Here is a 144,179-nt window from a genome sequence, read left to right as displayed (position 1 = left end):
GATGCATGCAGATTAGACCACATCTTACATTAATGATGCTGAGAAAGACGGTATGAGGGAGGGAAGGGTCAACATGCACAGTACAGTAATAGTGTGAACATGCTCATATCTGCCAGACATATCTCTTGCAGGTACTTGAAGCCTGGTGCAAAGATCTGTGCTGATGATGATCATCAGCACAGAAGACATTTGTAGTTTAAGAAAATAATTAAATAAAAAATATTATTGATATAAATATTTTTTTAAAAAAACCACAAAAAAACATGCCCATCCCTATAGTGCACTAAGCACCAGCACTCATAGCATGGTTAACTGTAATGCGAGAGGACGAAGAGAGCGTATTTGCCCTGAAAAAGCCACAACCAGCACTACCAGCACTAGACAATAGTAGTTCACATGACAACAGGAAAACCAGCAGCATAGGGTCTCCCAGTTATATTGGGCCACAGGACTTTCTTATTTAGTGGGCCACATGCCTTTCTTTTCCCTAGGGAAATCCCAGGGCACTTTCCCCCTTGAATTTTTTTTTTGCTCCATGCTGATAGCATTGGGGCTCTTCCAAATACTTCTGGATGGTGGGTGTTGAAGTATTAATGTTTTGCAGTTGAAAAATAGAATTTTCATATGTAGCATTATTGGTTCCAGCAAGCCCTGGCAACCATAAACTGCATTGGTATGCTGGTGTTTATAGTAGAACTACAAGTGCCAGCATACCCATGGCTGCCAGAGCATACTGGTACTAGAACTACAATTAATTTAATTGTATCAATGAAAATGAAGCTGAAGATGAAGTTGATGATGATTCATATCGCCATGCAGACCAATTCTAACACACTATGCTGAGTTGTGCAACCACATAAATGCTAAATATTTTGAGGCACAAATTAAAAGTGTAAAAGTGTACATCCAACTCTACATGAGGGCCGTAATGTAATATTATTATAGTTAGCTTTTATAGAAAAAAAGTAAACATATTTAAAATAGACCATCTTACCAGCTATTGTATTTTCATTGTAAACATATATAAATCAGAGCCATCTTTTCCATTGGGCATGATGGGCAGCTGCCCGGGGGCCCTATGGGCAAGGGGGCCCCATAGGCATGGCTCTTAATGAGAATAAATAATCCTGCAAAAGAAAAAAACCTGCAAAAAAAACCTACAAGGGTCACTGAGCAAGAACATCTATCTATCTCTATTTCTATATATCTATATCTGTATATTTATACATCTATATCTATATCTATATCTATATCTAGAGGCCCCGGTGCACTGCTTTGCCCGGGGGCCCATAATGTTGTTAAGATGGCCCTGATATAAATGTTAATGTATTTCTAATGTAGTCGCAAGCAAGGAACATATAAAACAGTTTCTATTAATTACTTCCATGATAAAATGTTAGTGCTATTTTGAACGTATCTGGAAGACTGTTATAGCTGTTTGTTTATAGCTTTTTCAGTTATTTTTTTTTATTAGCAATGCCTCGGTTTATGCCAAACTTGAGATATTTTATTACTATGTGGTCTTGAAATTATGCTACTGAAAAGCTTACAATATTTCTTCAACAATATTATTTTTCCACTTTACAGAAAATTGCTGCTTAATTTAAGGTGCCTTTTTAAACATTTACACTATGTCTCACTATATCTGGAAAATAATTTGCTTCCACATGTATTTGTTTACTTGGGAGACTGATTATAGAGAGCAATTAACAGTTTATTTGCAATGTTATAGAAACAAAAGGAAGTGTAATGTGTCAATAACCATCTTAAGCCTTAGCAGTTAACAGGAGGGGATTGTGCAAACATGAGAAAAATATATGCAGAAACAGATGTCAAATAATTGTGCTTTTCAGATTCATGGATTGGTCATGACGTGGTTTTATCTTAGTTTTTACAGGTCTCTAAATTAAATTAGCATTTTATCCATTATTGACGGAGACCATAAAAATGATATGTCTGCATTGCACAGTACATTGTATAATGGAATAATGCATAGGGGGATATTTGTGAAAAATGAGTCAAAGGGAAAATGTGCTGTAACCCATAGCAGAAATCACACTTTGTCACTTTTCTGGGACACCTTAGCACATGAAAGCAAAGTTTCCATTGTTTGCTAAAAGTAAACTTTTCTTTTTCTTGTGTACCAATTTTTATAAATGTCTCAGTCTGTTTACTGCTCTTAACACTTGATGTGTTCTTATTTACAACAGGAAAAAACACAGCAGTGGTGGAACTGCCATTGGTGCAACAGGTGCACTGGGGCCCATGGAGATAATGAGTCTCGCTGCATGGGGAACTAGCGAGCTGAGGGCCCCGGTTCCCTTCTCCCCGCTTTCCTATATAGGGGCCCACATCTCGCTAGTTCTGAAACACAGACAAGATCAGCACTCATCAGTGTTAAATTGAGTGTTCAAATTTTAACTGCTTTATTGTCCCCCAAAACGGGAAAAGTATATAGAGTAACATTTCAGAGTCCACTGCCCCATTTAACAGATGCTCCTAAGCCTGTGTTTGTTCAAGTGTGGAATTGCAGAATTCTGTGTGGCGTCCACCAGTAAAATTAGCCAGGGCTGTTGTATCTATTAACAGAGTGCTTCGTTTGTTTATTTTTTATAAACATTGCTATTGATGTGTGTTTGTTTTTAAATGCACATCCCATTTAATAGATGTGTGCATTTCAGTTTCAATAAATTCCAGTGATTTCTGTGCCATGCAAGAAAAAGATAATAATTTGTAATGTTGTTGTTAAACAAAATTGTCTTCAAAATATTGCTATCTACAACAAATTCACTAAAAAATAAACATGATAGAAATATTTTTGTATAATGAAAGAATTTTTCAATCAATGAATACGTACGTTACAGTGGCTCTTTCCTACATGGTCTTGCAGCTTTGACTTTCTGCTGTTGTTGCTGGTGTCTGAAGATCAGTTGCTGCTTAGCTAGATCCTGAAATGATGGGATCTCCTGGAAATCAGAGCAAGCAGTAAACAGCCTAGTCCTCCCTCCCCCAAAAGCCTGATAATAAATCAATAGCACTTCTATGTAATAATTAGGCAACCTTACCCCCAACTAGCATGATATTAAATCAATAGTACCTCCATTTAATAATTAAGCACCTTACCCACAACCATTCCCAAAATTAAATTACTAGTACCCATGTTTAATAATTAGGACTCCTTCCCCTCTAATAATCTGACATTCAGTTTAAAAGTGTTTAAGTTTCATAAATATGTAACAACCCTTTGCATCTCTCTCTTCTCAGCACAGCACTTCATCACATGTCTTCTAGCTGCTCGCTATGACTGTGTAGGTAATTTGTGTTACCAGGGGATGAAGTGGGAGACCCCCTTGAATCCACAGCAACCTCTCAGGCAGGGCCGGACTGGCCATCTGGCACTTCTGGCAAATACCAGAAGGGCCGATGGCTAGATGGGCCGGCCCAACACTTCCCCTGGCTTTCTGATGGCTGGCTCCTCCCCAGGAACCAGCCATCTCCTTTGCGCGATAGATCAGGGCTCCTCGTTTCCTCTCCCCTTATCCTCTGCACTGTGCCCTGCAATGTGGACACAGTTTGCAGATTTTTATTTTTCTGAATGGTGGAGGGGATCGCGCGGGGGGTGCCACGATTTTTGCGCGGGGGGGGTGGAGGTGTCGTGGGGTGCCGCTATTATCACGCGGGGGGGGTGTTGCGGGGGGTGCCTCGATTTTCGCTGGAGTTGTCAGGAGTGTGACAGAGCCAGGGAGGTTTCCTACAGTGGCGCCTGTATAATTGGTGGTTTTGCTGTGCTATGGGGTGGCATGGTGGTGGCAATGTTGTAGTGTGTTTGGGGCTTAGTATTCCTAATAAGTAAGATAGGGTATTGCTGTAATGTGGGGGATGACGACGGTTGCTGTAATGTGGGAGTAATGCTGGTTGCTGTAATGTGGGGGGGGGGGGGGTAATGCTGGTTGCTGTAATGTGGGTGGGTATTGATGTAGTATGAGTATGTGTGGGGGGTTATTTACTGCTGTAATTTTGATACAAATAATGTATTGTTATGGTATTTATTGATGTAATTGGGGTACTAATAATGTAAGTTTGCGGGTCATTAGGAGAAATAAATACCCCCCCACACATACACTCTTACTATATTATGTTGTACTGCACCAGCAACGCACACTACGCCAGCATCAGTATGCAACAATATAGTGCATAAAGCCCACAACACGTGGGCCTGTGTGCTTTAAATGCCAGGGCTGATTTTTAGTCCCAGTCCGGCCCTGCTCTCAGGGATAACATAAACACAGCGTATATGTAAAAACCACCTTGTACATTTATTAGGGGAGATTGAAACAAGACAGTAATCTAGTAGGAGGAAAAAATATGAACAGTTAGGTCATTTATTGCAACAAAATTGACTACATTTTAAATTAACAATAGAAATAGTCTCAAAGACAGATTACATTTAAGGGTATATTTACTAAACTGCGGGTTTGAAAAAGTGGAGATGTTGCCTACAGCAACTAATCAGATTCTAGGTGTCATTTTAAAGAATGTACTAAATAAATGGTAACTAGAATCTGATTGGTTGCTATAAGCAACATCTCCCCTAAGAATGACCTGTCAGATAAATATTTAAATCAGTCAAGTATTACAAGCTGAAGGGTAATAACAACTTGCTGCAACATAAACCACACCTTTCAACAATGATTAGAGCAGCATGAATAATATAGCTATGTCAGTAAATGCTAGCATATATCTCTTTCAAAGATAATCAACTCGGTAATCGCTCAGTACACAGTTTGTGCATTCGCCTTGCTAGAGCAAATTTTCACATCAAAATAAGCATAACATGTTCCCTTTGTGCAAATGTTGCATAACCCAGGCTATGTGAAATTTTTTAGTAGTATGGCAGCAAAAAACATATTAGTAGTTTTACCTGGATGCAATTAGCGGTAATAGCCAATACATTTACTTATCTGTGACCGTCGAGGTAGTGCTCTGGGCAGGCTGCTGCAGCATTCCTCTGGCACTAAACCTCCCCATGCTTGCAATACTCTCTGCTAATGTGACTGATGCGAGTGAGTTCTCTGTGCAGCACTGCGGATTTAGTGGCGCTGTATAAATAAATGGTGATGATGATGCTAACCCGCTGTTCTCCCAAACAAGGAGATCCACTCTTTGGCCAGGGACTAGCTTTGTAAGTAGTTCTTGACAGGGCTCACCTGAAGGTTCACAATCACAAGTCCCTTGTTAAAAGTTCCCCATAGCATGTACACTCTCACCAAACTCAGAAGGGATCAGACTCTCCAAGGGGCCAATTTATCAACCTATAATACAACTGCAGTTTTTGTGGGATTAACGCATAGAAATAGAAATGAGGCTATTTATTAATAGAGGACCTCAGCAAATATATCCGATATTTATTGTGATCCCAGCCTCTTCAGTCGCAAAACCAGTCCTCATAGGTGTCTATGGGAACTGCGATTATGTCCTATTTATCAAGTGCTAAAATTAGGAGCTTGCTCCCAGTAGCTAATATCATCTAAAGATGGCATAAGCTGTTATAACCTATGGAGAGAGCTTTCCAGGAGAGAGATCTTTGGATCTCTCCCCTGCAGGATTCGTGCTCTCCCCATCACGGAGGGGTTGGAGGGGAGAAGAGAATGGAGCCATGCCCCCATCATGAATATGCTCTCATGCCAATGCTGCCTACCCAAGTGTTAGGCGGTATGTTTTTCTTAAATCTGTGGTGGTGATAGTAAAATAATATTTTATTTCTCCCTAATAACTACTGCATAAAAACCAACAACATTGATATTATATGCAGTAATTGCAAAGTGTAGAATAAGTGAAAGTCAATGAAAAACAGGCATTATACGACCTTCACCTTCACCTTTTTTTAACACCGGTATAGTATTTCACCACCTGTTCATCATGGAAACATTGATCCATAAATCAACGTCAATTTTAAAACAAGCATGCAGAGCTGTATTTTAAATATACATCTAAAAGCAGTTTGCACATTTTGACCTATGAGTTGGCTTGGGATCAGACTTTTTACTACATTTGAAGACTTTATTACTCATATAGATTTACACTGGCTTATTGTAGACACTGAGTAATTAGATAATGACTGCAAGCTAAACTAAAACATTCTAAGGGAAAAGAGCACATAACATATATTTGAAGATGAAGCAATTGAGCGAAACAGGGAAAAAAAACACACAGAGAAGAAATTTAGTTGGCAGGGTTTTTTTTTCAATGTCACAAAATTCACTCATAACTACAATCATAGGATTTTAGCACAGGAAATTATGAAAAGACAGTTCTCTTGTGTAAAATAATATTTACAAATAAACATGACATTTAACATGTAGGAACCATGCACGAATTCTGAAAAGCTGACAGAGATTAACATGGAATGTTAATCACTTCTAGTATATTTTTAGCAAAGTATACAGTCAGCACCAACATATAGTAACAAGCGACCTTTTCATACATTTAAAATACTGTTAAACCAAAAACACAAGTAACTCCAATAGAAAGTAATTCATTATTATTCACATGTTTATAAATACAAATTTCCATAACACAATGGGAGTAAAAATATATGATATTATACAAAATGTTGGTATTTACCACACTGTAGGCTACTGTCCCATGTTATCAGCAGGTTTAGGTACCAAAAGGGCCCTGCAATTTTCCCCAGGACTCTTAACCAGTCATGAATGTTAATGGCTAATGGCTCGTTTAGATAAGCTACTTGAACCAGACTGGTAGAGATCTTCACCAATAGTAGCCCCCTATTCTGTAGAACTGGTTTGTTCAGAGGTACTCAGATGCCCCAGACTTAGCTCTATAGTAGTAGTAGCTTATCCCAAACTAACCATAGTGCAAGATGACAGAAACCGGAAAACTGGAGGTGGATATCAGTGACAGGCACAAGGACATGGGTCCGTAGCCGGCCGGAATACTGATAAACAGACTAAAAGGTCAGGACAGGCTGCAAACGTGGAAAACCAAGATACAGACAGAGGTCAAGAGGCACAGGAGCTTTAGCAGGGTTCAAGGAAAAGCCAAAGGTCACAATTGGAGATTAGATCTGGAATAACAGCCTTGAATAGTCACGGCAACCAATCAGAGTCTCAGGGTAAAAGCCCTGTAATCAGCCACAGGAGGCTGATAATTCATTGAACATGCCCCTAGAGGCCAATGAATAATAATAATTTATTTATTTTTCTGTGCATGCACCCGGATGCCCCTAATACCGGGATGCAGCACTTCTAGGATTAAAGCAGCATCCTGACTGTTACCTAGGAGATGGTTGAAACGATGTCACAGGAAGTGACATCCTGGTCGTCATGACGATGGCCAGAACACAGCTGGTGAATGAGTCTGGGTTGCTTGGGGCACCACAACATCTCGTGACAGTACCGCTCCCTTGAGATGGGGTTAAGGAACCCCAACTTCCTTGTTTTCCGAGAAATTTTTTGAAAAAGTCCCTGATAAGTTTGTTAGCAAGTAAGCACCACCACGGGACCCAAGATTGTTCTTCCTGGCCATAGCCTTTCCAGTGCACTAAGAAATGAATTTGTTTCTGGAGATTCTTACAGTCAAGAATTTTCTTCACAAGAAATTTGTGGCGGCCATCCACGTTGACTGGCCGAGGTTTTCGTGATTTGTGAAACTTGAACTTGTTAGACGGGACAACGGGTTTCAAGAAAGAGCAATGGAATGTGATCGGGTTTCTCAATGAAGTTGGAAGCTTAAGTCAGAAGGCAAAAGGATTAACCTTTTTGTCACACATTGCACCAGCTAAACCTGCGTTCCGGTCACCGTTCTCACCTGTTTCCCTCTTCCTGAATTCACTTGCTGGTCTGAACTGAGCATGCACACACCTGGCTTGCTCAATACTTCCTGAATCCTCTTGATTGGCTAATTGCCTGTCAGCTCTGTCTATTTAAAGCACCCTCTTCTCTACCAAGTTGCCAGATCTTCAGGTCTACTCTCCTGTTTAGATGTCCTGTTCCCTGGCTCCTGTTTGCTGCTGTCACGACTGATAGTGGGTGTATGACTGGTAATGGGTACCTGCTGTTGTTGGCGCAACTCAGAGGAAGGCGCGGAGTCTAACGTGCCCCTGGTATTCACCAGGAACCCCCGCAAGGAAGTATGGACTCCGCTGCAGGGACAGGCAGGTCGCGGTCCTTCCTAGAGTCCACAGCGAGATACAAGGGGGTGTCAGACAGGCCGGTTCGGCAACGTTCAGGTAGAGGAGGTACAAAGGGAAATCCAGAAGAATGGTGAGGCAGGCCGAGTCGGTAACTTTCAGGGAGCGCAGTACAAAGGCAGAATCCAAATAGGGGTGGTCAAACGGTCCGGGTCAAAAGGGTCACAAGCAGCACGAGGAATGTCAGGAACAAATACAGCAACTGGTACACACAAACGCTGGAGACAGGAAGACCTGATACTCTGGCACTGATTAGAGGGCAGGAAGAGGTTTAAATAATGTGGTGACCCAATCAGCATCAGCGCTGCAGCGCTGTCATACCTGCCGCCGGGAGTCCTACATAGCGTCCCGTTGCCTAGCAACGGGGCGCGTCATACAGCGAGGGGTAGATGGCAGGGAAGATCCGGAAGTGATGCGTCTGGTTGCCTAGCAACCAGACGCGCGGTCAGGCAGTCAGACGGCCGTGCGGACGGCGCCTGACAGTATACCCTCCTCTTCTTCCTCCTGTTTGAAGGAACTTTTTGAGAATTCTAGGAGCGTGAAGGTCCTGTTCGTCCACCCATGATCTCTCCTCTGGGCCAAAACCTTTCCAATGGACAAGAAATTGCTGTTTGCCACGAAGAATGCGAGAGGCCAAGATCCGATTGACTTCGAATTCAGTTCCAGAAGAGGTTTGTATTGGTGGAGGACGACAGAGAGGTCGATAGAATTTATTGAGTACCACTGGTCGTAGTAATGAGACATGAAAAGTATTATGACATCTCAGAGGAGGAGGAAGTTTCAATTTAAAGCATACAGGATTAATGACTTGCATGATGGTGTACGGGCCAATAAATCGAGGAGCCATCTTCATAGAAGGAACCTTTAGTTTTAGGTCCCGGGTGGATAGCCATACTTGGTCTCCCACCTTTAAGAGAGGAGTGGCCCTCCGATGACGATCTGCAAAGATTTTGTGATGCTGAGTAGCCTTGAGTAAAGCCATCTTAGTCTTAGCCCAAATGAGAGAAAACTCCCGATAAAGAGTATCTACGGCTGGAACCGGTGAAGAGGACACTGGAAAAGGATACGGAAACACAGGATGACTTCCGTATACAATAAAGAAAGGGGAGAATCCGGTAGACTCATGAATGTGTTGATTATGAGAGAACTCCGCCCAAGGAAGGAATTGAGACCATTTATTCTGGTTGTCGGAGGTAAAACAGCGGAGGAATGTCTCGAGATCCTGATTGATTCGCTCCGTCTGTCCGTTGGTTTGCGGATGGTATCCCGAAGAGAATTTCAATTCTATGTTCAATCTCTTACAAAAGGCTCTCCAGAAATGGGATGTGAATTGGACTCCACGGTCCGAAATGATCTCCTTCGGGCAACCATGTAGTCTGAATATCTCCTTGATAAAGATATCTGCCAGACGACTGGCCGTGGGCAGTCCAGTTAGAGGAATAAAATGTGCCATCTTCGAAAATCGATCAATAACCACCCAGATAGTGGTAAACCCTGCACTGAGGGGTAGGTCTGTGATAAAATCCATGGCCACACTTTCCCAAGGAGCATCGGGGATAGGGAGTGGACGAAGAAGGCCTGCCGGAACTCTTCTACAAGTCTTGTGTTGAGCACAAGTAGTACAGGAAGCAATAAATTTACCAACATCGGCACGTACATTAGGCCACCAGAAGCGTCGGCAAAGCAGCGATGTTGTCTTCTTTATTCCAGCATGGCCGGCAATGCGGGATGAATGAGCCCACTGCAGGGTCTTGAGCCGGAGATGGGGTTCCACGAATGACCGGCCTGGAGGAGGAGAGGACGTTTTGGTCCTAGTGAGGGCTACGATATTAGAAGGGTCAATAATATGCTGAGGAACCAACGGTCTTAAACGATCGGAATCGTCAAATGAGCGAGATAATGCATCGGCACGTCCGTTCTTGGCTCCCGGGCAGAATGTGAGCTTCATGTTAAATCGAGCGAAGAAGGATGCCCAGCGGGCTTGCCGAGGATTAAGGCAACGAGCCTCTTGAATGAACACTAGGTTCCGATGGTCGGTAAACACAGTGACAGGAAATATAGCCCCCTCCAACAGGTGCCGCCATTCCTCCAGAGCCGCCTTGATGGCCAGTAACTCCTTGTCCCCTATTCCATAATTACATTCACTTGGAAGAAATCGTCTGGAGAAAAACCCACACAGGTTGTGTGAGCCAGCCGGAGACTCTTGAAAAAGCACCGCCCCAATGCCTACAGAGGATGCATCTACCTCTAAGAAGAAGGGTCGTTCTTGATCTGGCTGGGACAGAACTGGGGCTGAAGAAAATGCTTTCTTTAACGTTATGAAGGCAGACATGGCTTCCGAGGACCAAACCCTGGGGTTGGCAGTCTTCCTGGTTATAGCTGTAATGGGGGCTATAATGGTGGAGAATCCCTGAATAAATTGGCGATAATAGTTTGCAAAGCCGATGAACCTTTGAATAGCTTTAAGGCCTTGTGGCTGAGGCCAGTCCAGAATAGCTGACACCTTGGTGGGATCCATACAAAGACCTTGACCCGACACTATGAAACCAAGAAAAGGTACCTGGCTAATCTCAAACACACATTTCTCCAGCTTGCAGTAGAGGTGATGTTTCCGGAGTCTACGTAAGACCTCCTTTACTTGTTCCCGATGAGTCTTCAGATCTTTAGAAAATATTAATATATCGTCTAAATACACTACCACAGAAGTGTATAACAGGTCATGAAAGATATCGTTAACAAAGGTTTGGAAGATGGCTGGGGCGTTGCAGAGGCCGAAGGGCATCACCAGGTACTCGAAATGTCCATCTCTGGTGTTAAAGGCCGTTTTCCATTCGTCTCCTTCCTTGATGCGAATCAAATTATAGGCCCCACGGAGATCTAGTTTGGAAAAGATCTGAGATCCACTGAGTTTGTCAAAGAGGTCGGAGATGAGAGGTAGTGGATATCGATTCTTGACAGTGATGCGGTTGAGAGGACGATAATCAATACAAGGCCGAAGAGACCCATCCTTCTTCTTAACAAAAAAAAACCCTGCACCCGCTGGGGAAGTGGATTTACGGATAAATCCCCGTTTCAGGTTTTCTGAAATATATTGAGACATGGCTGACGTCTCTGGACGAGATAAAGGGTAGGTCCTCCCTTTGGGGATGGGTTGGTCAGGGGATAAAACAATAGCGCAATCCCAGGAACGATGAGGAGGCAAGATCTCCGCTTCCACTTTACTGAATACATCTTGGAATTCTATATAGGCCTCAGGAAGGTGGGTTAGCTCGGAATGAGCCGTTACTTGACATTTTGGAGGCAAGACTCTAGACAGACATTCAAAGCGACATCCTGAACCCCACGACATAACTTGAGCGTGGTCCCAATCCATCTGAGGAGAATGTTTTCTCAGCCACGGTAGCCCCAAGATGAGGGGATTAATGGACCTCGGCAACACCAAAAGTTGGATCATTTCGCTATGAAGTACTCCTACCATCAACCGAACAGGAGAAGTCACGGAGGAGATGGAGCCGTGAGTGACACGACTTCCGTCGACTGCCATCAGAGATAACGGTTGGGGCAATGGGTTTAGAGGTATTTGGAGCTGCGAAGCTAGATCTGCCGAAATGAAGTTCCCGGAGGAGCCGGAGTCCACAAAGGCCGTGGTGGAAAAGGTACCCTTGGGGGTGCTCAGGATGACAGCCATCTGAAATTCTGGGGAATTTTCTTTAGAATAGGGAGCAACTGTGGATTCTCCTAAAACGGCCTCCCCGCCACCGTTTAGGAGGAAGAGTTTCCCGGTTTCTTGGGACAGACTCTTAGCAGGTGTCCCGGATCTCCACAATACAGACACAGGCGTTGTTTGAAGCGTCTCTCCCTCTCTTCAAGGGATAATTTAGAGCGTCCTACTTGCATTGGTTCGTCCACTGGCAGGATGGGATTTTGGAACTGGGGTGCTAGCCGTGGTATGAACCGTTTGCCAGGAGAGCGTTCCTGCGTGCGCTCTTGGTAGCGCAAATCCACCTTGATGCACATGGAGATGAGAGAATCTAACTCCGCCGGGAGTTCTCTGGAAATTAGCTCATCCTTAATCCGGTCCACCAGACCTTGCCAAAAGGTTGCCACCAGTGCCTCGTTATTCCATTTTAACTCGGAAGCCAGGGTTCGAAATTGAACTGCGTATTGCCCCACGGACAGGTCACCTTGGCGGAGGTTTAACAAGCTGGTAGCTGCAGAAGCAACTCTTCCGGGGTCATCGAAGACTTTCCTGAAAGCTTCAATGAAAGAGTTGGAGTTATTAAGAAGTGGACCTCCTTGTTCCCATAAAGGTGAGGCCCAGGCAAGGGCTTGACCACTGAGGAGGGAGATGAGAAAGGCTACTTTGGTGCGTTCTGAAGAAAAGGCCCCTGGGTTGCACTCAAATTGAATGGCACATTGGTTCAGAAAGCCCCTGCACTTCTTGGGATCACCGTCAAACTTTTCGGGTGTCGGGATGCGTACACCGGAGGCCGCTGTAGAGACCGTGACCACACTGGATGCTGTGGATGCCGCAGAGGTTATGGCTGGTGTAGCGGGTACAGCATACTGAAATGTATCGAAGCGGGTAGCAATCCCTTGGACACATTGTAGAAGATGCGCTTGGGCTGCTTCTTGTTGCTCCACTCATTGAGCCAAATGCAGGAGTAGGTCACGAGCAGACAGTTCACCAGACCCTTTCGTTGTCATGGCCAGAGTATACTGTCACGACTGATAGTGGGTGTATGACTGGTAATGGGTACCTGCTGTTGTTGGCGCAACTCAGAGGAAGGCGCGGAGTCTAACGTGCCCCTGGTATTCACCAGGAACCCCCGCAAGGAAGTATGGACTCCGCTGCAGGGACACGCAGGTCGCGGTCCTTCCTAGAGTCCACAGCGAGATACAAGGGGGTGTCAGACAGGCCGGTTCGGCAACGTTCAGGTAGAGGAGGTACAAAGGGAAATCCAGAAGAATGGTGAGGCAGGCCGAGTCGGTAACTTTCAGGGAGCGCAGTACAAAGGCAGAATCCAAATAGGGGTGGTCAAACGGTCCGGGTCAAAAGGGTCACAAGCAGCACGAGGAATGTCAGGAACAAATACAGCAACTGGTACACACAAACGCTGGAGACAGGAAGACCTGATACTCTGGCACTGATTAGAGGGCAGGAAGAGGTTTAAATAATGTGGTGACCCAATCAGCATCAGCGCTGCAGCGCTGTCATACCTGCCGCCGGGAGTCCTACATAGCGTCCCGTTGCCTAGCAACGGGGCGCGTCATACAGCGAGGGGTAGATGGCAGGGGAGATCCGGAAGTGATGCGTCTGGTTGCCTAGCAACCAGACGCGCGGTCAGGCAGTCAGGCGGCCGTGCGGACGGCGCCTGACAGCTGCCTGTTCTCTGAGTCTCTAGCACATCTATACGCAGATCATCACAGCCTCTGTGTCAATTCCACTAACCTGTGGTAACACTCTACAGATTATTGCTACCTGTTCTCTGAGTCTCCAGCACATCTACCCGCAGATCATCGCTACCAGTCTCCAGCATAACCTGCATACTTGCCTGCTGTTCCTTACTCTCAGTACATTGGCTCTACCATTGCCCTGGGAAACTGCTTCTTAGTCTCTCAGTTATTAAGCTACTTCTCATCCATGGCATCTTCAGTTATTATCTTGGTTCTCAATACAGCCTCGCTCAACACCCCCTAAGAGGGCCGTGACCTGCGACCTGGGAGCAGCTAACTTCAAACTCCCTTGCGGGAGTCTCTAGCGAACACCTCCCTCACTCCGTGCTTCTCAGGAGGTAATATCATGTGAGCCGGCTGTACGGACAGTGCTCTGACCCTAACTCAGTGACATTTTTTGATAAAAGAAAAGGGTCCAATGAACCTAGGCCCAAGTTTCTTACAAAGTTGCCTAAGCCTAATGTTCTGGGTGGAAAGCCAGACTTTGTCAACTACTTTGAGGGAACAATTCCTGCGAGGCGATCTGCAAAGAATTTTGACCGAAAGAGGTTTGGAGCAAAGCGGAGTGGACCTTCTTCCAAATATCTCTGAGTCGAGAGGCTGTAGTATGTATATTAGGAAGACCAGGAGAAATGGCAGAAAGAGAATTAGCCCTGGAATGAAAGCCGAAATTGCAAAAGAAAGTAGACATGCGGATGGCGGAATGACAGGAATTATTATTGGCAAATTCAGCCCATGGGAGCAAGGAAGACCAATTGCCATGGAATTTGGAGATGTACGAGCTGAAGGAATTGTTCTAAGGATTGTTCTAAGGATTGATTAACCTATTTTGTCTGTTCGTTTGACTGTGGATGATATGCAGTTGATTGGCTGATGGTCATGCCAAGGAGTGTGCAGAAAGATCTCCAAAACTGAGCAATGAATTGAGAACCACATCTTCAGGCAGACCATGGAGATGAAAGATATGGCGGATGAACAGTGATGCCAAGGTTTGGGCATTCATTAGCTTTGCCAGAGGAACGAAGTGGGCCATCTCGCTAAACTGATCCACCACCATCCAGATGGTATTGTGACCAGATGACCAGGGTATATCTATTGTGAAGTCCATTGACAGATGTGAACAAGGTTTAGTTGGTGTGGGCAAGGACATAAGTTGGTTTGACGGATAGCTTCTGGCATTCTTGTTTCTGGCACAATCCTCACAGAAGAGAACAAAATCTTTGACATCGGAATACAAGGAGGGCCACCAGACGGTATGCGAGAGGACTTCAGTGGTCTTGAAAATGCCTTGATGTCCAGTGACTTTATTTTCATGGGCTTCAGATAATACAGCCTTCCTGAGATGGACTGGTACAAACAACCTGGCTTTAGGGATTTCTGCAGGTGCCAGTTTTTGGATTCGGAGCATCTGACTGAGGTTTTGGGCTAACCCAGCATCAACTGAAGAAGATGGGATGATGGGAAGAGGTTAAGCTCGTACAGAGTGGCAAGAAACAAAACATTGGGAAAGTGCATCGGCTTTGATGTTCTTAGAACCAGGTCTAGAGGAAATGATGAATCTGAAACGGATAAAAAAACATGCCTGCCTGTAATTCAGACGTTTAGCAGATTCAATGAATAACAAATTCCTATGATTCATAATGATAAATATAGTATGCACTGGCCCTTCTAACCAGAGTCGCCATTCTTCAAATGCCCAATTTATGGCAAGGAGGTTGCCCTTGTCATAGTTAGCCTTGGCAGAAGAGAATTTCCGTAAGAGATAGACACATGGATGTAACTTCTGGTCATGAGGGTCCTTCTAAGACAATATGGCACCCGCACCAGTATCGCGGAATCTACATCCATGAAAAAAGGTACATCTGAATTAGGGTGTCTCAGGATAGGAGCGGAAATTAATGCGGCCTTCAGGGCTTCGAAGAAAGTGTTAGCTTCCGAGGTCCAGTTCACAATATCGGCTCCCTTGCAGGTTAAGGCAGTTATTGGCACACCAAGTCAGAGAAAGTATGATTGAATCTCCGATTAATAGTGTCACAGAACCTGAGTTTGGAATAGACCTCGAAGCCCCGCTCTAGATAGATTTACCCCCAGAGAGGTGCAGAGTCTAACGGTGGAGAGGTATTCACCAGGGATTCCCGCAAGGGAATATGGACTTAGCTGTTCTCTAACCGCAGGTCGTGGTCCTCTAAGAGGGAATAGAGCAGGGTGAGATGGAAATGTGGAGTGGAGAAGGATTGCTGGATGGTAAGTGCAGAGGTTCAGAAGTACGGCATTCCACTAAATACTTGGTTTTACCTCGAAAAAGTTTTGGAATCCAGGATCTGGGAGATCTTGAATTCTTCAGATTGCTGAACAGCCGGAGTAGTAGACGTATTCTTGTCAGAAGAAAACCGATTAAGGATTAGGGCCTGAGGAGCGCAACGTGAAAGGAATTTGAGATGCGGTGTGAGCTAGGAAGCTTGAGTTTGACGGATGCTGGTTGATGATCCAAAGAATTCTGATGGGTCCAATGAATTGGGGGGCGAACTTCATGGAAGGGACTCGTAGGTGGATATTTGTTGTGGACAGCCACACCTTGTCCCCAACCCAGAGGGGAGGAACCCGCCCAATGTTTTTTTATCAGCAAATTGTTTATAACAGGAAGAAGTCATCGTGAGACTCTCAATCAACTGTTTCCAAGTAGCAAGGAAATCGCAATGGAGATCATTAGCAGCCGGAACCTAGGTGGGAGGAAGGGCTGAGAACTTGGGAAGATTATCATGAAGGCCATAAGCAATGCAGAATGGAGTGGAAGAGGTTTATTCGTGTTATAGGCAAATTCTGCCCATGGCAAAAGATCCATCCAATTATCCTGAAAAGCCGAAGAATATAGATGAATAAACGTCTCCAAATCTTGGCTCACTCTTTCAGTTTGACCACTGGATTGCAGATGGCAAGATGACGAGTAGTTCAACTGGATATCAGGGAGTTTACAGAGAGCTCTCAAAAATGTGGATGTAAATTGTACTCCCCGGTCGGAGATGATCTCAAGAGGACATCCATGTAAGCAGAATATTTCCTTGACAAAAATATTTGAACGAAACAGGACACTAATGGAAGTCCAACAAAAGGGATAAAATGTGCCATCTTCGAGAAACGATCTATGACCACTCAGATGGTGTTAAACTTCCTGAAGGGAGGGAGATCAGTCACAAAATCCATGGATATATGTGACCATGGTTTATATGCAATAGGAAGAGGCATGCGAGGACCAGCAGGAGACAGGCGAGAGGTCTTACGTTGTGCACAAATATGACAAGCTGCCAAAAACCTGTTTAACATACGACCTAAGGGTGGACCCACCAATAACTCCGAGAGTTATTGGTGGTTTTGGCGAGAACAGTGAAACCAACGCAAAAGTTTTTTTGATGATATCAAGCCACAAAACTTCTCCCAGAAGGCGGTACTGGGTCAAAAGACAGACGTGACCTGAAGAAATTTGGGTACCAAAACAGGCCAATTTACAAAAACGAGAAAAGAAGAGAACCACTGGGCCTGGCTGGGGTTAAGACATTGCACTGACTGGAGATACAGCAGGTTTTTGTGGTATGTAAAAATGGTCACTGTAAACCTCCAGGAGATACCTTCATTCAGAAAGTGCCAACTTGATAGCTAGGAGTTCTCTGTCACCAATGGTATAATTCTTTTTAGCCGTCAGGAATTTGCATGAAAATAATGCGCAAGAATGAAGCTGTTTCCCAGCAGAGGAATATTGGGAAAGAACTGCACCAACTCCCACTGCTGAAGCGTCTACTTCAACTAAGAGCGGTTGAGAGGGATTAGGGTCTTTGAGAACTGGAGCTGTGGAGAACGCCCACTGCCAAAAGCAGACAGAGCCAGCTGGGACCAATTCTTTGTGTCAGTCGGCGCCTTTTTTTGGTTAAAGCAAAATTGTGAGCCACAAAAGAAGAATAACTTCAAATAAACTGTCTTTAATATTTGGCGAACCCTAAGAAGCGTTAAGTGGCCTTCACGCCTAACAGAATAGGCCACTCAATGATGGCTCAAACTTTCTCAGGGTCCATACGTATGTTGTCTCTGGAAACAATGTATCCTAAAAAAGACCTCTCTGTGACCTTGAAGACATTTTACTCGATCTTCCAATAGAGGTGATTGACCCTAAGTCTTGAGAGAACCTCAGCAACATGTTGTCTGTGAAAAGGCAAGTTCTGGGAGAAAATTAAAATATTGTCCAGATAGACTACTAGTGGAGAAGGTCTCTGAAGATCTCATTTATAAAACTTTGAAATACCGCAGGAGCCTTCCTAAGCCCAAAGGGCATGACCAGATACTCGTAATGGCCATCTCTGGTATTAAAAGCGGTCTTCCACTCCTCTCCCTTTCTGATTCTGATTAAATTGTATGCACTCCTCAGGTCTAACTTGGTAAAGATTCCAGCCCCTTTTATCCTGTCAAACAGCTAAGCTATCAGAGGAATTGGATAGTGATTTTTCTGAGTCATGGCATTAAGACCCCTATAGTTGATGCAGGGGCGTAATGAGCATCCTTCTTTTTTACAAAAAAGAAACTGGCACTATCTGGGGAGGAGGAAGGATGAATGAACCCCCATTGAAGGTTTTCTTTGACATAATCTGCCATGGCCTGTGTCTTGGGAACCAACAGAGGATAGACAGGGCCCCTGGGTTGCATCTTGCCAGGAAGGAGATCAATGGGGCAGTCCCAGATACAATGCGGAAGTAAGACTTCAGACTTATGTTAATCAAAAACATCAGCAAATGAGCAGTATTGGGAAGGAAGAACCACTTTGGTAGATACTTCAATAGTAGCAACAGAACGTAAGGGCTTAACGTGTACCAAGCACTTCGAATGACAGGAAGGGCCCCAAGACAGAAATTGAGCGGATGGCAAATCAATATGAGGAGAAAGCAGACAGAGCCAAGGTAAACCAAGATTAACCGGACTAGAGGTGTGTGGCAGCACATAGAAAGATATTTCTTCAAAATGCAGAGCCCTGACTTGAAGAGACAATGGTTCTGTGCGTTTCAAAATTCTCCCGTAAGGAATCTTACTCCCATCAATGGCTGTGAGCACCACTGGGATAGGTAGTAACATGGTAGGGAGTGACAAGGACTCCACTAGATTGGAAGAAATAAAATTCTCAGCTGCCCCAGAGTCCAGAAGTTGTTTAGATTCCCAGGGACCATGAAAGGTAATGGAAATTAAACAAGCAGGTGAATTATTAAATTCTGCAGCGTACTTGAAACTCCCCAATCTGACCTCTCGATCACAGATTAGGGTTTGGCATTTTCCTGGCGTTTGTAGCATAAGAGCAAGCGATGTCCGGGTTCAGCCCAATAGAGACAAAGTCCACTAGAAATTCTCCTTCTCTCTTCAGAAGAGAGCCTAGAGCGCCCTAACTGCACAGGTTCCTTTGTGGTACTAGAGGGTAGGCTCTGGGTGATCATTAACACAGGATTCTGCCGAGAAGGTTCACCTGGGGATCCCCGCAAGGGAATATGGACTTAGCTGCTCACTAGCCGCAGGTCACGGTCCTCTAAGGGGGAATAGAGCAGGGTGAGATGGAACAGTGGAATGGAGAATAACTTCTGGAGGGTAAGTGCAAAAGATTCAGGAGTACGGCAGTGAACCGAAGCACTGAGGTCCTTAGAGAGCGAATAGATAATGCTAGTGCCTCATCATCGGTCCTAGAACTGGACCGATGATGAGGCATGAGGTTCTTGCAATAATACCACAGGTTTTGATGGTGGAACAGGTAGACAGGATACTAACTGAGATGGGGTGAACTGCAGAGAACTGATGCACTGAGATCTCTGGAAAGCAAATAGCTTGAGGACGGGACTGATGATGAGGTGCGAGATTCTGCAATAGTACCACAGGTATTGATCGTGGAACAGGTAACACAGGATACCGATGTGCAAACAGGAGCCAGAGAGAACAGCGTCTTCACAGGTAAGGAGACCTGAAAATCTGGCAACTTAATAGAGAAGTAGGTGCTTTAAATAGACAAAGCTGACAGGTAATTAGCCAATCAAGAGAATGCAGGAAGTTTTTTAAAAGACCAGGTGTGCGCATGCTCGGTTCAGACCATCAAGTGAATGCAGGGAGTGAGAACCAACGCAAACAGGTAAGAACAGTGACCAAAATGCAGGTTAGCTGGTGCAATGTGCGACAAATACTTTGTAAAGCTTAGGAATCTTTGGAGGGCCTTTAGATTGATTGGCCACACCCAATCCAAGATAGCCTGAACCTTGCTCGGGTCCATGGTTAACCCAGTAGATGAAATCAAATATCAAAGAAAAGACGCTTTCTGGACTTCAAATTCGCATTTTTCCATCTTAGCGAAAAGTTGTGTTCTTGGAGTTTTAAGAGGACTTGCTGGACATGAAGATAATGCTGATCAAGGAACTGTGAAAAGATTAGAATACTGTCCAGGTATATCACCACAAAATGAACCAGGATTTCACAGAGCACATCATTGATTAGGTCCTGAAAGACCACGGAGGCATTACCACATACTCATAATGGCCCGACTAGGCATTGAACGCGGTTTTCCATTCATCAACCTCTCTGATGCGTACAAGGTTATACGCTTTGCGTAGGTCAAACTTGATGAATACTGTGCCACTCTGAAGCTGATTAAACAGAACTGATATGAGCCAAAGCGGGTAGGTGTTTTTAATGGGGATCTTATTTAACCCACAAAAGTCTATGCAGGGTCATAGAACTCTATCCTTCTTGGACTCAAAGAAAAATCCGGCTCCTAGAGGGGAATTAGAGGGCCTGATAAAACCCTTTTGGAGAGTCTCCTTTACATAATCTTCCATGGCCCGGGTTTCGGGTACAGAGAGAGAGTATAACCTCCCCTTGAGCAATTTGGATCCATGAACTAGATCAATCGCGCAACTATAATTGTTATGTGGGGGTAGCGTGTCAGCTGCCTTTTTGGAAAATATGTATTCATTGTTGCAAAAGGAAGGCTATAAAAATAAACAATAGGGATTTGAAAATAAGTTTTAAAAAGAAAGTAAACACTGCCATGCTTGAAGTGCTATAAAGATGCCCAGAACATGATGTTAGAATGCCCATTTATCCCGGCTTTCAAAAGACTATAGTGCCAATCATATTACACATCACTGTACAAGGAATATGCAGTCATTGACATCAGTCCTAGATGCACTGGGGCTTACAATCTAAATTCCTTACCACCCACACTAAGGTCCATTTTGGAAGAAGAATATTCCAAAAGAAAAAAAAACTATTTTTGATGGGCACTCCCTGTATATAAAATATAGGTCTATAAAACATAAGTCTATATTGTTTATGAAGACAATTATTGTCATGTCAGCAATGTTTAGAGTTAAAATTGTTTTAATTTATTTTAATAAATTCATATTACTTGTAAAAAGACTTTTATAACTTTTGAAACAATTTGGGAATTAAAGGCAGTGGGTAAGATTTTTGGACCATATTCTTATCTCCCTGGGTCTATTTTAGAGTCCTACTTTTCAACAAAGTATAAAGATGCACCAACAGGAGAAGTATATTAAAGCTTTTTTTATAGTTTCGTCTGGTATTCTTGTAAGACCTAACTCTAGCTCAGAAAGAGAATAAATCTGCCCAAAAGGTATTGACATTCCGATTAAGAGCACAATGGGATATTGTTATGGCTTATGCCCCAGGTATCAACTCCTAGAACCGCTTCAGAGGTTTTCGCCTATAGCAGCCGCCTTCCCGTAGAGCTAAACTTGCTCACGGGTACTTGGATACCCCCAGGTCTTGTTCTCTAGTAGTAGGAGCTGATAACCTGAGATCGTAGCGCAGGTGATTACAAAGGGGAGGAACGTATGGTGGAAGGTAGTATACAGTCTCGCAGCACAACAAGGCCCAGGCTTGATGGACTGAACACACGGGAGATCTGTGTCTGAATAAGGGTAACTGATGAAATAACCGTGCAAAGTATCCAGGCAGAGGTTTCAGGGTCACAGGCAATTCAGCGGTCAGAATTCAAGCGAGAAATCAGGGTCATAGGCAAACAGCAGCGTCAGTATCCGAGCAAGGGGTCAGGATCACAGGCAAATCAGCAATGTCAAAATCCAGGCCAGGGGTCAGCAACAGTGATACAGAAAACAGCAGGAATGCAACAGCAGGAGAAGTATGCTTGGGAGCAGGGACTATAACTGGCAGTGAGGCCCAGTCCTCCCTGCCTTAAATACTCTGATGGACAAATCAGAAAGGAGGAGGAGAGGGCTGACAATCAGCCCCAGGAGGCTACTTATTAATTGCTAGCTTAGAACCAGCATAGGTCATATCACAAACCAGGAACATGTATGAAAATATAAATGACAGATTAGAATCATGCCAGAGCTCCCCCTGGAGTTGGAGGATGTCCCTGCACCCTCCTACTCTGCCACAAAGATAACAGTGCATTGTAACTAATGCATGTGCTCGGCTGCTACCTCACGCCAGGATGGGGCGTACCGCTGCGGCACATGACAGATATTATGAATTACAGAATATTGTAATAACACAAAGTTGTTTACTTAAAGAGTTGGAAAAAAGACCTGTTTGACTTCAGTAACCAACATTCACTGGATAACTGGATTAAGCTTCCAGAGGGGAAAGATAAAATGAGAGTATCCCAGCTGATGGAAGGAGTTGATAGCCAGGGAATTTCCAAAATAATGGGAAATTTGGCTTAAGCAATCAAATGAAAGCTTGTAGTTTCATTATATTCTGACTAATATAATTAGGAAATTCATGATTTCAGGGGTTTCTGGCCCAGAAGACAAAGAAGATTCATCTACAGTCTCCAAATTTACAGATGCTTATTTAGACCTTGTAGTGTCCAATACAGAACTGGTTTTTCTACTTTAACTACAAACTAATGAACACTTCTTTTTTTATTCTGTCTATATTGAACCAGACTCCCGATCAAAATTCTGATATGTTTTGAGACAAATTAAGTTATAAGTGATTGTAGTAGATAAACTATAATTCTAATTGTGACAGCATGGACCTCTTATGCCACCCTCTCCTTTTGTTTCTGGGGACCAGCTAGGCTTGCCTTGACAAATCCCCTTTTATTTAACCCAATCGGGCCCTCCAACCGCATAGGAGAGGCTTTTGCTGCTGCCACCACTAGGCTCCTTTACTGGCACCTAGGACTACTCCTTCTGGGTAACTCTTGCTGCTAGGGTACCCCCTTGCTGGAAACCTGGACTGGTATACCTGAACTCTTGCCTTCAGATCAGGATTGCTGTGGATGGCTCACCCTGGCCTATCACACTGGCCAGAGCTGCAGGTATCAGGCAGAGCATTGGTACTAGAGGCAGGGTTCCAACCTTAGAACAGCTGGATAATGTATTAGATTGATCTAATCTGTAGGTTACAGGAATTATAGCACAGGTAAGAGTAGTTGTCATAACAGGATCTTGAAGCAGTGATGTTTTATTAGCTCATGTATTCCTAATAAGGAGAGTTACACACTAGTTTGAGGTACTAGCGATATCCAGAAAGTACAGATGAAATAATAATACATTACATGGTCAAATAGTGCACTTTTTATACAGATTTACACAGATACCCTGACAGGAGGTAATCCAGCCTCCTGCCCCTCTAACTAATCCAGGTGCTTTAAGCAACCTGCCCATAAATTAGCCTGGAGGGGTTTAACACCTTTGAAATTGATGCTAGCGGTACCACTACATCTGAGGTTTTCTATTGAATGTTTACCATCAGGATATAACATTTCTCTAATCTTGCTTGGAATGCAATTTAACTTGCAACATTCACATTCATCTGTGTTCACTTGCATAGGGTTACGAGATTTCTCCTTGCAACCCAAGGGCGGGGGGATGAAGAGACATCCACGATGTTGCAGTAATGTGGAGTGCCCCCCTTAATGTTACAATGTATCCTAATAAAAGTTAGTATTGGACTGCGCTCTATCCAAATATGCAAGAGTTGCAATAACCAAGGGTATCCCACCTTCACAGATTATAGAATAGTACAATTTTAGTTATACACTCATTGGCTAATTTTTATGGTGTAATTATGTTATGTTTCTATTATTAATTTATATAACTATATGGTTATGAGAGATAGGGAGTATAGGTGTATTGACAATGCTCTAATCCTAACAGATTCAGATGATATCAATACTATATGGTAAAAACAGTCTTTATTAATGATTATAAAGTAAAGGCAATTATCAACCTTAAAAGCTAGCAAAAAAAACTATTGAACAGACCCTAATAATTACCACACTAAACGAATACAAGAACAGATATCATATGTTCATCCCCCCCCCACCCCCACCCACCATCATTTCATGCTGGTACGATTTGAATATGTATTTTATTAGGGTATTGTGATATATTTATTTATGCTGTCTTGTATTTGTTTAGAGCGGTAATTATTAGGGTTTGTGCAATAGCAATTAGTCAATGAGCGCATAACTAAAATTGTACTAGTGTATCCTAATGCCTGCCCTGTTTTTTGTGCACTGTGCTTGTGGTAAGCATGGTCAAACATTGTTCAAACTATACTACATGCACAGTGCACCTTAGTACTTATGTGCGTATAGAGATTACATTTTTAAAACTTGTCAGCAGAATATTCATCTTGATCCAAATTTGCCCTCAAATATTTGATTGTTTTGCCGTCAGAATCTGGTCAATCTACACTGCGAAATAAAAGCAACTTGTAAGATTATATCCCCGGAAGTTGTGTTAAACATCCTGTCCCACTGCTTCACAGGACTTCATGTTAGGACATTCTTAATGCTGCAACGTTTTAATTCATTAGTTGATTTGTGTGGGATTAGGGGTGGATCTTTGAAATAGTCAGCTGGTTCTGTAGCATACTTGGTCCATGTTTGTTATTTTGCAGCAATGCCATTTTTTCTAAATATCTTTACAAGCTGTTTATTCATTATAAAATGTAAATTTAATTTATTTTGGATGCTGCTAATCATTTCCTTGTTTTTTCTTGAGTATTATCTATTAGATTACAAAGCCTCATTCTAAGGAAAACATTTCATATTTACTAGAGATGCTCGCTGACCCCCGTGTTCTGGTTCTGGTTTTGGTTTTGGTTTTGGATCTGGGTTACCGTCGTGTTTTTGTTTTGGTTTTGGTTTTGCAAAACCGCCATTGCGAGTTTTGGTTTTGGTTTTGTTTTGCTATTTTGTTGGAAAATCAATGTTTTTGGGCATAAAATAACCAAATTTAGTGCTCCACCTGTTTCTTGGATAAGTAATGTAATTGTAAAGCTAATAAATGATCAAAAAAACTGTTTATTTCCTGGTAGGTAGGCCTTCATTAATTCTACACACAAACCAGATTGTCTTCCTCTCCATCTATGCATATTGCCAATGCAGCCATCGTCTTTGGGTGTATATTACACCCTACACTTATAGTTAAATATGTGAAGAAATGGACAAAGGCAGTTTGGTTTCTGTCTCTCTAGGCTCCCCTCCACTTGTAGAAAATACAAAAAAAATCAGCCGTTATAGACTGTACAATATTAATTGAAATGGACAAAGGCAGTTTGGGGTCAGTCTGTGTATGACACCCTACCCATAATGAGAAATTGCCAAAACAGCAGCCTTTCAAGACGGTACGTGATATGGAAATGCCCCATGTCCCTTTCCTCTTTGGGGGTAGATTGCACCCTAGACTTATATAGAAGGTTTTAAAAATATGTTATCGTCATCATCTAGAGCTTCATCCTCACCCTCATCAGTGTGTGCGTCATCATCACAGACTATCAATTCATCGCCGCTTGAATCCGCCGTTAGAGAACAGTCAGTGCTTGGATGTCTTGGATGGTGAAGGCCTTCCTCGTGGAAGATGTAGTTCATTTTTATAAACATCATTTTCTCCACATTTTTGGGAAGTAACCTTTTACGGCGATCACTGACTAAGTTCCCGGCTGTGCTGAGCACTCGTTCAGAGTACACACTGGAGGGTGGGCAGCTTAGGTATTGCAAAGCAAGTTTGTACATGGGTTTCCAAATGGCCTGCTTTTCCTCCCAGTAAGGAAAGGGATTGTCTGACATTTCCATATCAATTACCTCTTGAAAATAATCCTTCACCATCCTTTGCATGTTTATACTCGTATTGGATGGAGTTATGGGCAAGGTGACACACTTTTTGGAGAAATCCTTCAGACCAGCCCAGATGTTAAATTGTTCTGGTCTGCCCCCTGCGTCTTCCCTGCTTCTTTTTGGGAAATTTAAATTTTTATGAGCAGCAGCAGCTTGAGAATATGAAGGAGGACACATCGTCAAGCCGAGGCCCAGTTCAGCGGCCAATAGCTATAGCAATAGCTCCTTGCAAAAGTTCATACAAGTAAAGACTCAATGTAGGTCTTAAACCTTGGATCAAGCACAGTGGCCAAAACGTACTGATCCGAGTTCAAGATCTTAATAATCGAGGATCATTGTAAAGCGAATTAAGTACTTGATTGACAAGGCCAACATACTTTGCTGAATTGCTTGCTTTCATCTCCTCCTTCAGTTTCTCAAGCTGCTTTTCCAATAATGTAATTAAAGGAATGACTTTGCTCAAACTAGCAGAGTCTGCACTCACTTCACACGTCACAACTTCAAATGGTTTCAGCACCTTGCACAGCACTGAAAGGATTCCCCACTGTGCAAGACTGAAATACATGCCCCCTCCTTTCCCAATGTCTTGGCTTGTGCAATACGCTTGGATGGCATTGCGCCTTTCCTCCATCCTCTGAAGCATGTACAGGGTGGAATTCCAACTAGTTACCACCTCTTGCTTAAGTTGGTGGCAGGGCAAGTTAAACTGCTCTTGGAGCTGCTGCAATCTCCTACATGCTGTGGCCGAATGCCTGAAATGGCCTGAAATTTTACAGGCCACCGAAAGCATCTCCTGCACCTCACGGTTATTTCGTAGGAAGCTCTGCACCACCAAGTTAATGGTGTGAGCAAAACAGGGAATGTGCTGGAAATCACCCAGCTGTAATGCTCGCACTATATTGTTGGCGTTATCAGAAATGACATATCCTGGGGAGAGTCCAAGTGTTATAAGCCAAGTATCAATCACATCCAGGGCCGGACTGGGACAAAAAGTCAGCCCTGGCCTTTAAAGTACACAGGCCCACCTCAGTTGCAGTAGGAAAGAAACCATGTGCTGGGCGGCGGCGCTGAAGAGGGTGTGGCCAACATGGGGCATTGATACATATATTATAATAAAACATTACATTTTTACGCCCTCCCAGCCACATCACGCCATCCCCCAGGCACATTATGACACCCCCAGCCCAGTGTACTAATCTATGCTTGTGGTGCTGCTGACATCCATCAGGGTGGGAACTTCCTGTAGAGTGAGCAGGGAAGCTCTTTGTCTCACGAGATTACCAAATCTTGTGATACTTAGAGCTCCTCGGCTTGCTCTGTAGTCTGTGTCCTGTCCTGAACTGGGAGCAGCTATCAGTTCCCTTCCCCTAACCAGAGCTGGATTAAGGCTCAGGGGCCCAGGGTATTTAAGACAGCAGGGCCCCTATTATGCAACATGGTTATCATTTTAGACAAATACACAGGCACTACTGTTAGAAACACACAGCTCTGCCTTCACAAGCAGTAGTGCAAGGAACATGCCAGTAAATTTAGATTAATGTAGTGGCCTCCCCAGTCCAATTGAGCATCTGTGAGATGAGATAAAACAAGTAGTTTGGAGTAGAGTTCCACCTCCAGATAAATTGCCATGGGACAAATTGAAGTCAACTTGAGTCAACATCCTAGTGTTGCTCTTTCAACGACTTATTGAGTCTATGCCCTTGAAGAACTTAAGCTTTTCTGAAGATAAACAGGGTAGCAACTTTAGAATTTGTTAGATACAACTAACGAATATGCTTACCGAACATTTCTGTCGACGATAATATATCCTGTAGATTATTGTAATGTAGACTATGTTGTATATCATTTTTATAAATTATGATTTAATGATTATTATAATAATAATATCTTTGAAATATTATTGGTCTTCACTTCGTATAGCATTCATTGATGGTAGTTTAATAGGAAGCAAGAGACAAGCAGCATGCATGAATCTAGTGCTTGTGAGCTTGGTTCTAAATAGGAGTTGCTATGGGGTTAATGTGCTACATCAACATATCAGTGAAATGTGATGCCACTACTTGTCAATTTTAAAGTGATCTTCAATAGAAATGTATAGCTATGGTAATGGTTAAAGCATATAATAGAAAATAAATATATTGTTATCTGTATTACATTCTTATAACAACTAAATTGTCTATATTTTTTAAATGAACAGTTCCCATTTTCCATAACAGAAAAAATAGCTTTTATGTTTACTGTTCATGACTTTTATGAAAGCATGTATGCAACTGTCCAGTTTTCACCACTATAGGGTTCCTTGGTGGCTATACATTCTATTATTCTTCCAACCTGAGCTCATTGGCACTTTACTTTCTTACATCTGTTTTTATCAAACACAATTTTCTGTGTCATTGCATTGTTCTCAATGTTTTAAATAAATAATAAGTATGTATTACCCTTAGGCAGTGATGGAGAAAAAGTCCTTGATATTAATGAAAGTGATGTGAAATGGCAGTCCTATGTAATCCATACTGATTTTTCTTAAACCTGTATTTTCATTACTCTTTGTGTTGGTGAAAGTTTGAATTCAACTGTTACTTTTAGCTAGTGAACTAGCTAACATTCTGCACGTCATACCAGTACAACTATGTAAAATGTTATTTAAACCCAAGTCCCTTACATACCAGTTACTGATTTTCTGCCGGACGTTTGGTGGTTCCTTTGTGAGCTGCTACATTTTGGTCTAATTTTTGTAACCATATTTTATATTATTTTATAATAATGCAAATCAGCTCAACAAGGTATTATTTACTATTAGATTTGACTGCAATAAGTCTATAATGGATACGCAAGGGCTCACACGAACATTTAAAGCACATTATCAAAGGCTAATTAGATGTACTTTGATCTGTTGTTGCCCTTTACTCTGTAAGATGCAAGCTATGTTGGCTAGGTGTTGCAGTCAATAAAAGCTGATCTATAAGATGCATCCAATCACACACAGACACACACACAGACGCTGTAGCCCAGGGCTCTGCAACCTTTTTCTGTCAGTGTGCCAGAAAAAATATTTTCAAGCCCAGGAGTGCCAGTTGTATATGTGTGTATGTGATATTATGCCTCATATTTACTCTCTGGAGACTCAGCACGCACATCCACACACCATTCGTTCCACAAGGGAACCATGGAGCTGCTTTATTAAAACAGGCGAAGATTATCAAAATGGAACTGTTGCATTTCGGCTATCTTTGGCTGCTTTAGTAAGGCAGCTGCAGAGCTCCGGAGTTCCAGAATGAAGTGGTCGAAGTGCCACATCTGGCACGTGTGCCAGGGGTTGCCTACCCCTGCTGTAGCCACACACACACTGTAGACAGACACTTACCTTCTTGCATCCTTCCTGCGCGCTGTTCGGCGGACGGAGAGTCTGTGACTGCCGCCTATGCCAGTAATCACATGCGACGGCACCTATCACGTGATGCCGTTACATGTGATTACTGACATAGGCAGCAGTCACAGACTCTCTGTCCGCCGAGCAGCGCGCAGAGTGCTGCGCTGCTCAGCGGGCATGTTGCGGACTGGTCCATCTGGTCATCGGCCCTTCTGGCATTTGCCAGAAGTGCCAGATGGCCAGTCCGGCTTCACTAACAGGAATACAGCTGACAATTTGTTACGCAAACTAAGAGATGTGATTCACATCTCTTAGTTTGCGTAACAAATTGTCAGCTGTATTCCTGTTAGTGAAGCCGGTGATACAAAGAATGGCCTGTCTGTGACAAATGTTACGTAGTGGTGTAAATGCTGCTGCTGTTCATGCTGGTGAAGGTGAATGACCAACCCAGTGGGCTGTCACAGTCATATAGTCTTTGGTTTGCCCACTTCTACTTGTCCACATATCTGTGGTTAAGTGGACAGTGGGCAGAATGGCATTTTTCAGCGCAATCTCTACATTTGTACACACTTTTTGGTATTGTTGTGGAATAGCTTTACGGGAAAAATAGTGTCGTTATGAAATTCTGTAACCTCAATTAACTATGAAAAACCAGCTGCATTTATTGTAGATATTGAACGCAGATCTAACACTAACATGGCAGCCATGGCGTCTGTGATTCGCTTGGCGACTGGGTGACTGCTGTCATATTTGCTTCCCCTAGCAAATGATTGTTTCACAGTTAATTGTTGAAATGTAGGACTGGTCTTTTTCTTGGCCTTACTCTGGGCTGACGATTCACCCCCATCAGCAACAACAACAGCAGCAGTGGGACTAACGCTTTCTTCAGAGGAATCAATAATAGTGCAGGAGTCATCCAGCCTTAATAAGTGGGATGCAGGGCTAACTCCGAGCGCTACTGAGGATATTGATGAGGATGGTGTGGTGGGTGTATTTTGTAGCCGTCGGGATGTCTGTGACTGGAGGGTCCTAGCTGATGATGGAGTGCTGGTATTCTTTTTGGAAGAACTTTCAGCTTTTCCCAACATTTTGCCATGAACTCTCTTCAAATGGCGTAACATAGATGAGGTTCCAAGATGGTTAAAGTCCCTCCCTCGACTGACTGTGGCTTGACATACACTACAAATGGCTATACAGTTGTTGTTTGGATTGGGGTAGAAATAATTCCACACATAAGAAGTGGATTGTTTTGTTTTATGCCCAGGCATGACAATGGCCTTTTTCTTGTCAAGTGCCAGAACTGCTGCCACTGGTGCAGGACTTACACAAACAACCTCATCCTCATCAACATCCTAATTAGCGCCCTCGTCGCCCACACAAATCTCCCCCTCATCCTCTTCTAATTCTAAAGTGGCATCCTTAATTTGTGTATCACCGGCTACACTCGGGCTGTTCAGGCAAACATCAGCAGAACTGCTGAAAGGGCCCTTCTTTATGGGTACACTAACAGAAGTCTCACGATTAGACATACCACTGGTGGATGGACTCTCTACAGGGAGTGGTGTAATTTCTGATTCAGAGCAAACATTATCCTCTAATGCCTTACTGTTATCTTGCAGCTCGGCTTTGACGCGTAACAGAAGTTGTGCACCACTTGTAGGCTCGGTAACATTTTTGGATCTGCCACTAATAGAGAAAGGCGAAGGCCTCATTCTCTCTTTGCCACTGTGTGTGTAGAATGGCATGTTAGCAATTTTTTTTTATCGCCAGTTAACTTTTCCTCAGTTACACCTCTTTTTCGCTTCAACACGGTTAAAAAAAATTTGGTGTGTGTTTTTTTGCCTGATTTCAAAAGACGGTGTAGTTTGACATCGCCTTTTCCAGATGACGTACTGGGAACACTACCATCAGGACTGGTGACAGAACCTGGTTGCTCATTTTGCTCATATGTGGACTGATTTGAATCCATTCTGTGCCCAAAGCACTTGTAGTGCTACAAATTGTTTTTGACACTGCTGCAAAACAGGACTTCTTTCACAGCCAGATAAATTTCTGCAAAAGAATGGGGGACACCCCAACAGCAAATGGGAGTGCTAAATATATTGTTTTTACAGTGCTGCAAAATAGTAATTTTTTCACAGCCAGATAAATTTCTGCAAAAGAATGGGGGAGTGCCAGAAACTGAACAAAAACCCTCCTCTCTTCTCTTCTTACTGCTGTAACAACTGATATTAAGCTTTCAATGGTATTGAATACAATCAATCACTGTCCCTGCGCTGATATAGCCAGTGTCACCTAACCCTGCTTTTTCCCTCTGTCAAATGGCGATGGATTGCTGTGGAGGCTGGTATTTATGCTTTTCAAATCTCGCGAGATCCGAGCTCAGAAAAACGAATACGTCACGATGACGTTTTGCCTCGATTTCGAATCCGAATGGGCGGGAGAGTACCGAGCGTATTCGGCTCGGTACTCGGATACCCTAAATTCGGTAGGATTCGGATCTTGGGGAACTGAGCCCGCCCATGTCTAATATTTACATACTATTAGGGATAATCTTGAGGTATCATTATATGGACATTATAAAAGGCAACATATATTATCGTGCAGTACTGCATACAGCAAAAACACAGGACACGCCATGTCAAAATCCCATAAAATAGAGTAGTAGAGGAGTAGCAGGAGATATATAGAAATGCACCCAGTATCGAAGGCAGGTCCGACGCATGCATGCTAGTTGCATTAGTTGCTCCCTCCATGGCGTTCGCCTCCCCATAGGCGCTGACCAGAGCTCTTACCGTGGGTGGAGCATTATCTTTTCTTCATGTCATTGTCTGGCATCTCAGTGGCTGGTTTTCAGTGTATAGGCTCAGTGGTAAAAATAAAAACACTATGGAGCACATGTAGAGTTGGATGTATGTGTTATACTATACTATACTGATAGTATATAATTCATTAGTGTTGCAGCCATCTATTCACATTATTTAATTGTTATTTGCATTCAGACTGAGGCAGAATAGTAAATCCCTGCCTTATGGTAAATTCAACATTATTAGTAACACTGTCCAGACACTATTCCATCTTATGTATTCATTACAGTATTATAGTGGTAAAAATTGGGTAATGTGAATTTAGCATTTACTACTAACACTGTCAAGCCACATCTCTACACTTTTGTTACTCCTGACATAAAGCAAATGCATATACTACTGTTTACTCCTGGTGTAAGTCTGTCAGGACACCTACTAGCCTTGTAAAGGAAGGGGGGCGTGCCCCTTGTCTGGAAACGGGATGCGGCCTCTGGCTTCTCCTTATGTCAGTATGTGCATGCGCGCCCATTGCCGTTGTGCTATTCACTTCCCCTGTCGGCGGTCAGTGGCTGATGATGTCACTGACCACCCCATGTTATTGATCTGCCTATATAAGACAGAATCTGGCACCCACCCACTGCCAGAATATTGGGTCATTTGTTGTGCCCGCTCCAGTGTTCTCCTGCTCCTGTTTAGTACTGCTGAGTTCATGGTTTGACCTCTGCTGTTCCGGACTATTCTTTGGCATCTGATTCGGCTTAATTCGGCTTAATTGCATTACCTGGTCCCGACCTTGGGTTCTTGACTATTTTTCTTCATTACCATTCTGGTTTTTGATTGTATTCCTGGTTTTGACCCCGGCTACTTTGACTACTCTTGTTCTTCACCCATTGCTTTGCCAGTGACTGACATTGAGGGTCACAACTTGCACATCTCATGCAGAGAAGCCCAAACCTTTTTGAAGTGGTCTCTGGTGAATACCAGGAGCACATTAGCCCCCTTGCTCAGTTACGCTAACTGCTGGCAGACAGTATCCCATCAAATTCTTAGTGAGTTTGTGACAAAGCCTAGTGCATATGCTACTGTTGCAGAGCTGGATCTTGAGATGCATCCGACACAGCATACATTAGTAATTACTTATTTTTTCAGCCATTTTAATGTAAAATGTGTCCACCTTTACATGAAACCATGAGTGAATGACATTATGTCACTCATTCAGAGTTTAAAATGTCCCTTAAATCCTGGTATCCTAGGTGGCTGCCTGGGTCATCTAGTGATATTGCTGTCCCTGATCACAGAGTAGTACAAAGTTGTTGAAGTTTGGCAACAGACTCGGTCTTAATGTTGCTTGAGAGTTTACACTGGAGGGACTGCAGGTGAAGCTGTGTTATTGTGTTGTCACTCTGTATTATTGTAATGTACCCTGTTGTACAAAGAATATTCTAGTTCCTTTGCATGTTGATAATACATGCAAGATGTATTCGGTCTGCATGCTGATATAACTGCACAGTTTAATTTAAACGTATTATTCCACAAAGAACTCCTCGGTTAGTGTCTATGGACAGTGTATGAAAGAAGCGCAATCTGCAACAAAAATGACACAGTAATTGCTTCTCCATCGATGTAACAGTTCACATTATTTATGATTGCCACCTATTCTTTCTCTTCTATGTTTGTGCCCTCTCAAATACATTGTAATTTTTGCAAATCATACAAGACTGGAATGCATATAATCATTTAGAAGTGTATCGCATTTGCGTTTAGAACTTATGTAAGGAAAAAATGCATGTTAAATAATGTATATACATGCCAGGAGCGCACGCAGGATTTTTAAGGGGGGTTTCCCCCCCCCCCCCGAAAAAAATATATAGAAAGAGAGAGCTGCTGCGCATGCGGCCGCACATGCGCAGTAGCTCCATTTCGGCGGCCCTGTATTGTACAGCAGCTGCGGTTCTGTCAAAGAAGCGTCCACGGCGGTGCTGTATTGTACAGCACTGCAGAGGACGCTTCTTTGACAGCGCCGCGGCTGCTGTACAGTACAGTGTCGTTATGTAGGGGCACTGTTTAGCCCCGTTCTTCGCGGAGGGGAGGGGTTTCTGGAGAACCAGAAACACCCCTGCGTGCGCTCCTGCATGCATATGTTAAGAAGGACACATCTCAAGATATGGCCAACTCAAAACCAAAAGCATTTACAACAGTAATAGCTGCATTTACATGAACACACCCTTACTATAGTACTGGGCCATTCCCTTTCCCAGTCCACCTCTCCAGATGTTAGGAAATGCAAGTCAATGATACTCAACAATCTATATATACACACAGGCACATTTTGGTGCTTAAGTGCATTAGGGAAATGTGTATATTCACACCACAAAAATTGATGTACACCCAACCTTAAATGAGGATTACTGCTAAGAGTAACTTCAATTTATTGTTTGCTAAAACCAAAAGTGTTTAGATCCTAAACATGCACAAAATAAGTGATTAGATCCTTAAAAAAATGAAGATTTTTAACATAGCAATTGAAATGTATATTGCTACAAGTGCAAGCAATGGGAAGTTTGTAATAGTGGGGAAGTCTCCCTATCATTATACTGCTTTCACAATGTTCCACTGGAAGAACTGAATATTAATTTGTGATGCTTCATAAATATGTTTGCCTGAGGATGTTTGTGACATACAGTATGATAGAGCTTTGTTATAATAGAATGCCCTCATAATATTTATGGGTAATCATTCAGATGTCACGAAAATATATCTTGCATCTCCTTTTCCAATTAGTGGCAAATTGTGAAAAATGATGCCTTGCTAAAAATCTGTTCTTCCATGAAGAGCTCACCGAAAAATGATCTAATAGCGGCTTAACAGTGATATTTATAACCAGGTAATTTCCCACGCCCTGACCCCTGAGCATGAGAACAGATATGTCACCATCTCTTGATATGTCACATGTTTGTGTGTGTGTGTGTGTTTTTCTTGGGTGGTAGCAGGGGTTCAGAGAAGTGGTAAGGATGGAGGATATGCAGGGAATAAAGTGGAGTGGAGAGTTAGTGACTGGGTGAAGGGGTAACATTAATAAAAATTAATTGGTTTAATATCGCTATACTGCTCTTGATGTTACACAACAGTTTAAGTACATAAAATAACTTGTTATAAATCAATAATGAAATAAATAAATAAATATAACTAATATTAAAAACTAATGCTTGGATCCTGTAATCCATTATACATGGCATGGGGTCCAGGTATTGCCGCTTTAAAAGCGCCATTTGCACTATGTCAGTTGGAATTGACGTCATTTTGCACTGTAGCTGTTTAGGCCATTCAGATTTTACAAAGGACGCTGATTTAAACCTTCGGACAAACTTTATATTGGATACTTGGTAAGTAGTGATTTAATTACTGTCGGGATTACACCCATCGTTATTCTCCTGTTGTTTTAAACCATGCCGGGGTTGACAGCACCGTTTTACTGTACCCTACCCTTTCACTGAACTTCTAAGTGAAAATAAGTTAACACAAACTCTGCAGGATACATGCTTAAAGATAACATACAGAAATAATTTTAGGTCTTCTTGCATGCATTGCATGTTTGCGATCTACGCACAAATCATCAATAATATCCAAATGTGAAGACTGCAAAGACCATTACAAAACCTTAATATTTCATCCCTGTAAGTACTTAATTGTTGATTTTGAGGCATGGCATGATCTAGACCATAGACTGGCTTAGGTCTTGCCTTGACTTCACAGTTCCCCTTAACTGCAATTTCTTGACAATATTTTCTGCAGTGGTGATTTCAAGATGGTAGTATTTATATATCTTATTTAAAAATCAATTATAATTATTTTCAAAGGGTCAGTTTATTTACCTGGTTTTGTCTTCACCTAAGTTAATATAAGGCTTAGCAAGTTAACTAAAATATAGAACCCTAAAAAATATTAATTAACCAACTGTAACGGTGACCAAATATTTGCAAATCATTTACAGTTTGATAATTTTTTCAATCTGTTAAATTCTGTTAAAATCACAAATAAATATTAATTGTGCATAAAAATATCTAGAAATGTGTCATGTTTTTGTCTTTTATTAGATAGTTAGTGAAACAGGTAACTTTTCATGCAGTGGAACCCAAACTTTTGCATTCAACTGTATATATATGTAAATATATGTATATGTAGGTACAATATGTGAATCTAACGATATACTGGTGCACAGGGTTTTTATATTGCAAGCACCCAGGATCATGTACCCAAAACAAGTCTAAAAATAAAATCTGTGAAGCTGTGAAAAGTAGTAAATGAGTAGTAAATGAGGGTTACCATAATTAATTAGATTAAAGAAATTAAAACGTAATTAATCAATATTGCTTTTTCTAAGATACTTGTTGAAAGATGATTCAGCAGTAGGGCTCTGTTGCTAATCAGTGTCTACGTGCATTCTTAAAAATAGCTTGCCTCTTGTATGATGCAGGACGCCAAAATTTGACAAGCAGTTCCAGGTGTATGAATGTCCGCATCATCCAAATGAAAAGGTCATGGCAACAGTTGCTACTATCAGATTCCTGACAGTCTCTTCCATGTGATGTCTGATATTGTTTTGGAGTAATATGCTGCTGTTCTCATGCTTCCAGCTTGTACATCTGACATAACAAATATTATTTGTTGATATTGATTATGACGTTAGTCTGAATCTGTTATCTAGAGCTTCTAGCTGATTTTTCTTTCTACTTTAAATTCACTGTTAAATGCTGAAGATAAATGTATAAGAATGAAGTACGCATGAATATTGGATATAGATTTTTTTAAGGAAAATTTTAGTTTAAGTAAATGTACATTATAAGTCATTTAAATCAACATTTAACAACATGTTGTACTTATCATTTATAACTGTATTTTGTTTTCTTAAGTAATACTTTGCAATAAACATGATTAACATAAACCCTGAGATAATTTTAATGACATACACTATATTAATATGGTTATTATTATTATTATTATTATTATTATTATTATTATTATTATTATTAAAGATATGCTTTACTCCCTTTTATAAGACTCTATAACCAAAGTCTTCATAGAGTTTTATCTCTTTTTTTTTTCTCTTAGTTTGATCCCTCTCACAGTGTGCTCTATATTATATTCTTTTCTTGTTCGTTATATATCAATAACATCACTCATTCATTGGACATCAATAAAGTATTTTGTACAGTTGAGCATAAACTGCATAATATATGGCTAAACAACATTCTATTTCCTATAAATAAAAATTAATAATAATAATAATAATAATAATAATAATATTTAGTGACGTGATCTTGTATACTGTCTTTCAGACTTTCAGACTGTGATAGGAGATACTATGTGATAGTGAAATACCATATTATTGTGCCTCATTTATCTTAGGTTCTCCCCTATTAAGGTGAGCTACACATAGGTAGAGTCTTGATAGTTACTTTGGGAAACCTACTAAATAATGATGTTTTAAAAATATGTTATTTGTCATATGTCAAGAATTAGTTTAAGCCTTGTGGTGTTTCCGTGATAACCTGTCATAAGTAATGATGAATGGTGTTGCTACAAAAGAAATCCTGCAACACTGACATTCATTTCTCACGGTGGCCAGACATCTATTTAACATAATCAATTCATATTTACTTGTCATAGAAAGTAAGAAATTAGCTGGTTAGCACTTGTAGTAAAGGACCCAATAACAAGGGTCAGTACTCATTCTAGTTTAAGGCTTCCTAAGGAGATCACTCCGTACAAAGAAGAATTTTTCAAACCAGGGTACTCTCATGAAAGTTGATATGTACAATATAACATTGCTGAAAGCAGCATAGAAGACTATACTTTCAATAAATGATGTCAATAAAGTATGTAAGTGTGAAATGTAAACAGTCCAACATATGGTGCACACTGAACAGCTGTGCAAACATTTAAACACATTCACTTGCTACATGTTCACATGTTTCCCTGCAATGATTGCCCATTTATATTTACAATCAATAAGTAACATGGGCCAATTTAGTGATTGATAATTGTATGCCCATAAGGTAATTCACTAAAATGTTTTTCATACTACACATTGTTACTGTCAGATTAATGAATCTGACAGTGAGATCCACAAAAGAGTATATAGTACAGCCTGCATAATAATAATGGTGAAAGCAACATAGAAATAAAATAATTTCCCTCAGATATTACCTATTCTAGCTAATTAGTTGGTTAAGGGAAAAATACACCATATACAAGGAAAATTATTCAGCCCTAACAGCCTCCTCTTTTTCTATGTGTGCAAACATTAACAAGTGAAGGGATGATGCTCTAAAAAATTGGCATAAACACTGGAAGAAAGTCAAATATTGGTCAAACGATTATTAAAAGTTGTTAAACATTGTCAAGCAATTTATTTTCAATTAGTAATTTCTTGAACATGAAAACACCCCTGTTGCATTGAACGGGACGAGATCAACGAAACAAATAACACTTCAAAATAAAGTTTTCTATATATTGTGTCTTAAAAATTAGGGAGAACAGATCTGAACACATATGTTTGAGCAAAGTTAAATTTTATCATTATTGCCAGGTACATAAGCAATTCCTAACATTTTTTTATGCTGCTTTGAAATAGGACCTGTCACTATATCTTCTAATGTCATTTTAAAGCTTTACTACATAGCGCCTTGACCCTGTTTGCCGGGATCTAATGTGCTGTTTATGCTCTATGCTCTCTTCCGGGCCAGCTGCCTTCTGACCATCCAGCGTTAGAGGTATAGAGAAAGGCTCTTCAAGTGCAATTGTAGTGCTGTCTGAAATCTCAACTCAGATGAGTCAAGCTGCTAGGTTATAGAGGCCAACTTCTCTATACATGTAATATGTTCTCTTCTGGGTAATTGTGGTTATGGAAGAACCTGGGATTTCTTTTGGTAACTACATAGTTCACAAGACAAAATATAGTAAAGGAATAAAATGGTAGCATGTCCACTCTGAGGTGCAAAAAAATGCAATCAGGTTAGTTAATGCAGTATACACAATATTCTTTATATGCTTAAATTGCTACTTTATGTCAAAATATAGTTTCAATCATGAAACTCACATTGTTTAGTTGGTACCTGTATTTTTATTGAAATTAAGTTGTAGATATGTATATCTTTCCAAAACCTTTGTGAAAACATAACAATTGAAATGAAGTGAAACGAATATGTAACACAATTGTATGTCAAAATGACACTTGACACCTCAACACTAATCTAAAAAAATCAGTAACCTTAATTTTGCTGCATATTTTCACTTTCATAACCCAGTTGTGTAGATGTTTTATTAGTAAATCTAAGACATGTCTAACATATACTAATATAAACTACTGTTTAGCCTTTACAGTGTTCTTTGTAAGGTACCATTCTTTAGTCTGTCAATTTCTTCAAGAAGGTAGTGTTATTGTAGCAGTTACACAAGGAACATAACATCACATGTATATAATATTGTACTTTAACTTAAATGACAACACATTAGCCTAATATCACACAATCTCAATTAAATTGAAGGATCTGTAAGTTTAACACATATCACTCTGTCAAAGAAAACAAACATAAAATACAAGTAATGCCAATCTTGTAACAAAACACTGATTACAAAAATAAGTACATTATATACTCAGCCTTGTCCTCTAAACACTTCCCCCACATTGAATGTTTTGTAAAATAGACAGAAACACAAGTGATTGTATTGGTTGAGTCAATAATAGTTTGAATTAGTCCGCCTGTATCAATATATATGTTTGCTTTAGTCTACCTACACTGCTAGGACATCAATAAAACATGCTTTCTTAATGTGCCTTGGGGACAGGGTTGAGTTTTACTGTACTAGACAAAAAACATGGAAAATATTGAACTTCTGCTGTCCTAGATTGTGACTGATATTTTTCAGTATTTTACAATTCCAAATATTTTTATAATATGGTCCTTTCTCAAATAATGATCAATGATGAATGCTGATCTCTTAAATTGAATAAGTACGTCCACCACAGTCCACTAATCCCTTGTCATAATACATCTTTGCTAATTAAATCTTGTAGGCAATTGTTGTTGTTACTCCTTTCTAATAGGTTTTTCACCTCTGTCTCCTTCCCAGTACAGCCAGTATAATGAGAAAAGGTAGAGGGCAAAGCATACCAAGAAATCATAATGATACATAAGGCCAGCAAACACTATAAACATAATAAAACACAATACCTTGGAGCTTACATGATTAATATTTAAGGGCTCTGCGTCCTTTGCTTCAGACTGAATTTGCTGGTCAGGATGTGTTTCATGATCATCAAAGCGGTAATAATATTGTTGTGTCTCCTCTGGTTTATTTTGCTCTTCTGTTTCTCTGCATTGAGCTGCCCCTTCATCATCAGGCTCACTGATAAGTATAGATGGTCCTATATTCCCTTCCTCTCTGGTAGAGTGTATATTGTCTATGTTTATGCTATCCTCTGTTATAGTTAGCTCTAGAAGGTCTGTGAATTCTACAGCTTCTTTTTTAGCTGTGGAACTAATTTTGAAGTCATCCCCCAACCTTATATCTATATCATCACTTAATTCCGCAAAGTCATTACTGGATTGGGTTATAGGTTCGACATCTACTTCACTTTCTGCATCTAAACTACTTGGCCTATGCTTACAACTAAGTTTATATTGTTCTTTGGAAACATATTCACCACCCTCATGAATTATATCATCTTCAGAAAAATGTTTTAATTTACAGGTATTTATCTTTTCACCCTCTCCATTATTATCAACTCTTACTTTGCCAGGGGACATATGGATATCTTCATTTTTTATACTAGAAAGTTCTATCCTTGCCTCTGAAACAAGGATACATTTCTGTTCCGACTCTTCACCAATTGCTTTTTGGCCTGTTACCTCACCACTATCACCAATATCCATATATGATGGCTTGCGGTCTTCTTTACCTTGAGAACGTGTATCACTTTGACCTTTTTCCTCCGTTATCTTAGTAATGATGACCTTGTTTCCCTGTGTCACATCACTTGGAAGGCATCCCAGCATTTCATTCCATGCATGCAATGTGCTATGGGTCACATTTTCAGCTGTGGTACATGCTATAGAGGAGGGACACTCAGGCAATGATACTGTTTGGCAAGATAATTCCTTTTCTGTAAAATCATTTAAACCATATGTTATAGGTGTTGTGCTGTCTGCTTCATATATAATAATTTCTTCCTCTCTATACAGGGGATACTTAAAATCATATTGTTCACCATTGTCTGATAAAACCACATCTTTATTATCATCTATGGCATGTTTTTTGTCATTTTTATGATCACAGTGACTAGAACTGCTATCCTGCGTCATATCATAATATTGTTGGGATACTAGAGCAGACATAGTTGGAGAATCAGGAAGGTCGGTCTCCTTTTCAGCAGCAACGTATTGTTTTTCATCGGATATCTCACTGATGTGATCTACAGTTTTAGGATCTTTACAAAAAGAAGTAAAGAGACTCCTTTCTTCCCCTGTGTCTTTCACTTGGCTTTCTTTAAAGAGGTAAGCATCACTTGTGGAAGCAAGACTACAGATTGCTTCATTTGATTCTGTATGTTCTTTATCAAAAGCACTGTTGGAAGGTTCACATTTATGTGAAAGATCCTGAGAGTCTTCCAGTTCTGAAATTGATAGGGGACATTCCTGCTCCGTATTATCTGTACTTACCAACAGAAGTGCATCACTCTCTTTTGAATTGTAAATGGAAACATTGTTATCCGAAAACCTATTTTCCATTGACTCAGTTTTACCTATTTCCCTTTGCTCATCTTTTATTCCCTCTGTGTCATCTGTTGAAAAATATGGCACATTACCTATATTTTGACTGAAACTTAGATTAGCATTATCATCCAAAATGTTTGTTAACTGTATTGTCTCAACTCGCGGACAAGATGGAGTTTCTGATGTTTTGAGACAAATGTTACTTTTGGAGTCCTTAATCTGCTCCTCAATCGTTGACCATTGCCCTGATTCATATTGTGGTAAATGACTCTTAACACCAGGTGGAATTTGTACAAGTTCAGATATTTGGTTAGTTGCATTTGTATCATCTAAACATACTGCTCGCTCTTCTGTTTTATATACACATTCCTGTGATAACACCTTATGATCTTCAGAATGATAATCATCACTTGCCATGGGTGTTAAGTCCTCAGCTACCAGTGATGAGGTGGTCTCAGCCATTGGAAAGTACACCCCACTATTATTACATTCTTCTGGCTCCTGTAGACGATAGTCTATTATGCCAGAATAATTATCACTAAAATATTTCATTTCATCGTCTAGTTGCCTTTCATCTGGTACAGTTGTTTGTTCGGAATACCCACTGCTGAGCTTCTCTTCAGAAGACGTGATGCTGGCTTTCATGAGTTTTTGACTTAGCTGGAATGAAAAAAGGCAAAAAAATATAATTAAAAAAAATATTATTTTTGGTTCTTTCTTAAGGAAAGAACACAGCATAGTTTGGGATATGCATGACATAAACTGCATTTCCAAATAGGTGCAACAATCCTCCTATGCTTTCCAAAATAGGGTAATGCTCAAGCAGTTAGAGGACAATGATTTAGACATGTTTTTATCTGTAGGATGCAATAATTGTAAGAGGGTAGTTGCATATCTTCACATAAACCATTCTTCAGTCACCTATGCATAACAAGCAGGTTAATACATGTCAATCAATCCCCATACTAGTAAAGAACCTAGAATCATACCTGTCATTACATTCCAGGCACTCTGAATGTTGGCCATGGTACATGTAGGAGATGGGTTGCAGCTCATGATAGTTAGGGCTGCATGTGTCTGGGCTTGATAGCTGAGGGAATTGAATGCACTTTTCTTAATTCATTAAAAATGGTAGCACTATTAAAAATTTGTATTAATCTAAATACACATACATGTATTTACAAAAGGTATATCTTGATTTATTTTAAGTATACATGTTGTTGATTTTAATTGTTTCTACTATTTATCATATGAATATTTTCAATGTAACAACAAATATGGAATATAACTGAATTACCATTTTATGTTGAGTGTGATTTGGTTTGGGTAATTACACCTCCGGTTTATTTAACTTTGCACAATGCAAATTAGGCATAGGACTAGATTTACTAAACTGCGAGTTTGAAAAAGTGGGGATGTTGCCTATAGCAACTAATCAGATTCTAGCTGTCATTTTGTAGAAAGTACTAAATAAATGAAAGCTAGAATCTGATTGGTTGCTATAGGCAACATCCCCACTTTTTCAAACCCACAGCTTAGTAAATCTAGCCCATAATCTTTTAGAGTCACACAGGTGGGCGTACCAGATGGAATGAAGCTTACCTTACTTGAACAATATGTCTCAGATGGGAAAATTAGACAGATTATTAGACAAGAAATCCTAAAAATGCCACACATATAATCTGGTTATTCATTTCAAATGCCAATAACCAGATCTGTGGCCAATTTGACCACATATATGCAGGACCTAATGATACAGATGGTACAGATATTTGGCTAGCATACTAAATGACAAGATAGCAAAGTAATGGGGACATTTTGCCCTTGGTGATAGGTCAATGACCATACACACACATGGTCAATGGTCTTCATTTATAAAGCTCACAAAACACCCTGAATTAGCACCAGTACACCCAGATGGTCCTCCCAGTGCACATAAAGGTATACATCTACTCTCTGCTCTCAGGAGAAACCACCACAGACTAGAAATATGCCTAGGTGTATAGAAACACAATCTAAATGTATATCATATCACAGTCCAACCACTTTGGAAACACCCTTTTCAATAAATTGATATTTTCTATTTATTTCCTAAAATACTGCTCAGTTTAGCCTCATTTACGGTTTAAATTAAGAATGAGGTTACAATGGGAATGTCAAATTGCTCGGAACGCTACTAAGTAAGTGCTTCTCTGCTAAAGGACAACATGAAGACACTATATATATGTATATCCTAGAACTAGGAGAATCACCAACTCTGAATTTTGAACCAATTCAGAGTTGGCAGACTGTAAATGGCCATGCACCCCTCCACAAAGCAGAAGACAACCATAAAATGTCACCATTTCAACAGTGCAAAAATAAATAAAGTTTGTATACTGCTCTGGAAAACAGTAGGTGCTCCAGTTCACCCAATCTGCTAAGCAATAAATACCCTCACTCCTCCCAACTCCGTTCAGTTCCTCCACAAATGCTGCCATGTTGCTCCTTGAACCTATGTGCTTTGGTGGATATTTAAGTGTGGTTGCGCAAATCAATGTTCATGATGGGACAAAAGCAGTACTCCACTAGTGGCCATCAGTGGAAAACAAATTTTCAGTTCAGATTTCAACAAAATAGAATGATAGTGAGAGAAAGCAGAAGGCGAAGACACAAAACATGTACCAGTCAATGTAGAAATCTTAAAACAATAAGCTGTTGGCAACCATAACTGACCTTCACTATTTATATTAACTGGGTGTCCTTCCTCATTTCCATTTGAATGTACTTTCTGGCTAAACTTTTCTTGCCATATGTAGACAGACAGATCAGAGTGAAGGATACTCACATGCATATATGCAAAAAAAAATCCTATCAGAATGCATGTACAAAAAATATATTATAACATAAATTAGCAACTCCTAATGCTATAACTATTAATATATATATATATATATATATATATATATATATACAAAAATAAAATAAAATATTAATTTGTTTTTATTGGTAAATATATAAATCTGGATGTTCTTAATGTGTACTGTACATAAATGCTTTTTTAATCTATCTTACTTGCAAACACATGTTCTGTGCTAAGTACTGGCATGCATACATGTAGTTTTTAAAACAGGGATGTTATGTGCGTATTGTCGCTAACCAATAACGATTGTCGAACCTCGATTTGTGTTTCCAAAGCACAAAGATTTATTCGCAATAAGTAGAATAATATGCTCAAGCGAAGTAATAGTAAATACAGCCGTTACTTATCGCAGGCGCTCTGGATCCAGTGCAGTCATTCAATCCTGAAGTCTGGGGACAAGATGTCTGCACACTGGATCACAAGCTGCTACTTATATACACAATCAAATACAGTAATACAATGAAGATGGTATAGCTTGCATCTATTGGTCCAGGTCTCAGGAATGTCCAAGGGGTTGTCAATCATTGGCTGGTTCATCCTAAGGAATCCAAAGGAGGGGGTCACCTCTCCAGGGGGTATGCTCGGCTCTTCCCGCCAAGATTCCTTAGTCTTAAATAGTCCATAATTCCCTATCATTCATAACTTGCGTATGCACTCTGCGATTCCCTCGCAGAGTGAACCAAACAGTAGGATATGTAACAAGGTTCATTATGATACCACTCATGATGTGATTCCTTCAACCTGTTCCGTGTATTTCACTAATATGCATGTAACTCTAATATAACATATAAATACTACTATATTTTGACATAACTGACTATGTGTTGCAACTACCATTAATGTATACTATTTTATAAGTATGCGTGTTAGTGCGAATGTATGGTAAAAGACCAATTACTGTTGCTGCCACGTGTAGTAGATGCGTACGCCCTTTCACTCCGTAGCGTGCCCTTTTACGTCGTAGCGTACCGTACGCATCTTTTCACACAAAGACAACCAAGTTTGCTAGACTTTAATTGAAATGACTTTATCCGATAAGCTGACTTCGACAGGGACTATGCCATGTAAGTCATTACTATTAGTCGGCACTTACACCTGCCCTGCAGCTGGTACAAATGATATCGCTAAAAAGATGTCCTTAAGAGAAACACAGGACTTGAATCGGCCTCATCTGCACTGGCACTCCCTTGGCATGCCCTTACTGTACATTGCCTACGGTCATTTGCCCCCTCCCCCTCTTTTTCATCCTTCAGGTCATGGACAGTCTTAAGTGTCTTTTGCGTTCAAACATGAATTGCATGCAATTGCATTCACTGGCATAATGTCCGTATGTGAGCATGCGCAGTGCTATTTCACACAAGATACAACACGCAAGTTGCAAAGGGACTTACACCCGAAGATAAATCAGGCCCAAAATGTTTTGCTGGGCCCTGTCCCTACATTAGTTGCCTGTATTTTACAAAATGCAATATAAAATACTTTGATTAATAAAACTGAAACATCATATATTTCTTCACTTGTCTCAAAATATCTATTCATGCATCTGTGACCTCTTTTGTGGTCCGGTCCTAACACTTCTTCTCTATTTGAGTCTTGCTATCGCTGCCTCCATCTCCTGAGTCCTTTTTCATACGATTGTGTCCAACCTCGCAATGATCCACGTTGCACATAATGTGATGTAAGAATGCATGCCACTAGTTTTAGTTGCCCATGATTTGTGTAAAAAAAGCAGCCAGCGGTATGCACCCTCCTATTATGTAATGGCGCTTCAACCTACCCCACAGATACACGCACTAGGGTTAAGACGCCAATCTACATATCAATATGTCTTTGGAGTGTGGAAGGAAATGAGAACACCCAGAGGAAATCCATGCCAATACAAGAAGAATATACAAACTCCACACCGATAGAGCCCTGGCCAGAATCAAACCCATGAGCCCAGATCTGTGAAGCACCATTGCTAACAATATCTACCTATCTATTTATATAGCTATCCATCTAAACAAAAATATCTTTAATAATGACAGATGAAGTATGTAATATGAAAAACTAAAAATAATTACAATTATTACTCTAATGGAAGTAAATTATAGGCGTTCCGGTTTTTCCAGTCTGTTGACTTTATTTTATGAAGTTTAGAAAATTCTTCTTTTTTTCATTTCTCTTTAGCTAATGTTGATTTTCTGTATGGAAGCAGTTAATTTTGTCATTCCAATGGAAATTCTACTATAATTTCTGTCTCTTTCCTCACATGTCAGAACCATCTCAACTTTATGCATATGTACTGTATATTGATAGCTTTTTTTCAAATCAATTAAAAAAGGCTCAATATCCCATACTTCTCTATGCAATTTTTATGTGGAAGCCCACTACAACTTATCTTGCTAGTATGTTTTCTGGAAACTCTCAGCCAACTATAAATAGCAAACTATCACTCAAAGAACAGTGAGAGTGTTAATGTATCTGCAAATTCGGTTTTAATGACCTTCTGCCAACTAGTACTCAAATGCATTTGAGCTTTTCAGTGATGCCAACTGTCAGGATTTAACAGTGAAATGCCTGTGTTTTTCTATATTCATAACTGACATTTGCATGATCTCGGTAATTATATGCAAATCTTACAATTTCTTATTTTTCTAACATAAGGTTCATGCTACTTGTCAACTGCTCAGCTGTCTAGTGAGCTAATGCCTGTGGGTTTCAACAATGCTGGATGGCTGTATTTCAAGGTCTTATACTGCTTCATTGTTTAAGTCATTAAAGTGTTCGAAGTACAAATCTAAATTGCAAATATCTAAAGAATCTACCTCTAGAAAATCAAATGAGGTGGTCAAAAATTGTTTTACTACCTTATCTGATCCATTTACAGTATAGAAAATGCATTGATAACTTATTTTAGCAAAGTGTTGTAGCTGTACCTGATTGCCATGTATGGTCAATCTAATTTTTGGACCATGTTGTCCATAGATAAAACATGAGTGAAAAAATGCATGTTCTAATTAAATTTAAAGCATATCTGATATGCATCATTTACATCTTTTCACATATTTGCCTATTTCTGTCAAAACTACTCAAACTATGAAAACAATATATAATTGTCATAGGGCAACAGTCTATTTAATGGAGGACAGCAAGCAAGACAACAATGCACTTCATTATTTAATCTTGTATTTTCTGTCAATTTAATCAGGAACATTGAAATAAATATCCTTGTGTCCAATGAAAACTACCATTTTAACAAAACTCCATATTTTCCTTGGTTCTTAGTAAATAAATTAGTAAATGTAATTACAGCTACCAGAATCTCGCGTTAGTCTAAGTTTTATTTCTTACTGTTACACACAGTACATAACAAGTGGAGGCTGATACAAATAGTCATATTTTGGGGTAGATTTACTAAATGTTCTAAAAAGGAAAAGTGGAGGTAACAGCCAATCAGATTCTAGCTATAATTTTCTAAAATGTACTAGATAAAGGTTAGCCAGAATTTGATTGCTTGCTATAGGCAACTCTTCCACTCTTACTTTTCAGAAGCTTTAATAAATCTACCCCTAAATCTTAAGATAATTTTGTAAATGTAGACCAAATATTTAGTTTGAAACATGCAATATTCAATCATTTTCTGATGTTCCTGGTTTCTAGACACTAATTCCTTCTTCAGTGATATATCGGAATTCCCCCACCCATGCCACCCTGACCTCTTACCAGCGCTCCCCTCTCCTGGTCATCCAATATTCTGACATGGACTCTCTGTTCTTCTCTTGGTCTCATTGAGCTTCACGGATAATCTCAAGTGGACTATTTTCATTCTCTTTTTTTGGTATAGTGCCCATGTCTGCACCTTAAGATACCGTATGCTCCATTCCAAATTGTAGCTATTATTACACTGTTTATGCCTTGCTTTTTTTCCATAATTTATTTTACTCTTTTTAATTTCATATCATTTTTTCTCTAATTACACTGTTTGCCATTCATTTATGTCATACTTTTATTTACTCATTTTCATTTCCTGTAATTGTATCTAATTTTATTTCATTATCCTTTCAATCATTTTTTTAAATTTCTTCCCTGCTCACTGCTTGCCGTCACACTGTAAGCTGATGCTTCTTATATTTCTCTGTCTTCCTTGTTACCTCTCATCATGTTTCCTACCGCCCCCTCATATTTTGTGGTTTACCAACCTACTACCACCTTCTAACTTGCCTCCTCTTTTATTCTTCCTTTCCTCCACCACTTCTCTCTCCTTCTACCATGTCTTCCTGCTCACGTCCAATACCCTTACTCTCCCCTTGCCCCATTTCACGCCCTAGAACCAGAACAGCTCTGCACACTGCTAACCCTGCCAATCTAATTGATACCTCCCCACTTCCCTCTCTCTCAGGCCCTCTGGAATGCCTGATTCATCTATCCACAACCTCTTCTTATCCAACTCTCTTAATCTACTTGCCATTACTGAAGTCTGGCTCTCCAAATCAGACACTGCTTCCCATGCTGCTCTCTCCTATGGTGGCCTTTCCTTCACCGACTCTGCCAGACCTGGAGACCGCCCAGGATTTGGGGTGGGCATCCTCCTATCCCACACTTGTACTTTTCAAGTCATTCCTCCTGAACCCTCCCTCTCCTTATCCTCTTTTGAAGTCCAATCTATCCATCTCTTCTACATAATCCCTCTATGTGTTTCCTTTCATCTACCAGCCTGGCTTCCCCACCATCTCTCCTCTGACCTCACCTCCATCAACTTAGGTGACTTCAACATCCCCATCGATAACCCCACTGACCCTGCTTCCGTCAAGCCCTTTCTTCCTCTCACAATGGACCTCTTCCACCTACCCACTGCCTTGGTCACTCCCTATTCCTTGTCTTCTTCCACCTATGTGGTCTTTCTGAATTCTCCATCTCTTCCTTCCCGCTATCTGGTAACCATCTCCTCTCATTCACACTCTCCTCAACTCCTGTACCCTTCCCCACTCCCAAATCAGCCCATATCAGATGCAACCTAGACACTTTTGATCCTGATATTCTGTCCTTTTTTCTCAAAACTCTCCTCTCCACTCTATCCACCCTGGCCTGCCCCATCAAGGCGGCCTCCTTCTACAACCGCACCCTCTTCACTATTCTTGATGCTGCCGCCCCTACCAACTCCAAATTTACCCACTTTATCCAAAAGTGTACCTGTACCACTGAATGCCACTGGAGGAAATCTCATTCCCTTGCTGATTTCCTTTACTTCAAGTTTATTCTCTCATCTTACAATTCCGCCCTCTCCCTCGCTAAACAATAAGAATAGTTATTCCTATATGCACTTATGCAATTTGATTTACTATTCTTATTCCTATATGAGCTTATGCAATTTGATTTGCAAATTTTAATTCCTTTTAACATATTTTATATTGATCAATTGTGGTATTATGTATATTAGTAGCAAGAGATTGTATTAAATTTTATTATCTGGTTTCAGCATTCTCCTAGACTTTTTCTCTCCCCCTTCAACCTACCCACTGGATCTTATCCGCTCTCACCTCCTTTGCTCTCTCTTCTCCACCGCCTGCTCCCACCTTGTTCATCTCTTTAATCTGTCCCTCTCCACTGACATCTTCCCCTCTTCATTTAAACATGCTCTCACCCATTCTAAAAAAGCTAATATTGACCCCTCTTCACTCTCTAACTACCACCCCATTTCTCTTCTCTCCTTTATGTCTAAAATACTTGAGAGGGTTGTCTGCAACTGTCTCACCACTTATCTTTCTAAACACTGCTTCCTTAATCCTATCCAATCAGGCTTCGCCCCCTCCACTCAACTGAAATTGCCCTGGCTAAAGTCACCAATGATCTTCTCTCGGCAAATGGCAGGTGCCATTTCTCTCTTCTTATCCTCCTCAACCTCTTCACTGCCTTTGACACCGGGGACCATCCCCTCCTGCTTCACACCCTGCTATCCATTGGCCTCTCTGGCACTGTCCTTTCTTGAAACACCTCCTACCTTGCCCATTCCTACTTCTCTGTTTCCACCTCTGGTTCCTCCTGTTCTCAACAGGGGGGACAGAGATAGGGGGTGACAAAGACAGACACAGAATGGTGGGGGCAGAGTGGTACAGACATAAACAGAGGGTGAAACTAACAGAGGGGAAAACAGAGGAGAGTGCAAGTAAAGGTGTGCAGGCTTACTTGGTACAAGAACAGGCTGCGTCATTTTCTCAGTGAGTGACAGGAACAAAAGTGAGGTAGATGTGGGGAGCAGGAGGAGCAGACTGCGGCACTTCTTCAGATGAGACCACTCACAGAGGTCGACGCGGGGGCGGGAATACGCATGCGCACAGAGGCTGTGCCTTTAGAAATGGCCGCGCTGGCTCTGCAAGGAAACAGGCAAAGCAGTAAACGGCCGAGCCTGTTCAGCTTCTTTCCCAAATAATTAAGCATGGGACTGGTCCTGCGGCCCAAGCGGCCTCATGACGTCATGGGGGACCCATCGGCCTTCCAGGAAAACTCCCGGTAAAGTCTATGGCCAATCCATCCCTGGAGATATGTATAGCATATAGACATATAGATATTGAGCCACTACCAGATAAAGTAGGACAGATAAGTGTAGAAAATAAAGAAAGTTGATCTTTTAAATATGTTTATTCCATCTCAATAAAGGAGGAAAATACCAGGAAATAGGCTCATGCCAAATGGTCATGCCTTACAAATATGATTAGTTTTTATTAAGTTTCAAACTGGATACTGATAGTGAATTGATTTGATTTATTTGGATTTTACAAAAGTATTCAATGCTGATCCACATAAAAGTTGGGTTTAGATGAGAGTTTAGTGGAAATAGTATATACATGGGTAGGGAGCTGGTTGAAATGGTAGCTATAAATTGAACACATTCAGATAGGGCTAGAGTTATTAGTTGTGTGAAACTGGAAACAATATTGGGCACTGTCCTTTTTATCCTTTTATCAATTAACTTGTAGGTGGCCTATAAAGTAATGTGTCCATATTTGCTATTGACTGTAATCTATGTGTGGTTGTTTTCAAAGAGCTGGTTAGTAATTTAGACAAAAAGGCAAGTTGAACCATGAAATGGTATATGAAATTTAATGTAGATATTAGATATAATAGATATGTAGATATAATGTTATTCACCCAGGCTTTGGTAATACTAAACTATTGACACATTAGATTGAAAACAATTGGGGAAATCTAAGTTTGGAAAAGGCAAATAAAAGGGTAGGATGTAGAGAAATGGTGATAAATACAGTGGAAATACCAAGTGCCTAGTTAGATCACATATTGAATATGGGTTTAGTTTTGCGTAGCCCACTGTAAGAAGGATAGGATATCTCAAGAGGGTTCAGAGACAGGCAACCTCATAGAGAAAATAGAGAGTTATGAGAGGTTTGAAAAAATAGGTTTGTTTATTTTGCGGAAAAGGAGCATTAGAGGTGGTTTACTTAATATGCATCAATATATTCAAGGTCAAGGGTCATCAAATGTGAAAGGAAGAAGACAATAGGAATGGTTAATTTACTCTGAGACTAGTTAAGTTGTAGATATTCTTACTACATTCACGAACAGAATTTGAATATTTAAGGGATGCCTAACTTACAAAAAATGGCATATGTGCTTGATTTAATAGAGGACATACTGCGAGTGATTAATCCAAGGGATATAACTGTTTTTTCCCCTCTTAAAGCTAAAATGGCAACACACACTAGGGTTGTTTTATTTTTTCTGGATCGACACAATTAAAAGTCATGACAGGCTGATTTCCATGCATCTGTTCAATTATAAAACAGTGATTGTAGCACAATGGTTAGCACTGCTGCCTCAAATCACTGGGGCCACGATTTCTATTCTGGCTGCAGCACTATCGTTGTGGTAAGTCCAACTGAGGCATTCACTGACTAAAATCATTCTGTAATATGAAAAGGTTAATAATAATAATAATAATAGTAATATTAATAATAATAACCTTTCTAGTTATGTATATTAATAACTGCTTTGCTCACACACTAAGGTTAAAAGGACATACTACTATTGATGCTATTGACCCTACTTCTTTTCTCCTCCTTTCTTGAAACTCTCTTATCCCCTCTTCCCACCCTGGTCTGCCCTGACCAGGCGTACTCTATCTATAGCCACTCCCTCACCACTGCCCAGCATGCTGTTGCCCCTGTGTTATCTGTCTGCCAGCACCGCTTAATTCCCAACCCTGGCTCTCTAAATTCACCCGCTTCCTTCAGAAATGCTCTGGCACTGCTTAATGCCTCTGTAGGAGATCACTCCCTCACTGACTTTCTTCATTTTAAATTTATCCTCTCTGCCTTCTGCTCTGCCCTCTCCCTCGCTAAGCAATCTTTCTTTAAGTCCCTTATTTATTTTCAGTCCTCTAATGCCGTCTGTTTGCCCCATTCAACCCCCCTCCCACCTCCTGTCCCGCTCTCCCTCTCTGCTACTGACTTTGCCATCTTTTTCTCCTCCAAAATTGAGGCCCTCAGATTCAACATCTCCTTCTCCCACCCCTCTCCTGCCACCCTGTTCTCTCCACCTTCCTCCAATAACCAACTCTTTCCGCAATACTTCGGGTGTGTTAGGAACCCCTCCAGCCGGCACAACACAACCCGGAGTCTACTCTGCCAGTCAGGTGTTCACTGGAGCCCCTGATGGTGGGGACAGACTGGGCTGCAGACTGACAGAGGGTCGTGAAGTGTGTACCGGCTGGGGAGAACCCAGGCAAGAAGAGTCAGGTCTATGCAGAGGTCAAAGGTCGGCAGCAGGTAACAGTAACAATGAACAAGCTGAGGTCAGAGGTCACAGGCAAAGTAGCAGAACGGGTAAACGAGCCAAGGTTCAGGGTCACAGGAAACACAAGCGAAGTCAAATACGAAGCCAAGGGTCATACACGGGAAATCAAAACGTAGATACAGGAAACAGGAACTGGAACAAGCAGGTCAGCAGACTGGAGCACAGAAGCTATAACCGGCAATGAGGTAGCAGACCTCATTGCCTTAAGTAGTCAGCCCATCCAATCAGAGCCTAGGTCTGATTATCCTCAGCCTTGCCCCTAGATAATTAGGCACCAGGTGTAGTTTTCTTTGAGCGTATGCGCCCGGCTTCTCCCCGCCGGGACGTAGCGCTGCAGCGTCTACCCGTTGCCCCGGCAACGGCCGAGTCATAGGCGGAAGTGATGTCCCGGTCGCCATAGCGACGGACGGGACGCAGGTAGGAGAGTCGCGGCGGCTGGGCACCGCCACGGCTCGTAACAGGGTAAAGAAATTCACCCCCTTTTTCACCTCAAACCCATCCCCTCTTACCGTCTTCATTCTCTCCCCCCACTGCTTGCTCCTACCTAGCACACCTCTTCAACCTGCCACTCTCCTCCAGCATCGTCCCCTCCTCATTTAAACATATCCTTATCTCTAACATCCTCAAAAAACCCAATCACGATCTCACATTACTTGCTAACTAATGCCCAATTTCACTTCTCCTCTATGCCTCTAAATTACTTGAGCAGATTGTCTGCAATCGCCTCAACATACACCTCTCAGAAAATTCCCTCCTAGACCAGTGTCCACCCCCTCTACTCCACTGAAACTGCCCTGGCCAAAAACACTAATGGTCTATTATCAGCTAAATGCAGGGGCCATTTCTCATCCTTTCGGACCTATCTGCGGCCTTTGACATGGTGGACCACCCCCTCCTGTTGCAAACCCTTCTCTCTTTTCCTCTCTGGTTCACCTCTTACCTTGCTAACTGCTCCTTCTCTGTATCCACGTCTGGTTCTTCCTTCACCCCTTCCCCCGCCCTGAAGGAGTCCCTTAGGGATGGAATCTTTTTTGCTCTATACTACCTTCCTGGGTGCTCTCATCTCTTCCTTCGGTATTCAGTATCACCTTTATGCTGATGACATTCAACTATACATCTCTTCTCCTGATCTTTCCTCCACCCTTCTCTCACGTGTATCTGACTGCCTCTCTGCCACCTCCTCTTGAATGTCCTCACGCTTTCTCAAAATTAACATTGCTAAAACTGAACTCATTGTCTTCCCTCCTTCTAGATTCTCATCCAACCTTGACCTCTCTATCTCTGTTAATAACAACATCTCCTCTGTCCCCCAACTCCGCTGCCTGGATGTCATCATTGACTCCTTCCTTTCTTTTGCCCCCCACATTCAATCCCTTTCCCAATCCTGTAGCTTCCAACTACGCAACATCAACAGCATCTGGCCTTTTATCTCTCGGGATGCCACCAAAATTATTATCCATGCACTCATCACCCCCCGTCTTGAGTACAGTATCCTTCTCCTTATCGGCCTCCCCCGCTCCCACCTCGCTCCCCTTCGTTCTATATACAACACGGCTGCGTAACTTATCTTCCTTTCGCAACGCTCCTCTTCTGCCTTCCCTCTCTGTCTTGCCTTACACTGGCTTCCTTTCCCCTACAGAATCATTTTCAAACTTCTCACCATCATCTACAAGGCTCTCTCCCACTCAACTGTCCCCTATATATCTAACCTACTCTCCATTCACACTCCCTCACGCTCCCTGTGCTCAACCAATGACTGTCACCTCTCCTCCATGCTGTCTGTCCCCTAACTTTTGCTCCTTTAAACTCATCTGTTCCTTAAAACCTGCCAGCCATCCACCTAACCCTTTCTTGATCTCCTCCGCTCGTTCTCGTTTCCTCTCTCCATCTGGACCCTTTTTTCACTCCTGTCATGCTATATACCCTAAACAACTCTCTGTGCCTGATATATGTTTACCCTCCCTTGTATGTAAGTTCTTATGAGTAAGGCCCTTTTCCCTCCTGTCTCTATACCTGTTTTTCTGCTCCAACGTCACTACAATAGCCATGCCGGAGTTTCTGAAATCTAGGTATTATTCGTTTATTGTTCTGTACTGTGTCAACCTGTATAGTCTACTGCTTGTATTGTGCACGGCGCTGCGGAAATCTTGTGGCGCATAATAAATAAAGGATAATAATAATAATAGCAACAATAATACTAGTTATAAATGGGATAGTGTGACTCTCCAAAAAATGAATCACCCACTGTGATGTTAAATATCTAATCTATTGCAAAAACAGATAGAGTGTATGTAGAGTATGTGTGATTGGTAATATTTTACAAGTATTCTATCTGTTTTAGGGTTTTAGAGTGTTTTTGGCTAGGGTCACAGTTTGTTGATCTGAATAACTGAGTTTATAAAGAGCTCTTACCCATTGTCTTCCTCGGATTTATTAAAAGCAGAACTTCTATCTCCATGTTTGAACCACAATAGAGGGTTACAAAGACAGTGTTACATACAATTATTTTAATTGATACCTTAGTGTAATTAAGTGGAGATGGGTGATGGAATTTGTGTGGGTGATATATTATCTGATGTTGTTAGTGTTCTCAGTAAACTAACTTCCTATACCTATTTAGGATCAAATGACTGTATACATTAGTGGAACTACCGTGTGTACAGGGGCTGGAGTCGCTACAGGGACTGGAGATGAGGCACTGGTGGGAGAATGATTGCACCCCTGGGACCACCACATCACTGCTCAAGACTTCCACTCTGCTCTTTTCAGAGAAATACAGAGTCTTCTGTATGCTCAGAAGAGCCCACCTTGGTGCTCTTCTCAGACCAGAACGGGGAACCAGCTATATTGCCATGTCCCTACCCAACCTTACTATGAGGCCCAGCGATGCAAAGTTCTGCCACTGACTGCATAAGAGAATGAACGGGTGAAACAATTTATGGTAATTAATCAGCTGTGCTTTGGGCTCAGCATAAACAATTTAATTTGTTCTCCTACTAAAAGCATATCCCATGATCTTGGCTATCATATACTCACATTACTAATTACTATACACCCAGTGACCAGAGCCGTGCACTAATGTCCATGGTTAGGGTTAGGCAGTAGCAGGGCAGCTGGTGCATAGACTGCAGAGCCATGGGAAACATTGATTTATAGGATTAATTTGAAGCAGCATAATAATATTTTGGGGCTAAATGTAATTTAGATGTTTGCATATTAAGTGATATCTTACACTTCGGAATGTTTTACATTAATTTATGGTGCTCAATTTTAAATGAGGAGCAATATTATTATCTCATGACATTATGCATTGTAATCCATAATCTATACATTGAAACACTATTAAAAAAAATGGAATTTCTTTCTCTTAGAAGTATAGTTGCAACTCTGATATAAACAATCATGAACATATATAACAAATTCACACAATATGGACATTTGCACACACATAAAGGCGTAAATACTGGTGGTGATGATCATGGGGTCACAAGGGGTCCCAGTCTCAGCCAACCAATCATGGCCACATCTAAGCTTAATTGTGTGTGGATATAAGTGACAGCATGAACCAAAAACTTCTTATTGGTCTGCTGAGGGCACACCCCTCCTATGTTGCATGAACAGCACCAGCATTTGGTGAAGCTGCGTGCAGGCTAGGAGGGGTCTATGAAGGGACACACCCTTAGGCTACATTTACTGTTTGTGTATCCTGGGGGATGAGGGGTTTTGCAGAATTGAAATCCATTCAATTATATGTTTTGATAAAGGTTTCCCAATGGCTATGTTAGAGTATGGATTCTATATTGAACTGACGTCAGCCTGAAATGTAGTAATTTTATTCAGATTTCCATTGAGCCATAAGGTGCTGTGTGGAAGTAATATGCTTGGTATGCCCTATATTTGCTTAGATGATAAATGAATCTGAACTTCTGGTCAGGTGTTACAATTTCTTTTGTAATTATTGAATAAAAATCTCCCCTCTGAAGACTATGGTATGCTTTAGTGAAACATTAATAATTAAATATATAATGGTTTAAGTGCCGTGGGTCAATGCACACTTTTGTGATTTTCACCTGGATGTCATATTTTTCAAATGCATGAGAATACATAAACTAAAACAAATGGTCTACATTTGTTACATAATGGGGCAGGGACTGATGTGAGTGAGTTCTCTGTACAGCGCTGCAGAATCAGTGGCGCTATATAAATAAATGGTGATGATGATTAATTAATTTATCCGTGGAGTGATGACTATTTAATAGTGGCTTCATGGTGGTACCTTATTATTAATGGTGGGGTGATGAGACTATTAATTTAATGCTGGTGTCATTTGGGGCTATTAATTGAATGTGAGACTGAATGATAGGTGAAACTGTATTGCATCTACCTGAGATTGGGTATGTATTTAATATGAATAAAGAGAGAGCACCAATAATCACAGGAACAATATGTCATAGAACCTTCTGAGATCCAGTAGATATCCAAATGTGACAGACCAGTATAAAATCAAACTAACTGGTAGAGTTCTGCAAAGTCAGTCAGTTTTTGCAGTTACTAATGTAACTAGCGTTTTGCTATCAGACCTTTAAATGTGTTCATAAGGTTAATTTTTACTCTAAGAGCATGTCACATCTGGATGTACTGTAGATCCCATTGTCTTTTATAAGGTGCTCTGAAATATTTTATTCCCAATCCATGTATTTATTATTTATACAGTATATGTGTATATTTTGATCGCTAGAATTGGATCTACATTGTATATTGGTCGAATGGGACTACATTGTATTTGTAGTCGTTGTAATAGAATCCTTTCATACATTTGATTGGGTGAGCAAAACAACACCCACAACTGTATGGCCATAACTATTTGAGCTGCTACATGTGGCGCAAAAGTCCTTTATTTCCAACCATCCAGGTTGACAATATCATGGAAAAAAGGAAAGTCAAGTTTGCTTTTAAGGTCCTATGCTTTTATTTATAATCTAGTGTACTGTAATCAATGTCAATATTTTTTGCATGGATTTTAAATCACTGTTTTTTTAAAAGAACTCTGCACTGAATTCTTTCCTGGTGCTTATAAGCACTCATTAAGCTTATTTTAGAGCACAGTGAAAAGTGACAAGCCATTGAGTTTTAGGGATGAAAAACAACACAGATAACAATTTCAGCTCCACAATATAGGGTTCATTATTCCAGCAATGTTTCCAAATGTATATTGAATAGGTATCTACGGTTCAATGTTTGAATGCCAGCATATCATTGTTAATGAATCAGGAATTATTATATGTGTGTGTTTGTATGGCCTTTCCTAGGTGGCAATTTCTTATTCTACAATAACAATGCACTCTGAATTCAGATCTGAACAGCCATTCAAGTCCCAAGTACAGGCTGTTGGCGATTATTTACTGCATGAGGTTAGGAGTGGGAGGACATGGCTTTCCACTATAATCGTCCTTTCTATGTGCTATTTCTGAAACTATTTCTAGAGTTCTTTCCACGGCAATAGAAAATAAAATGTTAGTTTCGCTTTAAATTTTTAGTCAATGATACTGAAAAACAGCAAAATAGATTAAAAATAAATGGCAATTAACAGAGATTTGAACAAAAAAAATGAGCTGAATCGAAAAACACAATTATCCAAAATGTGAATAAAAATATAAAGTGAACAATAGATCCATTTCACATTAACCATGATAAATAGGAAGAATATATTTAATACGTGCATATTGTAACCCACACAATAAGGCCAATGCTTTGTAAAGATGTTAAAAGAATCCACAAAATGAAATAACAATGGCATACCTTTCCAACAAAGAATGAAATGCAGCAAAAAGTACTATCGTTATCTTTTCAAAAGTACATGTATATGAAAGAAAAGTAAATTATCCCCATTTGTTAGAATTAAAAGATGAACACTGACAGATGCAAAATCCCCCCCCCCAAAAGACTTACAAACAATTCCAGATCACTTTCCTCATCATTGTTCTTTTCTTCACTTGTATGTTCTTTTTCTTCATCATTGTTGTCTTCATCATGTGAACAAATTATTGTAGGAATATATCTTTCTGGAAAAAAAATATTTTTAAATAAGTTAAATGCACTCATATTTTAAATTTATTTACTTACAATAGAGATTTAAAAGAGTTTTGCATAGTACCTGCTGCTGTAGGACTTTCTGCTTCAAACACATCCAAATCTTCATCTTCTTTACTATAAAATGAAAATTATACAACTGTCAAAATAGAATCATAGTAGAAATGATATATGCAAATAACGAACACAAAATATGGAACTGCTTTACATGTACAAACATGACTTTTTTATTTGTAGAAATAATAAATGAATACTTTATTGCAAATGCAGGAAATCAGTGTATGGCAAAACAGAGGTATGGGTATCTACGCTTCAGTAGAACCTATGTGAGGTGGCTGCCTGGATATCGGAGAAGTGGGAGATCCCTTCCAATAGAAGCTATACAAAAATATTCCCAAGGCGCCTGATAGTGTGTTATGAATGGAAGTAGAGAGATGAAACAGAGTATATTGGAGTAACAAAGTAATATATTGTTAATAGGCATGTCAAATACACTGAATAAGTGAATGTATCAAAAAACAAAAACACAAAATTAAAGATCAAATCCAAACAGAAATAGTCCAATAAAAGCCAGAGGTTAAGACTCAGTCCTTAATCCAGAATGTGTGCACACAATATGAAATGAGTGTATACCTCACAGAGATTGGACAGTAATTTATTAAGACTTAACATTGAATCAAAGGTTAGTATATTTTTTTACAGGATGAAGTCTTTTTCCACCTATTGTACCAGCAATTCCAAACCTTCCAGGGTCTGCCATTTAATTACCTGCTAGTTCACATAAACTTTCATGCAACTTGCTTAGTAATTGATTTCTTAGTTTTATCTTTCTGCTTACTGAGAAGCCTAAAATGATAACATTCAGGTACATTTTACAAGTTGCAAAAATGAAGAAGCAGTGATTTTTTTGAGCAATTCATAGACATTCATGGCAAAGAGGATGCACGTTTTCCTTTTCCCTTTTAAATAGTGTTCCTATGCAAATGCATAGTCTTCAGAAAATTCAAACAAAGCCATTTTATGTACTGTAAGATGATATGGACATATGGAAATAATTAATTTGCATTAAATAAGTACATAGATGTTTTTAGACTAAACTGATCCTATGGTAAAATGTGTAAAATATTTGTGAATTATAACTGATTTAATATGAATGTATAACTTAAGAAATACATAAAAGCATTTGGCCTGTGTCATTAAGAAGAGCAAGGCAAAAAAAGCAGTAAATGTGATCCTGGACAAGCCATGTTACAATGTCAGGGGTGCAAATTAGTTTATTATTTTGCACATAAGTTAAATACTGGCTGTTTGTCATGTAGCACACATACTTGATAACTTTATTTTTACATTGAAATTTAAAGTTGATCTAGGGCATACCCTATCCCAACTATAAATCTGTCCCCACATTTTAAATTTACCTCCCCCTTCAATTCAACATGCTTTTGCCCAGGTGCAAAGTTACTTCTTTTCTTTTGCTTTGCTCTCCTTAATGACTAAGGCCCATTATGTGCAAAATGAGAAGAACGCTGCCACTACACACCTTTTTATAAATATATATCAATTACTATGTAAATAGCATGGCTTTTACTTACACATACAGGGGCATCTGTGAGTAAGAAGTTGCATGTTTGTTCTTTAATCAATTTCAATAGAACATCAACTCTGAGTGCAGAAGTGTATGCTTATGTTCCAGGGAGCTTGAGAGACTGCCTCCAAGGCTGTGGGTAAGCAGGTTGTCAATTGGTTGCTCTAACGTAGGAGATAATGGTATATAGCTAAGGGCTTGTATAATTTTATTTACTGTTAATTTTGATTATTTTCTCTTACTGACTATAAAGTTCATGGAAAGGAGGGAAATAGGGCAGAAGGAGAATCCATGTTATCTATGTAGAATGACTGCGAATTATGGCAAGTAAGGCTTCCTCAGGCTTTTTGAGCTACAGTACAGTATTTCTTTCTCAATTGTGGACTTGACATTGAAGTCTCAAACATAGGAAACCATATGATAATTTAAAATAAATAAACTAAACTAGGTGGCCGAACAAAATACAGTTGATCACTAGAGATGGGTGAATTCATTAGGCTGATTCTGATATTCACCCGATGTCAGAGATTCTTTTAATTAATTTGTAAATTGCTCCAGATTCACCAAAAAGTCACATAACATAAAACGCTATAATGAACGCTGCTAAAGCCCTGTGCAGCTAATACTCTGAGGAATGGTCCCCAGTGGCTGGTGGCAATAAAGGGGTCAGAAACAGGAGTGCACCAAAATAGAGATATTATCACAGTAGATGAAACTAAGATTTGAGTATCTTCAGTATTTAATGTCCATATTAATATTGATGTCAGAAGCTTCTGACTGGGGGTCTTGGGAATCAGGGTGTCAGGACATAGAAGAGCTGGACACAGTGTTGGTAAATGCTGGCAGTAATGTCTCTAGTTCAGCAAACACAGAGTTAATGATATACGTGAAATAATAGTGAACAATAGGAGAATGATTTAACATCAGGACAATGGAAATGCTAGACACAGTGGCAGGCACACAATAATCTGGCAATCTGGCTGACAGCATGCAAGGTTAATATAGTGTCTGATTTACACCCAGCACAGATAATGATGCCAACACAGGGAGCATAAGAAAGCCTTCCTACTGCCTAAGCGCTGTTTTCACATAGCAGTCCAATCAAAACATGCTGTTGAGTGTCATACTCTGGGAGCCCACAGTCCCAGCCCACAAGTCTATTGCCAAAATGTGAGTGACCTATACTTCATGGAAAGAAATTTTAGATAATAAGCAGAGTAAGCGCTATAGAATAATTAATGTCCAGGGTAAAAAAAATTAACAAATAGTACATGTTTATAGCCTTATAAAAGGAGCTTAAAGCTTACCATGGTAAAACAACTCATTCACATCAGTCCCTGCCCCATTGGAGCTTACAATCTAAATCCCCTAACACACACACACACACACACCTTTCCTAATGCCCTGTTGATGGAACAATCATAGGGGTATGTGTAGGAGCGGTTTGTCACTTTTGGAATTACAAATTTATTTGGGACATGGTTTTCAAGCATTTTTGGATTAAAAGCTATTGACGAAAGAAGAAGAAATCTGATTTATGAATATCTTGGGGTTGTCTTATTTTTAATAAATTTATGTGGTATGAATGAGGGTGTGTATTGTTTTTATTGGGGTTTTATTATTTTTATAAAAATTTTGTGCCTTTTTTTTAACATTTTTTTATGGAACTACAGGTCTCAGCCAGCCATGGGTGTCAGGGCATGTTGGCACTTGTGGTTCTCCAAGTGCCACCATGCCCTGGCTGCCATGGGTATGCTGGTGCTTGTAGTTATACAAGTATCAGCATGCCCACACTGTTTATGGCAGCCCGGGCTGGGACTTGTAGGGCCACAAAACAAAATGGCACCCATTTATTTTTTTACATTATCGCCGCTATTACCCTACACCCACCGCCCAGGGGTGTAGTAAGAGCCTTAATGCTGGGTGTCCCTAGAGGGGGCCCCGCTCATTTTTTTCAGCGGACCCAATTCCCTAGGGAATCCAGCCCAGCACTAAACAGCCTGGGGTTGGTTTGTCATTATGGCAGGGGGACCCCTGCCGCGTGTCCCCCTGATATAGTGCCATAGTGCCACCCACCCTGGCTGGTTTGCCTAGTGCTGGTTATGTGAAAATCGGGGGGACTCCATGCAAATTATTTCCACGATTTTCACGTAACCAGCAGTAGGCTGGCAGCACTAGGCTTAATAGTGGCTGGGCGGGGGGACCACACGCTTTTTTTTTTATTAAACTTTTATCTATTTTTACACATTTGACAACAACTGCCGGACATTCGGCTGTATAGGCAGGGGCAGTGTAACAGTGATGTGTTTACTAAACACGCTGCTAGGATGCAGCATGTTGTATCTGGTGGTTTTTAAAGCAAACTCAGAGTTTGCTTAATGGCAGCTTCATACATTTAAGACTTGTATAGCTAGAGTGGCAAGCAGTCGGAACTTTGATCTCTATCGATTTTGAAAATAGCTATTTTGACAGAAACACATCTCTGGTGACTCTTTAGGAATCACCCATCGGGAACACTACAATCCGGAGGCGTCAGCCTTTTTGTGGTGGAAGCCTATTACCATCTGAGATCTGGTACGAGTTTACTCTCACAGTGTGAGGATTTGAAGTTGTGTGTATTTATTGTTTATTAAATGTGAGTTTAAATTTTACTACTCACGAGTTTTCCTTGTTGATTTAAACAGTATCACGCTATGTCTACCCTCTCTCTCTGTTTCACATATGACCGTCGATGAGGACATGTATAGGAGTTTTCTATGCTTCGGTTTTATAATAGAAGATACATTGATAAGACTCCTTATAGATTCCATACACGAGAAACGATAGGAGGGAGAGTTACTTGGTGATGCTAAACACAAGATACGGAGGAATTTACTGCATTTTGCAAGAATTATATATTGAAAAGGACTTCCACTATAAAGACTAGATAAGTCCAATGTTTCTATTATATCAATTGAAAGTATATTGATATTGATATTTATGACTGTGTAAGGGAAGCGCTATAGTGTTCCTTCAGTGTTTTATATTATTTAGTTATTTTTATCGTGGTTTTTGGGTAATGCATGTCAGAAGGAACAATAGCTGCATCCCTTCTTGAGAGCACCTTTTTAAAACTGTTTCATTTTATTTCCATGTCACTCAAGAGCTTCCAAAAGCCATCACTGATGTCAGAAGGAACAGGCTGAGCAAAGGCGCACAGCGACTGGACTCTGTTCTTGCCAGGTGTGAGCTTGTTGCCCCTTCAGTTTAGCTCACATCTCTTGATGAGTCGCCACAGGTATTTCCTTGCAAAGCCCTGGCAGGCTACACAGTGCATGAAGCCTTCAGCATCCATCTCTTTGTCTGGAAGTTTGCAAGGGACCAAAACGCCATGGCCTGCCCTCATTGCCTCCGCATTTTGTGCAAAGTTGGCCCTATTGCGCAGATGTACCAATTGCATGCACCTTTCTTTCGAGTGCTTGGGGAATTTCAGGGCCCAGGCTACTTCAGTCTCAATGCGTGAACATGCTCCATGTGCCGGGCAATTTTTAAGAGGGGCTTCTCACAATACAGGCATTACTGCTTTTTGTTTGACTAGTTTCTCCATAGAGGAGGCATCTTGAAGCTGTCATTACCCACAAAGTTTTTTGTACAAAGTATTAAATAAATTTCAGGAAGCGTGTTCAATATTTTTTCCCTGTGTCATTTTACATTATTACACAAAACTTAAACTGTGGATATCTATGGATTGATTTCTCTGCATATGTGGATTGCAAGGGTTGTTGCTGACATTTGGTGTAAATTTCATTACAATAGCCACATTAAATCTATATTTACTGAGAAAAATGTTGATGTGTTCAATACTTATTTCACCCGCTGTAAATCATTGTGATCTCAATCAGTACATGCTAAAACACACCAACTAGCGCATAACACATTCTTTCCAGTTGTCATTAGTGCAAATTACTTATCTAGGTGTAGAAAAACAGACAATCCATTATTATATGGTAGCCATCATCATCACCATTTATTTATATAGCGCCACCAATTCCACAGCATTGTACAGAGAACTCACTCACATCAGTCCCTGCCCCATTGGGGCTTTCAGTCTAAATTGCCACACACACACACGTTTTTGGAGTGTGGGAGAAAACCAGAGCACCCGGATCAAACCCAGGCAAACACGGGGAGAACATACAAACTCCTCACAGATAAGGCCATGGTCAGGAATTGAACTCATGACCCAGTGCTGTAAGGCAGAAGTGCTAGCCACCGTGCTGCTCATATGTGCCAGTGTTAAAATGCTTAAAAAATGCTTGTACACTGTCAAGAAACACAAGAAAGGGAAATATAACTAAATTAAATGGTTTGATGTCTTTAACCCATGACAGTGATAATTAATGCAATATTAACTATAACCACAACTCCATCCCAGGGAAAAATAAATTCTATTAACGATCCCAAAAATGTTACTTTGATGGGAGCGATGCAGATGACATTTTAAAGGAGAGATTGAAAAGCCACCCAATTTGCAATTTATGGACAGAAAATGGTAAAAGCACACCTAAACTATCCTATAGTACTTGATTTGGATCTGCTGTAATTTTGGCAGAAGGTTGAAACTGATGCTTTCCTTAGCAGTAGTCTATTTAGATATGTTGACTTGAACACTTATGGAGCTCATTTTGAGTAGGAATCAATGATCATTTTTAAGAATAGATTAACTGTTTTGTACTGTGCACATCCTTGTCTATCCCTGCATCCATACTATGGTTTATGTGTAACACTGATTTACCTCCTTACAACTGGAGTGTCAGCACAGTCGTGAATGTGTAGGCTGAGTACAGTAAAGGCAAGTTCACATAGCTGCTCTCTAGAGAGAGGTGACCACAGCCACAGGTATGTCTGTCCTGAGAGGGAGTCTACCCTTACAGCAATGATTCATCCTAATGATCATCAGCATGGTCCTCTCACATATGTTACATAGTTACATAGTTGATGAGGTTGAAAAAAGACGTCAGTCCATCAAGTTCAACCTATTATGGATCTTCTGTAATCCCTCACTTATATTTGAAATTGATCCAGATTAAGCAACTGCCGATCTGTTTCAATCTGGTAAAATCCCTCCAGACCCTATATTCTCTGTATCCACTATTATCCTTCATTTTAAATAACGGTTGTATCCCTGGATACACTTTTCCGCTAAAAATTTGTATAACTCTTTCTTAAAAATATCAATTGAATCTGCCATCACAACCTTCCCTGGCAGTGAATTCCATATCTTGACTGCCCTTACTGTAAAGAACCCCTTCCTTTGCTGGTTGTGAAACTTCCTCTACTCTAACCTTAGGGGGTGATCGCGTATCCTGTTTATAGTCCTTGGGGTATAAAGTTTCCATGAAAGTTCTCTGTATTGACCCTTAATATATTTGTACATAGTAATCATATCCCCACATAAGAGTGTGTGAAAACAAATGAGTTAAACGGGGACTTAGTATTAGTTTGTAATATTTACCATTAGTTTGAGTTCCTGATATTATTTTTGGTATGACTTCCTATGTATTGGGATTGTTTTACATTAACATACAAGTATAAGCTTAATTTTGGAGCTTCAAATTAAATTGGGAGACTAAAATTCAATTAGGGGACATGGGACCCATATTTTGATAACTGCTCAGGGCCAATAGTATTCTGAATCCAGCAATGGCTACAACTGGCAATAAGGTGCGTTATGGCATGGTGTTCCAGATTTAATAAACTAGTCACAACCCAATGAAAATAGACAAGTATCACATAAAAATATGAGTGACAAAAGGGCTTTGTGAGATAGTAATGGGAATAAGAGACAAAAACTAAAACAATAGCTCTCTAGTGTATGGTTAGCTTTAAATAAGTAAGGTAAGGCTTTATAGTTATATAGTACACTCAGTTGTTAATATTTCCATCAAATATAAATAAGGATAATAAACAATGGGCTTGGTGTGCTTTTAAGATTGTGTGATTATGCTATGTGATGCTAGCAATAGGTCTTTTGTTCAGCAGTCTCACTTATATGTCCTTCTTATTAAAGTTGCTAACCAGCCATAACGCTGATTTTTGTTTCTGGTCTAAGGAAACCAGCTTCTGAAGCCAATTTACGATCCATTTACTAATATTGCATGTTAAAAACGTTCATACTCGAAACATATACCTTGTTAAGACTTATTCACTATTTATATTTATTTAATATTATTTTATGCCAAGACTATGGTGTCATTCTGCCCTTACTAATACTTTTAGACATACTACAATTCATAAACTGCACATTATACAGCTATCCCTTTTGTTTTTACAAGTACTTTGGGGTGTCCCCATATTCCCCAGTGTGAAACAATAATTTTTGTGGCTGCCAAAAGTCATATTTAGCAGCAGTATCTATCTATACAATATTTTGCACTACAAGTGCTTTGGAGTGTCCCATATTCCCCAGTGTAAAACAATAATTTTTCTGGCTGCAAAAAGTAATATTTAGCAGCAGCATCTATACAATATTTTGCACTACAAGTGCTTTGGGGTGTCCCATATTCCCCAGTGTAAAACAATAATTTTTCTGCCTGCAAAAAGTCATATGTTGCAGCACTTTCTATTGAATATTTTGCACTACAAGTGCTTTGGCCTCATTAAAATGGATTCAAAGCAGTCCACATATGAGCAGGATCAGCAAGCAGGTGCTGGCACCAGTCCTGATGGTAGTGTTCCCAGTACGTCATCTGGTAAAGTCTATGTAAAAGTACATCGTCTTTTTAAATCAGGGAAAAAAACACACACCAAAAAAAATTTTACTGTGTTGAAGCGAAAAAGAAGTGTAACTGAGGAAAAGTTAACTGCCGATAAAAAAAAATTGCCAACATGCCATTCTACACACTCAGTGGCAAAGAAAGAATGAGGCATTCGCCTTTCTCTATTAGGGGAAGATCAAAAAATGTTACTGAGCCTTCTTCTTGTACGGTCACTCGTGACCAAGCAAGACCAAGTAATTTGGAGTCTATAAGTGGTGCACAACTACTGCTATGCGTGAATGCTGAGCTGCAAGAAAACAGTAAGGCATTAGAGGATAATGTATGCTCTGAATCAGAAATGACACCAATCCCTGTGGAGAGTCCATCCACCAGTGGTATGTCTAACCGTGAGCATTCTGTTTGTGTACCCATAAAGAAGGGCCCTTTCAGCAGTCCTGCTGATGTGTGCCTGAACAGCCTGAGTGTAGCCAGTGATACACAAATTGAGGATAATAGAAGAGAAAGAGAAGTACTACTTATATGGAAGGCACACTCATGGAAAAAATCCTGTGTTGTTGAAGAGATACTTCATTGTGGATAACAAACGTGAATAGAAATGAGCAAATAAATTGACACTACACTATAAAACTACTATTTATTAGTCATACAAATAAAACTGAATGGTTAAAAAGCGAAATATTAAAATTTCGGAGTCTTGGTCGGGTACGTATATTCAGAAGATCAATACACTTTATTTAGTTTCGTAGATATATACCGAGAGTCTCTACCTATGATAGTTATATTGTACAGATGTCTTATGATGTGGTCTTAAGAAAACCAACAATTCATGAATTGTGATCATATAAGGTAAGTGTATTGTGTTTCCATCATATGGACATGAAGATCATACAGTCATGTGTGCTTTACACAAATGAGGTATAAGGTAAGTGTCACTCTGGTAAGTATGTCACTATAATATGTCAGTATAGACCGAGAGATCCCCAATAATAAGGAATAAATACAGTCCTGGTAAGTATATTACTGTGCTAATCATTAAATCACATGAATTGCCACGTTGGTATAGAGTTGGCAGGTTATTTCATGTTTTTAATTATTCTACAATAATTGTGAATAAGCCATATAATTTTCACTCTTAATCTTATGGTATGCAGAGCTTATCTCGAGAACCGCACGGATACCACCAGCTGGGTAATACAGGTAGAGGTCTCAAAAACTCTCTAGTGTCCTATCATTTATGCACTTGAGTTTTGGAATTCTTCATAATGGTTATATGTGATTTGATCTGATCGTGGTGAAGATGAAATCACGGTATTTTATTCATACTATTAGATATTTCAAAGATATGGTGTTTAAATATTTATGGCATCAAACAGGATATGGTACATGCATTCTTATATGAGAATTAAAGCTTGTATACACCTGTTCTGCTGTACCAGTGCAAGGCTAGTATATCTCCTTCAATTATGTTTTCTTAATCATAATAAGTGCCTGTCAGGAAAGGGATAGTGAAGCAAAGTATTTTAGTAAAACAAAGTTTGTGTTTAGTATATTAATGACAAAACTATCATAGTTAGCTACATGTTTCCTATTCCGTTTGATATATATTCAGTCAGAGACACAGACTTTTTCTACACCTGACATTCATCACAGCTGGTTAATTAGTTATACAAATCACAGTTCCAATGCTATTTCTTTAAACTTTAAGAATTTCATCACAGTATATCTGTTTTAATTTTAGTCAATGACATCTTTAGTTGTCTACCACTAGATTCATATAGAGGAGTTCCTTTGTAGAGCAAAAATCATATTCTGATATATCTATGAATTCTCTTATAACCAGCTAAATGCTGGACTCCCTGCTTGACCTGACTCACAGACTCCTTCTAGAAACAACACCTTATAGTATATCAATTATGCTTTCTTAATCATAATGTATATATAAATAAGTGCCTGTCAGGAAAGGGATAGTGTAGCAAAATATTTTATTATAGTAAAACAAAGTTCGTTTTTAGTATATTGATGACAAAACTGTCATAGTTAGCTACATGTTCCCTATTCCGTTTGGTATCTATTCAGTCAGAGACACAGACTTTTTCACAACTGACATTCATCACAGCTGGTTAATTAGTTATACAAGAGTTGACCTGACTCACAGACTCCTTCTAAAAGCAACACCTGACGTACATTTCGCTAATTGCTTCTACTGTGAGGCAAAATTGAGGATGCTACTTTGGAATTAGAAGAGGATGAGGGGGAGATTTGTGTAGGCGACGAGGGCGCTAATGAGGATGTTGATGAGGATGAGGTTGTTTGTGTAAGTCCTACACCAGTGGCAGAAGTTCTGGCACATGACAAGAAGAAGCCCATTGTCATGCCTGAACATAAAACAATCCACTTCTTATGTGTGGAATTATTTCTACCCAAATCCGGACAACAGTTGTCTAGCCATTTGTAGTGTATGTCAAGCCACAGTCAGTCGAGGGAGGGACCTTAACCATCTTGGAACCTCGTCTATGTTACGCCATTTGAGGAGAGTTCATGGCAAAGTGTTGGGAAAAGCTGAAAGTTCTTCCAAAAAAATTACAAGCACTCCATCATCAGCTAGGACCCTTCAGTCACCGACATCCCGACGGCTACAAAATACACCCACAACACCATCCTCATCAATATCCTCAGTAGCACTCGGAGTTAGCCCTGCATCCCACTTAGTAAGGCTGGATGACTCCTGCACTATAATTGATTCCTCTGAAGAAAGCGTTAGTCCCACTGCTGCTGCTCTTGCTGCTGCTGGGGGTGTATCGTCATCCCAGAGGAAGGCCAAGAAAAAGAGAAGTCCTACATTACAACAATTAACTGTGAAACAATCATTTGCTAGGGGAAGCAAATATGACAGCAGTCACCCAGTTGCCAAGCGAATCACAGACGCCATGGCTGCCATGTTAGTGTTAGATCTGCGTCCAATATCCACAATAAACGCAGCTGGTTTTTTACAGTTAATTGAGGTTTTGTGTCCGCGTTACAGAATTCCATCGCAACACCATTTTCCCCGTAAAGCTATTCCACAACTATACCAAAAAGTGTGTACAAATATAGAGATTGCGCTGAAAAATACCATACTGCCTACTGTCCACTTAACCACAGATATGTGGACAAGTGGAAGTGGCCAAACCAAAGACTAAATGACTGTGACAGCCCACTGGGTTGGTCATTCGCCTTCACCAGCAGGAACAGCAGCAGCATGTACACCACTACGTAACATTTGTCACAGGCAGGCCACTCTTTGTATCACCGGCTTCACTAACAGGCATACAGCTGACAATTTGTTACGCAAACTAAGAGATGTGATTGATACATGTCTTATACCACTTGGACTCTCCCCAGGATATGTCATTTCTGATAACGCCAACAATATAGTGCAAACATTACAGCTGGGTAAATTCCATCACATTCCCTGTTTTGCTCACACCATCAACTTGGAGGTGCAGAGCTTCCCAAGAAATAACCGTGAGGTGCAGGAGATGCTTTCGGTGGCCCGTAAAATTTCAGGGCATTTCAGGCATTCTGCCACAGCATGTAGGAGATTGCAGCAGCTCCAAGAACAGTTTAACTTGCCCTGCCACCAACTTAAGCAAGAGGTGTTAACTAGATGGAATTCCACCCTGTACATGCTTCAGAGGATGAAGGAACAGCGCAAAGCCATCCAAGCGTATTGCACAAGCCATGACATTGGGAAAGGAGGGGGGATGTATTTCACTCTTGCACAGTGGGGAATCCTTTCAGTGCTGTGCAAGGTGCTGAAACCATTTGAACCATTTTAATGACGGCCTACCAGGAATTAAACTATTTTTTTCAGACTTTATTAGCTTTAGAATTACCTTACTTATCCTAGAAACAGGTGGAGCACTAAATTAGGTTATTTTAGGCCCAAAAAAATAGATTTTTAAACAAAATTGCAATACAAAACCAAAACCAAAACACGCAAGGGTGGTTTTGCCAAAACCAAAACCCGAAGGTAATCCAGATCCAAAACCAAAACCAAAACCAAAACACGGGGGGGTCAGTGACCATCTCTAGTTTTTTCAGACAAATGAAACGGCAGAGGGCAAAGGCCCTAAAGAGGGTAAGAGATAAAAATTTTACAAATACTTTTGTATCAAAAAGCAACAATTGTGACCTAACACAAATATGATGAAAGATGAAATTCTATAAAGCAAATGCCAATGGTGTATTTAGAATTTTCCTACTGCCATGGAAAATCATAGGGAAGCCATTAGTATCATCACTGTATTAAATAATGGAATTGGAGAGCAGCACACCTGCCCTCATTTCAAAGTTAAATCCCCTTTATTTTCCTGGGGCATTAGAGGCACAGGGGGGTGGGGCATTTATGAAAACTGATGCACAAGTTAACTGTGTAAAACAAGGTACCATCACCTTTGGCAACCAATCAGATTCTCCAAAGGTCTTTTGTCCCTTTTTTGACAGCTACCTGGGCACCAGTTTTTAGAAATGTCCTCTATCACATTGGTATAAAACATACAAGAAAGAAAAAAACTACAATGTTTGTCATGTTGTACACATAACCTATAAAATCTATGCTATCTTTTATTTTTCTTGCCAAGCTCTTTATAGACAAAATCAGTATTCCCTTACACGTACATCAACATATACATACACATACACACAACAAGGTCATAAGCACAAAAAAAGTTTGTTAATATTTGTTTTGAAAGTGAAAAGTAAATTTACTATTATGCAGACCTGCAGATAAAATATTTCTTCCCATGTACGAAAGTATGAAAATATTAATTTTAAAAATTGCACACAAAATCCTATAATATATGCACAATCACTGAAGAAAGCACCCATCAGCATTGAACTTTTAGCCAATCAGAAGCAGTTTACTAGTGCTGGTGAGCGTCATCATCATTAACGTATATTCGCACTTGCCCCCTAGTCTGTGCAAATGATACATAGCAATGTAGTCAATGTACAGTAAGTGCGTGCCAAGCTCAAAAGCATGTAGCAACATCCGTTTCAAGCTTTGGGTATCTCAAAGGTATGTGTTTTTCTGACGTATCGCTTGCAACAGCTACACGTCTGGTTTAAGTGAAGATTACTAGTGATGGTGGTCTCGTATGCATGATAGAACATGTGTTTGCAAGGTGCAATTAGAAAGGGAAATAGCCGATAAGGAGAGGCCCTTGTTAAAGCCAATAAGAAAACTAGTCATATCAAAGCAAAAAAGAGTACCGAAAGGGGACAATAGACTTAAGCGTATGCTTTCAAATGCAAGAAGCCTGATAGCTAAAAGGGGAAGTAAGAACTAATAGCAATGAACGAGCAATATGATATTACCGGATTCCCTAAGACATGGTGGGATGATACACATGACTGGGCAGACAACTTGGAAAGATATACTCTCTTCATGAGGGATAGGGTAAATAAGAGGGGAGGAGGAGTATGTCTTTATATTAAGGCAGTGTTAAAACCAAGTATGCAGGAAGTTATTTACAAGATTATTGGTGATAATATAGAAGCATTGTGGGTGGAAATATCCAGTGGAGGAAAAAGTTCAGAGAAATTGCTGATAGGGATATGCTATAAACTGCCAGATATTAGTATGATTGAGGAAGCCCAACTTCTACAGCAAATTGAAAAGGCTACTCAACTAGGTCAAGTTTTAATTATAGGGGATTTTAATTATCCAGACGATGATTGGCGTACTGACACTAGTGGTACAGCTATTGGCAACAGGTTTCTGAGCACGCTAAAAGACAATTACATGTCTCAAATAGCAGAGGAACCAACTAGAAACTGGACTATACTTGATCTAGAAATAACAAATAATGTGGACATAATGTCAAATATACAAGTTAGGGAGCACTTGGGGAACAGTGATCACAAAATGTTCTCATTTGAAGTTCGTTTCCAGAAGCAACAGTATAAGGGATCAATTAGGGCTTTAAACTTTAGAAAGGCAAATTTTACTAGGCTAAAAGAGTCTATAAAGGGCATAGACTGGGATGCAGTTTTTGAAGGAAAAAATACAGAAGAAAAATGGTCTGTCTTTAAAATGTTGTTGGAAACATACTCCTATTCCCATGGGAAACAAATGTAAAAGAATCAAGAATCAAGTCTAAATCAATGTGGTTAAATAAAAAGGTAAGGGAAGAAATTAAAAGGAAGAAGCGTGCATTTAAATTGTTTACGTTTGAAGGAACTGAGGAGTCCTTCTGTATCTACAAGGAATGTAATAAAACATGCAAAAAGGAAATTAGATTGGCTAAATTAGAAAATGAAAAACAAGTTGCAAAAGAAAGTAAGACACAGTTAACAGCTATAGAAGATGGTTAGGTGCTAGCCAGGGCTAGATAGTAGAGAAGGCTCAGAAGTAACGGAGAGTCTCAGGAGAGAAGAGGCCGTGCTGTGGTCAGTGGAGGATGGAAGTAGAACGAGAATGCTTCTGAGGGAGGCAGGTATAATAGCAGGTCACAAAGGAATGAACTGGGGTTGAGTGATATAAGTATTGCCACCAATGTGGAGACAAGGTCTGTCCAGGCTGCAGGTACGATACAAGTCTGCGGCTGACAAGTATTACCACTAACGCGGAGATGAGGTTTATCCAGGCTGCAGGTTATGATACAAGGTAGCGTGGAGCTGTCTGCGGCTGACAGGTATTACCACTAAGGTGGAGATGAGGCTTGTCCAGTTTGCAGGTACGATCCTAGGTAGCGTGGAGATGTCTGCGGCTGATAGGTATTACCACTAAGGTAGAGATGAGGCTTGTCCAGTTTGCAGGTATGATACTAGGTAGCGTGGAGGTGTCTGCGGCTGACAGGTATTAGATCAAGGAGGTGTGAACTCCTTGGTTGCCTCAGCAGAATGAGAACCAAGAAAAGACAAGGAAGGTCAGGGGAAGCCTTAAATAGGAAGAGACAATTGGAGAACCAATGAGGGAGAGGGAAAGGTTTCAACAGTCCTTCGGTCTGCACATGCGCAGAAGCATGGCTAAGATGGTGGATGGCCGCGGCGTCGCACGGGCACCGGCAGAGTAGTGAGTGGGCTGACTCTTGACCGGGGGAACCAGAGGACCGGTGAATGACACCCTAGTCTCTCACGGTTTGTGTCTGTGTGTGTATATGTTAGGGAATTTAGACTGTAAGCTCCAATGGGGCAGGGACTGATGTGAGTGAGTTCTCTGTACAGCGCTGCAGAATTAGTAGCACTATATAAATAGCTGGTGATGATGATGATGATGATCTAAGACGTGAGATGGGTGAATTACTTAAAGATTAAACACTTTATTTTCTTCAGTATTTACTAGAGAGGAACAAATGGTAGGAATAATATATAAAAATGGAAATGCAACTGTACCATTAATTAATACTTGGCTGACAAAGAAAGAAGTCCAAAGGCTTCTAAATAAAATTAAAATAAATAAAGCTCCAGGTCCAGATGGCATTACCCAATGGTTCCTAGGGAGCTAAACTCAGAAATAGCTAGACCGCTATTCTTAAATTTCATAGATTCAATTTCATCAAGCTCAGTACCAAGGGATTGGCAAAAAGCTGATGTGGTGCCGTTGTTTAAAACAGGAATGAGATCACAACCAGGAAATTATAGACTGGTAAGCCTGACATGAATACTGGGGAAACTACTAGAAGGTATATTAAGGGATAGTATTGAGGATAACTTGGTGAGCAATAAGATTATTAATTGAAATAAGCATTAATTTGTGAGGGATAGGTCATGTCAAACTAATCTAATTAGTTTCTACAAGGAAGTTAAAGTAGATGTGGTCTAATTAGATTTGTCAAAGGCCTTTGATACAGTGCCGCACAAGAGGTTGGCTTACAAAATAAGGGAACTCGGTCTAGAAAGCAGCATTTGTGCTTAGGTTGAAAACTGGTTAAAGAATAGGGAACACAAGGTTCCGTGTTGGGGGCACTCTTTTTTAATATATTTATTAATAGAGCAAAGTTCCAATAAACTTGAGGATTGGATGGACAATTGGAAGATAAATTTTAACATAGATAAATTATTATACATTTAGGGATCAAAAATAAGTATGCAATCTATAAATTAAATTAAATAAATTTAGGGGAATCTATAATGGAAAAGGATTTCCTCATCGACAGTAGACTTAGTAATAGTGCTCAATGTCAACCAGCAGCTGCAAGGGCCAATAAAATATTAGCATGCATAAAATGGGCAAAGATGCAAGGAAAGAAGGTGTAGTTTTGCAACTATATAAATCATTGGTAAGACCTCATCTTGAAAACGGAGTACAGTTCTGGGTACCGCTCTCTAAAATAGGCATTTTGGAACTGGAAAGGGTTCAGAGAAGGGCGCCAAAATTGATAAAGGATATGGAGTCACTAAGTTATGAGAAAAGGTTAGCCAGTTTAGGCATGTTTACTTTAGAAAAGAGGCATCTAAGAGGGGATATGATTGCCATCATCATCATGTATTTATATAGCGCCACTAATTCCGCAGCGCTGTACAGAGAACTCATTCACATCAGTCCCTGCCCCATTGGAGCTTACAGTCTAAATGCCCTAATATAGACACACACTCACACACAGACACAGACAGACAGGCAGACAGAGAGGGAGAGACTAGGGTCAATTTTAAAAGCAGCCAATTAACCTACCAGTATGTTTTTGGAGTCTGGGAGGAAACCGGAGCACCCGGAGGAAACCCACGTAGACACAGGGAGAGCATACAAACTCCACACAGATAAAGCCATGGTCGGGAATCAAATTCATGACCCCAGTGCTGTGAGGCAGAAGTGCTAACCACTAGGCCACTGTGCTGCCCATGCACTGTGATTGCTATGCACAAATACATTAAAGGTGAATACAGAGAACTTTCTTGGGAACTTTTAACCCTAAGGACTGTACACAAGACACACGGTCACCCACTAAGGTTAGAAGAGAGGAAGGGGTTCTTTACAGTAAGGGCAGTCAAGATATGGAATTCACTGCCAGGGAAGGCTGTGATGGCAGGTTAAATTGATATGTTCAAGAAAAGGTTAGACAAATTTTTAGTGGAAAAGTGTATCCAGGGTTATGACCGTTAATTAAAATGAGGTATAGTAGTGGATCCAGGGAGAAATAGGACTGCAGCATTAAGTGAGGAGGGTTTTTTTCCAATTGAAACAGATTGGCGGTTGTTTCATCTGGATCAATTTGAAATATAAGATAGAAATCACATGAGATCCATAATAGGTTAAACTTGATGGACTGGTGTCTTTTTTCAACTTCATCAACTATGATAATATGAAAAATGCATTTTAAGTACAGTAGACATTCATAACATCCAAATGAATGTATTTCTTTTCATTTTTAATGACTATATTATTAACAGGTGACATTAATTGAACATATTTTTTTTCTGTGCGTTCTTTTGGGACTTTATATTACACATATGTGTTGGACAAATCCTGCATTGTATTGTCTGTTAGAGCAGAATTTACCTAGACCCGTATTCATCAACAGACATATCTTTACATCTAATCCTAGTTGAATACAGATGTGAATATGCCCAATTTATTGGTTTTTAAAAAACACTTGATATGTTCGTTTTACATGTCTTAATGAATCAGGCCCACAGTGTTTCTTAAAGTTCCAACTAATCATTGATCCTGATGAGGTGTGATATTTACAGAGAAATAATGCAAAACTTTGCATGAAAAAGCTGAAGAAAACAATGGCATATTGAATCTCAAAGGAACTTAAAAATAATCCAAGTGAATGTGCCCCAAAGTCATTTACAACAAGGATATAAGCAAATTCACATAAAGGCCATTCTGCATACACAATGCAACTGAACTGTAAGATTCCATGTTGATTCAGGAAATAAAATCTATTGTTATCTTCCTGTCATAATTAATAATCAAATTGCTGTACAACAAAATGGCAGACAAAACAGCGTATATCAATAAAAGGTGAAGAAGAAAGGTCAAGGTCTGATACATTATTATGATGTGAAAAGTTATTATTTTTTCCATAAATACAAGCCACTAATGAATAACAACGTTTTATACAGTAATGAACCATTTGTACTTGTACAATATGTGAATTAGCAATACTTTTTGTACTCAGAATGAAAAGGCAGAATATTAATTTCCCTATGTTGTTGACCATATTGTATTCAGCTATGTTTAAAGCATGAATGTCATTTATGTTTAAAGCACAAATATCCTGTTTTGTACATGTTTTTTCACCATTAAGGTTTTAGAACCAAAATATACTATAATAGTCCACACATAAGTGCTATAAATGGTAGCAGAGTGTATGATAATAATATAATCCCCAGAACATCCAACAGTTGGCTTATAGTTCAGATGGTACAGAGACACTTTCATGTTTTCTTGAAACAGCACTATTTACTAGTACACTAGAAGGCACATACAGTTGGGTTAAAATATGTAATTTAAGTGAATACTGTTGTGCATTGTACAAGGAAAATGTACTCAGGAGCAATGGCAGCAATTTCTAATAATGTAATATGTACAGCTGAAATAATAAATAAATGTAAGCAAGTAGCATTTTTTTATCCTTGACTACAAAACTGCAACCTTTTTAATTCATTGGAAATGTAACAGTGTATATATATCCAGGCATGCAAACTATAATAAACACATTATGAAAAAAAAACCCCAGAAAACATTACCCGTAAGAATATCCCTAGGCTTGAGATGAGCGAAGTTTTCAAAACTGTTATGCAAAATATTCATGTTATTCCACATTTAATTGCATAATGTTGCATTTTTCTCCATTGAAATTAGCCCTTAAGTATTCCACATAGAATTCTGACCAACATTTCCCCATTTTTGGTATTCGTTCTCCATCATAGCGTATCACCCTCCAGGAAATCTGAAACACAATATAACAAGCTCTGTCACACTAAAAGCAACTATGAGAAGATACTGTATTCTTCAGGTGGTGAGCCAAGCCCTTCATCTAGAGATGTCACTGTTCCTCCCCCACTTTCACCATCAACACCACTATAGTCAACAGAGGGCCAGTGAGGGATAAGAAGTGACAGGTGAATTCAGAGGGCAGTAATTACATTTGCCATAAATGTACTACTACCTGATGTAGAGTATGACCTGCATTTCATTGCTTGTTAAATACGTGGTAAAGTGTTTTCCAGAGGAGAGCAGGAGCTGGTTGTTCCCCATTTGGTCTTGTACTAGTATATGTGTGTTTGCCACCCTTACCAGCTAAAGTTGAAAGTGGTCACTTGGTGGCCTTTACAAGTACCTGAGTAGCTTTTGTCATCATGTGCTAGCGAATGTTTTACCTCTTATGATATTAGACTTTGCCTCCGCTTAAAATCTGTGTCCAACTTTCTTCATTTAACTCCCTGATCTTCTTGCCACTGGAGGACTGACGAAGTTCATAACACATAGGTAATTTTGAAAAATATTGTAATACAATATTTTTCACATAGGACACACAGGACCTTCTCAGCTGCAGGAATTTCTCACCACCACTATATTTTGCCATTAGTACATACTTTGGTCTATTCAGTGCTGGGGATTTTTTGGTCTTTGATAGGTAATTTTGAGTCTGTTGTTAGTAATTTGCGTCTAGTATTTGGGGCTTCGACTGCAGGATTTTTTTCCCATTTTGGATATTGGTATGATGTGCATCATTATACTATAATGTTTTTTTGATGTTACATAATCCTTTGCTTACTTTAAGTATAAGCACCATTTCATCATTGTGCAAGATTCAATTAATGCCCCTTACAATATATTTTTCTACCTAGTTTCAACATCCTTTTCCCACATTTTCTTTTCTCTTCTGCTTCTGTTTCACCACTTAGCGTGAACTCAATCTAAATCCCCTATTAGTTTTCTAATTGTCATGTTGTGGTCATTTCAAAGTGTTTAGTTTATTTAATCTATGAATCATAGCCAAATAGATGCTGAAGTATATTTCCAATAAAGATTTATGCTTATTTTTAGTTAGACCTTCTAAATGGCCACTGTGATGTTTACAGGCTAGGCAACACTATCATCATCATCATCATCACCATTTATTTATATAGCGCCACTAATTCCACAGCGCTGTACAGAGAACTCACTCACATCAGACTGTAAGCCCCAATGGGGCAGGGACTAAGTTCCCTAACACACACACACACAGACAGAGACAGACAGATAGACACACACAGGTCAATTTGTTAGCAGCCAATTAACCTACCAGTATGTTTTTGGAGTGTGGGAGGAAACCGGAGCACCCATAGGAAACCCACGCAAACACAGGGAGAACATACAAACTCCTCACAGATAAGGCCATGGTCAGGAATTGAACTCATGACCCCAGTGCTGTTCAGACCCTGGTGTTTGGAACTCTCCCACATAGGAGAGAAGACTCAGTGAGAGGCTGTCTAGAGAGCTCAGACAGTTCAGTGAGGAACTGAGGAGACAATTCAGTAGATAGATCAGCAAGGAACTGAGGAGTAGACTCAGCAATTAGCACTGGAGTCATAGTAGGGAGGATAAGAACTAACATATCTTTAAGTTCCGCACAGAATTGCTATTGCCTAAGCTGTCAAAAAGCCCAATCCAACAGCCTGGAAAGGAAAGCTCCAAGGCATAATTATTCATTGATTTTTGTTGCTTAATATATGAATTATTAATAGTGAAAATAAATGTATATATTTGAAATATGTGCAAAAACTGTAAACAATGACTGTCCAGTTTGCACAATTACTAATTTAAAAACAGTGATAATTATGTAATGTTGCAGAACAAAGGTGCCAATTCTCACAGTTATCAGTGTATGTGATAGCCACTAGAAGGATAAAAATGTATAACCAGTATAGTAAATTTTCTCCGGTACACCAAATAAAGATCAAGTTGCATCAATTTCAGTTGCTCTATAGCTGGTACCTAGTAAAGTAATATGCTGTTCTCAACTAGTGCAGTACTAAATTGCACTATACACTGCACACACACACAGAGTCTGATCACCAGTAACACACTGTTGTAACATACCACACACAGTGCTTTATAAGTGTAGAAGACAATTAACTAAATGCAAATGGACAGAGCAATTCTCAAACAGATTCACAATATTAGCACCTGAGCTTTAGGCCGTGGGCCACAAAAGCTAATAGTTGTAATATTAATTCTGATAAAGAGTCACAGTCAGCATCAATTCAACTGTTTTCACTAAAGCTGCTCTATTTACTACCCTTGCAAAGGTTATCCTTTGCTGTGCTAGTCCTATTTTTAGGCTGGGAATACTCTACAGGTTTTTCAGATAATAATCGGGCCAATCACACGAATAACGACTGTTCGGCCCAATATCTCATTAGTGTGTACGTGCCAACGATGACTGATTATCATTCCAAAAGCACATAGTATTGTTTCACTTGAATTTTAAACCAAATTAAAAATCTAGTTCAACGATGGAACAATGTCGTTCTAATCCTGCAGTGTGTAAGCAACAAAAAGCTTAGCTGCCTTAAGCCCAACAGTGCTGTCAATGAACTCTACATTATTAAACCATGTCTGCTCGTGCTGCATCTTTAATCTCCTTCTCCTCTGTGGGTACCTCCCTCTCATCCCTGAATAACTGCTAAACTTATGTAGACACAAGAATGGATATTACAACTGGAGTAGCATTAGATCTGCTTCAGACAGACTGTGACATGGAACATGTGGGCAGCATGGAATCCGTCATGTTGGAATATGCTACATTGAAAAGAGATTTAAACGAATATATAGATGCAGTTAAAGAAACCGTACTTAAGTTAAAACGTGACACACTGGATGAGATCCCGGATTTAAGAGAGCTTGTACACGAGAGATACACTGCGCTTCAGAAGATAATACAGAGGAGGCCCTGAGGCAGGACTATAAATATGTCCAGTTTAAAGAACAGCTAAGAAACCTGAGAAAACAAATGGGTGTGTCGCTGGCCTCTGCAGACGAAGCTTTGGAAGATGAAGACGAGGAGATCGCCATCACCCAGAGCACTGGGAATTTCACTTACCCTATAACACAGTTGAAGATGGTGAACCCAGTGAAAAACAAAGTATGTGGTCACATGTGCAAGAGAGAAGCAATTGAATGGATGATTGAAAACAAACTTCAGAAGGGTAAATCCGCCAGGTGTCCAAAACTTGGCTGTGATCACTCTGACATGAGTATATCGGATCTTGTTCCAGACAATGCACTAAAAAGAGCAATTGACATTCTCACAAAAAGCAAGGTCATCACTGAGCTTTGAATCCCCAAAAAATAAAATATAGCTAGGTACCTTTGACCTAAAGTGCAGATTACAAACACTTTGTGCAATACTGTTGAAACAGCAGCAAAGTGGAAGGTTTGAGTAATACATATACACGTCTATTTAGACATCCATGCTTACATTACTTCTGCAAGAAACTTTGTTCTTTGTTAAAGAAACTTGTCTTTATACCATTAAAAAAAAAATAATGCTAATCCTCCACCATTCTTTGGATGTTGATAGTAAGATCAGGTGGAGTTATGGCAGCATTGTCATGAATTTTGGTCAATTCTTCTAGAGTAGACCAGACCAGTTGTCAAATTGTTGTGCGAAGTCATCTGCATCTTCAATGGGTGTCTTGGGAAAGCTAAGTTTTGCAAAGCACACAACAGTTTACAGCACATCTTGGTAACATTGGCATACAGCGGTAGCTGACAGGAAAAGTGGTGCAAGATGGAATTGTACTTGTGCCCTCCCACCCACCTTTCTAATGGATCTTTAAAAGGACATGCACACTTTAAAAAACAAAGCACTTCAGCAGACAAGGATTGCCACTTTGTGGCTGAAGTGCTCGGTTTGTTTGGGCCCCCCACAAAACAAGCTAACAATGGGCTTAAGGTAAAGTAACAGTGCTGTCAATAAACTCTATAGTGGCAAGATGTTGTTGTCATCATCTTCAGCCTCATTCTCACCCTCATCAGTGTGTACATCATCCTAACACAATATTATTTCAGTCCGCAGGAATCCACCATTACAGAAGTCTCTGTAACATAAATGTAAAAAACAAAAAGCTTTTAGCTTTTTAAAGAAAAAAACACATCTTTAAAAAAGGTGAAACTTTACTGTAGAAAAACATAAAATTATCGACATGCCATTTTACCCAAAATATCAATAAGCATTCCAGCATCAGCTAGCTTCCTTCTCTCAGCTAGATCCTAGCACCTGAAAACTACACTGTCATCATCCTCACCATCATCAGTGTGTACATCATCCTCTCACAATACTAATTCACCCTGTGACAGGATGGACCACCTATGCCACCCTGTCTGTTGTTGCTGGGAACCGGCTGGGCTTACTTTGCCACCGTTCCCTTTTTTTATCCCAATTGCGCCCTCATCGTTGTTGGAGGGGCTACAATGCTGCCACCACTGGACCCCATAACGGCATCCAGAACCGTGTTACTTCTGGGTAACTGTCGCTGCTATTGTACCCTTTTGCTGGTGCACCTGGGCTGGTACCCCTGACCTCTTCCAATAGATCGGGATTGATGTGGATGGATGCCCCTGGCTTATCACACTGGCCAGAGCTGCTGAATAGCGGGCAGAGTGGTAGTACTAGTAGCTGGGTCCAAACTTCAGAACAGCCAGGCACGTATTAGAGTTAGATCTAATCTGTAGTTCACAAAAATTTACAGCAGGGAAGAAGTTGTCAAGCAGGTCTTGAAGCAAGTGATGTTTGTTTAGCGCAAGTATCCTGACAAGGACAGTTCATACTGGTTAAACGTACCAGTGATCAGAAAGTCAGATGGATCAATAATGATATATTTCGGTACAAACTAGTGCTATTTTATACAGTTTTGGACACTGCCTAGAAGGGGCTAAGCCAGACCCCTGAAGTCATTGCTGGCCCTAAGAAGTCTGAGTTATGTTTAGTTCAGGATGCAATATGTTTCCCTAACCATGGATTTAAATGCAATTTATACTTAACAAAATTTACACTTATCTGTGATATCCTACATCACGTGCTGTTTACGATGTTCAGACAGGTTTTAATGCACTGGACACTGAACACCAGTAACAACCTCCTGTGGTGCATTTAGACTAAAAAGGACATGTTGGTTGCTGACATGAATAGACTTAATTAGCCTTAATGAGGACTTCCTCTCAAAGCTATACAATAGACTTCCTCAACAAATGCTTATTGCATCAAAAATCAAAACCTCAGAATGCTTTTTACTATACAAAATGCCACACGATATAGTAAAATCAGTACATTACAATGATATAAATAAGCGCCCTGCGCTGTTTCCTTTAAATACATTTATGCCAAGAGTTATTTATTAGTGATCCTACCATTACAGAAGCCTCTGTACTTTGATGCAAATGCCAGTAAAGGCTTTCCTCGTGGAATTTCTAGTTCGTTTGATGAACATCATCTTTTCCTCATTTTAAGGAAGTAGCTTCCTACACCGATCGCTGACAAAGTTCTCGGCTGTGCTGAAAACTCTTTCCGATTACACACTGGAGGGTGGGCAGCTTAGGTATTGCAAAGCGAGTTTGTACATGGGACTCCAAATTGCCTTGTTTTCCTCCCAGCATGTAAAGGGACTGTCTGACGTGTATATTTCTATGCTGTCATTAGAATAATCCTCCACCATTCTTTGGATGTTGATAGTAGGATCAGGTGGCGTTACGGCAGAGGTGCTACGATTTTTGGGCAATTCTTTTAGACCAGACCAGATGTCAAAATGTTCTGCTGAATCATCTGCTTCATCCCTGGGTCTCTTGGAAAAGCTTAGACTTTTCCTAGCAGCAGTAGCCTGAGAAACTGAAGGAGAGGATCCCGTCGTGTCACGTACCCCCTCAGCTGTAAACTTGCTCACCAGGAGCTCATTGCATCTCTTATGATTTGGGACAGTTGGAAATAAAGAGAAGACATAGCTCTGAAACCTAGGATCAAACAAATTCGCCAAAATGTTGTGACCCGATTTCAAGATGTTGATAACTCTTTGATCCTGGTAAAGCGATTAAAGTACTTCATCTACAAGTCCGACATACATAGCGTAATTGCTTTGTTTCATGTCCTCCTTTAATTTCTCAAGTTTCTTTTCAAAAGTCTAATTAAGGGAATCACTTTGCACAAGCTAGCAATGTCTGAACTCATTTCACAGGTGACTACTTCGAATGGTTTCAGCACCTTGCACAACACGGAAAGTATACTCCATTGCGCTGGACTAAAATACATTCCCCCTCATTTCCCAATGTCATGGCTTGTGGAGTAAGTGTGGATGGCTTTTTGCTGTTCCTCCATCCTCACAAGCATATAAAGTGTGGAACTCCCCCTTGTTACCACCTTTTGCTTCAGTTGGTGGCAGGGCAAAATAAATTGTTCTTGCAGCTGCTGCAATTTGCTACATGCTGTTGCAGAATGACGAAAATGTCCCGAAATTCTTTAGGCCACAGACAGCATCTCCTGCACGTCACTCTCATTTTTCAAAAAGTTCTGTACCACCCTGTGAACAAAACAGGGAATGTGAAGGATTTCACTCAGCTGTAATGCTCTCACAATATTGGTGGCGTTATCAGAAATGACATATCCTCAGGAGAGTCTAAACGGGATAAGCCATGTTGCAATGACATCCCTTAGTTTTTCAAACAGGCTGTCATCGGTATGCCTCTTAGTAAAGCCAGTGATATACAGAGTAGCCTGCCTCTGAAAAATCTGGTGCTGTTGTGTAGATGCTGCTGCTGTTCTTGCTGCTGGAGGCAATTCACCAACTCAGTGGGCTTTTCTCCAGTTCCGCTTGTCCACGTATCTGTGGTTAAGTGTACAGTGAGTAGAATGGCATTTTGTAGCCCAATAATTACATTATATGAAACCTTCTGGTAGAGGTGAGGAATTGCTTTTCTAGTAAAATGGTGTTGTGATGGAATTTGGTAACGGGGACACAGGATCTCAATTAACTGTCTAAAAACAGCTGCATTAATTGTGAATATTGGACGCAGATCTAATATTAGCATAGTCGCCATGGCATCTGTGATGCGCTTTGCAACTGGGTGACTGTTTTCATACTTGCTTCCTCTTGCAAAGGATTGTTTAACAGTCAATTATTATAAACTACTAGTAGTCTTCTTCTTGGTCTACTTCTGGGTTAAAGAGCCACCCCAGCAGAAGCAGCGGTACTAATGCTCAAGAATTCTTCAGAGGAATCCTGGATAAGGTAGAAGTCATCTCGCCTTAGTAACTGGGATGCAGGACTAACTCCGATTACTAGTGAGGATATTGATGAGGAAGGTGTTGTCGGTGTGGCTTTAAAATGCTACAAATGACTAGACAACTGTTGTCAGGATTGGGTAATATTAATTCCACACATAAAAGGTGGATTTCTTGGTCTTATGCCCAGGCATGATAATGGCCTTCTTCTTATCACTGGCAAGAATGGCTTCCACTGGTGCAGGACTTACACAAACAACATCATCCTCACCAACATCCTCATTAACGCCCTCGTCAGCTACACAAATATCCCCTTCATCCTGTTGCAAATACAAAGTGGTATCCTACGTTTGTGTATCACCGGCTACACTGAGAGGCATACCACTGACAACCTGTTTGAAATACTAAGGGATGTCATTGCAACATGACTTATCCCGCATAGACTATCCTGAGGATATGTCATCTCTTATAACGCCACCAATATTGTGAAAGCATTACATTCCCTGTTTTGCTAACACAATCAATTTGGTGTAACAGAGCTTTTTAAAAAAAATGATAGTGACATGCAGGAGATGCTGTCCCGAAATAATTCGGGTCATTTTCGGCATTCTGCAACAGCATGCAGCTGCTGCAAGAAGAATGGAATTTGAGGGGTAATACACTTTAGTCCAGTGTAGTGGAGAATACTTTTCATGTTGTGCAGGGTGATGAAACCACTCTAAGAAGTCCCCTGTGAAGTGAGTTCAGACACTGCTTGAGTCAAGTGATTCCCCTAATTAGACTTTTGGAAAAGCAGCTAGAAATTGAAGGAGGAGATAAAACTAAGCAATTCTGCTAACTATGTATGACTTGTAAATCAAGTACTTTATTTGCTTCACCAGGATACGAGAGTTATCAACATTTTGAAATCGGATGACTACATTTTGGCAACTGTGCATGATCCTAAGTTTAAGAGCTATGTCTTCTCTTTCTTTCCAACTGACCCAGATCTCAAGAGATGCAATGAGCTTCTGGTCAGCAAGCTGACAGCTCAAGTGGTACATGACACGACAACGTCTCCTCCCTCAGTTTCTTTGGTAATTGGTGCTAGAAAAATCTTAGCTTTCCCAAGACACCCAGTGAGGATGCAGATGAGTCAGCACAACATTTTGACATTTGGTCTGGTGTAAAAGAATTGCCAAAAAATCGATACAGGTCTGTCGTAAAATTAACTACAAATTCCACGAGGAAGGCCATTACCAGGGATTACATCAATGTACAGAGACTTCTATAATGGAGGATTCCAGCGGGAATGAATTAGTATTGTGTGAGGATGATGTACACACTGATGAGGGTGAGGATGATGACAGTGTAGATTGCAGGTTCTGGGATCTGGATGAAAGAAGGGAGCTAGCTGATGCTGGTATGCTTGTTAATATTTTTGAATTTTTTTTAGAATGGCATGTTGGCAATTTTATGTTTTTCTACAGTAAACTTTCAACTTTATTAGAGAGATGTTTTTTTCTTTAAAAAGGTAAAAGCTTTTTTTTTACATTTTTGTTTCCCTGACTTAAAACCACAAGGCACTTGAACATAAGCTTCAGAACATGACATAGAGGGATTAGTATAAACATGACTGGTGCCAGCAGCTGCTTGGTGCTCCTGGTCTTCTGTGGACTGATGTGAATCCATATTGATGACACAGAGCAATGTGGCTGGAAACTGGAGAACGACAAAACAATGTGACTGAAGACTGGAGAGTGACAAAGAACACTGGTACTCCTGTTTCTGGTGACCAGCAGGGCCATCTTTTCCATTGGGCACGATGGGCAGCTGCCCGGGGGCCCCACAGGCAAGGGGGCCCCATAGGCACGGCTCTTAATGAGAATAAATAATCCTGCAAAAGAAAAAAACCTGCAAAAAAAACCTACAAGGGACACTGAGCAAGTACATCTATCTATCTCTATCTCTCTATATCTATATCTATATCTGTATCTGTATACATCTATATATCTATATCTATATCTAGGGACCCCGGTGCACTGCTTTGACCGGGAGCCCATAATGTTGTTAAGATGGCCCTGGTGACCAGCACTGAGACTAGAGAGTGACAAGAAAATGTGACTGGAGACTGGTGAGTGACAAGGACACTGCCACCCCTCCTGTTTCTTTATGAGCTATGGCACAGTACAATGTGACTGGAGACTTTTAAGAACACTGCCAGCCCTATTATTTCTGTGTGAGCACTGAACACTGCCACCTCTCCTGTTACTGGGTGAGCTATGGCACAGTACAATGTCACTGGAGACTTTTAAAAACACTGCCAGCCCCCCTCTTTCTCTTTCATTAATCACGCTGCCCAATTGCCAAGAACCCTGCTACCCCTTTTGTGTCTCTCTGTGAATTGGCGCTGGATCTCCATGGAGGGCAATACGTATAGAATCCAAAACTTGCAAGATCCGATGAAGCGACAATGACATTTTGCCTCGCTTTCAGTTCCGAGGGCGTGCACAAGTACCGAGCAGGCTCAGCTCGGTACTCGATAAGCGATGTTCGGTTGGGCTCGATTTTCAGAAAAAACGAGCCCGAGCATTTCTATTTTAAATCAGTTTGAAAATAATAAAATAACATTACTGCAACCGTCAATTTCTCTGTAATAGAAATTTATTTGGAGTTGTCTCTTAATATTGCCAATATGTGTCTGTACATTGCATTTATAGCAATATATTATGTATTTGCTTTAGTTTTGAATAACTTATGTATACATTTTGTTTTTGTTACTTACAACATTATTATCAAAAAGTAAAAAATATATGCATCATAAACATTTGCAACAAAAGTATAATACAGATGAATAGTTACAAAGCAACTCAGGTTGGTCTCTCCCTCCTCGAGATTGCATAAACAAGGACATTATAAGGTTAGACCTGCAACTATTAAATGAAAAACAAAGGCATTTTAACAACAAAGAAATAGTGATTTAGAAATAAAAGAGCCAATGACACATTTGTGTCTTTACAAAGTAAATGAGATTGTTGTATGCTTCAAAAAGGAGTTATTCAAATAGAATTATCACCATATCTATAATCCTTTCAGCTCAAAGGAATCACTTATTAGTAGGAAAGCATCTTGTGATGGGTCAGACTGCGCGAAGGGTGTGAAAAATCTTTGCTGCCTACATTATTACAATGTCAGTGATTGTACTTCCCATGTCATGAAAATCTAATTATGCTTTAACTGAAGTAGAGGCATCTTTTTTTCTTTAAATGCATAATAGAAATGGATGCTTTAAAAAAACAACTTTAAGCTGTTTAAGTTGTTTTCAGAATATTGTTTTCTCATTTGGCAGTGCTAAAACAATATCATAAAAGATCCATTTATTCCCTTCTATCGCCTTTCCAACTAAGTGCAATTAACACTGACTATCCAAAGTGAATTGTGTTAATATTAGAATGGAAATAATGACAATGGAAAAGAAAGAATAAAGAAAAATAAAACAAAACATAATTCTAAATTATAATCAAGTAAATAGGTGCAATAGATTATAAAATAATGTATAAAAGAACATGGAGGTGACTCTTTTCTAGGATGTACTTTATAAGTAGGATGCAAAATCAGCATATAATATGCTCCCAGAAGCAAGAAGATCTTATCTGCTATATAATATACATGTAAGTACAGAAAATGAGTTTTACTGCTTATTGTGTGTATAGATAGATAGATAGATAGATAGATAGATAGATAGATAGATAGATAGATAGATAGATAGATAGATAGATAGATATTCAAATTTCAGACTTAAAAAATATTTTTTTTAATGTATATTTGTTTCTTAAATATTAGTAACATAAGAGTAGAGATAAATATTGCAGACAAGTGCTTCCCAAGCACGGTGGCAGGACATGTTTATATAATGACAGGCTGAATATGTGAAACAAATTCAGGGGTATCAATCTCACAAACATCTATCCATGATTCTGATTTTATCTATTATAATATTTTAAAATGGTGTGTCATGTAAAAATAAAATGTAGCATCTGTGACAGGAGATGGACAAAGGTTGGCAATCACTGTACTGGATGGATACATGGCAGAATTTGGGTTCATGTTCCATTGGTACTTGAAAGATATAGCACCCCACCGACAAGACCTGACCATGAGGCAATGCTATTGTAATTTATATGGTCTTTATTATATCTTAATTTATGTACTTATAAGGCATAATGACAGATACACAGATGACCGCATTTAAATACAATTTCTAGTAACATTGTGATGATTGGAAGGTGAATCTAATCATTTCTATGAATTTCTTTATTTTAAACTTGAGTCGCTCAATTTACAATGCATAATTTTCATGGCTGATAAAGAAGGCAATTACCCAAGGCCATTCTTGTTTTCAGATAGGTTAGATAGATATGTTCAGCCTTTATTTAGCAAAACTGACTCCAAGTGCATACTCGTCTAGTTGCCTAGATAACTGTGTAGGACATGATGAGGTTTTTTTTAAATTATATTCTTGACAAAAATAATTATGTTTTTTAACATGTTTAACCACTTAACACCAAATAACAATTAGATATGTTGCATTTCCTGATACTATACTGTAGATTAACATTTGTCATAAAGAAGTTGAGAAAGCGTAGTAATGGAAATGAGGCAGGAGTATGAGCCCTTATCTCCTGACCACTGATAGCTTTATGGTGCAGTAATTGGGCCCGGATATGTTTGGCTTGGTTTTGGCTTTAGAAAACACCAATCAAAAATGGAATGCTGTTTGTACAATACAATAGTGCTGAAAAGAAGATACCAATGATGCCACCATGTGATCTAACTAGAGATTTTCCCCAGATCGCGAGTCCTTGCATCGGATGGAAAATGAGCTGTTCCATACAACACATTACTATTGAATCAATTAGTAGTAAAAAAGATAAGACCTATTGGAGTCTCTGATGATTAAAATGTGAAAAATTGAAAGGAGAATGAGACAAATACATGTGAGGATAATTTTCTGGGATGCAACAGACGCCCTCCCGCTATTGGAGCCGAGCAAAGCCAGGAAGAAGATAAAGAAGAAGAAGCAGAGAAGCAGATTATAAGAGTAAAGATGTAGAAAAGCTATTTAGAATACTTCATAGAAAACAGAGGGAGAGTGGTGTATAGAACATGGGGGAGACGGAAATGGCTGGAGAGAAAAGGGTCTAAAGAAGGGGTTGCAGGGAACAGGACGGGAGAAGTGTTTGCAGAGAACAGGGTGAGAGGTCGCTGCAGCGAATAGGGGGAGAGAGAAGAAAACAGGGGACAGAAGTGGCTGCAGTGCAAAGCGGGGTGGGGGTAATTGGCTGCACAGAATAGAGGGCTAGAAGTGGCTGGAGAGAACAGGGGGGCAGGGTTGCTGGAGAGAACAGGGGGACAAATGGTGGGAGAAAACGGGAGGAGTGGCGGGAGAGAACAGAGGGGAAAACTGGCTAGAGAGATCAGAGGTGATAAGTGGCAAGAGACATTGAGGGTGCCACCAAAACTATCATCCACGCTCTCATCATCTCCCACCTCGAATACTGCAACCTTCTCCTTACTGGCCTCCCCCACTCCCACCTTGCCCCCCTCCGCTCTATACTCAATGCGGCTGCAGGACTCATCTTCCTCTCACGCCGCTCCTCCTCCGCCTCTCCACTTTGTCTCGCCTTACACTGGCTCCCCTTCCCCTACAGAATCCTTTTTAAATTCCTTACCGCCACTTACAAGGCTCTCTCCCAGTCTACTGCCCCTTATATCTCTAACCTCCTCTCCATTCACACTCCTGCCCGCTCCCTGCGCTCAGCCAATGATCGCCGCCTCTCCTCCACTCTGATCACCTCTTCCCACTCTCGAATCCAAGACTTCTCCCGTGCTGCCCCCCTTCACTGGAATGACCTCCCTCGCTCCATCCGTCTCTCTCCCAATCTGTGCTCCTTCAAACGGGCACTTAAAACTCACCTGTTCCTTAAGGCCTACCAACCTTCTCTTTAACTTCTCATCTCTTCTGCTCATCCTCCCTTGACCCCTCTTCTCTCTCCCCCTTTGATTCACTGGCTCCCTTTTCTGCCTGACTTTGTTTACCCTCCCTTAGGATGTAAGCTCAAATGAGCAGGGCCCTCTTCCCTCCAGTCTCCATACCTGTTCTTCTGCTCTGTCTCTACTGTATCTGCCCTCCCGGAGTTTCTGAAGTACTGGTACTGTGTGTTTATTGTTCTGTACTGTTCTACCCTGTATAGTCTACTGTATAGTCTACTGTTTATACTGTGTGCGGCGCTGCGGAAACCTTGTGGCGCCCTACAAATAAACGATAATAATAATAATAATGAGGGGGGGCAGGAGGTTGAAGTAAACAGGGGAGGGTATATGTGGCTGGAGAAAACATTATTCAAAAGGTGGTGATGTCTTTATTAGCAATTATAGTCTCAATTAAAATGGAGGAAATGTATAGGCTATTAATTTGATTTTGGAGCTGGTGGGGGAAATAGGCAATCTTAGTAAATGGGAATGTTATTAATTTAATATCAGGGCTGGTGGAGAGGATATATCTATTAATTAAATGGGAATATTATTAATTTAATGTGGAGGCTGGTTGGGAGGAAGGAGGCTTATTTATTAAACATAAACACTATTAATTTAATACATAATAATTGTCTGGGAAATAAGCGCAATGGGCAAAGGTAGGAATAGGGGATGGTTGTCAGTATTTGTTCCATTTAATTTAAAGGGAAATCTGCTAGAATGGCAAAACATTAAGTCTAAAATCAGTAGATGAATATTGGACAGTTACAGGGTCTGAGTCATTAAGGAGAGCAAGGCAAGAACAGGAGTAAATTTGATCCTGGACAAACCATGTTACAATACAAAGGGGTGCAAATTAGTTTATTATTTTGCACATAGGGAAAATACTGGTTGTTTTTTATATGGCACACAAATACTTGATAGCTTTAATTTTACACTGAAATTTTAAGTTGATCTAGAACATTCCCTATCCCAACTATAAATTCATCCCCACGTTTTAAATTTACCTCCCCATCCAATGCAACATGGTTTTGCTAGGGTACAAAGTTACTCATTTTCTTTAATTTGCTCTCTCCAGTGAATAATGTAGCATCAAAATATATATGAATCTGAAATCATCCTGTTTAAACTCCAAAGTTTATATAAATAAGAATGAAATTGTCTGATTTAAACAGAGTAATATGGAAATACAGAAATGTACAAATGCTGCTTAATACTTTTAAACTTGCAAAGGCACCCTAAAGCCAAATTTTAATTTTTCTTTCAGGCTCCTTCCAATAATTCTATTACTTCAATCCAATGCAATGTTCACTGACTTCATAAGAGACTTACTACTGAGAAAAAGTTTAAACATTCACTTTGTCCAGCTCAGGTTATTGAGGTGTCAGCTGTAATATATAGATAAAACAGCTAGGTGTGGTTAAATTTCACAATTCACTTTCCCCAGTGTGTTTGCTGATTATCCTCAATCCTTCTCATTTCGCTAGCACCATCACCTTGCATGAAAGGGAAAGAGAGGATTGTATACCATGAAATACCGTTTGTTAAAATTATTTATTTAAAGTAAACTTAAAAAATACACTCACATTTCAGTAGTGTAGGTAAAGTCCATACGTTTGTATGTATTTCTCTCTGCCGCTGTTCAGAGATTCTGTGTATGGAGGAGGCAGTATGATCGCAACCACTGCAGCTGCTCCTTCTGTCTACTGACATGGAGATTCCGTGATGTCAGAATGATCTTTGTGGTGTCAGATTTCGGCCGTGAGTACCCTACGCATTTCGTCATTGCTGACTTCATCAGGGGAGGCTTCGTTACGTGGATGGCATGTTTAAATTGTTCAGTTGTCCAATCAAATTCAGTTCCATATGTGCACGTGGTCTGGCTGCTTATTGTTAATAAAGGTTTTATCCACATTCTCAATCTACATACTTGACTAAATCCCTTATATCAGTTATACTTCCAACTGTTGTAAATTCACAAAATTCTAAATAACATGTTTAACTGTCAGACAGCAAACAATCATCTGTACTCATATGCATGCACAGGGTTCCAAGCATTATGCGCATAGAGGCCATACTCTTAAAAAATGTAATGTGATTTCCATGATTAGTGCTATGGTGACAGGTGGATCCTAGACAGTGGATTCTACATTGATACTATATACTTTGTGCATGGTAAACATGCTAAATTAGACATGCTTCATTTTAAATAAAATACTTTTATAATTTCCAAATGTCTTCCTTTTAAAGTATAAAAGTGTAATGCTTTCGTCACTCGTAGTGTGTCTCCTTTTTCTGAACATACCGTTGTTATTATTCTCTCAAATTCAAGAAGTGTGGGTGCATTTGAAACTATGAGTGCTTCAGTTGCAGTTTGTGAAAAACATACCTTCAATGTCAACAGATAAATATAAATAAATTCTTTACATTTTTTGATAGTGACCTTTCAAGAGATTTATACTAAAAAATAATTATGTAACTTTATGCCTCACATAGGGGTGTTTTCTATTAAATGGTACACTAGCCTACATGGGGTAAATGTATTAATCTCCGGATTCTTGAACTCCCGCGAGTTCGGCATCTTCAGCGCTTAAATTTAAAACGGCGCTGCCTTGTAAAGGGAAGTTTCCCTTTACAAGGCAGCGCCGCTTTAAATTTAAGCAAGAATCCGGAGATTTATACATTTATCCCATAGTGACCATTTTATATGATTAAAGTCATGTATAGTTTAACAAAAGTCTGTAGATTAATATTTAATCCAATTTGGAATTGCATATTATATATATATCCCTCACTCATGTTGGGTGTCTGTCAGATCCTGTACATGATTGGAACTCAATTTGATTGGACAACTGAACTATTTAAACATGCCATCCACGTAACAAAGCCTTCCGTGATGAAGTCAGTAATGATGAAACGCGTAGGTAACTCACAACCAAATTCTGACACCACAAAAATCAATCTGACGTCATGGAATCTCCCTGTCAGTGGACAGGAGGAACAGCTGCAGTGGTTGCTACCATTTTGCCTCCTCCATACACAGAATCTAGACAGGAGTCCCTGGCCAGTGGCAGAGAGAAATACTTAAAAATATATATGGACTTTATCTATACTGAGTGTATTATTAGATTATAGAATGTAACTGGCCAATATCATCTACTGATTTTAAACCTAATGTTTACCAGTATTGCTTTGCTTGAAGCACAGATTGCCCTGTAAATTATGTGGAACAAATACTGGCGACCCTACCCTATTCCTACCCTTGCACATTGCGCCACTTTCCCAGACAACTATTATGTATTTTGTGAAACACTAGGGGTACTGAGACAACCTCTTAGGGTCTGTGGAAGCATTCAAACTCCCCTCACCCTCATTAGAAAATGCTATCCCAATGTTATTTTTTTTTTTAACTATTAATTTAATGTCAGCTGGTTAGGGGGAAGGAGGCCCAATTATTAAATATGGGTGCCATTAATTTAATGCTGTTGCTGTATGGGGAGAAAAGGCATATTTACTATTAATTATTATTCTGGGACTGATTGTGTGGTAGGAGACTGGTTTAAGAGGAGGAAGGCCTAGATTGTTCACTAAATGCTCAGCTTTCCTGGAAGTGATTAATAGCTACAGCATAGGCTAGGCACATTCCCATCCGTATGATGGCTATGGCTCCCCAGCAGAATATCCTCCCACCAAGACCTATGGAGGGGGGTGTAGTATGCTCTCTTGCCCGGGGCTTTTAAATATCTAGTTACTACTCTGCATCTGCATATGTTACTGATTATCCGTGTAGCTGCTACAAAGCCTTACTTGCTCTTATACAAGTGGTCAGATAGCAGATATTAACACAACACATCAAATGTGTTCAGGAGAGAATGCTAGACAATTGAAATTATAACACATTGAAGCTGCAATAAAAGGTGAAGACAGGCACCATTACTTGTTTCTGTATTTAATCAGGATGTGCAGAAGTCAGGATTAAGCAATGTACTTGGTGTAAAGTAAATTAGATGGGATGTTGGTGATGAGAGGGTTAATATCTAGATTGATTGAACTATAAACAGTGCTTCCTTTAACATCTCTGCGGTTCATTCACACACACTATTTCAAGTAGGTAATTCATTTTTGAGATTTAATCACATCTCCAACCTACTGACATGAAAACAAAATGCCTGACTTAGACATAAAAAAAATCTAAATTATATATCTAATCTCTCTTTTTAAGAATTTATCCATAAAAATGCAGGTTAACGAGTGATTTTGCTGTCTGAAACAAGGAGTTTAAGGAGGGGCTGCCCTGCACTACAAATAATTCCTTCACAATACTAGAATATAACCTGAAATAGATACTGTAGAAGCCAAGCTTGGTAGAGGTCATACTCTAACAGGAAATGTTGGAAGTGATACAAAGGGCATAGAGAAATGTACCGAGCACTGGACCAGCTAATTATAGAAATATAAAGCTGTAAAATTGTCACATGCTCTGGAGTACTGAAAGAACCCACCACCCTGACAGTATCTGTATCATCACAGAAATAGAGTGCTTTTGAAGGGAAAGGTGGTAAAGGGGAAATATACAGCAAAGTGTAGTTGAGGAATTATGTGGAGATGAGAGCTTAATAGTGGGGTCTAGAGGTAAGGATAGCTAGCAAATACAATAAGCACCTTAAAGTACTGAGTCTAGAGGACAGTCTGATAAAATGAGGAAGACCTTTCCAGTACATAGGTTCATTCAGCATACAGACACAGAGACAACAGGGCTAATAAGAGAATATTTGGAAGCCTATGAGGTGTAGCCACTAGCCAGTATCACTACACGATAGCAGCAAATTTTTGATAGCATACAAATGACAAATGATTAAAATAACATTTGTGCAGTGCATGTGATTTTATTTTGTGGAGTGAGATTATAGAAATAGAGGTGGAAAAAAATGCATTTTTAATGGTGTTTCTTGCTGCACAGAGTAGTACAGGGCTATTTCCACCTTCAAGGTAAAAAAAAAAACTTTCTAGGCACACTTTACCCAACAAAGCTTCTGATTTTTCACATAAAACTGTTGTAATTTGGGTATCTGGACTTTGTAGTATAAATTTATATTTCCATCCTACGCTACATGAGTCAATATCCTGGAGGCAGTGGTCATAAAAATAAACTCATTGAAATGGACTAATTTTACAGCTTCAAAGTTTGGAACTCTCAATACGAGAGATGGTAGAGGTATAAGTAAGCTAAGAGTAGATTAATGACAAGTTAACCCATGCATGATACTCATGCATTCTAGTCAAATCAAGCTACTTAAGGTGTTAAAAAGGTTCTTGTCATGCATTTGGGGCTAGGCCAGGCCTCCTCAGGGGAAGAGCGTTACTTCCCGACGTCAGCGCCCTTTTTTAACGTGATTTTGTCCACATGTTACCACCTCATCATTCTTCTCCATCACCTCATCCTTCATCTTCATCGCCACATCCTTAATCTCCATCGTCTTACTGTTCTAAAACCTCTCGATACACAACGTTTCTGCTAAACACCTTATCGCTGTGCTCAATCAGTCTTCCTTGAAGGGCAGTATTCATAACCTGCACTTTCACATCACTGCTTCTCCGTACTCGTGAAAATGCGACATACAATTGTCCATGACCAAACACAGGCTCTGGTAAATAATTACCCACACGGTCAAGAGTTTGAGCCCTCAACTCGTAAATTTAGCCTTTTCTACCCTCCCACGGGGGGAAGGGGGGATGATGGAAGTTAACTGACTTCACTATTATAATTTTGTTGTCAAATAATGTCAGTATACCAAATTTCAGGTCAATTGGATGAGCCCTTTCAGAGAAAATAGTTTTTTCCACACACACACTAACACACGCCGCTAGGCTTATATATATTAGACAATTTAACCCGTGCATGATACTCATGCATTCTAGTCAAATCAAGCTACTTAAGGTGTTAAAAAGGTTCTTGTCATGCATTTGGGCCATAGCCCAGGCCTCCTCAGGGGAAGAGCGTTACTTCCCGACGCAAGCGCCCTTTTTAAACGTGGTTTTGTCCACATGTCACCACCTCATCATTCTTCTCCATCACCTCATCCTTCATTTTCATCGCCACATCTATCCAGATGTCTATCCAGACACAGGGATCTCTCTCAGCGGTCCTGAGTATCACACTCCTCTCGCTCTGTCACCCCCGGCAACCACCAACCACTCCCCACTGTCACCCCCGGCAACCACCAACCACTCCCAACTGTCACTTCTCCTTCAAGAAATATATATATATTTTTTTAAATCTTTATAAACACTTTTAACAATTAACAAATTAAATTAACAAATTATAAACATCTTAGTATACCAAATTTCAGCCCTTTCTGAATTTTGTTTTACACACACACTAAGAATTTAGTAGGTCAGTGTATAACTCCGCCCAGCAGGTGGCGCTGCAGCTTGGTTTTATTTTTTCCACACACACACACACACACACACACACAGACAGACTAACACACGCCACTAGACATTTATATTATAGATAATTGATGATTAATGACTCCTATGACAAAAACAATTACAGTAGTAATAAAACAATCAAAAGTCTACATATGTAGGAGATCATTTACAAAGCACAAAAGAGGGGGAAGCACAAAACATCTTTGAGAACATCACATGGTGCATGCTGAGCAAGATGACAGCATTTATGCAGAAGCAGACGGTTGCATGGGAGGAGTTGGACAGAGTTATGCCATTCTTTGCAGGAGTAATTGCTCCAGAGAACCTAGTTTTGTGGAGGAGTGCAAAAACAAGATTGTTCTTTTGTGTGCGTAAGAATGCAGCAGGGACATCTCTACTAGTACATTTACTAAAAAATCATAAAACTAATACAATACATTTTGTCCATACTAGCAACATTTTAATCAGTTCTAAAAATAATATATTGTATTAAAATAATAGTGATAGTTTGATCATTACAATTGTAAGATAATTTAGAGCCATAGTTCCAATGAATGCCTGAACTTTGTTCTGTTGGTGCCATCAACATTTCAATATAACACCCCCTTCCTCAAAAAGAAAAGGGTATTTCTGTTTATCTCACTTTCTGCTTACTACAGGAGCAAAATGTCCAAACTGTTTCTCCAAATATTCACCTTATGCTGCATTTGGCTGTAATATTCTGCACATTTTGCCAGTGGAATTTGGCCTTAAGCCTTCTATCATTTTTGTTCTGCCCAAAATGCAACCATTTAATAACATTTGGTGAGTTGTTTATTCAGTTAAGTTTATTTGTCTTAGGGACCCCTGTTGATTATACTGCCAATTATACTTGCCAATCCATCATCATCATTTATTTATATAGCGCCACTGATTTCGCAGCGCTGTACAGAGAACTCATTCACATCAGTCCCTGCCCCATTAGAGCTTACAGTGTAAATTCCCTAACATATAAACATGGATCCCAACCTTGTTAATTACTCCAACTACCACAGCTCAGCTTGGTTAGAGCACTTTCAGGGAGTGGCTGGTAGCATCTGTGTGGGGGGTGGGGTCATGCTGTTATTTCCACTCCAAGCCCATAGAGGCACTAGCTCTCTGCTGACCAGCCTTGGACTGGTTTGTACTATGGTTTTCTGTTAAGTGGCAAGCAACCAAAGCTGTCTAGCACTGGGGTTGGTTGAGAATATTGGGGGCAAGTCACGTTTGCTTTTTAATTATTTATTTATGACACTATACATGCATAAAGGCGAAACAGAATCAGCATTCAAAAATTGTATTGTCAGGACTGTGCACCTCTGGAAAATGAACTGCAGTGAATCTTGATTCCTCCTCAAACAGCAGTAACAATGCAGGTGCACAATTTGTATTGTGTCAAAAACTCCTCAGTTTTAAATAGAAAACAGCAACATTCTCAAAACAGAATATTCATTACAATTTCTCACATTTCTTTAACAAAATTGGGCCTTAAGTTTTGTGTGTAGAATTCCCCCTATCATTTTCTGTTCCTCTTGGAATTCAAACCACATCACAGAGCAGACAGAATACTCAATGTTATATAGAGACTGCAGATTCTGCAGCATTTACAGATACAATTCAGGAATACCAGTCTACACGAGCAAAAGTGAAACTAGAAGATTTTTATCACCAGAACTACACAAAGGCCTTTTTCCACTATGAAACTCAATTTGTGCAAATTTTCAGCTACATTTGTGTAACAAACAAAAGTTAATATAAACAAAGAGAACAAACCTTATGGCAGTACAAGCTCCACAGTAATACTTGATGAATCATTTCCCCCTATTTTATATCAGTGGTGAGGTTATTACTGTCGATAATAGAATACAGTACAAAAGATTATAATACATTTACTCATCCAGTGTTTTAAACTATTGTATTCAGAAACACTGGGTAATAATACAAAAGGTTTGGTACAATATTGCTTTAAATGTTTGGTATAAGTAAGAGTTCAATATGACCACATAGGCAGACAATAAGTCTGCACAAGTTAACATACAATATTATATTTGTATTTGCTGTACAGATGCCAGACTTACCTTGTTACAGGCTTTAAACAACTTTTCTTATTTTTTTCTGTTACATCCTCTGAAGGCTTTTCTACTTCCACAAGACATTCCTTTTTTTCACATGTTAATACATAATTACGTCCTTCATTGTTCTCCCAAAATGTACCAACTGCTGTTTCATAGCATATAGAGAATTCCAGGGTGGCTCCTTCTTTTTGATAGGGACTCGCTAATGAAATTGTGAAGAAAAATTGATCTGTCTCCCCATTACAAGAATCAGGAACATATTCTGCTAATAGATCATAATAGCTTTGCCAGTCATCAAGTGACATTCTCACGTAGATCTGTTTTTCATAAGACAAATTGAGAACTCGAATAAGTCCCTTCATAGATGTTGTGCCTGGTATGAAATCCACTGATTCCAGTGCCACTTTTTTTGCATACAGTCTTTCCATAATGCCACCAACTGGAGGTAATATAAAGCTGGGTGTTAAATAGAATTCCTCAACTTTAATGCTTTCCATTTCAAAGTTTTGGGACACAGTTGGTATTTCCCATGAATCAAATTCTTTAACAGATACCAGATCGAAACCAAATGCGTCTGCAAAGGACACCTTTCTTGTAACTGTCGTTGGTGGTTCAAGGTCTCCTTCATCTGAAGACACAGAGCTACGTCTTCTGGGAAGCGGAGATAAACGAGGCTTAATAGTAGGTTTTACATCCTCTTCCTCTGAGTTAGAATCAGTTAAACTTGGTGGTTCTAATAGTCTATCTTTATTTACATTACTTTCTTCAAAACTCTCCATCTTGCTCTTAGATGTGTACAGGAGAAGAGTAGGACAGCTACTGACAGTTGACATTTGAGACTGTGTGATTTAGGATGAGGATTAACATTACACATGACATTGCAAAGAGGAGTCAGACCTATTAATAAGTGTGGTGACTTGTAAACTATGCTGGCCTTCCACCTAAAGGTTTCAGTTCTGATACCCTTAGTGTTACTTGCTGAAAAGACAAACCATTTTTTAAATGTATATTCATTTTCACATTTTCTAAACAGCATTTATTCGGTCAGCTCAGTTTATATATATATATATATATATATATATATATATATATATATATATATTCAGTAGTTTATGAAAAAGATATGTTTTTAGTAAATGATATAGTGAAGTAGTAACACACACATCCTCACGTATTGAGAATTCTTGGTTATAGGAGTAATTATAAAATACATAAAAGTCACATTACTAAAGGTTAACTTCCCTAAACGGAGAGCTATTATGTAATATGTTCAATGTGCTTGTTGTGTGTACTTGTAATTTATGTTAGAATGTGCTTACAGGAGGATAAGAAATATTCTGACAATGGGAAACAGCCTTTAGAAATAATATCAAATGACTTAATTCAAGTATTTGCCTCTTTATTTCCAGCAATGTTCCTTTACATTCTATTAAAACAAAAACACGCTATATAAGTATTTGGGATCTAATGTAGAGAAACTTTCAACCGTTTCCCAACATATTCAATATTTCCGTACAGTGCAATTCTGCATGTTTCGCAGGTGGAGTTTGGCTTTGAGGTTTGCCAGACCTACCCTAACCATCCTATACAGCAGAATGAATTGATTGTCAACCCAGCTCTATTCATAGGTGATAAATTATGTGAAATGTGAATTTACAAACAGAGTGTGGATTCGCACTCTGCAGAATGGCAAAGCAAAAGTGGAACTTGAATATGTGGCCTGTTCCACCACAAAATTTTATTTGCCCAGAAATTTAAAGTGACTTTGCATATATCTGGCAAAATCCTTTCCTATTATCACTAGACAAAACCATGCATTACATACTGACATTCAAACTGCGTCACAATCTCTTGCCACAGAACTCTGGGGAATTTTTAAAAAATAAAGGATGTATTATTCCTTATAATAAATGTGCGGTACTTTTTGAAAAAGAAACAAATATTTTACTATTTTTAGTGTTGGTCTCAGTTGTGGAACTACCACCACTGCAAGTGTTGTGGCCACTATGGGGCTTTGAGATGAGACACTTTCTGAGAGCAAAGTGGGGACCTCTTCTGTGCATGCACAGACCTGTAGTGCATACGAGTGGAGGACTTGGGAGGGTGTAGCGGAGTTGGTGGTCCTGCCCATGGTGGTATAACCCCACTTCTTTGCTTAAGTCTGTATTTTATTTTCCTTTTGTTTTTTAATATGATCAAAGAAAGATGTCACACACAGTGTGGGATTGGCCTAAACTTACTGGAATCAGACAGGTGAGTCTCCCCCACGAGTCAACAGATACATTAAGTGGGATTATTAATGTACTGTGTGTGTGTGTTAGTAAGCATATTGTAGGGACCTGTGTGTATGAAAAATGTTAATATACTGCGGGGACTGGTGTGTAAATGCAAACAGTTAAAATGCTGCAGACATTTGTGTGTGACATAGAGATAGAAGAGATTACATTCACTTTGATCCAAGTAAGTGCATGTTCAGAATTTTTATATGTATAATTTTAAGTATATTATTGTTTTTATTTTTTAGGATTAAAAAATAACCTTTCAGGTGCAAAATATTTAAAACATATATAAAATTAAATGTATAAAATGCATTTTAATGTATTTAATTGAATAAAGATAATATTTATTTGTTTGGTACTTTTTCATTATATGGACACCACTGCAGCTCACCAGCACTGTGCTGTTACTTACACTTGAGCTCCTGTTTTCAAACCTTCCATTGCCTGGCTGACATGATGACTATTTCACTGACTTAAGTCCGGCAGTGGGGGGTTTGAAAAAAGTGGTTAAGGTGGAAGAAGCAGCACAGCCCCGAGAAGCTGCAGTGTACCAAAAGAAAAATTAAACTTTATTTCATGGACTGATCATGCCCCCTCTAGCGGCTTGCCTCTGGCTGCTGGCTATGCTCCTTCAGCAGTGCATAGATATGAAGCATTAACAAGCACATGCTATTTTATTGGACCCTACCATTGCATTCCCCTTGTGGGCCCTTCATGCCAAAGTCTGACACTGCTCAGGCCAATAACGGTATATTGAGTGTGCATGCAACAACACTTGTCACATGTCTATAGCCTTACAAAAGGAGATCAGAGCCCCTCTTGCACTCATTCTTTCTGTATGATACAAAGGGCATGCTAATATTTCGGATGCTACACATCCGTGTGACTAATACTATTAGTAGTCCAGACACCAGTACACTTGTGTGCAAATTACATTTGCTTGCTACATAGCTATTTAAACGTTACTGCCGCATTGCCTGATTTATTTAAAGCAATTTTTTGTCCCCCGTCCCCCCTACATAAATCAAAATATCAACACCATATTGTTGACAGTCATAATGACGACACAGTTAAAATCTCGACAAGTAAAATGTGGACAGGGTTGTAAAGTCGACAATCAGAATGTTGACAAATTACTAGATTTAAAACTGCAATATATGAAAAAAAATGGACAGGAATAAATGTAAAAAAACTTCTTAAAACAGTAGCAATGTGTTAGCTCAACAAGTACCTAACCAAGTCAACTCAATCTCTCAAACCTAACCACCCTCTCTCAAGGGCGGATGTAGACTTTTCTTAGTGGGGGCGCACACTATGCACAGATCGTATTTTCAAAGACAAGCAGGCAAGTATGCTCTGAGAGCGTCCGGACAGCATACTTGTCTCTATAGACACGGACCGCGCATATGCGGCTGCAGACGGAACATCCCTGCTGGGGAGGGTGGCAATTGCCCCGAACCACCAGTGCAATCTCTTCATAAACTCACACAAGTACTAGCAAAAGGGCATAACACAAATCTTTATCTTAAGGACTACCGCACAATCCCTAATTTTTTCACTCTACGGGGGGGATTCAATTGGCCGCATTACTCGTGATTTTGATGGGGAAGTTATGTTTCTGGGATATACCAAAGAAAAATTAGGCCACATAGTAGAATTGGGCAGTAAATCAGGTAGCATGCAAATGGTGATTGTACACAGTGTCACAGACTTCAACCCCTGGAGGTGGGGTAAGGTGTAAAAGTGTCTTTAAAAAGCTAAGACCAGTTGCAAGAAATTGTCAGTCTTTTGGGAAATCAATCTTCATTGATAAGTTGTCTATCTTCAAGCCAATTTCCCTTGACTCCGAATATACCACTTATCTGTAAGTTATACTCTGAATTTAATCCCTTTATTTAAAACTGTTTTGCTTGTGTATGTTATGTTAATTGTGTATTAATTGTTTTTTTTTATTTCCTGACAAATTAGAGGTGATATATTGTTTGACAGTGTGAATATATGATAAGATATTAAATCAGGGAGCAGCCAGAGAGGGCTATTTGTGACAATTTGTGGCAGCAGTGGGATATTAATATTTTTTAGAGCATTAAGTGCTGGGTTTAAGTAATTATCTGCACTTAAGAACTGGTAGTATCCTTTTCGAGGAATGCAGCCGTATTCATAAGGACAAAACTTAATGCTTATTATTTTTCAAGACATACGTGCAAAACAGTCCCCTTTCCTCTGTTTTTGTTTCTTTTCTGTCTTTTATTTTGCAATGTAACTGAGGAGATGGCTGCGGCATATAAACGCATGGCAAAGGAGGTGCTGATTGCACAATGTGAGAAGCAAAGGATTCCCACCAGTGGCAAAAGCAAGGAGCAATTGATTGAAGCCCTCTTGTAGAGAGATGAGCGCCAAGTTGGAGATTTGTCCCTGGAAGAGCACAGCCAGGATTCAGAAGTAGACTTGACTGTGGATATTGCTCAAAACCATGGACTGCTACTTTCTGATGATTCTAATCGGTCAAGTGTAGACACTGCTATAGTCATTTATTTGCACACTGCCCTAAAATATTTGGGGCCAGCTGACATTACAACCAAAATGCAGCTTATACAGCAGTACCAGCAGAAGAAATCTGCTGAATGCCAGGAGAGATGCGCTTCTATGAATCTGAGCGCCAGGCAGAAAGAGAGGCTGCCAAGCTAGAGGCAGAGAGGAGATACTAGCTGGAGCTTGCCAAGCTCCAATGTCAACCAGAAACCAGAGAGGATGGTATTAGCAGACCCCGTCCAGAGAATTTCCCTGTATTGGAAAAAGATGGTCATTTGGATGATTTTTTGCGAGGATTTGAAAAAATTTGTCGACAGTATGGACTGTCCAAAGATCAGTGGGCACAGTATTTTACCCCTGGTTTGTGAGTGAAAGCTTTAGAGACCGTTGCAGATCTTCCACCTGCGATGGACCCAACTGTCTGCTTCCTTCAAACAGTGGATTGGAGGGTTAAAGATCACAAACTTTGATGCTCTGAAAGATTTAATGATCCAGGAGCAGTTTCTGACCTTGTGCCCTGCTTATGTGAAGGAATGGGTAGTGTATTGGGACCCTGAATAATTTGCGGAAGAAACTAGATTGGTTGACAAGTGTACAGTCACCCGAGCACCTGCAGCTAAGAGAATGGCTTTTGCACCAGGGCAGTCAGCCTGGAAAGCATGGTGGCCAGGAAGATCAACGCCATGCCCCTCAACACCATCAGCCCCTGTCCCTTCATCTTTTGGGAGGGTGAGGGCAAAGTCTGTTTTGGGTGACACCCACCAATGTTTTGTATGCAGCCAGTACCACCTGTCCAGAAAAGAAGAACACTTCACCCTCCTCAGTGGGGTACCTTCCCTGCAATCTTCTCCAACCGTCCTGTGTGTTGTTGAACCCCAAGGCAGCAAGAAGGACAACCTACAACAAGACACGGGTGCTGATGTTACACTGGTGCATTCAGAACTGGTGGGGTTAGGAGACTTCATTCCTGCAAAATGTATTTCTGTGCAAGAGGTGGGTGAAATTCCTCTTGCTGTGCCTACGGCCAAGGTTTACCTTGATTGGGGTGCTGAAAAGGGCCTAAAAAGTAGGGGTATCGGACAATATTCCTGCCAATGTGTTACGTGGGACTGATTTAGGTAGAATGCTCTCTCAGTATGTCTCCTCCGATGATGTTGTGGGCTCAGCTGAGAGTACCAACGTTTTTTCTCAGGTACCAGGAGGTGACAGGGAAAAGGTCTGTTCAGTTGCATCTGAACTGTGTAAACCAGGATGTAACAGGGAAAGGGTATATTCAATTGTACCTGAAGTGTGTAATGATTTTAATGCCACCCATGTTACAGTGTCAGAATCTGCTGAGAGTAACCACGTTTTTTTCCAGGCATCAGGATGTGACAGGGAAAGGGTATCTTCTATTGTGCCTGAAGTGAGTAATGATGATGATGATGTCAAAAATAGTATTGCATTAGAATCTACACATGTTCTTCAACCAACATCTTGTCATGAGTTAGAGACAGAGTTAGAGACAGATGACAATGTTACTGCAGATATTGCCATTGATTCTGGTGTAGATGAGATGCTTACTAAAAATGGGATAAATGATAATGTGATCAATTCTATTGGATTAGAAAACAGCAACATTCCTATTGGCTACTTCAAACGTCTGAGGAAAAGTTCAACTAAGTGCTGTGGTGAGAATGCAAGGCCGGCGTTTAACAGCAGTCATCTCCATATGGGTCCTCATTTATCCTAAGACAAAAATTATTGCTGAAGTGGCCTACGGTGCTGAGAAAACCTGTGTGGAAAGCTAGTTCATTTTAAGATGTTGTAGCCCTTTGATGGGTATTGCTACAACACCTTGTTGGCTATATAGCATGGGAAAGATGAAGAACAAATTACATTCTGGAAACCAGAAACCTATTTGTTTGATTTTGCATTTAGCCACCTTTTAATTAATCACATTTTGTATATTTTATGTATGCAGCCCACATATCTCCCTTCTGATGAGTTAATCAATGTTTGCTAATACTCAGTTGAAAGATATAGATCATATAGCAGTATGTGAGAAAAAAGAGCAATTTAATGCAGCCACTTCTCAGAAGGGTCAAAATTGGAAACTACTGTATCACTTATAATTAGAGATGAGCGGGCTCAGATTTCGCTAATCCGAGCCCACCCGAACAGTGCGGATCCGACGGGATCTGGGCACTGTTCGGGAACTTCTGGGCGCCAAATGAAGCCAAACCGAGGCTATGACATCCAAGTCTCGCATCGGATCTCGCGAGACTCGGATCTCATAAATGCCCCGCTCGCGGCCGCCATCTTCATTCTCCCTGTGGTTAGTGAAGAGGGAGGTTGATGTGCTCTGTCCTGCTGATAACTTTACTAAAGTGGTGCTTTGTCCTGCTGAGTGCACTAGTACTTTGTCCAGTGCTCTGTCCTGCTGATTTATTTAGTCAAGTGGTGCTTTGTCCTGCTGGGTGCAGTAGTACTTTTTCCAGTGCTCTGTTCTGCTGATTCCAGTGGTGCTTTGGCCAGTGTCTGTGCTGCTGAGTCCAGTGGTGCTTTTGTCCTGTATTTGTTTCTGATAAGTCCATAGCAATTTGTTAATCAGCCAAAAATCTTTAAAAAAAAAAAATCTCTAAAAAATATTTAAAAAAAAGATTAAAAAAATATAAAAAAATAATTGAAAAAGTATAAAAAATATTATAGAGCAATATATTCTTGCAGTCCAAAAAAAGAGGACCTGCCATTTCTGCCATTTCTATTACTACGTTAATTATTTCTGTAGTTCCAAAAAATAGGAACTGCCAGTTCTATTACTACGTTCATTGTTTCTGTAGTTCCCAAAAAGAGGAACTGCTAGTTCTATTACTACGTTCATTATTTCTGTAGTTCCAAAAAATAGGAACTGCCAGTTCTATTACTACGTTCATTGTTTCTGTAGTTCACAAAAAATAGGAACTGCCAGTTCTATTACTACGGTCATTGTTTCTGTAGTTCCAAAAAATAGGAACTGCCAGTTCTATTACTACGTTCATTCTTTCTGTAGTTCCAAAAAATAGGAACTGCCAGTTCTATTACTATGTTATTGTTTCTGTAGTTCCCAAAAAATAGGAACTGCCAGTTCTATTACTACGGTCATTGTTTGTGTAGTTCCAAAAAATAGGAACTGCCAGTTCTATTACTACGTTCATTGTTTCTGTAGTTCCCAAAAAATAGGAACTGCCAGTTCTATTACTATGTTCTTTGTTGTTATAGTTCCAAAAAAGAGAAACTGCCATTTCTATTACTATGTTCTTTGTTTTTATAGTTCCAAAAAAGAGGAACTGCCATTTCTATTACTACGTTCTTTGTTTCTGTAGTTCCAAAAAAGAGGAACTGCCATTTCTATTACTATGTTCTTTGTTTTTATAGTTCCAAAAAAGAGGAACTGCCATTTCTATTACTACGTTCTTTGTTTCTGTAGTTCCAAAAAAGAGGAACTGCCATTTCTATTACTACGTTAATTGTTTGTGCAGTCCCAAAAAAGAGGAACTGCGGCCTTAACAGCTATTTTGGTGTTAGACGTCCATCCGGTGTCCGCCATCTGTGCAGTGGAATTTAGACCAGTTGGAGGAGGTAGGAGCAGACATCTGTGCAGTGGAATTCAGACCAGTTAGAGGAGGTATTGTGGCCCCGGTACCAAATTTGGTAACGGGGCCACTCCACTACGCAGTCCAGATAGCTGTGTATCAGATATTAAACTACATTCAGTGTTGGGACCAAATCCAAAAATAATTAAAATGCACTGTCATGATCGAAAACAAGAGTTATTGACATGCTAGAACTCCACCCTCTATATGCTGCAGAGGATGGAGGAGCAGCCATATGTGCAGTGGAATTGAGACCAGTTGGAGGAGGTATTGTGGCCCCGATGCCAAATTGGGTACCGGGGCCACTCCACTACGCAGTCCAGAAAGCTACCTCGGTGCAACGTTTTGGACTAAAAACAATATTGTGAGGTGTTCAGAATAGACTGGAAATTAGTGGAAATGATTGTTATTGAATGTTATTGAGGTTAATAATAGCGTAGGAGTGTAAAAAAACCCAAAAACTGGATTTTAGTGCTTTTTATGCTTTTTTAAAAATAAATCAGAACCCAAAACCCTAAATCAGAACCAAAACCTTTCGTCAGGTGTTTTGGCAAAACAAATCAGAACCCAAAACCTCAAGCTAATCAGAACCCAAAACCCAAAACACTAAAAGTGGCTGGTGCACACCCCTACTTATAATACTACAACTTTGGTAGGATTGGATGACTCTTCCTCTGTCAAGTGATCTTAAAGTAGCCCTGTTAATCTGAGATTACAGAGCCAGGGGACATCAAAGCAAAGGGATCTCAGTTGTCTATTTTTTTTATTTTTTTTACCCACAAGTTAACAGATGTTCTTGCTTGTTGTTTTGTGTAACATGGTAATGTGAAATCTAAATATGTAAGAGTATTTACTCTTGCTTATATACCTGAAAATGCTGTTGCTATATTGCATGTCTCAGCAATTGATGTTTCTATTATATTTGATCATCATCTTGTGTTTCTTCAACTGTGGGTTAATAAGGAAACTGATTGTGGGTTAATGAAAACAATGATACACATTTTAGTTGACCAGATGCCACCCTATCAGGCACAACATAAATATCCAGAAGTCAAAAAAGTCAAAGTATAATGTTATTCTCCTATTTGGGATGGCAAGCTATCCATTTAGCAGCTATCATACAAGAAATTATGGCATAGTTAAGACCTGACTGCAAAGTGCTTTCTTGTCTTGACTAATTCCTTGATGCTTTCATGTTTGCCTTACCTTTGAAAACCAACAGTACCTATTTACTGGGTTGCAGTAGTATTTCTATAGTCGTCCTATTTATTTTGATCAGCTGTTAGAACCCACTAGGTAAGGTCACAAGCATGCTAGAGATCAAGGAGAAAAAATGTTCCTATTGATCAATGCAGACTGATTAAATCACCTGCTCAAAATACTTAATTTGTCAGTCATTACGCAGAGTTCCAAGGTTTGCAGATTTACCACCTGCTGCTGTATTTGAGTCCATAATGTCCTTAATGTAGAATCCTCAATACAACCTGGAGAACAAAGATGTGATGGTGGAATTCTAGCCTTTAGGACTTCCTTTACATTGTACCCTAACCTTATCTCCCAAGAAGAGACTTGTCATACTGTGGAAGTGTGAGAGGGGGACAAGAAGGATTCATATAGGTATAGTGACAGTCCATGTCACTGGATATTATGCATTGCTCTCTTTCTTTTATGTGTTCTGCTTTTTTTAAGGTTTGCAAATACTTCATCAATTTAAAGAATTTATGACGAGCAAGGAATCCAATCATCAGTGATTATTGATCATAATAAAAAAAAAGAATATGGATTATAGGGATCTAATGATTTAGATTTAACATGGTAACAGAAAATTGTTAATTTATTTGAAGGAAATCATCCTGCCTTGAATCCTGTTTGTGCTTTATGCTATGCATTCTATTCTTTGCATTTTGGTGCAATGGTTATTATTAATTGAATTTTAATACGGATGCCTTGCAAGGTTAAAAGGATGACCACCACGGGGTAAATGTATCAAGCTGAGAGTTTTCCGGCGGGTTTGAAAAACCAATCATTCTAGCTATCATTTATTTAGTACATTCTACCAAATGACAGCTAGAATCTGATTGGTTGCCATAGGCAACATCTCCACTTTTCAAACCCGCCGGAAAACTCTCAGCTTGATACATTTACCCCCACGTCTTCTTTCCCTATGTTTTCTCTTTGTATCAGGATTTAATAGCCTGAGCTTTGAACCCTACCTGGTAATTAACCATAATTTTACCTTACCCTCTTTCCAAAGAAGGACATTTTAATGTTGGTAATATATTAGAGAGGTTTGATTTGATTATTTTTGAATCCGATTATATACAAGAAAGGGGAATTGATAGTCTTTTTAGTATCCAGTTTGTCACTGTTCTTCCATGTTTAACCAATATAGAAATTTGTCTAAAATACCAAACTTGTTTACTACAATTTTGTATTTGTGAAAAAGTGCAAATGAGATCTGACTGTATTGCTAGATTTGTGTGAACACCTGGAAAAGCCACATCCTTTAGTTTTAGGGTCGTGAATGTAGTCATGTGGGTCATGTCGGAAAGACATTGCTTTGCATGTAATATTGACAAAATACATTGTATTAAGATTAAAAAAAACTTAGGGCCTGAGTCATTAAGGAGAACAAACGAAAAAAAGGAGTAACTTTGCACCTGGAAAAAATCATGCGGCATTGGAGGGGGAGGCAAATTTTAAATGTGGGGACAGATTTATAGTTTGAGTAGAGCGTGTCCTAGATTAAATGTAAATATCAGTGTAAAAATCAAGCTATCCGGTATCTGTGTGCCACATGAAATAACCAGCCAGTTTTAACTTATGTGCAAAATAATACACTAATTTGCACCCCTTGCACTGTAACATGCAGGGGAAGGCTGGCAGACTTTAACCCGGGGGGCAAGCACATAGCACTGGCCTATAAGCAGCGCCCATCCGTAGTGTGGTCTTCGGTACAATATATATTTACCAATATAAAGGGAGGCTACTTTAGTGTTGCTTAACCTAGCGATACTTTATTATTATAAATGATAAATCTTAAATAACTAAATCAAATAATGCAACAAAAAACAAACCTCAGTTTATATTGCATTTTATTGTATATGTTACTTCTCCCTACAGCACTTTTGCTTTTATGTTTTTTTTTACATACCTCGCTGATTATAATGGGGTATAAATCATATTATAGCAATAAATTACATAATGTTCTATTACAGTACTGAACACAGGAGCTGATTTATCAAAATACAAAAAGCTCTTTTGCTTTAAAAACCTGATGTTTTTGCCAGCAAAAGGGCTTGTTTTTTGCTTTGGACTATATATTAATAGGGTTATTATCTGTTTTAGGTTTAACGTAAAACAGATAATATAAGGGGTGGTACTGGGAGAAGCAGAGCACTAGGTGTTAATCTGACACCCTGGCCCACAGCTGGATCAAGGGTCGGGGGGCCTGGGGTACTTTAGACAGGGTGAACCCCTATGATGTAACATGGTTATCATTTTAGACAAATACACAGGCAATACTGTGTGCACTACTGTTAGTTGCACACAGCTCTGCCTTCACGAGCAGTACAGTGTGAAGTGTGACATACCTCCCAACTGTCCTTGTAGTCAGACCAAATCCTGACAAAGTGAGACAATCACCCAAGTCGGGACTGCTCCAACAGATTCAGGGCAGTTGGCAGACTGTCCTGCTTTCTCCTACCTGTCCTTGTCACTTTCACCACCTGTGGCTGCAGGTGTTTTTAGATGAGTTGCTGCATGTCTGGATCCTGGAATGTTGGAGGCCCTATTTGGAAACAAAATGGGAACATGAAATTTAGAAAACTTCAACCAGCCTTGCTATTAAATCAATAACACCCACGTTTTATAATAAAGCCTCCCTCCAGCGCGAAATTAAAATAATAGTATTCACGTTTGATAAATAATTCTACTTCCCTCCAACTAGCCCTAACATTAAATTAATAGCACACACATTTAATAAATAGACCTATTTCCCTCAACATTAAATAATATTCCCATTTAATAAATAAACCTATTTCCCTCCCTCCAAACAGCCCCAGCAATAAATTAAATAGCATTTATGTTTAATAAATATAACCATTTCTCACAACCATACCAGGCATTAAATAATTCATAATCACATTTAATAACTAGACCTAATTTTCCCCAAACAACCCACATTCAATTAATTGCTCTCTAACCACCCCATCTTAACTTCATAGGCCCCATTCTTAAATTAAATTGCCCCACCACCCATAAATAAAATAACACCCATAATTAACCCCCAACCTGCACTCCACCATTAAATAGCCTACCTCAAACATTATATTAAGATCCCCTTTCCATCACACATTATATTAATATACTGCCCCCCCCTCACACACACATTATATTATTATACTGGCCCCCTCATACACATACAATAGATACTGCCCCCCCCCCCACCCACACACACACTAAATACTGGCTCCACACACACACACACACACACACACTAGATACTGGCCACATACACACACACACACACACAATAGATACTGGCCACACACGCACACACACGCACACACACACACACACACACACACACACACTAGATACTGGCCACACACACAGTATACTGACATACACACAATACACTGACATACCACCTCACAGCCCACACACACACACACACACACACTATACTGACATACACACACAATACACCGGCACTTACTTTGTTCCAGACGCATCGCGCTCTGGACGATCCTCTTCACACATGGGACGGCACCTGTCACATGGTGCGTGTCCCATGTGACACCAAGGCCACACGTATAGGAAGGAAGGGAGGGGGTCGGATCCTATGGATCCGCGGCCAATAGGAGAAGGTGGCTGGTCCCGGAGGATGGGCCAGCCACCAAGTAATACTAAAAGACTATGGACCAGCCCAAAATAGATTTTATTGGTCTGGCCTGGGGGGCATATGCCCCCCGCTCCCCGACCCAGCCCGCCCCTGGTAACATGGTTTGTCCTGGAGAACATGTACACCTTTTTTTGTCTTACTTTCCTTAATGACTCAGACCCTAAGGGGGGAATTCAATTGGCGCAATTACTGTACAAGGTAACTCGGCCTGCGCACTATTACTGTTATTACGGTAATAGTGTGCTTAAATACCGTTATTACGATAGTTTCAAGCCGGGTTAAAGTAGCCTTAATAATGGTAATAGAGTTATCGTGGCACTACTTCGAGGGGGAATTGAATCCCCCCTAAGTGCCTTACTTTAAATTTCAGCACTTGTTTGAGAACTTTGTTGTGAACAATCTGCCTGCATCATATGCAGTGCTGTGGTGTGCTGTTTTGAAAATAAAGCTATCTATCTTTAAGAATATATAGATGTACAATGTGACTGGAAATTGAGTCTATTTGTCTGTAAATGGGTATAAAATATAATCAAATGTGGTCACAATACTGGTATGAAGTGTGTGAATGGAATCTGCTATCCTGCCCTATTTGACCTTAAACTGGCGTTGGTATGCAAAGTAATTATTTGATTCAATAGATTTCTTCTTCTGCAATTAATGAACTATTAGATAGACGTACCACGGCATGTTGCTTCTAAAAGCACAGTCAGTATATGAAACATTATAAAACATTATTTCTACATCAGCAGATGTTAATCAGCTCAACCAGGAGATCACTTAAATGCAACCTGTCTGCTATTTGGTTATTTAACTATGGATATAAACCAATCTGGTGGTAATTCAAGTACTGCACTCACTGTACCATTTATCAGAATCACTGCAAATAGGTACAGTATCACAAAGAAAAAAATGAAACACGGTGCATGATGTTAAATAAATATATAACATACTTCAATACAGTAACTTGGGTCCATATTTACTAAATTACAACTTCTGACAAGTAAATATGCAAGAGAGTGCATTAATTCACAATGCATAACCCACTACAGAAATGGCAACAGTGATATATTTTCTCTTATTTATGTATGAGCTGTGAGTCATAGTCCACAAACTCTGTTTATTTGCCACATTATTATTATTATTAATATTTATTTATAAGGCGCCACAAGGTGTCCGTAGCGCCGTACAGGGACAAACAAATTGCAATACAATGGGAGACAGCACAGTACAGTAAACAGTAAGCACAGTAACTCAATAAGCTCAATGCACAGCTAGAGAGGGCGGGGAAGGGGGAGTGAGGATCCGCAAACGACGGGGCCCAAGAAGGAGGGCGCGGAAGACAGGGAGACCCCCAAGGGGGAGGAGGGAGCGAGAGTGGACGTGGGGTGGAGGACCCTCAAGGAGGAGGGCTAAGTAGCTGGAGAGCAGAGTTAGAAGTGGTGGAAACAGGAGGAGAGATGGCCCTGCTCAGAGGAGCGTACAATCTAAGGGGAGGGGTGGACAGACAGAGAGACGCAGGGGAGAGAGGGAGAGTAGGGGAACGGAGGCAGAAGATAAGGTAGGAAGTTAAGTGGGAGACAGAAAGGCTTTAAGAAAAAGGTGAGTTTTTAGGGCCCGTTTGAAACTAGACAGCTTAGGGGAAGTTCTGATGGAGGGAGGGAGCTTGTTCCAGTGGAGGGGGGCAGCGCGGGCGAAGTCTTGGATACGTGCATGGGAGGAGGTTATAAGGGGGGGAAGAGAGGCGACGGTCAGAGGCACATTAGGTATATTTGCATTTTGTGAAGGCATGCTAAATAATAAACCACTTATTTCCTTTTTCATAACTCGCTACAAATAGTGCTAGTAGTTTATAATATAATACACAGGATTTTTTTTATATTCTACAAGGTACACATGAGTATATTTTTTAGTGTCCCATGTTGATCGCATTTTTTAATTATGATGATATTGATCTATAGAATTTGGCACACTTATAGCCTTTACAATTAGCTCTTTTGTTTCCCATGGAATTAGCAGCATCACATGAGAGATTGTTGCAGACATCTCTTGGAAATAGACTAGAAAATAATATTAAGATGTTTAGAAAATTATCCAAACCCACAGCCCAACTTTTGCCTTTTATGTTCACTTCTGCTATGAATACAATGTTAATAAATGAGAAAGTGCAGCCCAGTACTGCTGCCAATGTTACTGTTCCTCAAAATAACTTGTTAGCTTCTTTCCAAAATTTGGCTGAACAAAACAACTCCAGCCTGACCTTTACCACTGTGGTTTCAGTTTTCCTTGCAGTTCTATGCAGCAGCCACTTAGACGTACAAATGTCTCAACTAAACAGTCTTGTTTAGTCTTACTTTATCATAGTATTTATAATTAAAATGAGATGTACTGCAGCATTTAAAAAATAATCAGTACATGATACACCACTATGAAATCATATCAAACTGAGTGTAGATCTGCCATGCTCTACATATACCATACACAGCATAGTAGAAGTAATGTATCAATAACTTCAAATAGTTAAAGTACAGCTTTATCACTTTGCATTTTGAAAGCTAAAAAAACACCACACTCTCTTGTTCTGGGTAAACACACATGTTCATCTTTATTATTCATATAAGTACAGCTTCCAGTTCCAAACTTCATCTGCTACTGTATGTTATTATACTGTAATATATAGGGGTTCTTCTATACTATGAATACAAATGTCCCTCTGTTGGACCTTTATTCCCTATTCTCCTTTCCAAACAGATGACAAATGTAACACCTTTAAAATATTGTTAAATAAATGGACTCCACACAATAATTTTATTTATGACATGCATAAGCAGTGCAGAGTATGAGACTTTGTGCACCTGAAGTCAATGATCCACTCAATGGTCAAGGTCACTGGAGAAACAGTAGACATCCTAACAGCACCATAGTATATGGAGATGTGAGCGGCCTCTTTATAATGCCTTTACTGAATGTATTGTCTTTTTAAGCTGTTTTATTTTGCTACTCACACTGTCAACAGTAAATATCTACTGAGCTTGGGTAAAACTAGGCCCATATTTTTACTCACTAAACAGCTTATTAGAAAATGAAAAACTTTGCATATAGACTGCATCCTTTGACATTTTCCTCAAATGCCTTTGCCAACATCATTAGCAGCAAACATTGTAACCAGGCATATTAAAAGCATTACTTAAACCGATGTGACTTGTCATGGACTCCTCAGCTGCTACCATCTCATCAAATTCTAGGTTACTTAAACCAGCTCTTAATTTCAAACAAGAGTCCTGACTATTCTGAATGAGTTCTGAATGTATATAAACATCACTTATGTGCTGCGCTGCATTTATTCATTATTCATGCAATGCATTAATAGATTATATACACACATAAAATGAATTTTCACAATAAGTAATTAGCAATGGATAGAAATAATGGAGAAAGGATGTTTGTAATGATACATTTAAGTTCATTTGCAATGTTTTAAAGCAAAAAAAAACAAGAAAAAAAAACAGCTCTCACTCACTCTACACTCATGAGCTGTTTTTAGCTAACTGATTTGTTGCCCAGATTATGAAAACAACGTTGCCTTAAGAAGCATCAATTACAAAATATATAGTGCATTGACTAACTATAATCGGCATAAAAGAATAATAATGAGAAGAAGATAAATTAATAAGCAATGCAATATAGCACTTGATGCTATGCAATGTTGTGGTAGTTAAAGCAAAGTTTGCACACAAAAAAGAGTCATTTACAAACAACAAAAGTTTACAAGAATCAATAGGAGAAGTTTGGCAGAGAGTAGGTGTTCTTTGTTGTTATGTATTTGGCACATGAAGGTGCCAACATGAAAACAAGATTTAATTTAGTGGGAGAAGATTATTTAAATATGATAAAAGTTCAGAAAGCACATTTACAGGAGCTTGCAGTGCTTTGCTCTAGCGTGCGCAGACTTTTCCTGCAAGGGACTTCATTTTTCCATCACCTAGGCCATGCTGGAAATCAAGTCGCATCCAATACTTCGATCAATGTAATAATAACCTTCAATCTCACAAAAGTGACACATGAAATTAAGGTATTCTTGAAGTCCCCTTACTCTTATGATGCTAGTAGGATGAACTTTGAATAAATACTTCACTCTTATCACCATACACATTTTCAAGTAAATGCACAAAGCAAGGTGCAGATTGAGTTTTATTGGGGTAGTTCCAAGTGCTATGAAGTTGGCATGCACTATGCATTTGTATGCTAGGCAGATAATTGGACACATGTTCAACTTGTGGGGGTCACACTTTTGCGGTTTGTAAATGACCCTTACAAGGTATATTCACGTTTAGGTGCTTTAATAAAGGACTCAATGAGATAGACAGAACTTTCAGAAGCCTCATCTTAAGCTGAGCTTCATGAAAGGACACCCTAGATCTTCCTGGGGAGTACCTGCCATTAGTTACTGCCACTTCATTGTTTATATTGGGAATAGAGCAGTCTCTTCTGTAGACACATGCAAACTCCTGAACAATGACCAAAGGCTAGCAAATGAAATTAATGGCGTTGTTGTGAGCAAGGGTTGACTGTCCAATCAGTAGTCGGTTATACAAAATGGGCAATTGTTGCACAGGCATGTAAGGAGTTCGTGTCTGTTCTGTTCAATGTGCCACTGGATGTGGTTAGATGGAAGTGCTAGAACAGTGATCTTGACTCAACTGAGTAAGGGGCCCGTGGTTGTGAGGATTATTTTATTAGAGAATTAATCTAGTGATATACAGACTACTATAACAGAATCAGGTGGATATAAACTGGCTTCATTTACTGCTGTTTTCTTGACCTCCACAGCGGAGAGCATTGTGGAGATTGTGGGTCTAAGGTAGAGTTGGATGCAATTTATGCTTACAACAGGGCTTGAGTTCGGGTCATATAAAACCCCTGGTTATAAACATGACAGCACTGCTGCTAAGAGGCTAAGAGCCCAATCACAGTACTGTCTTCTCATATGTTTTTTTTTTGCCAAGAATATAACAGACGAAGAGGATGTCCACATGTATCTGAGGTAATATAGAGAGGAAAATAGGGTAATGAAGAGTAGTGCTTATTTCATATAAATGTTTATTTGTTATATGATGTTTTAGTCGGGTTTGATTTTTACATTTTTCCCTGGGGCACTACAGGTCTCAGTGGGCCCTGGGTCACAGAGCATGCAGGTGTCTGTGGTTCACCAAGTCCTAACATACCCTGGCAGCCATGATAATGCTGGTATTTTCAGTACTAAAAGCAGCAGCATACCCAGCCACTTACTGGCAGCCTGGGAATGATGGGATCTGTAGTACACCACATACAAAAAGGTTAATTTAATCTTTTTTTTTTTCACTAGTGCTATACCTAATGGGGGAGCCTGCATTTTTTTTGCGGGTCTAATCCCCCTAAGGAATCCAGCCCCATACTAACCGTCCTAGAGCAAGTTTGGCAATATGGCAGGGGGACACCATGCTGCAGGTTTCCCTGCTATAGTGCCACCAGCCCGGGCTGGCAAAGTCTGGTTCTGGTAAATTCATAGGGACACAATGCATTTTGTCCCCACAGATTCTTCCAGCACCTACCTAGGCTGGCAGCAATAGGGCTGGTGAAGCTTTTTAGGGAGGACATGCTTTTTTTAAAAAATATATTTATTTATTTTATATACAAGAAGATCCATGCTGATGATCATCCTAATCAGCATAGATCTTACACCAGGGGGAAAGAAGCCCCAACAGCTACATCTCCTAGAATAATATATGCAGCTATTTCTACCTCAGCATAGTAAGTAAGGAATGTTAGCAGGCCCTTACTGTACTATGGCCAGTACCTCCCCTATTCCATCTCTCTAAGGGGGAGATACGTCTCAGTATGAGTTTACGAGTTGGACTCACGTCAGACTGTACATGAACTCCTGCATATCCATGTTTATGTATTGTTTACTTATTTATTAACTTATTTTACTTTACTAATTAGAGATTAATCAGGCAGACTTTTTGCATTTCTCTGGAATTTTAATGTATTTACATCCGATTAACAAACATAAAATGTGTTTAACATAAAAATGCATTTGCCTGCATACACTGCATACACAAAGTTGGCCAAATCAAAAGATGCATGCAGGTCTGCACCAGTACCATATGTGCCAGGTTTACATCAAGCGTACATCAGATACGCTTGAACACAATTTGGGAAACTTTTGTTTCGACAGCGAAATATGTATTCGCTATTAGGCTGGATTACAATTAAAAAAAAAAAAAATTGTGTTATAAAACTATAATATATACTCGGGCAATGAATAAAAGCACCTATCAGTTTCAGGTACAAATCTTCAATCAGCCAATCAGAAGCAGTTAGCTAATACCGTTGACTTAGCCAGCTTAAATTAGGAGTTTCTTTAATGAAGAATAAAATCAAGTTTATTAATTCACGTGCACATGTACCTCCAAGTCTTTTCCCATCAGAAGGAAAATATTATATATTTTACAGAAGTTATATAGGCAATACTCTTGGCATCCTTTGCAGAGGGGCATTAACCTAACATTTGCATTGGATAATCACTAATGGTGTGCATCTCTATTTAAAGAATGCACCTCTCAGACTGAAACATGATGTCAACAGAATCCCTAATCTCTGAAAAATGTAGACATTTCTTCTCTTATCAGTGTTTCTAGCTAAAACACTACTCAGAATAACTTGCATAACCACATTCCTAGAAGCAAGAAGTAAATTTTACAAAACATACTCATGTTGTACAGAAATAGGCTCATATAATAAGATATGCATATCATAGCTGCTAATAAACAAAACAGATGTGTATATTTCAAACACAAACTAAGATGAGGAAAACAGCCTAGTAATATAGCAAAGATATAAATTGACCCTAGTCTCTCTCTCTGTCTGTCTGTATGTGTGTGTGTGTGTTAGGGAATTTAGACTGTAAGCTCCAATGGTGCAGGGACTGATGTGAGTGAGTTCTCTGTACAGCGCTGTGGAATTAGTAGCGCTATATAAATAGCTGATGATGATGATAGATATACTATTTCATATTCTTACTCATTCAATAATATCTCCAACAGTTCATATATCTCGCCTATCGTCGCCTCTCCTCCACTCTGATCACCTCTTCCCACTCCAGAATCCAAGACTTATCCCGTGCTGCTCCCCTCCACTGGAACGACCTCCCCCGCTCCATCTGTCTCTCACCCAGTCTGTGCTCCTTCAAACGGGCACTTAAAACTCACCTGTTCCTCAAAGCCTACCAACCATCCACTTAACCCTTACCTTGTTGCTCCTTCGCTAACCTCCTTCTCTCGATCTCCCCTCTCTCCACCAGCCCCGCCTTTCTCTCCCTTACTTTAATGGCTTCCTCTTGTGCCTGTTTGTCCACCCTCCCTTAGGATGTGAGCTCGTACGAGCAGGGCCCCTCTCCCCTCCTGTCTCCATACCTGTTCTTCTGCTCCATCTTCGCTAATATGTCTGCCCGGGGTTCTGAAGTATTGGTACTTTGTGTTTTTTGCTCTGTACTATGTCACCCTGTATGGTCTCCTGTTTGTATTATGTATGGCGCTGTGGAAACATTGTGGCGCCTAACAAATAAATGATAATAATAATAAAAATAATAATATATATAAGTGGGGTATCCAGTCCAAATGTCTTTGATACTGAAAATGTTTCTTTTAATTCTTATGTTGTCCCGAAGAAAGTGGATCCTCCCGATATTGTAGGTAAAAGAAAAAGGGTAAAAACAACACAAACAATATCAGGTATAGCACTCCTCATAGGTATCTAGCTAAATACCTGAACATCAGACCCCTTGAGAGCCAGTGAGGGAAGTCAAAACATATCTATATATAAATAATGATATCACGTGATAAGTGCTTGAACCAAATATGAAACAGATATCGGAGCTCTTGCCCCTTTTAATATGCTTAATCTGTATAAATGTGGAAGCTTGCTTGGTACAATATTCAGGTCTCTTCTAATGCCGTGAGTTAAAAGCTTTAAACTATTTTTGTGATCCCGTTGTCAGTGTTAAGCGGTACATATGGAAGACAAAATCATGCCCAGATCTAACATATTACCTTTTTAAACACCAATTTAATTCTCATGATTTCAAACAGAGACCCTTAAAAACAATAAAACATATAAAAGTAATCACATAAAAGATATTTTCTTATGTAAGTAGCAAGTCCACTCCTACCGAGATGTAGAGGGTAGTCAGCATTCTCAAGATGTCAATATAGTCCAAAGTTTTCCCGGGTGACTCGCCATGAAAAGATCCAAGATGTTGGGTCGAAACGCGTTGAGGGTTCGAGTGGCAGTTGTAAGAACTACCATCCAGCGGGAAGTGGGAGTATTGTCAAGCAGAAAACCCAGAATTATATTGACATCTTGAGAACGCTGACTAACATCTTAAAAGAGACATTTTCCGTATCAAAGACATTTTGGACTGGATACCCCACTTATATATATGAACTATGAGAGATATTATTGAATTAGTAAGAATATGAAATACTATATCTATTGTATATTACTAAGCTGTTTTCCTCATCTTAGTTTGCGCCTGAAGTATACACATCTGTTTTGTTTATTTGTAATTATGGGAAGGAGTGGTTCCAGAGTGATATATTAAGGCAGCAACTGATGGAGCCCTCGTTAGAGATTAATCTGTTTTGTATATATCATGGCTGCTAGACTCCATTTTATATTCACATTGTCATTCAACTGTCATCATCATCATTGTGTATTTGCACCTCTCCTCAGGCACTTGCTATTGATACAGCTTTGACAGGTATATATTTGTCTCTGTAACAATCTGCTTCTGTTTGCAATTATCCGTACATGCTCTTACTATACTCGGCCTAGGTTAGAGCGTTCCTTACCTCCCACGTCCGGCCCCTCCAGTTGCAAGCAAGCACAAGTGTATGTCCAAATCAGTATCAGCCTCTCTGTTTTTACTTATACGTGACCAGTGTATGAATTTTTAGAGTTAGAGGTCACAGTGAGGGAGAGGAAGGGAGAGAGATTAGTTTGTGACCAGCGAGAAGGTGAGTTTCAGTGTCTCATGAAGATACTAGCTGTCTCATGAAGATACTGACTGTCTCATGAAGATACTGGCTGTCTCATGAAGATACTGGCTGTCTCATGAAGATACTGGCTGTCTCACGAAGATACTAGCTGTCTCATGAAGATACTGGCTGTCTCATGAAGATACTGGCTGTCTCATGAAGATACTAGCTGTCTCATGAAGATACTAGCTGTCTCATGAAGATACTAGCTGCTTCTGAGTTTGAGTGTACTGCTTTGTGCTACCTCTGTATGTAGAAACACTTTCCTTAATACCGGACAATCATTATTGCCTCTGCTGAAAACTATCCTCTGCTATTGGTTCACCATTGCAAGACTAACAGCTTGGTAAATTATAATACCTCACATAAGACATTCATTAGAGGACAATGTACAGCAGATTAGCATGTACTAAAATTTCATTGAATTCTGCTGAAAAAAAGATGTACAGGATTTGAAGCTCCAAGTTAACAGTGTAAAGCAGACCTGTGGAGAATCCTTATACTATATTTACCTTGTGTCTCCTTCACACAAGCTAGCAATGACATGATAGTTAGTGCGTTAAGTATCTTGTCCTGGCCACACCTGAAATGATTTTATGCATTCGAAGTAAACAAAATGAAGAAAAAATGTTTAGCATTGAAGGATTTCTACACACACGAGTTAGTCTGATTATGAATTATGACCTACTATCATTCATTTAGGACTTATTATCATTCATGAAAACTATTGTATGAATTTGTGCTCTTGCCCTTTCTTTCTTTACATCTTAAATTTAGCTAAATATGTTAATTGCAAACATGGAAGATTAATAGTTTTATCTTTTAATCATAAATGACAAACCTCTGTTCCCAAGTATTGCAAAGGTAAAAAGCAGAAGCAACAGGGAGATCTCTGCATTGTGCCCCAAACTTGACCCAAATGATAGATGCATTCAGAAAAAGGTGCTTTGAAGGTATAGGACTCTTTTAAGTCCATCTGCCTTGCCTGACTAATAACAAAATGCATGAATATCAAACACATTTCCTTGTACATTATACAGCTATTTAAAGATACATTGTAAAACATTGACTTTTGAAAATATTTCATTTGGAAACTAGTCTTTGCCATTTGCAGACCACATCCTCAACAAACGCTTTGTTTTAATCCACATCTCTAATACACATTTTGAAAGAAAAGAAAAAATTCAAATACTGACAAGTTTTAATCTAGACATTTTAAAGCTGTGCAGTGTCAATTGATTATTCCCAAATTTCTCTGTGCTGAGCACAAAAGAACATTTAACGCTGCCATTTTTTTACAGATAAAAATAATGGCAGTATTGTTGAAGGGTAATTTGTGATTTTAGGAAATATTAATATATGTGTATGGCTGAGGATGAAGTGGGGACCATTGTGAGAGACAGAATAGCAGATAAAGCAGAAAATAAATTTTGCATATTGAATATAGTACTTTAATGTAATGTGTGTAAGCAAAGAAAAACTGTGGTGAAGATAATGACTGGAAAAGTGGCTTGTGATATATGTACACTATGACAATGTACTAGTGAGCTGTTTGATGTATGTACACTATGACAATGTACAAGTGAGCTGTGTGATATATGTACACTATGACAATGTACAAATGAGCTGTGTGATGTATGTACACTATGACAATGTACTAGTGAGCTGTGTGATGTATGTACACTATGACAATGTACAAGTGAGCTGTGTGATGTATGTACACTATGACAATGTACTAGTAAGCTGTGTGATGTATGTACACTATGACAATGTACACGTGAGCTGTGTGATATATGTACACTATGACAATGTACAAGTGAGCTGTTTGATGTATGTACACTGACAATGTACAAGTGAGCTATGTGATATATGTACACTATGACAATGTACAAGTGAGCTGTGTGATATATGTACACTATGACAATGTACAAGTGAGCTGTTTGATGTATGTACACTATGACAATGTACAAGTGAGCTGTGTGATATATGTACACTATGAGAATGTACAAGTGAGCTGTGTGATGTATGTACACTATGACAATGTACTAGTGAGCTGTGTGATGTATGTACACTATGACAATGTACTAGTGAGCTGTTTGATGTATGTACACTATGACAATGTACTAGTGAGCTGTGTGATATATGTACACTATGACAATGTACAAGTGAGCTGTGTGATGTATGTACACTATGACAATGTACTAGTGAGCTGTGTGATGTATGTACACTATGACAATGTACTAGTGAGCTGTGTGATGTATGTACACTATGACAATGTACTAGTGAGCTGTTTGATGTATGTACACTATGACAATGTACTAGTGAGCTGTGTGATATATGTACACTATGACAAAGTACAAGTGAGCTGTGTGATACAGCTCACAATCACAGAGACTGATTTTTACATTGTGATGTATAAAGCAAATGGCCAATTAATTTGTAATTTGTTATTTGATTTTGCACTATTTCAAACTGCTGAACAAAATCTCCCTTTATTAGATCAGCTTCAGTGTTGTAATTTGTAGGGAAAACTACAATGAGCTATTGTAAGTGGATGTTCAATAACCTGCAGAATTGGAGAGCTTACCCAAAATGTAACGACTTGATTTATACTGGGACTCAGAAAAAGTATGGAATCTGTGAAAAGATATGATACTATAACATAGCACAATATGGTTCCCCTGTTTAATGACCTTTATTTCTTCTGAAAGGCACTGTCCATTGAGATAAACTTAAGGATAATTTACAAACTGCAAATAATGCAAACAATAACAAGGTTCAACCTAATTTCACTTTGGAATCATACTTCATATATTTAAACGTTTTAGTTTTTCTCCTAAAATACTGCTCAGTTCATATATGTCTTAAATAAAACATGATAGTGTGTGCACATCGGGACTGTATTATAACATGTCACTTTTGTGTATTTAAAGCTTCTTATTACAATGCTCAAACGGTGCCATTTTTTTTAACACTTTTGAGCAGACAGAAAAAATCCAGTGCCTTTGCTGGGATGAAGTCCTGTGTACTCACCCATAAAACTTGGGACACCTCCCTAAATGCAGCTCATCACCAGGCCACCGTAGTGCATTTATCCTATGCTGCAAAAACAGAATATCAGTTTTCTATTTCCATACAAAGGTAGGTCCACTTATGTACCTAATTCATACTTAATAAGGGATGCCTGTGTAGCTATCACAGATATCAGACAATAGCTGCATAGTTATATGTTAATGAATAGTTAAATCCACATTACAAACATACATATAGCTTTATAGATATATATATTATCAATGATACTTATCAAGTCCTTGTATCCTGGATCCAATTCTTTATCTGCAGTGTAGGGAACGTTTCTGTAGTATAGAATCCTTTCCTGTAGCTTAGTGTAGGTTTTCTGTAGTATAATGTATTTTCTGTAGTGCAGTGTATCCCTATATAATATCTTTTCTGTATTGTAGTAGAATATGTATATTTTCTGTAGTGTAGTGTATCCCTATATAATATATATTTTCTGTAGTGTTGTGTGTCCCTAATGTAGTGTAGTATAATGCTTATTATCCAGGGGCAGGCAGAAAGAGAGCGAGTGGGAGTCCCGGGTCTGGCTTTTATAGTCCAGACCCGGAAACTCCCAGCCTCCCCAGCAGCATTGTGTGTGTTTGGTGAATCACCTGGCGGGGAGAGAGAAGACAGAGGAAAAGAGAAGAGAAGAAATAAGCTAATACAAAGGTAAGTAAAAGAATCGAGGAAAGCAGAAAAGCACAGTGTGAGGAAAAACAGGGGGGAGATAGGCACAGTATGAGGAAAAAGGGGGGAGAGGTACAGCATGAGGAAAAAGGGGGGAGAGGCACAGTATAAGGAAAAAAGGGGGGAGAAGCACAGTATGTGGAAAAAGGGGGAGAGAGAGGCACAATGAGGAAAAAGGGGGAGAGAGGCACAGTATGAGGAAAAAGGGGGGGAGGCACAGTTTGATGAAAAAGGGGAGGTGAGAGGCACAGTTTGATGAAAAAGGGGAGGGGAGAGGCACAGTTTGATGAAAAAGGGGGAGGGGAGTGTCACACGCCAGTCCCATAGTCAGGTGCTGGCACTGTGACTTTCCCTTTAAGAACCATAATCCTGCTTGCTTCTGCTTCAGAGACATTACTTTCTCAGGTGTTCCTAGTTACTGTGATCTGGACCCCTCCCTAAACCTCATTGGTCCTGGAGCACTATATTAACCTCCCAAGGTTATGGGCTCATTGCCTGTTCTTCGTGTTACTTAGTTTGCCTTGGTTCAGGCTGCTTGCTGAATCTACTACTGCTGTTACCTGTGTATTGGACTTCTACATCTACAACCATTATACCTGGTACTTGTAGTTCCACGCTGCTTGATGAATCTACTCTTGATCGCCTCAGTTGTATTCCTCTCTGCGGTTCATCTACAAGTTGAAGTTACTTTCTACTGTTCATCTGCACACTGAACTGTTTCCTGAGTTGTCTACTACACCTGTGCTTATATCTATTGGCTCAAGTACTATTCTATTTGGCTGACGATATTGCTGCACTACGATATTGAACTACTATCAAGTTGTTTGTCATCTGTAGTTCCACGTCTGGCACGGCTTACTATTACTCTGCTGTTTACTTGTTGCTGGACTTTTACTATGAACTGTTTGTCAAGCCTGTAGCCATTTCTTCAGCTCAAGTTGTGTGCTCCTGTTCAGCTGCTGCATATTGTAGTGAACTCACCTTGTACCTGTGAACCGGATCACATGTGACCTGTAGTTCCACGCACGGTTCAGATACTCTTCACCTTGCTGTTACTTCTAGGCAACATCGTATTGCATGTCTCAATCTCCACCCAAGTCCTTGGATGTCGTATAACGTTTACTGTTCCGCTAGATAAGAACTATTGTGATACCCGTAACCACGTGCTAGTTGAATCATATTATTTTCCCGGATCAGCCAAGGTCTTCATACTACTCTAATTGGACTTTAGCTGTATCAGTGATTCACGTTCATCTGCTGTGTGTTCGTATTGGATCCAATTGTTCCATTCATTATCTCTGCGTTGAACTGTTATACTGTTTGTTTCATGCTGTTGCCAACGGTTACCAACTGTGAAATACTCCTGTGATTATTCCTGTGATCTGATGAACTGCCGTGTGCTCAGCTTGGCTGAGATGTATATATATTTATATTTTAATTCCTGTTGTATCTAGAGATGAGCGGGCTCTGATATCTGAAATCCGACACCACCCGAACGTTGCCGATCCGAGCCGGATCCGAGACAGATCCGGGTATTCCCGCCAATTGCAAAACTGAAACCGAGGCTCTGAGTCATAATCCCGCTGTCGGATCTCGCGATACTCGGATCCTATAAATTCCCTGCTAGTCGCCGCCATCTTCACTCGGGCATTGATCAGGGTAGAGGGAGGTTGTGTTAGGTGGTCCTCTGTCCTGCTATATCTCGTGCTGTGCTGTGCTGTGCTGTGCTCTGCTCAGTCCAGTGGTGCTGTGTCCTGTGCTCTGTCCTTCTAAGTTCAGTGGTGCTGCTGGGTCCTGTGCTGTGTCCTGTTCCGTCCAGTGGTGCTGTGTCCTGTGCTCTGTCCTTCTAAGGGCATTGTTATTTCCCCATTATACCCAAATTATAAAAAAATTTAAAAAAAGTAATTATAATAAAAAAAGAAAAAATATCCCAAAACAATCCTGCAGTATAAGTACATTGGTACTACTATATTACAAAGTTCACTGATTCAGCAGTATAAGTCCAGTGGTACTGCTATATTAGAAAGTTCACAGATTCAACAGTATAAGTCCAGTGGTACTGCTATTACAAAGTTCACAGATTCAGCAGTATAAGTCCAGTGGTACTGCTATTACAAAGTTCACTGATTCAGCAGTATAAGTCCAGTGGTACTGATATATTACAAAGTTCACTGATTCAACAGTATAAGTCCAGTGGTACTGATATATTACAAAGTTCACTGATTCAGCAGTATAAGTCCAGTGGTACTGCTATTACAAAGTTCACTGATTCAGCAGTATAAGTCCAGTGGTACTGATATATTACAAAGTTCACTGATTCAGCAGTATATGTCCAGTGGTACTGATATATTACAAAGTTCACTGATTCAGCAGTATAAGTCCAGTGGTACTGCTATATTACAAAGTTTACTGATTCAGCAGTATAAGTCCAGTGGTACTGATATATTACAAAGTTCACTGATTCAGCAGTATAAGTCCAGTGGTACTGATATATTACAAAGTTCACTGATTCAGCAGTATAAGTCCAGTGGTACTGCTATATTACAAAGTTCACTGATTCAGCAGTATAAGTCCAGTGGTACTGATATATTACAAAGTTCACTGATTCAGCAGTATAAGTCCAGTGGTACTGCTATATTACAAAGTTTACTGATTCAGCAGTATAAGTCCAGTGGTACTGATATATTACAAAGTTCACTGATTCAGCAGTATAAGTCCAGTGGTACTCTCCTGTGCCGCATATAATTTTTAAAGGCTTTGCCGAGTGTGTGTGGCTTAGGGGTACGCTCTCTTGTGCTACATATAATGGAAAACAAAAATTTGGAGGATAAAGTAGGGAAAGATCAAGACCCACTTCCTCCTAATGCTGAAGCTGCTGTCACTAGTCATGACATAGACAATGAAATGCCATCAACGTCGTCTGGCAAGCCCGATGCCCAATCTCCTAGTACAGGGCATGTAAAATCCAAAAAGCCCAAGTTCTCAAAAAGTAGCAAAAAGAGAAACTTAAAATCATCTGAGGAGAAACGTAAAGTTGGCAATATGCCATTTACGACACATAGTGGCAAGGAACGGCTTAGGCCCTGGCCCGTGTTCATGACTAGTGGTCCAGCTTCACCCAAGGATCTAAGCCCTCCTCCCCCCCCTACAAAAAATTTAAGAGAGTTATGCTGTCAGCAACAACAACAAAACAGCAAAGAACTCTGCCTTCTAAACAGATGACATCACAAATCCCCAAGGCGAGTCCAAGGGTGTTGGTGGTTGTGAAGCCTGACCTTCCCATCACTGTACGGGAAGAGGTGACGCCATCCAGCATTTGCAGCACGCCCTCTGCATATGCTGGAAGGATCACCCACAGTCCAGTTACAGATTTGGCTAATGAAGGTGTGAATGTTGTACACAGGGAGGAGGATATTGATGTAGCTGGCGCTGAGGAGGATGTTGATGATTATGATGCAGACAGATACCAAATTGCCTTTCTCAATTTCTATTTATATTCTAGATTATATAACAGCTGAATAGTTTTCTATTTTACTCCTAGTGGAGAGCGGATCTGATGCAGACTGATACCAAACTGCCTTTGTCCATTTCTTTGTATATTTGAATTTCTAGTTCTACAGTCTATGCAGGCTGCTTTTTTATATTCAACTACAAGTGTAGGGCGGAGGGGGGGATATAGATAGCCACCAAAGTAACGTGGTCCATTTAATTTCTCTTTCTAGCTCCACAGTCTGTGCAGCCTGTTATTTTATCTTCAAAGTATTTACAAGCCTTGCAATCTAAATTAACTAGAGGTAGTGACGTGCTAGAACTCCACCCTTTATATGCTGCAGAGGATGGAGGAGCATCAAAAGGCCATTCAAGCCTACACAGCCACCTATGACATAGGAAAAGGAGTGGGGATGCGCCTGAGTCAAGCGCACTGGAGAATGATTTCCGTGTTGTGCAAGGTTCTGCAGCCATTTGAACTTGCCACACGAGAAGTCAGTTCCGACACTGCCAGCTTGAGTCAAGTGATTCCCCTGATCAGGCTTTTGCAGAAGCAGCTGGAGAAAGTGAGGGAAGAGCTGGTACACCATTGCGATTCCACCAAGCATGTAGCTCTTGTGGATGAAGCCCTTCGCACGCTTTGCCAGGATCTGAGGGTGGTCAGTTTTTTAAAGTCAGAGGAATACATTCTGCCCACCGTTCTCGATCCTCGGTTTAAAGCGTATGTTGTGTCTCTGTTTCCGGTGGACACAAGTCTACAGCGGTGCAAAGACCTGCTGGTCAGGAGATTGTCCTCTGAAGAGGACCGTGACATGCCACCAGCTCCACCTTCATTTTCATCACTGTTTGTGCAGTTCCAAAAAAGAGGAACTGCCATTTCTATTGCTACCTTCTTTCTTTCTGTATTTCCTGTGTCCTGTGGTCTGTTCTGCTAAGGGCATTGTTATTTCCAAGTTATCCAAAAGTTCCAAAAAAAAAATTTAAATTTATAAAAAAAATTATAAAAAATTAATTTAAAAAAAAATAAAAAAAAATAAAAAAATTTCCAAAAATAATTGGAAAAAAATATTAATTTTTTTAAAAAAAATCTAGCTTGTACTGCTATTTAAAAGTCTAACTACGATCATTCACTGTTGCTGTACCCAAAAATAATAGGTACTGCTATTAAAGTACAGTCCAGTGGTACTCTCCTGTGCCACAGATAATTTGTAAAAGCTTTGCCGAGTGTGTGTAGATATGTATCACAGGTTTTAAGAAGAGGCACAACACTGGCAACTTGTTAGAGAAACTGAGGGAAATAATCTATCTGTGGCTCACCCCACTTAGACTCTCCTGGGGATTCGAATAACTGCCATTTCTATTACTACCTTCTTTCTTTCTCTATTTAAAAGAAACTAAATAACTGCCATTTCTAGTACTACCTTCTTTATTTCTATATTTAAAACAAAAAAACTGTCATTTCTATTACTACGTTAATTGTTTGTGCAGTCACAAAAAAGAGGAACTGCGCCCTTAACTGCTATGTTGATTTTAGACGTCCATCCAGTGTCCGCCATCTGTTCCCTGGAATTCAGACCAGTTGAGGTTTTTTTTATTATATTGTGGCCCCGGTATCAAATTGGGTACCGGGGCCACTCCACTACGCAGTCCAGATACTTGTTTGGTGGAATTCAGACCAGTTGAGGTTTTTTTTTATTATATTGTGGGGACCACTCCACTATACAGTCCAGATACTTTTTTGGTAAAATTCAGACCAGTTGAGGGTTTTTTTATTATATTGTGGGCCCGGTATCAAATTGGGTACAGGGGCCACTCCACTACGCAGTCCAGATACTTGTTTGGTGGAATTCAGACCAGTTGAGGGTTTTTTGTTTATATTGTGGGGACCACTCCACTACGCAGTCCAGATACTTTTTTGGTGGAATTCAGACCAGTTGAGGGTTTTTTTATTATATTGTGGGGACTACTCCACTACGCAGTCCAGATACTTTTTTGGTGGAATTGAGACCAGTTGAGAGTGATATATTGTGGCCCCGGTACCAAATTGTGTACCGGGACCACTGCACTATGCAGTCCAGAAAGCTACCTCAGTGAAACATTTTGGACTAAAAACAATATTGTAAGGTGTGAGGTGTTCAGAATAGACTGGGAATTAGTGGAAATTATTGTTATTAAATGTTATTGAGGTTAATAATAGCGTAGGAGTGAAAATAAACCCAAAAACCTGTTTTTAACACTTTTTATGTTTGTTTCCAAAAAAATCCGAATCCAAAACCTTAAATCCGAACCAAAACCTTTCGTCAAGTGTTTTGCGAAACAAATCCGAACCCAAAACCTCAAGCAAATCCGAATCCAAAACACAAAACACGAGACACCAAAAGTGGCCAGTGCACATCCCTAGTTGTATCATCAATTAATATACTACGTTGCAACAGTACCATCATCTCCTGTGTTATTGTTATCCGTGATGCTTATGAACTTTCTTCTGTGATTACCACCATTTGCATACCATTGTGCTCTATCTACACCATCCTCTACTGATACCATCTAAAATAAAGGCAGGGGATCCACAAATTATTCTGAGCCGTGACAGGGAGCGGCACAGTTTGGTGAAAAAGGGGGGGAGAAAGGTGGGGGAGAAAGCCACAGTATGAGGGAAAAAGTAAAAGGCACCAGAAAGGCACTGAGTGATGAAGAAGGGGGAGCAGGATGGCACAGTGATGGAGAGGGGGGGGGGCAGGATGGCACAGTGATGAAAGAGAGGGGGGAGCGGCATGGCACAATGTGCCACAGTGTGATGGGGCCAGGTGAAGGGGGAAAAGCAGCATGGAGGCCACAGTATGATCATAAGGGGGCACAACATGGTGATGATGGGGCACAGTAATGTGTGTGTGTGATGGCACAGAGGGTTTGAGGCAAAATTGTGTGAGGTAGGTGGTGGCTAATAATGGGTGCAATTTTGTTTGTGGGGTGATGGTGGGGCAATTTAATAGTGATGACTATTAATTTAAGATGGGGTGTTTTTGGGGCTACTGAATGTGGGGGTGAGTTTGGGGAGAATGAGGTCTCTTTATTAAATGTGCCTATCACTTATTTAATGGCAGTGATGGTTGCGGGAAATAGGTATATTTCTGTAGAGAGGGAAATAGTTTTTTTTTTTTTTTTTTTTATTAAATGGGAATACTATTATTTTAATGTTAGAGCTGGAGGAAGGCCTAATTATTAATCGTGGGTGGTGTTGATTTAATGCCGGGGCTGGCTGTATATTTCTAAATGTACCCATTTTTTTTCCAAATAGGGCCCCCAACATTCCAGGTTCCAGACAAGCTGCAACTAAAGAAACCTGCAGCCACAGGTGGTGAAAGTGAGAACAGGTAGGAGAGAGCAGGAGAGTCTATGAAATGTTGTGATTCTAGTTGACTAATTCCAATTTTTGGTGAACGTTCAATGATGTACACAACAATGCAGGCTTTTTTTTCTGTAGGAGGGTCGCCTAGCCACGCCCAATGATGCATAGCCACGCCCCCAATTGTATGAACATAACCATTAGAAATTTTGAGCAAATTTTTTTACATTCTCAACTATAAGGGGGGCCCCATGAAGTTGTTGTACTGGGGCCCTGAATTCCTCTTGGCAGCCCTATTGTCACGGGCACTAGGAGTCTTGCCCAGGAATTCGCCAGATGACTGGGCTTACCAGAGTAGTGAAGTTCACACAACGGTCCTCTGGTAGCAGGGTGACTAGCGGAACATATATCACAGCAGATGGAGAGAGAAAGCCAATAAAGAATAGGAAAGTCAGTGACTTGCAACAATCTTGGTCAATGAGTCAGCGGCTAGCTGATATAGTGGAAAGGCAGATTTGAACACGGAGATCAGGATGGACATGAGCAGATGCGGGAGGTAGTAGGGAAGTCAGTGGTCTGCGTACAGCAAGTCGTACCACTGCTATGGTGAGAAGACTTGTCCAGGTGCAGGTAGGTAGTGGGGAAGTCAGTAGTCTGCGTACAGCAAGTTGTACCACTGCTTATGGTGAGAAGACTTGTCCAGATGCAGGTAGGTAGCGGGGAAGTCAGTGGTCTGCGTACAGCAAGTTGTACCACTGCTTAATAGGTGAGGATGTGTACAGGTGTCGATGAGTGGAGGCATACAAAGGATAATAGGATGCAGACACTGAGAGCACAGAGGAACTTGATCCCAATAGATATGCAGCGTATCCAGCAAAGTCTATAACGGTATGAGGCGCTGCTTGGTAGAGACTTGCTCAGCACAGATATGCAGGCCAATAAAGGATAGTCAATCACAATTATGCATATAATGACTGAGTAGTACGGTTAATTCCAAACAGATATGCAGCGTAACAATAACAGTCTATAGCGGGTATGGATACCGCTGCTGAGAGTGGAAACTTGTCCTAGCGGATATGCAGAGTAAACGTAGAAAGACAGAAAACAACACAGCCTCCCTCTAGTCTACAAGCAGGGCTAGAATGTACCACCCACACAACTGGCACTAGCTAACAACTGGCGCCCGAACCCTAAAACAAACAACTAATGGTCAGGTAATGTAACTTCGCTAGGTACTGGGGTGTAGTGCACTCCGTAGACCTCCTCCCTCTACATGCGTGGAACACCAGCCGGTGTTCACCTTCTACTCCAGGGCTGACCCTGTCCCTCACCCAGGTCGTACTGAGAAGACTATCTTCTCACTATGGGATCACTCATAAAATCCCAAAGACCAGTTGCTACCTGCACAACCAAGGCTCACGCTAGGAACGTGCCACCAGGGTAGCAGCTTCCACTTGGAAATGTCAGTGGCCACTGCCAGAACTCGAGATGGTCGCGTTTAGCCTAGTGGAACACCGCCCCAATCTGGAACCACCAGGGAACCTGCCGGAACTCAGACTGGGACATCCAATTGGAGCCACGGGACGCACCCCTGGAACTAAAAAGAGTTGTGCTGCACTGTAAGTGAGGAACCCAATCACTGCCTCAGGAATTTCTTGTAACCCTAGGGACCTACGGGATGGGAAGACTACCGTGTGTCCTAATCCTCACTGCGTGTGTGCTCTAGCTAACCCTTGTGTCCACAGACACAGAGTATCACAGGTTTACAGTCAGTAAACAAGGGCTTACCTTTAATGGGGACCTGACATCTTGCACCTGGAAGGAAACATACACAGCACAACCAAACACAATACACAATACTGTATTTCACCACACAGGCGCAATAACAAGTCGCTACTGATTATGGAAGGCTGACAACAGAAGGCACTTACCTCTACCTAACCAGTCGATTATGTAGACCAACAACAGGAGCCTTCAACAGGAGACTTCTGCTCAACTGCTACCTCAGGACTATCACCTGAGACTTACTCTTTCGTGTCACACTACTTTCTGGGACTTGCACCCTATTCTAAATCAGGGCTCTCACGCCCACTCTAACTCCAAGGGCCTGGTGCCCTGTCTCTCTACTGGGGCCTTGTGCCCCTCTTTAAGTACAGGGCCTTGTGCCCTCTCTAACTATGGGCTATAAGCCCAGCTAACTTGGGCCTTATGCCCCTTCTGACTATGGGCTCTGAGCCCAGTTAACTAGGGCTGTCTGCCCTTATAATTCCCTACCTATATCTATTTGTGCCAGGGCCTTGTGCCCACTACCTGTAGCCACGGGACTAATGCCCGACAGTGCCCACGGGCCTTGTGCCCGACCTAACCGCACCGGGTATACTTACCTGATCTGCGCAGGATACTCATCTTCTCCCCGACGCCTTCTCCAGGTCTTCCAGGCCCTGCAGCCGGTGGCGCCTCTTCTCCTCTTCAGTGCAGATCTCCTTTGGACGGGGGGCGCACTCAGCCCCTACAAGGACTCCCCGCCAGCGTCTCCAGCTTTGTTTCCTTGTGGCAGGTTAGCTCCTTGCCCTAACAAGGGCACCCTGCCACATCCACCGGTGTCTTCTTTCTTCTTTACACAGGACATCCCACGACGTTCTCTCCTCACTGCTCCGCCGATGAACTGATGTCTGTCGGCGCTGCAGCAGCGGTGCCAATAATTCACATGGGACGACACCTGTCACGTGGTGCCATCCCATGTGATTACTTGCATAAGCGGCAGTCACTGACTCTCTGTCCACGAGCAGCACGCAGAGCTGCCGCTCAGCGGGCATCCGGACCGGGCCATATGACCATCGGCCCTTCTGGCATTTGCCAGAAGAGCCAGATGGCCAGTCTGGCCCTGTATATACACATACATATATATTAGAGATGCTCAGGCTCGGTTCCTCAAGACCCGAACACAACCGAACTTAGCATATCCAGCGCTTTTTTGGAATCGAAAACAAGGCAAAACATCATTGTTACGTCATCAGATCTCGCGAGTTTTGAAATCTATAAATACCGCCCTCCACAGCAATCTAGCGCCATTTGAAAGAGGGACATAGAAGGGGTAGCACGGTGTGTAGAGCAGTTGGGCAGCAACATAGATAGAATTGAAAGAGGAGGGGGAAGCAGTGTTCAACAAAGTCTACAGTGACATTCAGGAGAGCTCCTTTACTCCACTGCTATTTCTCATTGCAGAAAAATACTAGTGCTGGCAGGCTTGGTGTAATTCTGCAGTCACATTCTACTGTGTTATATAGGTAACACACAAAGAGAAGAGCTCCATTGCTAATGGTCATTGCTGAAATACAAATACTAGGCCTTGCAGGCTTTTCTTCTGACTTTGCAGTCAAATTGTACGGTGTTATTTAGGTTACATGCAAAGAGAAGAGCTCCGTTGCTCCATTGCTAATTGTCATTGCTGAAATACAAATACTAAGGCTATCAGGCTTTTCTTCTGAATTTGCAGTCAAATTCTACGGTGTTATATAAGTTACACACAAAGAGGAGTGCTCCATTGCTAAGAGTAATTGCTGAAATAGAAATACTAGGGCTGGCAGGCTTGGTCTAAATCTGCCGTTACATTTTACTGTATCATAGCTCACTCAGAAACAGGAGATGTAACCGGGTTCAGTGCTGAAACAGAAATTGTAATAATAGGGCTGTCAGAGTTCTTAAAAGTCTCCAGTGACATTCTACTGTGCCACAGCTGATACAGAAACAGGAGGGGTCGCATTGTTCTGGTCACTCTCCAGTCTCAGTCATGATGATACTAGTCCCTCTACCTCATGTACTACAGTCTATGTTCAAGTACAAAGTGGTTTTAAGTTAGAGAAACAAAAATGTAAATAAAAAGCTTGTACCCTTTTAAAGAAAATAAAACCTCTCTAATAAAGCTGAAAATTTTACTGTAGAAAAACATAAAATTGTCAAGATGCCATTCTACCCAAAATATTACCAAGCATACCAGCATCAAGTAGCTAATTCTCTTAGCTAGATTTCAGCACCTGCAATCTACACTTTCATCATATTTGCCCTCATCATTGTGTACATCTTCCTCAAACAATACTAATTCACCCCCACAGAAGTCTGTGTACTTTGATGTAATTGCCGATAATGGCCTTCCTCATGGAATTTGTAGTTCATTTTATGGCAGAGCTGTCACCATTTTTGGGCAATTATTTTACACCAGCCCAAATGTCAAAATGTTGTGCTGACTTATCTGCATCACCACTGGGTGTCTTGGGAAAGCTTAGCTTTTTCCTAGAAGCAGTTGCCAGAGAAACTGAAGGAGGAGAGCCGTTGTGTTATGTACCACTTGAGTTGTCAGCCTGCTGACCAGGAGCTCATTGCATCTCTTGTGATCTGGGACAGTGGGAAATAAAGTCATAGCTCTTAAACATAGGATCAAGCACAGTTGGCAAAATGTAGTGATCCCATTACAAGATGTTGATAACTCTTGGATCCTGGCGAAGCAAATTAAGTACTTAATCTACACTTACAATATAGTTAGCAGATTTGCTTTGTTTAATTTCCTCCTTCAATTTCTTTAGCTGCTTCTCAAAAAGTCTAATTAGGGCAATCACTTGACTCAAGCTAACCGTGTCTGCACTCTTTTCACAGGTGACTACTTCCCTGGACTAAAGTAAATTCCCCCTCAAATTCTATTCTTCTTGATGCATTCTCCTACATGCTGTTGCAGAATCCTGAAAATTACACGAAATATTTCGGGACACAGACAGCATCTCCGGCATGTCATTGTCATTTTTTTAAAAGTTCAGTACCACCAAGTTGATTGGGTGAGCAAAACAGGAAATGTGATGGAATGCCCCCTGCTGTAATGCTCTAACAATATTGGTGGCATTATCCCAAATGACATATCCTCAGGAGAGTCCAAGCAGGATAAACCATATTGCAAAGACATGCCTTAGTTTTTAAAACAGGTTGTCAACATTATTACCGACTTGTCTCGTCTATGATAAACACCTCTCACTTCCACCTTCAAGACTTCTCCCGTGCTGCTCCCCACTTATGTAATTCCCTACCACGCTCAATCAGGCTTCCTCCCAGCCTTCAAATCTTTAGATGCTCTTTGAAAACCCTTCTCTTTTTTAGAGGTGACCTTATCCTCGATAACACTATTCACACTAATACACCCTCACAACTATCTAAATCTCCACTATGAGCCACACTCGCTCCTCTTGTTTCAGCTGTGCCCTCTTCCCTTTAGAATGTAAGCTCTGTAATGAGCAGGGTCCTCCATACCCTTTGCTTTCATGTCTCCATTCATTTTGTCTGCCTTATCTGTTCTTGTTTTACGTATGTCTTGTTTTATGTATGTCCTTCCCTACTGTACGGCGCTGTGGAGCACTGTGATGCCTTACAAACCTACGATAATGATAATAATAATAATTTGCCTCTAAGTAAAGCAGATGATACACAGAGTAGCCTGCCTCAGAAAATTTGACGTACTTGGGTACATGCTGCTGCTGTTCCTGCTGGTGAAGGCAAATCACTAACCCGGTAGGCTGTCACAGTCATATAATCTTTAGTTTGCCCAGTTCCGCTTGTCCCCTTATCTGTGGTTAAGTGTACAGTGGGTAGAAAGGCATTTTGTAGCCCAACAGTTAAATTTTTACGAACCTTCTGGTACAGGTGAGGAATAGCTTTTCTAGTAAAATGATGTTGTGATGGAATTTAGTAACAGGGACACAAGTGTTATTGACTGGAATAATATCAGGCCTAGTGGGCGGTTCCCACGATGACCTGTGCACGTAACTAGCTGAGTCAGGATCATACAATGTTTATAAAATAAGAACACAAGACGGTGGGTCTGCTTAATAAGTACTTCAATGAATATGAGCATAAGTACATATCAACACATGAAAAACAATGCAGCAAAGTTCTGTACACAGCAGAGATGGTGAGTAAAGATGTTCAGGATACCACAAGGGTCCGGTAATTAGTAGAGATTTCACTACAACATATATGCAGGATAAGGATCTGATCACCGCAGAGTGTAGAAATAGCAGCGTCAGCAGAACAACCCAGAAGGTATCAAATAAGTTCTTGTACAGTAGTATAGGTGAGATGGCAGTTCAGAATATCACAATGATGAGCATCCGCACACTTGGAATAATAAACAAAGTCTTGTAAATTGATGCATAGAGATACTTGCAAGCAGAGTCCCAAAGATGGTGCTACCAGCACTTGGTTGATGAAGCAGGTTCACCCACAGGAAATCCAACAGGAGAGTTCAGGAATACACAAGGATCAGAAAATGCACAGAAGTCCATGGAGACAGGCTAGCAAACAAGTTGCACTGACAGTGAGCAGGTGTCAGTGCTAAGTTTAAATAGAGCAGGTTTGAATGGCACTGTCACGGGCACTAGGAGTCTTTACCCAGGGATCACCAGATGGTAGGCTTACCAGAGCAATGTAGATGGTAATAGGGTACTCTGGTAGCTGGGTGATCACGGAACATGAAATGATGGCCGATGAGATGCTCCGGAAAGTCTATGACTAGCAACACTGGTAATAATGAGGTAATGATACACAAGGAACTGTATGGACAAGGACACGTGAAGGTAGTCAGTGGTCTGCGATAGCAAGTTGTACCACTGCTATAGTGAGGAGGAATGTCCAACAGAAACAAGGAGGTGATGAGAGTCAGCGGTCTGCGGGTAGCAAGTTGTACCGCTGTCTGAGTGAAGGAATGGAATCCAAGTGGAGGTATCCAGGTAGTCAGTGGTCTGCGGTAGCAAGTTGTACCACTGCTATGTGAGAGGATAATGGAACAGGTGATACCGGAAACAGGGATCAGTGGTCTGACATCAGCAAGTTGTACCACTGCATATATATGTGAGGAGGTGCACGGGGGAAGACTGCAACACAGGATATACACAGGCACTTTATACACGATCCACAGTAATATGCACAATATAGGTATATATATATGTAAATGACTGATCAGGTCTGCAATCTAGAAAGTCTCTTGAAGTAGTCCAGCACAATGATAACACAGTCAATGATGGCAATAGACTCAGCGGATAGCAGACTCCAGAGAGAACCAAACACAGTCCAGCAAGATATGCAATACACAGCACAGTCAATGAGAAGTATGCATACCGTGGTTCAGCAGTAGCAGTCAGATGGGATTGCAGCGGTACCTGAGCGGCTGGAGGCCGACTGGATAGGAAGTCCCTGGATAGGAGAAGCAGCGGTCTAGCAGGTGCAGCGCACAGGTGAGTAGACCGACAGGGACACGAATCCACAGGAGTCAGCAACACGTGGAACTGGACTCATAGGAAACCCAGGAGAATGGAGATGATCCAGCAGAGGGTAGTAGAAGAGATACAAATCCAATGCTGACAGGAGGGTAGAGGCCAGTGGAACACGTGAAGGCGTGGAGAGTGGATCAGCAGGAGATGGACGATAGCGCTGACCACAGCGGCAGGACTCAGCGGCACACGGAGGTAACCAGTAGCAACCACAGGAACCAACAGCGATGGGAAACAGGAGTGCAGCGCAGGGCAGGAGCTGTAGATCACGAAGTGTAGCAGATGGTAATGAAAAGCGGCAGTCTCGAGGAAGTCACAGCAAAGATGAGATGAGAGTGTAGTGCACGGAGGCAGCGGATAGTAATCAGCTGGCAGTCACGATGTTGAACACAGGCGAGTTGCAAGCAGGAGACTGTAGTGCACAGAGGCAGCGGATAGTAGTCAGCTGGCAGTCACGATGTTGAACACAGGCGAGTTGCAAGCAGGAGACTGTAGTGCACAGAGGCAGCGGATAGTAGTCAGCTGGCAGTCACGATGTTGAACACAGGCGAGTTGCAAGCAGGAGACTGTAGTGCACAGAGGCAGCGGATAGAAATCAGCAAACAGACTAGATGAGAAGCAGGTGAGTGAGGTAAAAGCTGGAGTGCACGGAGGCAGCGGATAGCAATGAGCAAACAGTCACATTGATATAAAATAACGTTGAAGTGGTGTAGAAGACTGTAGTGCACGGAGGCAGCGGATAGGAATCAGCAAACAGTCATGATGATAAAGTTGATGGTAGAAGTGGTATGGAACCACAGTAGTAGAAGTGGTTTGGAAACCACAGGAATCAGCAGCACTGAATACACAAGTAATACAGGAACACCTTCAGAGACTCATGAGGAATGAGACTCCAAGATCAGGCAACGTGGTAGTGACCACAGGTGCTTAATATAGGGAGGTTGCCTGATCTGCCAATTAAGTTAAAGGGGTATACACTGAAGTATAGAAAAGGGCTGCGCATGCGCAGACCCTCAGGATGGTGGACGGCCACGGTTCCTAAATGTCCGGGAAGAGGCACTCACGGTCCGGTGAGTGACAGTACCCCCCCTTTTAAAGGTGGGCACAGAACGCCTGGAACCGGGCTTGTCCGGATTTTTGGAGTAAAACTTCTTCAAAAGGGCAGGAGCATTAAGATCTTCAGCTTTGATCCAAGAGCGCTCCTCAGGACCAAAGCCCTTCCAATGAACGAGGAAGTGGAGGACTCCTCGCGAAATTTTTGCATCTAGTACCTCGGTAATCTCAAAATCCTCCTCCTGATGGACTTGAACTGGCTGCGGAGCTGAGGGAGGAGTTGAAAAACGGTTGATAATAAGAGGTTTGAGCAAAGATACATGGAAGGCATTAGAAATCCGAAGACTCTTAGGAAGAAGAAGTTTCACACATACTGGATTGATAACTTGAATGATCCTATATGGACCAATAAAACGAGGGGCGAATTTCATGGATGGAACCTTCAAACGAATATTTTTTGTGGATAACCAGACACGATCTCCAATTTTTAGTGGTGGAATAGCCCGCCTCTTCTTATCAGCGAAAGATTTATATTTGACAGATGTCTTCTTCAAACAGGTTCTAACCTGAGACCAGATATTTTTAAAGGTCTGACAAACAGTCTCCACCGCAGGAACTTGGGTGGGCGGGAGGGCAGGAAATTCCGGAAAAGACGGATGGTGACCGTAGACCACAAAGAATGGAGTTTTGGATGATGACTCATGGTACATGTTGTTATGGGCGAACTCAGCCCAAGGGAGTAACTCTACCCAGTTGTCTTGATTGGCTGATGAAAATATCCTTATAAAAGTCTCAAGATCTTGATTGACACGTTCGGTTTGTCCATTGGATTGTGGATGGTAAGAAGATGAGAGTGCTAATCGTATGCCCAAGGTTTTACAAAGGGCTCGCCAGAATCTGGACACGAATTGTACTCCTCTATCAGACACAATCTCAGATGGACATCCATGGATACGGAAGATCTCTTTAATGAAATGTTCAGCCAGGATAGACGAGGAAGGCAAACCAGACAGAGGGATGAAATGAGCCATCTTCGAAAATCTGTCCACTACGACCCAAATAGTGTTATGGTTCTTACTAGGTGGTAAGTCAGTAACGAAATCCATACTAATATGGGTCCATGGTTTGGACGGAATGGGTAGTGGTCGCAGCAACCCTGCTGGGGTTCTGCGGGAGGATTTGAATTGCGAACATAATTCACAGGAAGCAATGAACTCTTTGACGTCTCTCCTCATTGAAGGCCACCAGTAACTTCGAGAGAGGATCTCAAAAGTCTTGTGTTCACCGGCGTGTCCAGAAAAACGAGAGGCATGGAACCACGAAAGGATTTTCCTCCTTAGAGTAGGAGGCACGAGGGTCTTCCCAAATGGTAGCGTTTTGGTGGATGAAGCAGCCAGTGAGATACATTTGGGGTCTAGAATGGTATGGTTGGAAACCTCTTCTATATCAGAGGACGTAGCAAAGGCTCTAGATAAGGCATCAGCTTTTTTGTTCTTGGCAGCTGGTTTGAAGGTAATTATTAATTCAAAACGGGAAAAGAAAAGAGACCATCTTGCTTGACGAGGGTTCAAGCATTGGGCAGACTGGAGATATGACAAGTTCTTATGATCCGTGAAGATCGTCACCGGATGGCGAGCTCCCTCCAACAAGTATCTCCATTCCTCTAATGCGGCTTTGATAGCCAGTAATTCCTTGTCTCCGATGGTATAATTCTTCTCTGCGGGTAGGAGACCCCGAGAATAGAAGGCACAAGGGTGGAATTTTTGCTGTTCCGAGCGTTGGGAGAGAATAGCTCCTAAGCCCACATTAGAGGCATCTACTTCTAGGAAAAAAGGGAGTGTCACATCAGGCTGACGAAGGATTGGAGCCGAAGAGAAGGACTCTTTTAATGTTTGAAAGGCTTGAATAGCCTCAGTAGACCATTGCTTAGGATTAGCCCCTTTACGAGTCAGGGCCACAATAGGAGATGCAATGGAAGAAAAGTCTTGAATGAAGCGTCTATAGTAATTGGCAAAACCTAAAAAACGCTGGATGGCACGAAGAGTAGTTGGCTGGGGCCAATGTAGTACAGCATTTACTTTGTCAGGATCCATCTTCAGACCAACTCCGGAAACAATATACCCCAAGAATGGAATCTGGGGTAATTCGAATGAACATTTTTCTAATTTACAGAACAATGAATTTTTCCGTAGCCTGGAGAGGACTTCTGCCACATGTTGGTGGT

General features: G+C 40.3%; 1 protein-coding gene across 1 annotated transcript; it reads right to left on the bottom strand.

The window, feature by feature from the left end:
- Positions 1–38,402: 38,402 nt before the first annotated feature.
- Positions 38,403–101,441, bottom strand: PPP1R3A (protein phosphatase 1 regulatory subunit 3A). Its single transcript, XM_075209013.1, has 4 exons — positions 100,612–101,441; positions 59,599–59,651; positions 59,394–59,506; positions 38,403–42,412 (listed from the first exon to the last, which is right to left on the bottom strand). The coding sequence occupies exons 1-4, from the start codon at positions 101,439–101,441 to the stop codon at positions 40,067–40,069; spliced, it is 3,342 nt and encodes a 1,113-aa protein (XP_075065114.1). The 3' UTR covers positions 38,403–40,066.
- Positions 101,442–144,179: the final 42,738 nt, after the last annotated feature.

The sequence above is a fragment of the Mixophyes fleayi genome, chromosome 4 (assembly GCF_038048845.1).
Source record: "Mixophyes fleayi isolate aMixFle1 chromosome 4, aMixFle1.hap1, whole genome shotgun sequence".
NCBI classification, from domain to species: Eukaryota; Metazoa; Chordata; class Amphibia; order Anura; family Limnodynastidae; genus Mixophyes; species Mixophyes fleayi.
The sequence above is the reverse complement of the archived record's forward strand: the minus strand, read 5'-3'. Positions and strand labels throughout refer to the sequence as shown.

Excerpts from the sequence above, each read along its gene's own strand:
- PPP1R3A (XM_075209013.1), bottom strand. The coding sequence starts at position 101,441 with ATGTCAACTGTCAGTAGCTGTCCTACTCTTCTCCTGTACACATCTAAG. Across the intron at positions 59,652-100,611 it reads TGTTTAAAGCCTGTAACAAG|TAAAGAAGATGAAGATTTGG; the intron begins GTAAGTCTGGCA and ends TTCATTTTATAG. Across the intron at positions 59,507-59,598 it reads AGAAAGTCCTACAGCAGCAG|AAAGATATATTCCTACAATA; the intron begins GTACTATGCAAA and ends TTTTTTTTCCAG.